Source organism: Trifolium pratense, linkage group LG1 (genome assembly GCF_020283565.1).
Source record: "Trifolium pratense cultivar HEN17-A07 linkage group LG1, ARS_RC_1.1, whole genome shotgun sequence".
Lineage (NCBI taxonomy): Eukaryota > Viridiplantae > Streptophyta > Magnoliopsida > Fabales > Fabaceae > Trifolium > Trifolium pratense.
The window spans coordinates 35127393-35230488 of record NC_060059.1 but is presented as its reverse complement, the minus strand read 5'-3'; the positions used below and the strand labels follow the sequence as shown (position 1 = coordinate 35230488).

Below are 103096 nucleotides of genomic sequence, written 5' to 3'. Positions count from 1 at the left end.
TAAATGGCACCCATAAGAAGGACTTATATTATCCTGATTTTCTCCTTTTCCCTATTTTCTTCTTCTCTTCTTCTTTGAGTTGTGACTCATCATTGTTAATATAATATCAAGGAGCAAAAAGTTTGGTTTCGTAAACTACATGGTCCGCAACATATTTGGGTAGTGACTTGTATTCTTCTTTATAATTTACTTCCTCCGATTAGGGATGGCAACGGGCGCCCATGGGTGCGGGTTTGACACTTACCAAACCCACACCCGAAATCATCACCAAAACCCAAACTCAAACCCAAAAGATGTTCGGGTGACAAAACAACACCCACGCCCATACCCATTGGGTTCGGGTTTTTTTCACCCAAACTCAAACCCGTAGCACATTTGAAAATAATTTGCAAATTTAAGAAATTAAATTCCAACATAGACTTTGAATTAAATTACAACTAAAATTAAGGTCTTCAAAGAAAATTCAAACATAGACTTTCAAGAAATTACAACATAGACTTTCAAGAAATTAAATTACAACTAAAATTTAAGGTCTTCCAAGGAAATTGACGGAGACTATGGGGGTAATTAGGTAATTATAAAATATTTCGGGTGGGTGTATGGGTTTCGGGTGTGGGTTTGACTGATACCAAACCCACACCCATATTATCGGGTGTCACCCAAACCCAAACCCAAACCCAGTCAAATCAGATTTTGCCCGTTGACTTGGATTTGGGTTCGGGTGGGTCTCTCGGGTTTGGGTTTTTTTGCCATCCCTACCTCCGATCTTTATAATCAAATTTATATTATATACCAAATTTAGGTAAAATTACACTACAAGTCCTTTATCTTATTTTTTTGTAACATTTTGGTCCTTTATCTTTTTTTTGTAACATTTTGGTCCTTTATCTTTTATTTGTAACACTTTAGTCCTTTATTTTTTTTATTTGTAACATTTTAGTCCCTTTTTTTGTAACAGTTTGGTCCTTTATCTTTTTTTATTTGTAACACTTTGGTCCTTTATTTTTTATAAATAAATAAGATAAGGACCAAAGTGTTACAAAAAAAAAGATAAAGGACCAAATTGTTACAAAAAAAAGATAAAGGAACAAACTGTTACAAAAAAATAAGATAAAGGACCTGTAATGTAATTTTGCCCCAAATTTATTATTTGATGAATTTAAAAAGTGGTTTTTTTATTCGTTTAGAGCAAATCTATTCAATTTGTCCTATAGTTTGTATATATAGGACAAAATTTAGTATCAACTCTATTAGAAAAACGTGTAATGAATCTCGTTAGATAAACAAGATCAAATCTATCGAAGTTTGATCCTGCACAAATTGAACCATAGCTCATAATATATACTCCTTCCATGTCAAAATATATGCAACAATGGACCAACAAAAATTAATGTATTTGGTATAAATTTTACACGAAATACATCAACTTTTGTTGATCAATTTTTACTTATATTTTAAGACGAATGAATATATTGTATCGTCATGACAAAGCCAGATTCAGCCTCTTTATTACAATCACAAATCAACATATATAGTTATAAAAAGTTTTGACATGCACAAGATTATCAAAATGCCAATTAATTAAGATGTCTTGAATTGGTTGGATACAAAGTTGAAGAGGGATGCAGCAGCGAATTTTCTAGATCCTTTCATGAAGATTTGGCTGCATAGGTTGAACACGAAAGGAAAATGGCATCTGAGAATTGAAATCTCTTCCACTCTCATCAAAATGATCATTATCCATTTCTCTCCCACCTTCCATACGTTGTTGCTGCTGAAAAACAAACACCATGCACAAATACATTATGCACTGAATTAACATATATTATAGAATAGATTGATGATAAATGAAACTATTTTTAATATATAAATATATATATATATATATATATATATATATATATATATATATATATATATATAAATAGAAAATAATTACACATGAATCAAAGGTAGACGGTCAATAAACTGCATCGCTAAACCTTTCTGTATAGCAAATTAAATTTAAAGTACAATTGAGTAACTATTTCAAAGTACAATTGAGTTGTCCAACATTCTCTACCAAATTAAATTCATGTCTACTTGTAGACCGACGCTAAAAGCGTGTTTGGATGAAAAAATATGAAATTTTAGATGATTTATGTTATGAACAACTTTCTAGTTGTTCATAAATGGAGGATAATATTGCTAAGCTAACATAACTAATTTCTTTCATTCATATTTTGCTTGATTATTACATTTCACAATATTTTTATTTATAGCATTGGTACCCTTTTGGAAAGCATAACTCATAACCTAAATTATATAATGCAACTTGAGCTGATTCTCTTGAATCTACATTAATTCATCACAATTTAAAATTTTAAACAATTCAAATAATTTTATTTGAATTACATTCATTTTTAAATATGTGTGTTTAGATAAAGTAATATAAAATTCGATTGTAAATATTTTTGGGACTATTTTATAAATTTGAAAAATATGGACCAATTTACAATTTTAAAACAATTAAAGGCATTTGAAAATTTTAGGGGCCAATTTGCAAATCTAAAAAGTTTATAGGGGTCAATTTAAAAATTTTGAAACATATGAAATGAAGGAATTTCAAATTCGTAACTTTTATGTGTCATTTAAAATTTCTTAACTTTATATTGGACAAAATATTTCATAAATTTTCATCATTTTAAAAATTCTCCAAATTAATTATCCAAACAAGATCAGAATTTAGCGTGTATTTGGATTTTTTAGAAACCACGATAATACCGCACTTTTGCTAGAAGCCACAACTATAGTTGCTTCTCAATTTCAAGTCAATTCCTATATTGGGATGCGAGAATACTTATTGCACCACACATCCAAACAAGCAGCCATTATTCAAACAAAATTGAAACATTCTTCTATCTAAACAATTTTAAAGAATGAGTAAAATATCTCAAAGAGGTACCTGGAGAATAAAATTAAGTTCTCTGTTCTCCTCCTCTAATATCTTGCCCTGACCAACAATGTATGCACACAAAAACCGTGTTAATTAATAGTTTGGTCTTGGATTGTGCAACAAAAGTTGTAGTATATACAATTAGAACTTTGTAATTAGAAATCCAAGCATACGTTTCTCTTGACCATCCTGTATAATTCCCTCTGCAACAAATACAAAAGTTTATCTATTAGCTAGGTATATATTGATTGACAGTAGCAATGTAGTTATGGTTGAAAAATTGCCTACCTGTTTCTGGCGGATAGTGAGGAGACCATTTTCTAAGGCATCTTCTAAGTTCATCAACTCCTTGTAGTTTAGTGAGTTAATATCATCTCCCTTCAAGTGCCTGAAATTTATGCATAATAATAATTACTAGCTAGCAAGCTCACCATAGATATGAATATTGAATACAACAGAGATATGGATAAGGACCTTTGTAGTGACATTTTTCTGCAGTAAGAGATATATATCTAGAAGTATACTATCATATATAATTAATTAATAAGGTGCAAGTAATTTCTACCTGAGCTCAACTTGCATTCCATCATTCTCTTTCTTGAGTCTCTCAATCTCATTGTTTAGGTTCTGACATTAACACAAAGAAAGACTTGGTGGTCACAATAACTTTGGACTTTTTATTTAGTTCCACATACATATTTAGTAAAAGGTAGAAAGGAAAAATAACTATATAATATATTTTTTCAAAAGGGTTGAATATGTTTTCGATCCCTCTAAATATACTAAATTTCATTTTTAATCCGTTTAAAAATTTCCTTTGAATTTTGGTCCTCTAAATTTTCAATTTTAGTCCTTTTTTTAAAAAAAAGTTCTTGTATCATGTTTGAAATGACTTTTTAAAAAAAAAATATCATTATTAGATCTTATGATACTATTAATTCAATAAATTAACTATTTAATTAATTTTTTGTTAGTTTATCTATAATTTCAAATCAAAGATTAAATTGTTAAATTAAATATTAAATAGTTTTTTCTTTACGCATTAAATATTAAATAGTCAAATAATTAAATTAATGATATTTTAAGGTCTTAATAATGATATGTTTTAAAAAAAAAATCATTTATAACATGATACGTGAACTTTTGAAAAAAAGTAGAAACTAAAATTAAAAACTGAGAATTTGAAAACCAAATTTTGAAGGAAATTTTTAGAGGAACTAAAAATATATTTAACTTTTTTCAAAATAATTCAATGACATGTGTTGTTTGGGATTTCAAAACCTTAGCATGCTTTATCTATACATATGTTTTAATATGGGACTTAAAAGGCTAGATCTCGCAGCAGGCACGCATCAGAGGTTGTTGTGCCTGCTGTAGCTGAGGATCCAAATCCGTGTTATTTGTGTGTAACTAAATAGTGTGACTAAAAAGTTGTGACCACCTTAGTATTTTCCATTAACATATTGTACCAAACCCTAATTAACACTCTCTTTTTTAAAGGAAAGAAAAGCAACTTGGTCAAAAAAGAAATGAATTGTTTCCTTTTTTAAATTTTATACTTGGACATAAACATGAACCAAGTGAATAACTTTTTTGTTGCCAGATCTGTTCATAGATGTTACATGCATTTCCTGTTGCTCCTGCTAATCATCTCTTTTGTATATGGGTAGAATAGAAGGTACTGTACATCCTAAATTTAGATCTACTCATATAATTCAAACTATATATATGTTCCTTAGCATACTTTTGGAAAAACAACAAGAAGTATCTAATTTTCCATTGGACAAAGCAACAAAAAAACAAAAACCTATAGCAAACCTATAGTTAGTGCATCTTTGAATTGATATATTAAGGAAAATTAATGACAACTAAATTTTGTTAAAATTTTAAAGGATAGTTTCTTTACCAAAATCAAACTCACCGTGAATCCAAACATGCAACATTAATTAACCTTACCTCATGTTTGGCATCCCAAAGCCTCTTCCCAGATGTTTTATGGTATCTCTCAAGTATATCAATCAACCTTTCATTACACCAACAAAAATTAAGGAGTTTAATCTATAGATCAAATCAAACAATATTTTCATGCACTAAATTTCCAATACGAACAATGGGAAAAAAAAAAAAAAGTAAAGAAAAAGTGGTGAGGTATTAATTAATTACGTGGTAGAAGGGCTGATGTAGTCATGCATTTTTCCAGAAGCAGCAAAGATGATAAGAGAAACTTGAGCATCACATAGAACAGTGATTTCTTTAGCTTTCTTTAAAATCCCATTTTTTCTCTTTGAATATGTAACTTGTCTATTGCTTGAGTTTTCAATCCTCTTGATCTCAATCTTACCTCTCCCCATCTATCTCTAGATCTCTCTCTCTCAAGTTTAATTGTGTAGATGGAGAAGGTATACTATTGGAACTTGGTAGGGTAAGATAAAAGTGAAAACAACAGAAGTGGAACATGCAAACTTGCTAAAAATAAGTTTGTGGTTAAATAACTTTCATGATGGCACAGTTAACGATAAAAACCTAACTTATTTCATGTTTGATTTAGCTTTGATAGTTGTCACACGCACACTTACTTGACCATTGGTTTCATTCACACACTGTCATGGTCAATTCATTGACGTGTATATTTCTTATAAGCTTTGCGAAAGTGCTAAGAGTATAATCAAATTTGTCCATGAGTTACGGATTCTTTAACCATTCCAAATAGCGTTAAGTACAGCGTCATACGAAATTTGTTCATGAGTATGATTCACTACTGAATTAATTAAGGAATGCATAAAAAAATAAAGTAAAAAGATAACAAATTGTAAATAACTTTTTTGCTTAAATTTAAAAAGTTTCAAGTTAGTCATTTTAGTCAAAATTCGGTTTAAATTTACTGTAGCTAACATATTTATATACATGGACAACTTATGAGGGTGTCACGTGAAAGTTTTAGACGAAATTAACTCAAAATTTAACAATAAATTAGATGAAATTAATTCAAGATTTAATAAAAAAGACAAATTTAAGTTGAAATCAGTAACGCCTCACATTTCGGCTCAAAATCTAATTCTCGAGTCCTACTATAATTTTGAACGAGTCTAAAGTTTTGATGACCATGATCCTCAATAGGCTTGAGAAAAATTTGGCTCCGTCATGTTCAATTGTGTTTATACTCACCTGATAATTATCAGTTGAGAGTAATTCAGTTCTCACATAATCACATGTCTTGCTGATGGGGGGAGGGTTGCTAATTAGTGAGACGTTTATTAGCTTTTTTTTTTAATTCAGTTGTCACATAATCACATAATCATATTTTGTTGGTTTATAAACCAACTCGTATTCATAAAAAAAAATTTAACTAGATATACATGATATCATGAGTTATAGAATTAATTTATCATACTTTATTGTCTCGTCAAACTTTAGATTAAGACAAAATATAATACAATTATCTTATGTTGTCTCTATCATATCATCACCACTAAACTAGCCTTATTTCTTTGGATACCTACAATTTATTTATATTAGAATTAGGATTAGGATAGATGTGGTTTAGGTGTGCATACGGTGCGATAATTTAATATAGTGTTGTTAGGTTAGTAATGGTGGAGGTTGAGATTGAATTAAGAAGAGTTGCGACTCAAAATTTCGTCTATTCTTTGGTTAAAGCGGGAAAAGGGGGTAGGGGGGCATAGTGTGAAACTTGGTAGGCTGTTTTGTCCAACTTTAAATAAAACGTGTTAGTTGGTATAGGCTTCCTAAAATGAACATATTCGGTGTTTGTTTCATGGATTACAAATTTATTTCAAGGTATGTAACTTTGAGAATCTTTTATTTCTATATTTATTTTAAGTTTTTATAAATTTATAGCAGTATTTGTTTCGTTGATTAAAAAAATATTCCTAGGATTCTAAGGGTGAAAATAAAGGTGCCTTTGTTTTGGTAGATAGGAATAAACAAAAAGCCTAGGAATAAAAATTACCCAGAAAACCGTATTTACCCACGTTCATGTCAATTTTATTCTCATTAATTGAGGATGGGAAAATTTTGTTCCCAGGAACCCTATACACAAGATATCTATCAAATCCCATTTTTTACCCTTTTAATTTTGTTCATAGGTGTGTGCTTTGAGAATATATTAGGATAATAATTGAATCATAGCAGACTTGTGTTGTATAGTCTTGCTATTGATACTCTAACCACCAGTGGTTATACGTAGGGGTGTACGTGGGCCGGATTGGGTTGGGTTTGACCAAAACCAAAACCCGAACCACATACGATACTCCGGATTGGGTCGAGGAAAATAACCACCCGTTATAACATTGGGCCGGGTTGGGTAAATCCACTAATTTCCGGGTTGGATTGGGTTGGGTAGTGGGTTACCCAAATTATTTTTCTATTTTTTATATTCAATATTTAAATGTCGAATCATCCTATTTTTTCATAAAAATAACTGAACCATATTATTTTCTTGAAAAATAGTCACATATTTTTCGTGTAAACCCACTAATTTACGGGTTAGATAGTTTGCTACCCAAATAATTTTTTTTGCTTTTTTTAATATCAAATGACTAAATGATGAATTATAATATATATTCATGAAAATTATTCAAGTTTTTCTTTTTATTTTTTAAATAGTGCGATAAATTATCATATTTGTTTATAAAAATTATTCAATCTTTATATTTTCTTAAAAAATAGTATAACTTATTTTCAATATAAAAAATATTTAATGATCAAATGGAAAAATCTTTAGTATTTTCATAAAAAATATTTCAAAAAACATAGCACTAGTGGGTAAGTGGATTTTTTTGGTTGGGTCCGGTTTTACCCGTAACCCAACTTTTTTTATGAGTTTTTCATTTTTGAAATCCATACCCACCCACTTGCCCGACCCAACCCACTTTTTTGGGTTGGATTGAGTGGGTTTGACCGGGTCAACCGGATTTGCCGGACCCATGTACACCCCTAGTTATACGTATCCATTCTTCTTTTATTAATGGAAATGGAAATTAATGGACATCGACATGAACAAATTTTGCTAATATCGAGAGTAATATTGGTGGTTTCATTATATATATTTTAGGGTTATTTTGATAATTACTTATAATGTTGGAATATACAGTACATTGCAAGCCAAATATAGTTTAGGGGGCGTTTGTTTCAAGGTTGTTAATTTTACTTCCAGAAATCATATTCCCAGGAAATAATAATGAGAACTTTATTCCAAGGTATTTTAAAAAAAACATGTTTGGTTCATATTAACTACATTCTTAGGAATTATTGATAAAAGTGGGTAAAAGAGAAGTTATTGGAAGTTATTTAAAATGTATTTCCATTTTCATGGGAACTTTTCTTTCCCACCCATTTCCTTGAGAATAAAATCATGGGAATAAGAGAAGTTATTGGAAGTTATTTTATTCCAAGGAAACTTCATATCCAGAAATAATTTCATGTCAACCTTGTAACAAACATGGGTATATTTATTCCAACCCATATATTCACAGGAATATTATTCCTAACCTTGAAACAAACACCCCATTAGTTGTTTCTTGAATTTTTTAATAAAAGATGTTCGGGAATAAAGTTACTAACCAAACACTTTTTTTCCTATTTTCCTGGGAATAAGGTTCCTACTTTTATGTTCCTGGGAAAGTTAATCCCGAGAATTAATTGTGTATCCGTGAAACAAACGCCCCTAGGGAACTTTTTATTCTTAGGAATATAATTTATAAATGACTTTCTCACTTTCTATTCCCATGTTAAAGGGTGAGAACTGAGAATCTTATATTCCCATGGGAATAAGAGGTAACTACCCATAACTTCTCACTCCCCCATTATTTTTAACTCTCTTTTTTATTTAATATTTAAATTTTTAATTGAAATTTATTTTAAAAATGTTCCAAGAAAATTTATTTATTTACTAAACACATTGATTGAAATAATATTCTTGGTAATCATGTTCCTAGGAATAATATTCCAAGGATTATGATTTTAATCTATGAAACAAACACACCTAGAGAAATTGGAAGAAAGAAATACAACATCTTTGGTTGTGAAGAATTAACTTTGTGATCTTACCTAATCAGAGAGACGACGCGCCGACGTTGTTCCGTTGAGACCCTCCGTGAAGTGGTGGGGGTTGTGTACCTGCAGACACTCCGACGCTCAAGTCAGCTTAAGTGTAGAGTGAAGGTTTTCAGAGAGAAGAATAATGTACCTTGTGAAGTTGGTGGAAGATTGTTTATATAGCCCTCAGCGCTGGGCCAAAGCCTTTGATGCCATCAATTGATTGTCGAAAAAACGGCTAGAAAAATCATGATGAGCAGTCAATCCCCATCATTCCGGTATCGGTCGTTACGATGCGATGAGCATCATGACCGTTGACTCGTAGAAGTGAACTCGTGGGCTGCTCTTCATTGGGCCTTGCCCGGCAGTCCAAATAGTTTTCCTTTGCTATTGGGCTCAAGGCCCAATCTAGAACCCTTTGCTTGAGTAAAAAAACAAAAAAGTGTCTATTGATGAAGATTAAGATAATGTGCAATTGCACACAAACACATTTTACCATTCAAACTTTTAGAAATATATTTTTTATGGTTATAGCTACAAATAAATATCAAACATCATATATCTAAAAGTATAAACACAAAGACAATAACTAATTCAAGTGCGACAAAGTTAGGTAAATTCATTATTTTGAACATCTCATAAGTCGCTTTGAACTTTTTCCAATTGTTCGTTACGTCATACATGAAAAAAAATTCATAGCGAGTTTCACATTAGAGCAACTCTAGCGGGCCTTAGAGTATCTATAATGGTGCAATTCAACCAAAGGTATTTTATGGGTACCATTGAAGCCACACCATCTCAAAATAACTCAATTATTTTTTACTCCATCAATGCAACTCCAAAAAATTCATATTAAGTCCCACTATTTTACATTACATATTGATATTTTACTATTCCAATGGTTCAATATTAAGTGTGTGTTCAAAACAAAAAGTAACACTGCTGCCATACTTTATTTATCCAAAATTTCGTTGCTTCACAATGTGACCGCATCGCCATGCTGGCATTCTGCATTTGTGGTCTAGCCAAAATATCCTTTGTTTTGTGCTTCCAAGCTGGCAGACGAACTAAATATAAGGTCAGCCGGAGTTGTTCTTATATTTGACCTTTAAGGTGAATAAATGAGAGTTCAAAATTCGAACCGCAATTCTCAATTCACATAACAACATCATGTTTTTTTTTTTACTAAATAAACGATATTCATTCATTCAAATAAAAAAGATAAATGTGCGAACAAACCCACGACATTTACAGTCGGATACATACCTCCAGATCTATATCGTTAACGACACAAAAATCATTGAATGGATCTGCACTAAATCAAAGTTAATCCCGTTAGCTGAAAAAATAAATACACACTAAGATTAAAAAAATAAAATACACCGTATTATTAATTAATTAAGATAAAAAAATAAGATACACCGTATCAAGAATTCAAGATAGAAAAATAAAATAAAAAACACCGTTTTCATTTACTCCGTATTTATAAGGAAAAATAAAATAAAAAGAATACATTTTTTTTTCCCGATATTTGAATCCCGCGCAATCTCTCTCTCGCAAAACACCAATTCTTCATGTCTCAATCTTAGGGCTTAAGACGTTTCATTTCATAAATGTTTCTCGTGTCCTAATTCCCCATCGCCGCGACACCAATTACCATAAAATAAAAAACCGCTCCGATGACCGACAGCAACTCCAATCCCGACCCCGGCGCCGCCGCTAGCGATTCGTCGCGACCTTCATCCGCGTCGACGTGCATCAGAATAGGTGATCGACAACTTTTCAAAGTTGAGCTCCGACCAGGTGAGACCACAATTGTATCGTGGAAGAAGCTTCTGAAAGACGCCAATAAGGATAACAATGGATCCACTTCAGCTCCTGAGCAAGTTCCGAAGGCGAACCCTGCGCTCGAAGCTAGAATCGCTCCTGTGAGATTCTTTTCCTTTCTTCATTCACATTGCAGATTTTTTATTGTTTTTGTTAGGTTTTGTTGGTTTCGTATGCATATAAACTGTGATTTTCTGTCAATTTTGCTGTTTGGTGATTTTTTTTAATGATTTTCGTAGTAATCGTTTTAGCTGTATAACATTTGCTCAATCAATTTTTATTTTATCGGAAATTGGAATTGCTCTTTGAAGTTATTAGGGTTAATTGTTGTTAGTGTTGTTAAATAGTGCATATAGTAGTGATATAGTGCAGGGTAATTTGAACAAATAGCTGATGCTCCTCAATACGCTATTTAGTACAAAGGGTATGTTTGGCCCCTCTAGATCAATTTTGGCCCCTCTAGAAATGGAACCAAGCATACTGAAAATGTTGTTAGATAACAGCTATAATATAGTATTAATGCGTAGTGGAATTTGAACAAACCGCTGTTGTCCGCAATTGATTATTGAGTATTGACATCACTGATTGTTTTGCCTATTTTAATTTGGTGGACTTGATGGAACTTCATTTCAGTTGTCTTTATTAAAACGATCTATATATAAGAGTAATACGAACTAGTTTTGTGTATTATGTTATTTACTTCTATTAGTATTCTTGTTTGTTGTGATTTTTTAGCTGAATTTTGTATTGAGATTAGTAGATAGCAAAGTTATTAATTGAATACCATCAGTGTTGTCAAATATTGGCTATGGTGGATTGCGGCTTTTATGACAACCATCATGGCAAGTTTGTGAAGAATGGCGGCGCCATGGCGCGTTTTATGGCATTTTTTTTGGCATTCTGCCATTGATAAAACAGAATACCATAGTGCCTCTATAGTGGTGTCATGGCCGGTGGCCCCACTCCCAAATTCGGTTTACGCCTGCGGCGCATCTGTATGTTGCAATTTGCAGCTAAAAGAATATATTCGCGCTGCTACTGGATCATGGAGAGTAAACCCCATTTTCTGACTTTTCCACCCATATTTCTTTTGTTGATATTTTTGGTATTTCCCTTTTTTATCTAGGTATTTACTAATATGAGTAACATACAATCTGTGGTAGTTAGCTGACACGTGCTTGGTAACATGCCATAGTTGACCAGTATTGTTATTGTTTTGAATTTACTGTCAATTCTTAAACATGCAATTACTGTTGAGAATCATGTTTTTATAACATGAAATTGGAATATGTGGAGTCAAGGTAATCTTGGATATGATTGACTCCAGCTTGTTTATAGTTCAGTATTTCATTATTTGTCATCTTGGGTAGTTGTGATGTGAACCAATATATTTTTTTTTTGAAATTGTATATGGTATTGTTCTTCACTATTTTTGCTATCCTCACTTCACTTGTCATTTTTAGGGACAAACTGAGAAGAAAGAAGAAGATGCTCCCCAGACCAACCGGTTCAGTGCTGTAATAGAGAAAATTGAACGGCTTTACATGGTATGTATTTCTTACTATGCTTGTTACTCTATGACCTGTACCTGCACGAATTAACTTCTACTGTAAATTCATATTAAAGATGTGCATTGAATCATTTTCAGGGTAATGATAGTAGTGATGAGGAGGATCTACCTGTTGTTCCTGATGATCAGTATGACACAGAAGACTCTTTCATTGACGATGCTGAGCTGGTTGGTGTATTTGTGTATTGTTACTGTTTGTTATGATTTGACCTTTGATTGCTGAGAGGAGCATTGTTGTTCTATATATTATGGACTTTCGTACACACACACACACACACACACCCACACACACACTTATATATTCAGTTGTCCTTTTTGCAGGATGAGTATTTTGAAGTTGATAATTCTGCAATCAAACATGATGGTTTCTTTGTCAATAGGGGGAAATTGGAACGCATGTAAGTATTGTTTTGATTAAAAATTTGCCTGAAGTATTTCTTAATTGTCTTTTATAAACTACTTATATTTATCAAGCCTTTGCACTTTTTTCTTTCTGGTTTGTGAGTGAATTACATATGTCAATGGAGGTATATTGACACAGCGAGTAATTGTATTTAATGGTCATTTATGTGTGCTTTTGGTGTTGCATGAACATGAAATGAGATTGTTTATAATTCATAGCCATCTTTTGAATTTGTGAGTTGTGACATCAGCTAATACTATAATTTCTGTATAAAACTCTTTATGTTTATGCTTATAACTTTGACTGCAATACAGCTGCCATATAAAGTAAGGTAGAACTCCATACCTCTTTTCATGTTTATGCTATGACAGAATGTGTAATATAATAAAAGTTGGCAAGTGCTAACCAGTTTTAAGGTATTATAAAAAAGGGTAGCATTTATCGTAGACAATGGATTAGTTGTTTTGGTTCTAATATATATTTATGCAGACATTGGGTTAGCAGGATCCTTGAATGTTTGATCATCATGTACCTTTAAACAAATCCTAGAAGGGTTTTGAATTACTAGCTTGCAAGGCAGGAGGGTGGAGTTATTGCCTAAATTCATGACTTGAAAATGAGCTTTAGTCATGGCAGCTTGAGTGAACCTTAAATTTTGAGAAATGTTTCTTTTGCAATTTGCACTGTTTAATTGTTTCTATAAAATTTCTTCAAAAAACAAAATTGTATACAATGTTTGGTACAGCCTTTGGAGAATACTAATTTATTGCAATATTAAATTTGGGGTCCAAGTTGGGGCTGTTGGTCTGTTAAATTTAGGTAATACTAAAATTTGTTTTATCGCCTGCCTAAAAGGGAAGAATATCTGCATTTTTAAGCAATTCATTAACATGTAGTGATTAAACAAAATAACATAAAACTGGCTTATCTACTGTCATTAAACAGTTATCTTACATTCATATTTGACTTCTTTACATGAATGGAATGGTGGAAGACTACCCAATCAAATGCTGAATTTATGATTGAATTTATTAAATGAATGTTATAGTAAATAAAAGATTCATATCAATTCTTGATCATTCTCATCGATTTTATCTTTATATAGAAGTGAACCTCCGGCGTTACCTAATCCGCCAGCAAAGAAAAGGTGCCGGAAAGATACATTGAAGAATCCAGGTGAGAATGTTGATGGACATGTATCAAATAAACATGCAAAAGTGGGAAAGACGGCTGCTGGAAAAACTGCATCATTACCTGCGAAGAATACATTTAATTCCTTACAGAATTTGGCTGTACCTGGTGAAGATTTGAAACCTCAGAATCAATCGGAGATCTCTGGAATAACTTTGAAAAAGAAAACGACTGATAGTAGACCAATTTCAAATCCGTCTGTCTGTTTGAAAGAATCCAATAATGATGTCCCTTCTGTGGTTATCTGTTTGAACGTGCCTTCTGTAGCAGAAGTCAAAGCTGCTGACAATCAGACTACAGGAGTACTCCAATCTAAGAACAGAGTGGATAAATATAACGATGCAAGTGGAGTGCTTGATACTTCTCATCAAAAGTACCAAGAAAAGGGTGTTTCTTCCAAATCCCAACCTGGAAGAACCCCAAGTAGTGTTGATGGTTTAGAAAATACAGGTGGATCAAAAGATAAAAATGGCATCAATGAGCTACCAGAACTTAACTTGTCTGGGGGAAAATCTGTGATGCAAGGACCAGTAAGTTAACTTCTTTTGCTTTTCTGCTGTCTTGTTTTAATTTCAATATTGAAATTTAACTAAACAAGTTATCTCAAACTTTGCAGCACTGGCATAGTTTCATTTATGCATTGAATAAAGAATATTTATATAGTATTGATGTCATTTGTGTATCAGATACCAATGTGCTACAATATGTTTAGATACCTATTAAGATATAGTATTAATGTCATTTGTGTATCAGATACCGATATGCTACAATATGTTTAGATACCGATATGCTACAATATGTTTAGATACCTATTAAAGGAGTATCCTTCATTATTTTGTTTTAATTTTATAAATTGTTGAACAATCTACAATGTGCTTGGAATGCATCTTCAGTTTGTTTAAGATGCAATTTTAAAAACATACCTTAAGACTTTTTGCCCAACCTTGTTCTTCATTATGTATGAGAGAAATGGGAGTACACACTCCTTCATTGGTTGATTAAAGAGAAACATAATGGATCCAAAATTGGCAAAGGATATCATTCAAGTGCACCCCAACCTTAGACTTTTGTCTAGGATTGTAAAGGAGAGACGAGGTTGTGGGACCATGGTCACTTGGTTTGCAATTCTCTTCAGTACGGGCTATGTTGTCAAAGCGGAAAATCGGCGCGGCGCGGACAACCCTAAAATTGACGAGGCATGGTAGCGGCGAGCATCGCGGGTGCTATTTTAGCGACACGTCGTTGACAATAAAAATTACATGATAAATACCAATAATCAAAATACATACTTCATTAAGTTTAAAACCAATAAAAGTAGCATATGTCTTACAAAATTCAAATACCAATCATCCAAATACATACTACATATAGTAGTATAGTACCAAACCGTGATGAGAATAGAGGAGAGGATCAATATTGGTGATGAGAGGAGAGGATCGGTCGGTGGTGCCAAGAGAGGAAGGCAGAGTTCGTAGTTCTAGTTCGTACTCTCCAAACACAAAAACGACGATGAGGCGTAACAAGTGAATAAGGAATTAGGGTTTAACAAAATTCCACAATTACCCTCTAAAACGTTTAAAATTTAAGGGCAAAATTGTCGTTTTGTTTTTCAAATAAAAGCGGTGCTACAAACCCGATACGCTCGTGACGTGCAACACGCTATCGCGCGCGCTTCACAGAAATATCGCCCGCAAAACCTGGGATGGCCGCTCCGCCTTGTACTGAATCGGTTGCCTCCAATTTTGACGCGCCGCTCCGCTATTGACAACAGAGGGTACGGGTTTGGGTATTCAGTACGCAACTCTCAAAGTATTAGGTATGTATGGGGTATATATAATTGGTATGCCTTTTTGTTTTGTGGTACATTCTAACATATTCCTTCATTGGTTGATTGAAGAGAAACATAATGGATCCAAAATAGGCAAAGGATATGATTTAAGTGCACCCCGACCTTAGACATTTGTCTAGAATTGTAAAAAGAGATGAGGTTGAGGGACCATAGTCACTTGGTTGGCAATTCTCTTTGGTACAGGGTCGGGTATTTGGTACGCAACTCTCAAAGTATTAGGTATGTGGGGGGTATATATAATTAGTATGCCATTTTGTTTTGTGGCACGTACTAATATACTCCTTCATTGGTTGATTGAAGAGAAACATAATGGATCCAAAATAGACAAATGATATGATTTAAGTGCACCCCAACCTTAGACTTTTGTCTAGGATTGTAAAAGAGAGAAGAGGTTGAGGGACCGTTGTCACTTGGTTCACAATTCTCTTCAGTACGGGTTTGGGTATTCGGTACGCAACTCTCAAAGTATTAGGTACATGGGGGTATATATAATCGGTATGACATTTCATTTTGTGGTACGTTCCAACATACTCCTTCATTGGTTCATTGAAGGGAAACATAATGTATCCAAGATAGGCAAAGGATATGATATAAGTGCACCCCAACCTGAAAATCTTGTCTAGAATCGTAAAGGAGAGATGAGGTTGTGGGACCATAGTCACTTGGTTCGCAATTCTCTTCGGTACGGGTTAGGGTACACGGTACGTGGGGGTATATATAATCGGTATCCCATTTCGTTTTGTGGTACGTTTCAATATAATAATTGGTACTCTATGAATAAAAATAATTTAGTTATGAAACAACTAAGTAAATGAAAATACTCCATCCGGTCTCATATATAAGCAACAAAGAATATTTCACACCCTTTAAGAACAATAGTTGAACTCATTTAATTTTTCATAAGATTTCCAAATTTCCCTTTACGGAAACTTGTTCCATGAAAATAAAAGTGTTATTGGAAATTACTGTCTATTTTAATTGTAGGGTAATTTAGGAATAATAGCATTAAATATGATATAAATAGTCAATATTTGCTTGTATTTTAGACCAATAAAAGTAACTTTTTTGTTGTTTATATTTTGAGACCGGAGGGAATATTACTATCATCAATAAAAATCAATTTAGGATCTATGTTGTTAATCCCAAATAGCTGCAGATAGCGGGATGATCGCTATTGGGAAGACTAAAAAACAATTTACGAAGTAAACAAAAATTCCAATAAGATACATAAATACTAAATATAGAAAAACACACAAAATTAAAGTGACAATCATACTTTATAATTGTAATTAACTTTGTCATTTCCCATCAAAATAAGGTCTAAATGTAATCAAATGACATAGTATTCAAAATGGCGATCTCTTCAAAATGACAAAATCAAGTTCTAAACGTAAACAAAACGACAAGCAATTAACATCAAGTTCTAAAACTAATCAAAATAATGCTTATGCATGTGTCTGCCTCATCTTCACTTCTAAGTTCCACCACATCAATATTATCTTGTTCATCAATTGATGCATACTCTTGTTGTTCTTCCACCTCCAACTCCTCATCTCCATTAGGCACAACTATAGCGAGTCTAGATTGCTATAGTGGACAGCGGGGTTGCCACAATTTGCGGCTTCTACAACCATCGCTGCTGAAGGCGGCTGGCAGGGAGATGGCGTCCACCGAACCCTACCACTGCTACACTGTTCTGCTATAGTGCGTGCTATTGACAACATAGATTAGGATGGATTTGGCCAGGGTCGGTTAACTCTCAAGCTAGTTATTTTTATTTTTTGTTGTTGATTTGCATCATCTTTTGGGCCTAGGCCCCGTTTAATCACCGAGAAAACTTCGACAAACATGATTTGCTAACAAAAATAAAAATTCAATTCTTATTTCCTTTTAAAAACACACATTCCAACAAATGTCAAAAAAAAAAAATAGTCATTTAGTCACAATTGCTAGGATTATATTAATCATGATTATTAATTTCATTCTCTTTACGTCGCCAAAAAAACTTCATTCTCTATACTTTCTGTTATAAAACAAATTGCTATGCAGATGTGGTCTGTCAAACATAAATAGAGAGATAGTACTAGTCCCACATCGAAAGTTTGGCAAACAGAGATGTAAACTAAGCTATAAATTAGCAGTGTACAAAAAGGTCGTGTACAAGTATATTGCACTGGTAGGCCTAGTGATCTTTTGACTTTTATAAAGTGATAATCACTCCCCAGTGCCCAATCGAGTAGTTTAATGTTAAGTTTTTATTACTGGTTTTTACTGGTACACTTGGTACATGTTTTCCTGCGAATTCTTCGTGAATTTGTGCATACCAATTCTCTAAAGTACCACAAATTGGTACCCGCAAAACAATTTGCAGTTCCTTAGGGTTATCAGCGAGTTATGTGTCTGTGTGGGACATTGGTGGAGATGTACATCATCTACTCGGTGATGATGGTGGATTTTTGAACTGGCGGAGTTCTCTATTAATGAACTAGACATAGAACGTGTGCTTTTTGGATGATGCATGATGGGAATGAAGGAGAAGAAAGTAAGCAATTAATATTAGATGGTAAATAGTTGGCAATCGTATTGGGCTGCCAGCACTTCTTTTAAGTAGGACTAATGATGCTTCTTGTGACATTCTAACATTGTTTGGAGGAAAATTTACCTTTATGTGACACGTTTATTGGGGAAAATATATTTTGATATGGACAAGGGAAAATATGTGTCTATGGTTTTTCAGTTATGATCGCGAGAGTCAAAATGGTGCGCCAATGCGCGAAATCCTGTGATCTTTGCTAGGTCTGGTCGAGTTCGCGCATGTGATCTTGCTAGATCCGTGTTATGACTTATGATCTTGCAACTCCTTCCCAATCCTATGTCAGATCTCGATTTTGACAACCTTGGTTATGATGGTTCTCTGTTAATGAGAAAATATTAACAAATTAATTCAAATATCATGCATTGATTTAAAGCATGCATTTTTAATAAATTTGTCTTAATATATCTAGTTCCCAATCTTATATTAAGATCTTAAGAATTTTTATATACTTTTATGTGTGTCCTATTGTACCTCTTGGATTTGGACATAATAGGTTCAACCATTCACACCATAGTTACCCCATGAAGCACGATGGAATTGGCCATCAAATAAGTCCTTCCTTTGCAGTCATTTTCCATTCCAATCAACAGATCAATCTTAAATTAAACACGGCATGCTCTGTGCTAGACAAAGTGTGTGCTACATTTAATAAAAAAAAAGTCCCAAATAGTAAAAAGTAACAATTTGCCGCCTCCCTGTCTATTTTTTATGAAGAACACTGCTGCTTATGAATTCTAAATTGTGTATCTTCATTGCTAGTATGTACTCCCTTAACTTATTCTCTAGGCTGTCATGGGGCATGCTTTTTTATTATTCAAAATATAGCTATTTAGTTTAAGGATTGTGGGCTGTATGGTTAATTTCTCTTCAACAAGGATATAACAGGAAGTTTTGTTTAGTTATGCTGTGTAATGTACACTTGGCAGTGTAACATTTCTATTTACTGTGACTTTTGATGTTGAAACTGTGACAATAGAATGTTACATGCTTAACAAAAACTGTATTAGTAATACGATTGGTTGAATCTTTGTGCAGAAATCTAAAAACATATTCAAAAAAGATAGCTCCAGTGTGAGGTCAAAATCTACAATTCTTGAGAAAGCTATTCAAGATTTGGAGAAAGCGGTCACAGAATGTAAGTTTAGAAACTATTTTGAAGTTTATGTATATCACATAAATAGGCTTTCATCAAAAAAAAAAAAAAAAAAAAACATAAATAGGCAACGTGAGAAGCTTGTTGCTAATGCATGTTTTCCTTTTTCAAATATTATTACAGCAAGGCCACCAACTATGGAAAACCAGGAGGTTGATAGCACATCCCAAGCTATCAAACGGAGATTACCCAGAGAAATAAAGCTAAAACTTGCTAAAGTTGCGAGATTAGCGGTACTGGACAACTCTGCATTCCTGATGTTGTGCTTCTAGAAATAAACACATTTTCAGATATTTTATACTCAGAGTATATAAACATTGTAATATTGTTTTATTTTTCAGCAGGCAAGCCAAGGGAAAGTATCACAGGAGTTAATTAATCGTCTTATGAGTATTCTTGGGCACCTGATTCAGCTCAGAACACTAAAGGTGTTTCAGCATATATATGACCCTTTATCTATTGTTTCTGTTTCCAACCATGATATCCCCTCCCCTTTTTGCTGACATATATAACCTCTTCGATTGGTATTGGTATGATGATAGTTTTGGAACATATCATTTTTGCTTTTTTATTTCTCCTTTTCTGTACTTCAATGTGATGTCACTTTGGTAGCATTTGACATTGAGAAAGAATTGAATGAAACACATGTTTGGTTCCTATTCTTTAGTGGAATCAAAATTTACCATTTGTTCTTGTGTCCCATTTTTTCCTTCTATTTTTAAATGCATCAAACATAAAATAGGAGCCATATGTTCTATCTCATTCTAGCAAATACTACCTATAATTCTATGAGTTTCTTACATCTACATGATAGCTTGCCATTTGTTCAGAACTATTCTTATATATACTTTCCCTTAATCAATGAAATTATTTATCTTGTCATCATGACATCATCTTATGTAATGTCTTCCTGCTGCAGAGAAACTTAAAAATTATGATCAATGTGGGTTTGTCTGCAAAGAAAGAGAAACATGATAGGCTTGAACAAAAAAAGAAGGAAGTTGTTGAGATGATAAAGATGCAGGCGCCATCTATTGAATCTGAGGTTTATTTTAGTTGACTTTCTATTTCATTCAATATCGTTTGAATTTGTTATATTTTTGCCAACTCCATGCTCAATGCTGCTTTTCTTATTTGGTTCATTGTTACATTCATTTAGTTCCTGCCATTATATTAATCTGTGCTATACTTAATTCTTTTATGTGGATGTTTCTCTTGATGAATTCAATGCAATTTTGAGTTTGTTTTGCAATTCTTTTTTTTTTTTGTATGTTGATTATTGGATCATTTCAGCAATTTGGGTTGTTTAATTTGCGGTGTTTTTGTTTGTTTTCCTTCCATTTCAGCAACAGCAGCAAGCTGGAGTATCTGGTGATGAAGAATTGGGTCCTGATGGAAAAGCAATACCTAAAAGTAATTTTAGTATGGACACTGCATTGGAAGACAAGATTTGTGATCTCTATGACCTTTTTGTTGATGTACAGAAGACTTTCACCTTAATTACTTTTTCTTAAGATTCGGTTTGGTTTGAAAATTCTTGTTCTTAATGAATCTTGTTTGCAATTGCTCCAGGGATTGGATGAAACTGCAGGTCCCCTAGTCAGAAAGTTGTATTGTGATGTGAGTTGAATCTCCATGCTTTCCTCTCAATATTGGTCTAGGATAGTTATTGGATTGCTGGTGTTAATTATTATGAGGGATTGTATTGTGAATTTATGCTCAACTTGGCTTTTCATCTCAACTTGTTACTTATTTGAATATAAAATGACATCACTGTGCTACAAGACCCTAAAAAGTGTCCTCAATTAATATTTTTTTAGCCATACCGTTGTGACATTTTCTTTCATTTCGAGTCTGTTACATCACGTCTGTTTGTTATTTGTGTGTGTGTGTGTTCAATGTTCAGTGTTTTGGTGTTCAAATATAAACAACATAATTTTTTCTAACTTTAAGTCCCGTGTCTTCAGCTAGCAGAACTATGGCCAAATGGTTGCATGGACAACCACGGGATCAAACGTGCAATTTGCAGGGCAAAAGAGAGGCGCAGAGCACTACACAATAGAAATAAGGTATGCCTTTAGCCAAGTGTTTATTGAATGTCTATTGTTTGATTTAAGTTCTATAAATTCATCTTGGCCATTGATAATATCAGAAGAACGGGAGAACTTATTTTCTGTTCGTTGTCTGGGTAAATGATGACAAACATATTTGATATTTTACTGTCAGGACTCAATACTATGTTTCAATTTTGTTTCTATCTGATTGCTTTACTCATATTGTTAGGATCAGGAAAACATTAAGAGGGAAAAGTTACTGGTACCTAAGCAGGAGGAGAATGTTCAATCTGATGATGGTTTTCCAGTTCCACCGGTTGCTAGTTCACAACAGAACGTGCGAAAGCGATTAGCTCCAGAATCTAACAGTCATTCTTCATTGAATAAGGGTGTTTCTAATACAGTTACAGATGCCCAGGTTCTCCACCCCCCTGTGAATGGTCCGAAAAAAGAAAAAGCAAAGGGGAGTTCAAGCCGTTCCCCAGATGATGTCAGGGTTGCAGGCAGTGCATTGATTAAAAAGAGAAAGACAGAAAATGAGTTGGAAGGAACTCATTTTCGCCCTGAGAAGCTGGCTTCTTCGAAGGGAGAAGAAAGACATAGGCCTCTGAAGCAGTCTGCAGTTGTTCCCTCCAAATCAAACCTTCACCGAGCATCACAACCCAGTGTTGAACAATCAAGCTAACCTGGTATCAGCTAGGATGTTTAAACAATAGAATGTGTGTATCACAGTTTTTTGTTTTACCTGATTCTCCAGCATCAAACCTTCCCTCACCAGATCAAATTGTATCCTTACCATTTTTGTAATTAGACGTCCTTGCAAAGTTCTGTTAAATATAGATAGCTTTGCTCATTTTTGGTGCGATCCAAGGTGGTGGTGATTAGTATGCTGTTTTGATTTATTTTTTACAATAGAAGTTATCGTGGATGGATTGAGTATGAAAAGTACTTAGCAACTGAAAGAAAATTTAGAATCATGTGTACAACATTCTTCACATACATGGAAAGTTTCAGCAACATTGGATATTTGTCTGTTTTGTGGATGATGAAATTGTGTATCTTTTGTGCGTCGAAACTAATTTCACAAGATGGAATTGCTATTTTTCATCATTTTTCGTATGCATTGGTCAGGGTTCCCAACTGAAATATTTAAGAAATCCGACTGTTTATCACTTGTATCAAATTATCAAACCGTGTCTCTAACATTAAACATCTTTAACCAAAACTTTTCAATACCACACATTTTATTGCATCTTCACAAGTCAATTTTATATCACCAGGTCCAAAATGCTGGCATCTCTCTCCATATATTTAAATTTGAGCATATTTACTTCCTATTTGGTTTGTGTCGACTTGTAGTGTTTACAATATGCCATTTCTATATATATAAAAGAGTTTTGATACTAATTACTTTAAGCCTGGATGCCAACAGGGAGAAAACTCTTGACAATGCATCAAGACCAACAACAAATTTAACACCATATCTTTACACATAATTATATGTCATTAGATATTTTGAGCTGTTCTCTTTACCATTGACACTTAAACACTTAAAAGAAAAAACAAAAAAGAAAAAAAATTGTGTCGTTCTTTAGAAGATCACGAACACCTTCTGGAGGAGAAGTATAAATTAAGAAGTCGGCATGTGAGGAAACTCCAAGTTTATTGAAGAATTCTGCACATTGATTCTGCTCTCTAAGTATGTGATAAGAAGAAACATTGTTTTGGTTTTTTTTTTTTTTTAAAAAAATAATTTTATTAGTGTATTATATTTTTGTTAAAAAAATTAACAATTTTTTTTTTTTTTATTTTTTTTTTTATATATAGAAACTTCAAATGAAAAACTGGTTTAAATAACTTCTCATAAATTGTTATTTTAAATATTTCATCAGTTTGTTATAAAATTTTTTGGATCATAAAATTTCAAAAAAATCTTTAAAAAAAGACTATTTAAAATAGCTTTTCGTATAATTCATTTGTGAGAGATACATATTTTTAAGAATTTGTGATTTTTATTAAGGTAAAATCTCTGATATGAATATTTAAATTATGAAATGTCAAAATTACTCTTTTTATTCGTAAAAAGACAGATTAAAAATAACTTTTACTATTTTTAATCAAGTTATCAAAAAATCATTTTTTAAAATACAAAACAATCACTTTTTTTTTTTAATTTTTTAAATTAAAACAAATGCACCGTGCATCATTGAGAGGCAAGGTGGTGGATTCTTTTGTTCCTAGATCTTTTTTTTTTTTGTCAAGTAGCTTAGTGGCTAAAAAAAAGTAGCTTAGTGGCTAAAAAATTAACCTTAAAAGTGAATAAGTGGAGTGTCACAGGTTCGAACCCGAGCTCCGCACATATAGTGCAATATCCCTACCAACTGAGTTAAGCTCACGGAGATCTCTTTTTATTAACTATTTTTATTTCTGCTTGCAGGTTTAACCTTGGCACCTCTTCTTGACTGCTTGTTTCACCGTGTTTGTTGGATGCTAACATTCCGTCAAACCAACTCCGCCTTTTGTAAGTACTAAGTGGTACTTCCTCTATCCTATATATAAGAAAAAATTCTTTTTTTTTAAAAAAATTTATCATAAAGTTAATGTATTCTAGATACATCAATTCTACATATAGGACTTTTATCTCCAATATTTTCCGCGTTGTAGCTCTTTACAAGTTTCAAGAATCATGATCTGACTTATATGAGTTACGTTGTTGCAACAATCCAGGTGACCATGTCCAATGAACATGCCATGCTTTCTCCCTTTGTTTGGAGTGCAATATTATTATCACTTTTCTTGCTCTTCAAGTTTCTATCCAAGGACTTGGTCAACACTGTCTTCACACTCTTCTTCTCTGTAATGGGGATTGCTGAATTATCGTATGTTATTTAGTTCAGCCCATTGCTTATTATTATTATTATTATTATTATTATTATTTGATCGTACCTGGTGATCAGAATAGGTTCGAAGGCCGGTCCGTTGAGCAAGCTTCCACACCGAAGGGGGGGTTTGTACCTGCAGGTGCTCCGATGCCTAAGTCAGCAAGGTGAACAAGAGAGATACAAAGAAGAGAGAGAAAGTATGGTATAGAATGAATTAGAATACCTGGCTCTCCTGTCTAGGAGAGCTTATATAGTGCCCCCAGCGCTGGGCCAAAGGTTGGTCTATTGGGCCTGGATAACCGGCCCAATAGACTCAACTGCCAAGATAGTCCCTGTATCGTAGGGGAAGGCCGTTATTTGCCTCTATCTTGGTTGGAGCCGTTCCGCTATTCGCGGGTAAGGGATAGGCTCGATGACAGATGCAGTTGGATAATGGAGCACGTGTTAAACGTGCAGCTTAGCTGTTAAGCTAAGGCTGAATGAGTTATTATGCTCGGATAGTCGAGCACGTGATTAGCGTGAAGCTAATCTGTTATGTCGAGCAGAACACGTCAAGGCTGACGTGTCGGGGAAACCTCCCCTTATTGGGCTGTGCCCCAAATGTCGGGCATAAGTGATTGGGCCAGCTCTTGGCCCAGTCCAGAACAGGAGCCCCCCAAGTCGTTGCTCCTAGCTATAGGAGTAATGACTTAAGGTACATGCCCGTATGTCGAGGAGAGTTCATATGTTGTTAATAAATTTCTCAATAGTATGACGAGGAGGATTTTACAAAGGGGAAGTTTCTCTTTGCCCGTAACACGCGTGCCACGATGTACGAGGAGAGGATTTTACCCTTTTCTTTGTCGAGGGCATATTGTGGTAATTGTATGTTTGTTAATGCTGCGCGTTTTAGCGGGCACATTTTGTGGCGTTTGTTTCACTTGTCCGTAACTCGCGTTTGCTCCTTGTGTCGAGGAGACAATTACGTTGGTGATAACGATGAGCCCCTCGAGAGACGCGTGGTCTGTTCGATGGGATGTGAAAGGACAGACGTTTCGTCTGATGTTGCCACGTGTGTGGGCTATCAACAGACGCAATGATGACATTGGGAGTATGCGTTTTTTGCTTCGTTTTCCGAGGAGGTTTATTAGCCATTGGATTCATCGTGTCGTTTGGTTTATAGTGAGATTCAATCAGAGCCATTTGATGCTTTTAATCGGGACCGTTGAATTTTAATCAACGGTTGTGACACGATGGGGTGTATCCCTTTGCAATGCAGGTGAAGAGACCTGGACAGATTATAAATAGAGGAGGAAGGGCTCACTTTCAAAGTTTCCAATTTCCCTTCCCTCTATTGCGTTGTTGCTGCTGCTTCCAAAGGTTTTAGGCCCTAAGTTCAAACTTCAAGGTTCCAGATCTCCATTCAAAGGCTCTTCATTTTTACTTAAGACAGGTAAACACCTTTTCTCTTTGTCTTGATTTCGTTTGAGTTATGCTTTCAATTTGTACCCATTTTGTTTGTGTTATTTGGGTTTTTGCATTCCTGTACTGTGTTGGTTTGAGGATGTTTTAGTTTAGGCTTTGTGTTTAATCACTGTATTTAGTGTGATTTGGTGTTTATTTGCGGTAAAATCACCCCCAAAGACCCATTTTGTGCTCTGATTTTGAGCCTTTTCGCTGTGTTTTGGTCATTTTTTCTGGAAAAATGATGAATGTTGCTATGGAGATGATGATTTTCTGGAAAAAATTATGAATATGATGATGAACGCGATGAAGGTGATGAATTTCTGGAATTCTATGCGTTTTGTGTCGGGGAGGAGAATGCTGTTTCCTCTCCCCGTTTATTGTAGCAAAAAGCTAGGCTATTTGAACCTTATGTCGGGGAGCTTCTCCCCGTTTTCGCCTTCGCGAATAGCTTAAGTGTCTTTTGCGAATTTTATGAATGTCGGGGAGCTTCTCCCCGTTTTTAACTTAAGAATTTAGCTGGAAAATGAGTTTGTAAAGACTCTGTGTCGGGGACCTTCTCCCCGTTTTTAACTTGGGATTTTATCCAAACTAGAGTTTGGTTTCAAGTGTCGAGCCATGTCTTGTGTCGGGGACCTTCTCCCCGTTTTTAGGCTTTGTTTAGTGGTTTTCCCCGGTTTCTCTGTTTTGTTTGCCATTTTGATAAGGGCTTTTGGTCGGGGACAGCGTCCTCGTCCTAATTTACGCCCTTTCACTTGATTTGCGGTGAAAGGGTGGATTTGATTACTGTCGAATTCACTTTGTTTTCGCTGCTTTTCAGGTACTCAAAATGTCCGACGTGGAGGAAGTAACGGGGAGCCAAGCCACGTCGAAACACAAGCTGGTCGACACTATTACTGACCCAGAGCTGGCTTGGGTTGCGCCCGAGCCCCGGGGGATTGCTTCGACGATTACCGCGCAGGATCCGCGGCTTTTTACTGTCGTCGAGGAGGCTGGTTCGGAGAACTGGGAGGTTCGCACGCCTGCTGAGGGGGAGCGGGTTTGCTCGTCGTACACGGGGTGCAGCTTCACCATGTACGAGATGGCGTTCAAGGAGTTGGGGTTTCGGCTGCCCTTCAACGATCTCGAAGCCGGAATTTTTGGTCGGCTAAGAGTGGCTCCTTCCCAGCTTCACCCGAATTCATTGGCATTCATCCGGGCATACCAGATCCTATGTCGGTATCTGGAGGTAGAGGCTACCGTTGCCTTATTTTTCTATATCTTTCAAATCCAACGTCAGAAAGTCGGGGATCGGCAGGGTTGGATTTCCTTGAAGCATCAGTCGAGCAAGATATTTAGGATGTTCGTTGAGTCTGCTCGGGGCTTCAAGGAGAGATATTATGTGGTGAGGCCGTTGACGGAGTTTGCCGAAGATTCCCTCCACATGGAGAAGCCTGTATTCAACGAGGACGGGACTCCTCAGTTAGACGAGGAAGGGGGACAGGTAACGGAGTGGGTTCTCCGGTTTCCATTATCATGGTCGTCGGAGCATTTTGATTTGCGGACCGACGAGTATCTAACTGCTGCCGAGGATCTTACCCCGGCCGAAATGGCGGGCTTTCAAAAGCTCCAAACATATGTGGATGGTTTTAAGCCTTGCAAGGTCATGACCAGCTTAGGGGAGGTCGCTTTGGACAAGCATGGTAAACCGAGGATCGAGCCTCGTTTTGTTAATACCAAGCTATTGTTGTCGTGCAAGACTGTTTTGGCCGAGGACACTCTGCTGGGTATCTGTTTTTCTGCATGCCCGTCTTTTACTTGTAATAAATTTCAGTATTTTATGTTTGATTTCTCCCTGTGATTCTGACCACGTTTTTAACTTTGCAGGTAGGATGGCAGATCTTGCTAGTGAGCTTGTCAGGATAGCTGCTGAACAGAAAGGGGAGAAGGCTAGGAAAAAGGCGAGGAGGGCCAAGCCAACCATTTTGATGGGCGATCAGGGTGCTTCGGGGAGCGTCTCCCAATCTTCCCCGGTAGGAAGTTCAGCTGGGACTCCGGGTGGTCGTTCGAAGAGGCATCGGGAGGAGCAGATGACGCCCATCGTCGACTTGTCAGAGGGGGACGGTGGCTTTGTCCTCCCCGCGTGTTTGAGCAACCGGTGCTTTTTTGACAAAAATCCCCTCCAGGTGCCTGCATCGGAGAAAAAGTATATATTGGGCGCTTCTGCATCTGCCCGACAGAAGCAGCTCAACGAGGATGTTGCTGCTGTCATCCGTCTGGCGGAGACAGCCTTGGTGCTGAATGAAGGGGGACCAACTCACGAGGTGGAGAAGTTGGCCGCTCGGAATGCCAAGCTGGAGGGGAAAATTGTGCTGATGGAGGGTGAGCTGATCGACCTGAGGGGAAAGCAAGAGAATTACGGTCAGCTGTTGGAAGATGTTAGGGTAAGCCGGGACGAGTTGGAGCTTGCCAAGAAAAACCTCGAGGAGGTGGAGGCCCGGAGTGCCGAGGAGAAAAGGCAGTTGGAAGGGGTGATAGCTGACCTACAGTCCAAGCTGGCTCCTGCTGCCGATGAGGGTGCTGAGATTTCCAAGATGGTTAGTCGGGCTGACCTAGTCAAGGAGATCAAGAGGCAGCGTGGTCTGATGTTGGCGAGCATGGTCCACGGATGGAAGAATGCGATCGCCCAACTTAGGGTTGTGAATGCCGAGCGTGACTTGATTACTGAAGGTATTCACAAACTCAAACGGGTTGAGAACGGGCAGCTCGTCATTCCGGAAGAGTACAGGGAAATGGAGCTGGAGGAGGAGAAGTTGGATGAGGAGGCTGTTGATGATGAGGACGAGGAGGATGAGGAAGTCGAAGAGGAAGTTGTCGGGGAGGAGAGGGCACCGGAGGGCAACCCAGAGGGTCATGATGAAAGCTCCTGATCTCCCCGGTTTTTTATTTGGGCCTGCGCGCCAATGACTTGTAATTTATTTGCTTTTCTGATAATTTATTTTTGGGGGCCTGCGTGCCCGGTTTTTGTAATATTTGACAAATGGGTTTTTGTGCCCGGTAATTTATAACAATGATGCCCGTTTTATTCATCCTGCTCGTCCATTTTGTGCTCCTCGTTTGTATGTTTTAAATTATTGCTCTTTGTTTTTGCTAAGTTATGCCTGTTCGTAATGTGCATGTCTTTATGCTTGCTCGTTTTTAACTTAACAAATTTTTGGTTTTGATATTTGTATATTTGCTCGACATTGTTGTATGCCTGCTCGACAAAACCTTTATTATATTTGCAAGTTTTTTGTTGCGAGCGCGTTTCATCGAGGAGCTCGTCCTCGGATTTAACTTAGAAAGTTTAGGGAACTGACTAAGCGCCTAGAGTTGTTTTCTGAGGCTAATACGGAGGCCGACACGTTGTTGTGCCCGTCCCCGCGGCTTGAACTTCCCATCGCGAGCTGGGCGTTAAGCCTTGGCACGAAAGACGAGGAGCTTGTCTTAAAGGTTATCCTTGTCGGGGAGATGCTATGCCCTTCCTGAGCCAAAGTATCTCCTTTTCAATAACTGGATCGAGCACGTGTGCCCGCGTGCTCTCCGTTGTCTTGCTGTCGGGCTCGTTGCTTGAGGATCCGAGCAGCCTCCTTTGAGGGTATGTTTTTTAGTTCGGCAATAACTTAGCTGTAATATTGTTTTAGTTTTTGGGCGTTCCAAGGTCGGGGAAGTTTCTTTCCTCGAAGATCCTCGAGATAATACGCGCCATTTTCTGTTTTGTCAATGACGCGATACGGTCCTTCCCAGTTGGCCGCCAATTTACCATCCTGGGAGTCCTTAGCATTTCGTCTTAAGACGAGGCTGCCCACTTCAAATTCTCTTTTGATGACTTTGACGTCATGTCGGGCAGCTATTTTTTGTTTAAGGGTGGCTTCTCGAAGAGATGCCCCCGTGCGAATTTCCTCGACGAGATCTAGCTCTTCGCGAAGAGCTTCGTCGTTCATTTCTTCTTCGAGCGGTTGCTCGGTTCGGCGAGATGGCTCGCCCACCTCCACGGGGATGACTGCTTCTGTTCCATACACCATTCTAAATGGAGTCTCCCCGGTTGTGGAGTGTGGTGTTGTGCGATAGGCCCAAAGGACGCTTTCGAGCTCCTCGACCCATTTCTTTTTATTTTGGTCCAATCTTCGTCTTAGGCCGCGCAGGATCACTCTGTTGGCGGCCTCGGCTTGCCCGTTAGTTTGGGGATGCTCCACGGAAGTGAAATGTTGCTTGGTCCCCAGGGCAGCGAGGAAGTCTTGGAATCCTTTGTCCGTGAATTGTGTCCCGTTGTCCGTGACGACGGCTTGTGGTATTCCAAACCGGCAGAGTACGTCGCGTTTGAAGAAACGGAGTATCCTGAACGACGTTATGTCGGAGAGAGGTTCAGCCTCTACCCATTTGGTGAAGTAGTCCACGGCGACTATCAGAAATTTATTTTGGTGGAGTCCCTTTGTGAAGGGGCCAAGTATGTCCATGCCCCACCAAGCGAAGGGCCATGGTGACGACAAAGATTTGAGTTCGTGGGGAGGAGCTAGGTGCATGTCCCCATGTCGTTGACATTTGTCGCATTTCTTCACATGGTCCTTTGCGTCTTGCTGCATGGTGGGCCAGTAGTATCCTGCTCGAAGAGCTTTCCTGGCCAGCGATCTTCCTCCCAGATGCTGGGCGTTGATTCCCTCGTGTACCTCGCGCAAAATATAGTCGACCGTTTCCTCGTCGACACATTTAAGGAGTGGGATTGAGAATCCTCTTCTATATAACTTTCCGTCGAGGATGACATATGCGCATGCTCGACGTCTAATTATTGCTGCCTCTTTCTGATCGTCAGGGAGGGTTCCATTCGCGAGGAAGTTGTACACGGGGGTCATCCAGCAATTTTGGTCGCCAACGACATTTATGTCGAGGACGTTGCTCGCCTTCTCGATGCTGGGTCGGGGGAGTACTTCCTGAATGACGGATTTGTTTCCGCCTTTCTTTTTCGTGCTCGCCAGTTTGGACAGGATATCTGCCCGTTTGTTGTGCTCGCGTGGGACGTGTTGCACCTCCACGGATTCGAACTTAGTGATTTTTTCCTTCACTAATGCTAGATATTCAGAGAGATTATCATTTTTGGCTTGATATTCCCCCAATACTTGTGAGGCAACAAGTTGTGAATCTGTGAAAATTTTTACCTCTTTTGCCTCCATGTCCTCTGCCAACCGTAGCCCTGCTAGGAAGGCTTCGTATTCTGCTTGGTTATTTGATGTCGGGAAGGATAGTGCTAGGGATACTTCAATGATGATCCCATTTTCGTTTTCTAGGATAATTCCTGCTCCTGCTCCCGTGGAGCTTGACGCTCCGTCGACGAATATTGTCCATTTGTCTGCCTCGCTTGTCGAGGAGGCTGGACTCGTCATTTCGGCCACAAAGTCTGCTAGGACTTGTGATTTTAGCGCTTTCCTGCTTTCGTAACGAATGTCGAATTCGGAAAGCTCGAGGGACCATTTGAGCATCCTGCCCGCCATGTCTGGTCGACCAAGCAATGATTTGATTGGTTGGTCGGTTCGGACTACGATTGTGTGTGCTAGGAAGTAGTGACGTAGTCTTCTCGCTGCGTTGATCAAGGCAAGGGCCACCTTTTCGATTTGTGTATATCTGAGTTCGGGCCCCTGTAGAGCCTTGCTCGTGAAGTACACTGGTTTTTGTCCTTCCGTTGTTTCGCGGACAAGGGCTGCGCTGACGGCCTCGGATGCGACGGAGAGGTAGATGTATAACACTTCCTCGACATCCGGGCGCGAGAGGACTGGAGGTTCGGACAGGGCCTTCTTTAGATGTTGGAGGGCCTGCTCGCACTCGTCCGTCCATTCGAACACAGCTTCTTTCCTTAGTAATTTGAAGAGGGGCAATGCGTGTTGAGCAGATTTTGCTACGAAGCGAGACAATGAGGTCAGCATTCCGTTCAGGGTTTGTATGGATTTTTTGTTGCTCGGAGTTGGGAGCTCCGTAAAGGCACGACATTTGTCGGGGTTGGCTTCGATTCCTCGTTCTGTTAGGTAAAAACCGAGGAATTTTCCTGCCCGTACCCCGAAGGTGCATTTTTCTGGGTTAAACCGCATATTATGTTTTCTGGCCTGCTCGAAGACCTTACGTAAGTGGGCGGTATGGTCGATTTCCTCATGGGATTTTACGATCATGTCGTCCATGTAGACTTCGAGCATGTCGCCTATTTCTGCCCGGAATACCTTGTTCATCATCCGCTGGTATGTAGCACCAGCGTTTTTTAGACCGAAGGGCATTACGTTGTAGTAATAGTTGCCCGACTCAGTCATGAAAGCTGTTTTTCCCCTGTCGGCCACAGCCATTGGGATTTGGTTGTATCCTGAATATGCATCCATAAAAGACAATAATTTAAAGCCAGAAGAATTATCGACTAATTTATCAATGCAAGGTAAAGGATAGGAATCTTTAGGGCAAGCCCTATTGAGATCGGTATAGTCAACACACATGCGCCATTTTCCATTAGATTTTTTAACTAGCACAACGTTTGACAACCAGGTAGTGTATCTGGCTTCAGAAATAAAATTTGCCTCTAGGAGGTCTTTTACAGCTTTTTCAGCAGCCTCCGCTTTTTCGGGAGACTGCCTACGCCTACGTTGCACTACGGCACTAGCAAGTGGGTCGACAGTAAGTTGATGACAAGCGATGTTTGGATCCAGCCCGGGCATGTCGGCAGCGTGCCATGCGAACAAGTCAGCATTTTCTCTAAGGCAGGCTTTCAGCTGCTTCCTCGCCAACTCGGGGAGCCCTGTCCCAATCTTGACTCCTTTTTCTGGATCCTCGCCAAACTGGACTATCTCGAAGTCTCCATCTGGAATGGGGCGATAATGTTCTTTGCTCGCCTCGTCGTCCTCTTTCTCCTCCTTCTTCAGCTTTTTCTCCTCCTTATGCTCTTTCTTGGAGGTGCGGCTGTCAAGATCAACAGAGCTCACACTTGGACCGGGCAGACTTGGTGGTGCTTCCGGGGATGGCTTTGGTGGTGTTTCCGAGGAAGGCTTTGGCTTCTTTGCTTCAGGAGCTTTGCCAATGAAGTTGTTGCCTTTGGATGCTGCGTCAAAGCACCTCCTCGCGGCTTCGATGTCCCCGTGCAGAGTAGCAACCTGCCCCTTATGAGTGTAATACTTCATCTTCAGGTGGGCGGTGGAAGGGACAGCAACCAGGTCTGCTATGGCCGTCCTGCCGATGATGCACTGGTAGAGGCAAGGGCAGTCCACGACCAAGAATTTCACCCTGATCGACTTGGCAGTCTCTTCGGAGCCAAAGGTGACGATCAGGTCGACATAACCCCAAGGCTTAGTAGTTGCTCCATTGAATCCTGTGAGATCTGAGCCCAAGTATGGGGTGAGATGTGTCTCGTCCAGCTGTAAGGTCCTGAACAAACTGGCGTACATGATGTCGCAGGAGCTTCCCGGGTCGATGAGGACCCGACGAACGTCCATGTTGGCCATGTCTGCCCGGACGAGGAGGGGAATTTGGAAATTGGCTGTCCCACCGGGCAGCTCTTCTCGATAGAAGGCTAAAGGCATTGATCGCCCCTTCGCCTTGTCCAGCGTTGCGTTCATATTCGAGGACGTGTTGATGAGATCCTCGAATTTTCTTTTTATTGATCCGACGGTGTGCTTGTCCATGTGACCGCCGGATATGACGAGTGAGTCTGTGAAGTAGTCCCCCGTGCTAAGCGTAGGACCAGTATAGGTGTCCTCAAAATCGCTGGGGATAGCCAAATCTTCTGGCCGGGATATGCTCATAGCTATCTGCTTGGCGTTTTTCTGCCCGGCTGGCTGTGGAGGGACCTCCTCGTCCGCGCGAGTCTCCGCGGTTTCTGGTCGGGGATCATTGTTTCTTCTTACGAACTGTCTTAGTTGTCCGTTTCTGATCATGATTTCAATAGCATCCTTCAGTTGGATGCAGTCGTCGGTCCTGTGACCATAACTCTTGTGGTATCTGCAATACCTATTTTTGTCTTGGCCGGGCTTTAGGGGGGTTGGCTTTGGTTGCTTCACATTTGCTCTGTCGAACTCAGAGATGTGAACCTCAGCGAATATCTCTCCCCGTGATTTGACGAGTTGGGTGTAGGTGGCGAATGTGCTTGGCGGGCCGCGAGGCTCTCGTCTTTCACCCCTCCTTCTGTCTCTGCCCCTCTCGCCACCCCGATCGCCGCCTCTATCGTGTCCCCTGTCGCCACCCCTGTCGTCGTTCCTGTGGGTGGATTCGCGGGCAGGGTGGCTGCTCCCAGGTCGGGCGAGGCGAGCGACATCAGCTGCCTGGACCTCCTCGTAGTCGATGTATTTTTGAGCTTTTAGGAGGAGGTCGTCCCAGGTGGGTGGTTTTTCTATGCCCACAGCTTTAGCAAAATCGCTGCCCGGGCGAAGGCCCCTCTGCAGCAAGTATTTCTTCATGTCGTCGGTCGTTTCGACCTGCACAGCCTCTTTGTTGAATCTCTCGACGAAGTTGCGGAGAGTTTCGTCTTCGGCTTGGTATATGGCCTCCAAGGCGTGCACAGTCTTTGGGTGCTTGCGGGAAGCAGTGAAGTGTCTAGAAAACTGTTCAGTAAGATCCCTCCATGAATGGATGGATTGAGGGGGCAGGCTTTGGTACCATGCCATTGCTCCCTTCCTCAGCGTGGTTGGGAACAGTCTGCACCTAATGGCACCGCTAATGTTCCTGAAATCCAGGTTCGCGTTGACATTGGCTATGTGATCGTCGGGGTCGGTCAAACCATCATATGCGGGGAGCGTAGGAGGTCTCTCGAAACCCTTTGGGACGCGCTTCCTTAGAATGTCTGCGGACAGGGGGCATCGGGGATCGCCCTCGTCACTCCCGTTGGGAGAATGGTCCTCGGAAGACCGGGGAGAGTAGTCGCCGGGCATGGGCGTTGGACTGCGAGATTTGCGAGGACGGTAGCTGCCCGACGCGCCATGCTTGGCCATGTTCGCCAATCCTTGAGGTGAATGGCGGCGCGGAGCTTCGTGTTTTCCTTTCTTGCCCGGGGAGAGCCTACCCTCGCGATGTGGAGGAGTGCGGTCCTTCTTCCGAGGAGTAACTTCGACCCTCTCTAAGTCGGGGCGTCGATGTTTGACGACCGCCGGTCGAGGAGGGGAAGGAGTAGCCTGGTGTCTCCGCGGGGGAGAGTTGGTCTTTCTGCGACGCCGGCCTTTCTCCAGCGCGGCGATTCTTTCGCTCTGCTCGTCAAGTCGACGATTTTGAGCCTGCATGGCCTCCGTTGTTTGTTTGAGGGCAGCGATCAAGGCTGCGACCTCAGAGTTGGCCAAGACGGTGGGCTGTTCGGCGTTGTTTGCCGGAGCTTCTTGTTTCAATTGCGGGCGTTTGCCCATCCGACGATCGGTTAGGATCTCGACGTCCTCTTCATCGGAAGAGAGTGAGGCCTCCCGTCCGTCGCGGGAGTCGGTTTCTGGACCGCGTGTCACGGTGGTATCGTCACGCACCGGTGATAGGACGGTGTTATGTTGCGGCGGCGGAGAGGATGGAACGTTGAGGACGTTGTCGTCGCCGGCGTCGGTGTTGACTTGCTGTGATGAACTAGCCATGATGAAAGTTGTTGAGAGAATCGGTTTTGATCTTTGTTTCTTTAGGAAAGATTAAAGAAGGGGAGGAACTCAGTCCCCACAGACGGCGCCACTGATCGTACCTGGTGATCAGAATAGGTTCGAAGGCCGGTCCGTTGAGCAAGCTTCCACACCGAAGGGGGGGTTTGTACCTGCAGGTGCTCCGATGCCTAAGTCAGCAAGGTGAACAAGAGAGATACAAAGAAGAGAGAGAAAGTATGGTATAGAATGAATTAGAATACCTGGCTCTCCTGTCTAGGAGAGCTTATATAGTGCCCCCAGCGCTGGGCCAAAGGTTGGTCTATTGGGCCTGGATAACCGGCCCAATAGACTCAACTGCCAAGATAGTCCCTGTATCGTAGGGGAAGGCCGTTATTTGCCTCTATCTTGGTTGGAGCCGTTCCGCTATTCGCGGGTAAGGGATAGGCTCGATGACAGATGCAGTTGGATAATGGAGCACGTGTTAAACGTGCAGCTTAGCTGTTAAGCTAAGGCTGAATGAGTTATTATGCTCGGATAGTCGAGCACGTGATTAGCGTGAAGCTAATCTGTTATGTCGAGCAGAACACGTCAAGGCTGACGTGTCGGGGAAACCTCCCCTTATTGGGTTGTGCCCCAAATGTCGGGCAGAAGGGATTGGGCCAGCCCTTGGCCCAGTCCAGAACATTATTATTATTATTATTATTATTATTATTATTATTATTATTATTATTATTATTATTATTATTATTATTATTATTATTATTATTATTATTATTATTATTATTATTATTATTATTATTATTATTATTATTATTATTATTGTTATTATTATTATTATTATTATTATTATTATTATTATTATTATTATTATTATTATTATTATTATTATTATTATTATTATTATTATTATTATTATTATTATTATTATTATTATTATTATTATTATTATTATTATTATTATTATTATTATTATTATTATTATTATTATTATTATTATTATTATTATTATTATTATTATTATTATTATTATTATTATTATTATTATTATTATTATTATTATTATTATTATTATTATTATTATTATTATTATTATTATTATTATTATTATTATTATTATTATTATTATTATTATTATTATGTAGACACGGGTCCATTTGATCTATAAAATGTAAATACTGGATATAACAATATATGAAACAACACAAGACAAAATTTAAGGTATTGAACAAGTTTTGTCTTATACGATGTTTGAACAAGTTTTGTCTTATACGATGTTTGGTAGACAAACATTTATTTTGGTATTTTATACAACTTGTAAAACATAAAAATTGTCCAGTGGTTCAGTGGAGGGACAAGAATTTCAGTTTTTGTCCAGTCCCTTGACGCCTAGTTTGTCCAGTCCAAACAAACAAATTTAAAATCAAACACAAAATAGTTAAAGTTGTCATATCCAGTCTCTTATTTTTTAGCAGACGCAAATAAATTTTGTTTTCTATTTTATGACACCTTTGTTCTCTCTCTTCCTACAGGGCAACATTACTACCATCTATCAAACATTTTTTGCCAAAGCAATGGAATGAGGATCTCATAGTCTGGCGTTTTCCATATTTTACTTGTATGTCATCATGTGCTTGCCATCTTATTTGTCTGTTCTCTTGCTGTGAATGAATAATGCAGAATGATATTTTTCATTACATCTTTCTTACACAGCTTTGGAGATTAAGTTTACGAAGTCACAGGTCATTGTTGGAATCCCTGTAACCTTATTTTGTGGATGGTATGCTTTACAAAAGCATTGGCTAGCAAATAATATATTGGGTCTTGTTTCCTGTATTAAGGTTCGGTTCTTATAAGCTGTTACCTAATTGTTTGAATTCCAATTTTTTTTTTATAACCATTTGGTTCATAGGGGAAAGGAACCCTAGTAGTAGTCGAGAGTTCGGCCACCAAATAAGTAAAGTCTAGCTAAGAAATTGTTCGAAAAGAATTTCTTGTTGTAACTGCATGACACAATTACAGCTCTGAACGTACCGTCCGATTTGAATGGACAGCTGAGATTATTTTACTTCCTGCTACTGCGTGAAACAACGTGGATATTGGACCGCAGGAAAGTGGTTCAAATTGTTCCACCCAGTAATCGAGCCTGGGTTGATCTCCCATGTTTGAATTCCACTTTACTGGTTTTAAAACATGCCTTTTTAGTTGAATGTTGTTACATAAGAATAAAATATTCAAATTTTGCGAGTGTGACAAAAAATTATATTTGGTCAGATCACCATATAAGAATAATTCGCTATGACTGTTTCTAATGATATTCACATTCAAATTGTATAATGACCACAATGATTCAATGTTTAATATTTACAGGGAATTGAAAGATTCTCGCTTGGGTCTTTCAAGACTGGTGCTATTCTGTTGGTAAATATTTTAAAAGCCTTTTTGCTTAATTTTAGTTACATATTTATGAGTTTTGAATCTTTTCATTTTTTTTTGTTTTGTAGGTTGGACTCTTCTTTTATGACATATTCTGGGTTTTCTTCACACCAGTGATGGGTAGCGTTGCAAAATCATTGGATGCTCCAATAAAGGTTAAGATCTTGGCTTATTGAAATGAAATTTGAAATGATATGTGGTATTAATAATAATTATTTGAATCATTTTTCAGCTTTTGTTCCCCACATCAAATTCTGCAAGTTCATTTTCAATGCTTGGTCTTGGTGATATTGTTACCCCTGGTAGGCTGAATCTTTATGTACATCCATTTCCATGTATGGCATTCAAACATAATTAATATGCTACTAGGTTTGGTCTACTGGTGAGGGTTTGGGTATTACACCTCTAGGTCCTGGGAGTTTGATCCCCAGCTCATCGTAAACCAACAAACAAAATTAATAAGTTAAATGTCATTTTGTATTGATTTTGACGACAAATGTTTTCCCTTCACAGGTAGATTGGTAGTATTGGCCTTGCGTTTTGATGTTTCTAGAGGAAAGCAACCCCAATATTTCAAGAGTGCATTTTTAGGATACACTGTTGGCATGGCCCTCACAATAGTTGTGGGGAACTGGTTTCAGGCTGGTCAGGTAACTGGATCCTTATAGTTTCTTTCTTTTTCATTTTGTTGATATGCTTTTCAAGTTTTTATGGAAGGGAATTGTCAAACTCGATACTAAAATCAGTCTGGGTTGTTAGTATCGAGTTTGACAATACTGTTTTCATTTAACATTTTTAATTTTCTTTTGATCCTTGTCTTCAGCCCGCTCTTTTATATATTGTACCTGCTGTTATTGGATTTTTGGCTGCTCATTGCATATGGAATGGTGATGTCAAACAGGTTTGTTTCACTTCCTAATTTTTCATTGATATTGATAGTAAGAGGGTCATATAAAAGGACAAGAAAGTTTCTTCACATTACAAATGTTCTGCCATTGATAACTGACTTCTATGCTTCTTTCATTGATTTGAAAACTTTGAAATATAGGATGAAGTTTTTAAAGTTCATCCTATTGGTTTGAAGACATGGTGCAATTTTATGTGATTCTTTAAGCTAAAATTGCTTTTGATGTGATGTGGTAACCTAAAATGTAATAACTTTTTTCTTTGTTTCAATTCAGTTATTGGCGTTCGATGTTGTAATGAAAGTGCCACATCAGCATAAGGGACAAGTGGCAAAAGTTCTAGAAAATGAACATATAACAAATTCTGTTAGGGATCCGCAAATACAGGGACAAGTGGCAAAAATATTTTTATGATTTTAATAAAATAAAAGATCTATGGTATAATTTTGTCAATCAAATATATTATTGTCGTTAGTTTGCTTGCTTGCTTTGGTATGGCTTGTTTCCGAAGAGAGGTGAGCCGCTTACACTGTGCAGAGACAGAAGCTCCCGAGTTGACAGAAGTTCACTAGGCCAGACAGAGATATAGGGGCTATTGACATTAAAACTACCAATGAAATCTTTATGCTAACGATAATAGTTGAATTCACACTACTCATACAAATGGGTTTATCTATGTTGACTATGATCCTCTATTTTTGTTTCACAAGTGGAAGGACTACATGAATGGAGTGAGTAATAGTTACTTGCTTAGCAATACTATGTTTTCTATTCCTCCCCCTGTTGCTTGAACTTGCATATTCTAATGCAAATTACAACCCATCGTAATTAAGAGGGCTTTCTGCTTGTCGATATCACAGCTTAGATGACTTTTTTTTTTTTTTTTTTTTTAAAATTTTTTAAAAAGTATCCAGAGGACTGATTAATTCGAAAGGATCAATTTTACCGCCCACTTGCGGGGCTCATTTAAAGCCAGAGTTTTTAACGCTCTGTATGGATTAGTTCACCGAAATTGACATTAATAGAATCAAATTTAAAACTTTGAGAGGAGCACATTCCAAGATCTCAAACCAACTTGACTTAGGGTAAACCTAAAATTGAGAGGGAATTAAATAGTTAACGCGTAATAAAATGACATTACACATACCCCACAAACAAGTGAGTGAACCTAAAATTGAGGTAAAGCAAGTGGTGGCTACAAATATTTCCCAAACAGCATCCAACATAACATCATGGTTACGCATCCCTGTTGAAAATGAAATATGAAATTAATACTTCTTCTAGTACGATTATTAGATTAGATTTGTCTTCCTACCCATGTTACGTTACGGCACATGTGCTTTTGTTGAGACCATAAAATCCGAATCCATTTTGGATTTGGTCTCACACATTTAATCTTTTATCTCAATTATTTAAATTTGTCAAATCAAACGATATTAATTAGTGAATTTTTCTATAAACATTAATTTAAATATGTACTAGTACATAAAATCCAAATTTTTAAACACTAGATTAGAGTTATTTATCTCAACATTATACCAGTTCGAATAAGATATGTATTAAAATGTTCACCAAATTAATTTTCTTTCAATGTTAATCTCCGATCCTACGAAAATAAAACCAAAATTGTGCAGTTCATATGATTGTGAAAAGATAAAATATCTACTATTTAGTGGAGATATGTGTCAAACAAACAAAATGGGAGTGTGCCTCATAATTGTAGTGGTTGAGAACCTTGTTTTGTCCATTTCTTCTTTTCTTTTTGTATCAAAAGCATCTTGCATTAGAGAAAGGAGAACCAATGGATCACAAGTCACAACGATATCAATGATCACCACGTTGCAATAGAGAGAGGACCACAACAAACAAGGCCGGTTTTTCATATCTTAATCCTGATATTGTCGGTTCACTAAGATCTATTTATCTGAATTCAGTCAAAAATATTTATCAAAACATGTTTCACATTAAACAACATACCGAGTATTTACATCAGTACTATGTACTAGTATAGTACAAGATAAAAACTGAGAAACAACCTCCATCTGTTGTGCTGATTTTGATTCGGATTTCACAGTGTTGGGATTGAACAATCTTACAAGTGATTCTAATATCATATTTTCATCCAAAACTTTAATATATTAGGTTTACGAGTTCTCTTGCTTATAAAAAGTTCAATCTCAACTCTTTCAACCAATGTGGGCATTCACTCACACTTGATGGATCTCAACATCTCCCCTCAAGTATGAATCTCTTTGTGTCTGCGATCCTGCGCCACTTACTTATTGTTGCGCCACTCACTTATTGCTCCTCCAACCGGGCTCGGATACCACTATTGGGCCACGATGGGAGAGTCTCATTAGATTAGATCGACACATTGGACATTGAACAATCCTACAAGTGACTCTAACATCACATCTTCACCCAAAATCTTAAGGCATTAGGTTTACAGATTCTCTCACTTATAAAGTACTCAATCTCATATCTTTCAATCAACGTGAAACTTTACTCACACTTGATAAATCTCAACACACAGTTCACACTTCATAGACATTTTTTTTTTGGTTTTTCAAACCATCACTCACTCAAATACAATGTTTTTTTTCCTTCTTAAAAGAGAAGCAGGTTTAATGTCCCAAAATAGAAACAATATTCTGGTTCCTGTTTAACCCACTATTTTAGGTGGGCTAAGCTGAGATTTGAAATTAGGCCCCTACAGTTGGCCTCATGGGCGGATCTACAGTCCGGCTATAGCCTGAAAACCTGTCTATGTTTTGGTAAAAAAAATTGGTATTTTAGGGGTTAGTTTGGGGGGAAATTGAGATTTTTAAGGGTTAGTTTAAGGTAAAATTGTGATTTTTTTTGTTAAAAACTAAGAATTTCCAGTGCAAAACAGAGATTTTTGTTAAAACTGAGATATTTGCCCAGACTTTATAATTTTTTTGACTCCGTCATTGGTTGGCCTGCCCTATTAAGACGTTGGAAAAATTGGACTGTCAAGGGACGAGGTGGGTTGGCACACAGACTATTTTAAATAAAAATTATCATTTTAAATATTTTTAGATGGGGGACATAAGAATTTTAAATAAAAATTATCATTTTAATTTTTTTTGACTTAATTACATTTTTTGTCCATAATCTTTATTTTATGTTTTAAGTTGGTCTCTTATCTTTTAAAAGTTTCAAGTTGGCCCATTATCTTTTCTGCCGTTCAATTAATTAGTCCCTCCCGTCAATTTTTTTTTATATTACCGTTAAATTTGGACATGTGTCATTTGTCCAAGTGTACCACATGTCCAAATTTAATTGTATAAAGACCGGAGGACATAAGACCACTTATAATGGGAGAAAAAATTGGTGTTGAATGAGGTGTTGAATAAAATTTATGGTGCAATGGGGGTGTTGAAGATGATGTGGAAGGGAGAGATGTTGAATAAATTCAACATGTTGAAGTCTGAAAGAAACTGACGCGGGAGGGACACGTGTGTGCTTGCTTTTGGTCCAGCGTAGCGCGTGTGATGCACGCGCCGACAGGTGAGACTGGGTGTTGGTTCACACGGAGAGAGAAGAATGAGTGGGACAAGTGGCAGATCGTGATTGGTTGCTTCGATTTTTATCTTATCAAATCTTTGAACTCAATTATTTCATTGAAAATTAATTTTTTATTTTTTAATTTTTATACCAAAATTCATGATTTTTTTTTCTCTACAAATAGATACTTGGTTCATTTCATTTGGACACAGAAAAAAACCAAATTTTTCACTATCTTAATCTATTATTATCTTTCTAATTAGTCTTTCTTTTGAAGTTTTAATCTTTTTTTAGTGAAATGGATCCCAACAATTCTTCTAATTATCCCAACAATTCTCAAAATCCCAACAATTATCAAAACTCCAACAATTATCAAAACCCCAACAATTATCAAAATTCAAATCAATTTTTCAACCAACATCCTCAAAACACACCTAATTTTGGTTTAACACCAAATTTCAACCAATCAATGTAGTGTTTGCTTTAAATATTTGTCTGTAGTGTTTACTTTAAATATTTGTCTGTAGTGTTTGCTTCAATTATTGTGATTGAATAAGTCAGTGTAGTCTTTGCTTTAATTATTGTGATATGTCAGTGTAATGTTTGTTTTAAGTATTTGTACTACGTGTTTGCTTTAATTATTGTGTCCACCATCCAACTTGCTTTAATTATTGTGTCCACCACTCAATCCTTATCTGATAATTAACTCTATACAATAATTATTTGAAATCCGTCAGTGGACCAAATTGAATCTATATATAGGGACTCATCCATTTATGTATCAATATATCCTAAATCTCACCCAATCTACTTCCAATATCACAAACAATGGATCCATCAAGCGATGATTTTGATGTCGCAGCCTACTTGCAAAATCGTGAAGTTGAAGAAACTTATGTACTCAACCGATTTAGAGAGCGTCGGAAAAAAATATTGGAAGATGGTGCACCTCGTAGTAGAAAATATGTCAATTGAGATCATCCAGCTGCAAACCAAAGACTAATTGACGACTACTTTGCCAATGAGCCTACATATGACGATGCAATGTTTCGTCGTCGGTATTGTATGAGCAAGAGTATCTCAGAGCACCAACCCAAGATGACCTGCAAAAAATACTACATGTAAGTGAACTACGGGGGTTCCCAGGGATGATTGGGAGTATTGACTGCATGCACTAGGAGTGGAAAAATTGTCCTAAAGCATGGGAAGGTCAATTTACTAGGGGGGATAAGGGAACCACCACAGTTATTCTTGAAGCAGTTGCATCTCATGATCTATGGATCTGGCATGCCTTTTTTGGATGTCCGGGAACGTTGAACGACATAAACGTTCTAGACCGTTCACCTGTTTTTGATGATGTGGAACAGGGAAAGACTCCAAGTGTGAATTTCTATGTGAATCAACGTCCCTATGATATGACATACTATCTAGCCGATGATATCTACCCTTCTTATCCAACTTTCGTCAAATCTATTAGACTTCCTCAAAGTGAACCTGATAAGTTATTTGCAAAATATCAGGAGGGATGTCGGAAGGACATCGAACGTGCATTTGGAGTGCTTCAAGCTCGATTTAAAATCATCCTTGAACCATCTCGCTTGTGGGACATAGCCGATCTGAGTATCATCATGAGGTCTTGCATCATATTACATAATATGATTGTTGAGGATGAACGAGATTCATATGCTCAACGTTGGACCGATTTTGAGCAGTCTGAGGAAAGTGGATCTAGTGCACCGCGAGCATATTCAACTGAGGTATTACCCGCTTTTGCAAATTATGTGCGTGCTAGATCTGAGTTCCGTGATCAAAAAGCTCATCACGAATTGCAAGCAGATCTAGTGAAGCACATATGGACAAAATTTGGAATGTTTCAGGATTAAAGATGATTTGTTTCGTACTATACGTTATTTGTGTGTTGTTTCGTATTTTAAGTTAATTTGCATCGTATTAATTACGTAACTTGTGTGTTGTATTGCATTTTAAGTTAATTTGTATCGTACTAATTACGTTATTTGTGTGATGTATTGCATTTTAAATTAAGAAAATAAAAAAATATTTAAATAAATTTTGTTAAGTGTATTTTTTTTATTTAATTTTAATCGATAATTATAATTTTATTTAATCATAAAAACAAAAATTTAAATTTAAATAAGAATATGAAATAGAAAGTGGTGGGGTAGAGAAAGTGGTGGGGTAGGGTGTTGAATAGAAAAACCATTGGAGAGGGTAAAAATTGAATGTGTGTTGAATGATTAGGTGGAAGAAAGAGAAAATGATGTGGAGTGAAAAAGTAGGTGTTGAATGTGAAATGGAGTTGAGACCATTGTACATAGTCTAAGAGCTGATTCAATAAGTTCACACAAAAGTTTAGTCCAACCAAATAGGAATTGCAGGGTGACAAAGCAACACAAGTGAACCAACCCTAATCAATTAACGACAAGACACTTATCACGAAGCACAACTCAGCGAACCCACGTACGACCGCGAAATCAAGTTGCAAAAAAATTATGATGTGTGAATGTCTACGAGCATCAACCAACCAGAGTTAAAAAATGGCAAATGGATTGACCATCAACGTGAAATAAAATCCATGTGCCAACAACTTCCTGCGCACGATAGAAAGTAATAAAATGTCCTTTTGAGCGTAACAGTCCAATTGTTCAGCCTGAGGTATGAACTTGGAAAAATTGACAATTATGTTGCATTTGCTAGCCCTCGTTGACTTTTTGAAAATTGATCATGTTGTATTTTTAAATTAAAAAATATATTTAAAATGAATAAAAAATGTTTTTTTTAAAAATATATGAAAACATTATAACCAAATTTTATATATAGTGATTCTCACATGTAACGTAATCAAGACTTGAACTTTAAACCTCTAACTCCTTTTAGTTTAATCAGTTAATTAATTAAGCTGCTCTTCCCACTCCTTTAAGAACGATTTCTTAATAACCTTACTTGTCAAGAAATGTTAATGAAGTTACATACATGGCCGTCATGTTTATTTAAAGTTAAATTGTCACTAAGATTTCAAATACATTATTTAAGAATCTGATTCAAATTAGAACAATTATATATACAGCTACTAACAGAAAAATTAAAGCAACCTGTGTCTTGGTTGTCCGGATTCAATCCAACAGAAATAAGATATACAAGACTTTCAAACATGGAAATTCATTTCTTAAAAGAAAAACTAGCTATGAACTCATGTCATACATGTAAGTTAAGATTTTGATAATTGTTTAACTATGTTCACTGAACTTAGAAATTGAGTATATTAGGCTCAAAATATGACGGCTCTAATGTATGCATTTTCCTACAATTACAAGTATGTAGGAGTATTGTTTTAATTTGTTTTCGCTTGTGAAAAGAACAATGTATAAAACATAAACATATATGTATTAGATTAGATTTTTGTGCAAACTAATACAACAATTTACTTAATGAATTAGTTAACTACTTCCAAAACATACCTTTTAAAAAAATAGAGAGATAGAACCACACAAAAAATATGGTTATGAGACCTGTTTTTCTGAAACTATGTCTGTATATTTTTATATTTGTGTCGTCGAATGTGCAGTTCTGTGTCATATGCTGGGTTGGGATACCAAAAATATTTAAGAGGTACAATTAGGTCATTTTTTTAATATTTCTATTTGTGTTAACTCTTCAGAAAATTTGATAGAAAGATAACTAAAGTCTAACTAATAATATTTTCACGCAATATTTGAACTCGAATAATTTAAGTGTCTTTTGATTATTTTTGAACCTAAATGTTATTAATTGTAAAATATTATGAAAATCATTAAATTGCATTGAAGGTAAATGTTGAGTTTCATATATCAATTGAGAATTACAGCCACATAAGAAATGTATCTTTGTGTAGTTTGTGCGTTTGGCTGCAAATACTTTTATATTATAGTCACAAAAGACGTGTATCTTTATATAGTGACGAAAGACTCTATAATAGTCTTTGAATCATGCATGTATGGTGCATGTCTTGTCAGCTCGTCTTCAAAAACCGCTTATGACCTATGGTAATTAAGTAAGTCATTACCACTCTAATGCAATATTTTACAATTATATATCTATTAGGACGGTGGACCGAATACTGATGGTGAAAAAAAACTCTTAAATACCTTCTTAAGGTGCTTTTAAACTTGATTTCTTTCTTCACCATCTATATCCAACCTACTGAACCATCTAATCTAATTCAGAGGTTAATTCTAACAACAAGTAGTTTTAGTCCTCTCTTTACGAAATATCCAACGGTATTCTTCTCCTTCCAATAACATAAATATCCGTTCATTCATTGATTCACCTGTCAATTATATCTCGTTGACCTTTTACCCTACACAATAAATTTCATTTTATTTTTGTCTAATTTTTTAGTTTCTTAAAAAAGGACCTAACAGTCAAAATATCCGTCATTATTAATCCCACGTACATATATATATATCTATCTCCGAAAGCAACGTTACACAGAAATTAAGAAGGAACGAAGGAAGAAGAAGCTGAACACAATCATCATCATATTTGTCATTGGTTCAACAGTTACACTCACTCTCTCTTCTCTAAAAACCACTTCTTAACTCCTGCATGCACTTCATCACCGACACTTTCATACATATTGTCCTATCACCGACACTATCAACAACCAACCAATTAACCAACTAACTTTCATATCTACTGCCACGTGGCATCACTAAAATGATCTCCGGCGGAGGAGCCTCCAGTACTGGCCGTACTGTGGTGGTTGGTGTGAAGATGGAATCTAACAGTACTCATCATAGTACAGAGTTACTTACTTGGTCTTTGGTTAATGTTGCTCAACCTGGTGATCTTATTCTTGCTCTTCATGTTCTCAGAAATAATGGTAATTAATTAATTTAAAGTTACTTAAAATGCAATTTTCTATCTTTGGATTGGATTTTGATTATTTTGTTTTTTTTATTTGTTGGAGTAGAAATTGTGAATCAAGATGGGAAATCTTCTCTGTTTTCTCTTGTCAAAGCATTTGATACTGTTCTTTCTGGTTATGAAGGATTCTGCAATTTGAAACAGGTAATTTATAATTACAAGACTCATTTACTAACTACTAGTTTTTAGCCTTAATTTTGAGGAAATTTAATGTTTGAAAATTAAAGTCATAAGAGTTTGAGGAACAAATTCTTGATCTGACTTCACTTACTCTCGTCCAAACTCCGAATTACCAGAGTTCCTTGCTTTGGAAGGTTAAGACAAATACAATTAAAGAAAATAGTCATCGGAGTTTGAGATTTGAGTCGTGACAAGAACAGGTCAGACTTTACTTACCTCCGACCAAACTCTGAATTACTAGAGTACCTACCTCCGAAGAGTTAAGAAAAAAATTATTAAAGAAATACATCAAGTATATTGTTTTTATTTTTTGTAAATTTTTTTTACAAAAATTGGAAAATGGTGTAGGTGGATCTGAAGCTAAAAATTTGCCGGGGATCATCGGTGAGGAGAATTTTGGTTAGAGAAGCAAATGAGTATTGTGCAAGTCATGTTATAGTTGGAAAACCTCAAGGTCTTAGTAAAATTAGGCCATCTATTTCTATACATAAGTATTGTGCTAAGAAGTTATCTAAGGATTGTTGGGTTTTTGCTGTTGATAATGGGAAAGTTGTGTTCAAGAGAGATGGATCACCGGCTAATCATTCTGACTTAAAAGGTTTATTATTTATCTTTAATTTGCCCCTTTTTTATGTGAATGTTATTGAGATAGCAGGGTTCTTAGATTATTTGTTGTTGCAGGTCGCCAAATTGGGTTGTTCGGTTCGATTCAATGGAAATTCAGTATGAGTTTAAAAGTACTAAATGACGATACACACATAGCGATGTTCCCGGATTCATCTTACGGTCATAGTGACAAGAACTCGTTGGCTATGGTGCCTGTAAAGGTAACTGGTGCTGGTTCTAGCATGAAAACTTTTCATGACAGAGAATCAAATAATTTGAAACCTGGTTGGCCACTACTTGGCAGAACTTCATCGTCGAACAGGAAAATTTCTGAAAGATCGTTGTCTCGTCGGGTTTCTGTGGTCCAATGGGCAATGCAGTTGCCCTCTAGAAACCTTTCCTATAATAAAGATAAATTTTTGGGTCTAGATAGCAAAAGTGGTGCTCTTGTTCCGGTGGATGCCGAAATAGGGACGGTTGCTTCACCTGATCGCAAATCGATAAACGTTCCTAAAGAATTGGAAGGCTTTCATGAGAAATACTCATCTACTTGCAGATTGTTTAACTACCAAGAACTTGTATCAGCAACATCAAATTTCTTGCCTGGTGTGTATTTTGATTTTTGATTATGAGTTCCATTTGTCCAAAAGTGATTTTATTTTTGACATTTGTGATTTGATTTCAGAAAATTTGATCGGTAAAGGAGGAAGTAGCGAGGTTTATAGAGGCTGCCTTCCTGATGGAAAGGAACTTGCTGTCAAGATCTTGAAGCCTTCTGATGATGTTTTGAAGGAGTTTGTTTTAGAGATAGAAATTATCACTACTTTGAATCACAAAAACATCATTTCCCTCATTGGATTCTGTTTTGAGGATGATAATCTTCTTTTAGTCTATGATTTCTTATCAAGAGGGAGTCTTGAACAAAACCTTCACGGTACGCAATATAATCTACATTGTTGCTATTTTCATCTTAGTTTTTATTTATTCCATGTGACCTTGCTCGCTTACTATCTATGAAGCACTAAAACAGACACGAGCACCAGACACAAGACCAACATTGATTCATAGACACAACACAACACAAGTATAATTTTAAAAAATGGAAGTGCTTGGATGTAATCACATGCGTTAGTGTCGTACGAGTGTTAGACACTAACATGTGTCATACACACAAACATGCTTTTAACTTGAAGCGTCGGTGCTACGTAGCTTACTGTTTACTTTTTTTTGTTGAATGCCAAAATAGGTAATAAGAAAAATCCAATTGAGTTTGGTTGGACTGAGAGATATAAGGTGGCAATGGGTGTTGCCGAGGCTTTGGAATATCTGCATAATAATGGCAACCAACCGGTGATTCATCGTGATGTAAAATCATCAAATGTGTTATTATCTGAGGATTTTGAACCACAGGTAATTCATCTCTCTATTGACTAACATCAATATTTTGAACTATTTGTACTCCTTAGGCCTAATGCTGTTCTGTCGATTTTCTATAGCTCTCTGACTTTGGACTCGCTAAATGGGCATCAACCTCATCATCATATATAACCTGCACTGATGTTTCTGGAACTTTTGGGTTTGTATTTCAACTTCCACATAACTGTACCATCACTTCTTCTGCATACATGTTGTAGGAAAACATCGTACTTGTAATGATTCTGAACTATATACTATCTATGGATTATATGCAGTTACTTGGCTCCTGAATACTTCATGTATGGTAAAGTAAATGATAAGATTGATGTCTATGCATTTGGTGTGGTGCTTCTTGAGCTTCTTTCTGGGAGAAAGCCTATAAGTGGTGATTATCCTAAGGGTCAAGAGAGCCTTGTCATGTGGGTAAGTCCTCTATATATGTTCTTTACACACATTGCGCACCAACCACTTGCGCTAGACCGCGGTGGTACTCTATATATATATATGTTCTAGCATTTCATTACTGTCTTCTGTATTGGAAGAAAAAATAACGGAAATATATCATTTGTAGGCTAGTCCAATTCTAAATAATGGGAAGCTCTCACAATTATTGGATCCTAGTTTGGGTGATAACTATGATCATGAAGAGATGGAAAGGATGGTCTTAGCCGCCACCCTTTGTATCAGACGCGCTCCAGGAGCTAGGCCTCAAATGAGCCTTGTAAGTGATTTATAATTGCAACTTATTCAGGCTTATCTTATGACATGAAAATGGCTTATGCTATATGATAAGTGTTTCAAGATAGCTTATGAATTTATCTTTTTAAAAACAGTTTAGTCACTTTCCTTCTTTGATTGCAGAAATAGTCTATACATAAAAACTTATATGATAAGCAATAATCACTTAAGAAGCCTCTAATTTAGTTGTTTGCCTAAACACACTTGAACACTATAGCAGTTTTATTTCATTATCTTATTGTTAAACTTTAAATCTCATGTTTGTCCCATTGGATTACAGATCTCAAAGGTCCTTAAAGGTGATGCTGATGTAATAAAGCGGGCAAGGGTAGAGATTAATGCTTTGAGAAAATCAGAGTTGCTTGATGAAGAAGCTTGTCTACCTTCTAACTTACAGTCACACCTTAATCTTGCATTGCTCGATGTGGAGGATGACACACTCTCGTTGTACAGTGTTGACCAAAATGTCTCTTTGGAGGACTACTTGAGAGGCAGGTGGAGCCGTTCATCTAGCTTTGATTGAGATAATTCCTAGCATAGGGCTAGAAGAAGCTTTGTTTATTTCTTTTATCTAAAATCTTCTGTGAATGTGTGTTGCGTATATATGTAAACCGTCCCACGGGGATTTGCGTCACAACATGACGAACCAAAGTTCGAATCCATGCTGAAAGAGGTGTGCATATTTAATGTTCGACATTGCTCGAACAAGATCACCTCCGGTGGAAGGAACTTATGGAAAACCAATAATTAGAGGTGTACACATGTAGTATCCGACAATCCGTCGAATAAGATTGCCTCTGCTAAAAAGTAAATGTGGAAAACCAATATATAGTGTCAACTTGTCCATTATCATAATTAGGTATTTTCTATGGAAATTCATTGATGGGTTAGGATGAGAGGTCGTTTGTGTGTGCCCTCCTCCTTCCCTTCATCCGGGAAACTATGCCTTGTAATTTATAAATATATATATATAATCTATTGATCCCGATTTGATCGTGTTATGATGTTTTGCAGTTGCAAAAATATTGTTTGTGCACATGCATTTCAATAAGCTAATGTCAACTTTTTCTACAATATTTGGACGGCTTCGGTATAAGAACTTATTGTTACTTACAATTTACGTCAATTAATTAAAATCGAAACGGCATCTCCAATCTGTTTCTGATTCAGGGAGATAAGAAAAAGTGGAATGCCAGCTTGATCAATCATATATTTGACACAAAAACGACTGCTAGAATTCTGCAGGTTCTGTCATTTAACTATGTTTATGACAACCGTATTTGGAGAGCAGATATGACTAGCATATATACGGCGCATAATGCCTATCTTCTATGTATTAATGAAGTTATTAATTTTTATGTCTTGCGTAGATCCGGTTGTGACAGAGGTGCATTATTGGCACTTCGCGGTTATGGTTTGGAGTATTTGGAAGAGTAGAAACATTCACGTGCGGGTGAATAAAAAGGAAGCATATCAACAAGTTTGCAGACATGCTGTCCAGTTGCCAACAAACAGGTTATGCAGAAAACACAGCCAGTCAGATCTGATGCAGAGAGGTCAGCTGCTCTGATGTGGAAAAATCAGCTCGGTCAAGGATGGAGTGCAATATCGATAAGTCTTTTAACTCGAGATGAGCATGGGAGTTTTGTTCTTGAAAAAACGGAATGGTTTACTCCTGCTTGTTTAGTCGACGAAGGTGAAACTTGTTTGTAATTACACATAAATGAAAGACAATCTTTTCATTGATACCCTCTCGTCTTGTATCATGTACACACAACTCTGCCAAGTCCCATGTTAGAATCTAGATGTGGTTATAAAAAAGAATAGTCTAGTGACTAGACTCACACGTCCATTCGAGGGTGAGGATAAAAAATGGGATATGGATAATTGAACCATATCTTATTACGTGACTAGACTCACACGTCCATTCGAGGGTGAGGATAAAAAATGGGATATGGATAATTAAACCATATCTTATTACAATGTAGTGTTTGACGAGATAAAATGATATGATAAGTTAATCCTCAAACTCGTCATATCCTATTTTTATAGTTAAAATTCTTATCTTGACTATGAGCCGAATTAGAAATTAGCAGGATATGATAAAAAATTAATTCACTAAATATAATATTACAAAATAATTAATTTATAAAAGGGTAAATGATCATTTACCCCCTGCAAAATAAGCAAATTTTCGTTTACCCCCCTGCACAGATTTTTTTTCTGTTTACCCCCTTGCAAAAAATAGATTCCCTCATTTCGCCCCCTGGGTGTACAGCAGGACAAGTGACTATGCAAACCTGTTGACGTGGCTTGTACATGTGGAAAAAATCATTTATATTTATTTTTTAAATTCCACGTCAGATAATATTTTTTAAAAAAATAAAAAATATTTTTTTCCTACAAAATAAAAAAAAATTCTGTTTTGTTTCCCCAAAATTTTTTTAAAAAATTCCTACAAAAAAAATTAATTTTTTTTTCATACAAATGATTTTAAAAAAATTTCCTCCCAAAAAAAAAAAAAAAAGAATTTTCTTATTTTGCTCCTAAAATAAAGATTTACTCCGAAATAAAGTTTATTTCCGAAATAAAAATTTTAAAGATTTATTTTCAAACTTTTTGAATTAAAAAAACATAATCTTTATTTTTTAAAAACAAAACTTTATTTTTTGTTATTCTCTTTGAATTAAAAAAAATAGAAAAAGATTTTCAAAAAAAATATAAAATAGAAAAACAAGTTTTATTGGTGTTTTCTTCTTCTATCAAAACTATTTGCCCTAAAACTAGAAAAATATAAAGAAGCAGAAGACAATAATGAAGTAGAAGATGATTTCGGCGACTGAAGAAGACGACGACGAATACAATCATGACGGTGGAAGCAAACGATTACGGCGAAGATTCTGTTTTTTTTAATTCAAAAAGATTTGAAAATAAATCTTTATTTTTGGAGTAAAATAAGAAAATTCGTTTTTTATTTTATTTTAGGAAAAAAATACTCAATAATTTTGTATGAAAAAAAAAGTTTTTTCTAGGAAATGTTTTTTAAAATTTTGAAAAAAAAAAAATTCGTTTTCTAAATTTTGTAGGAAAAATAATTTTAATTTTTTTTAAAAAATATTATTTGACGTGGAATTTAAAAATAAATATAAATGATTTTTTTCCATGTGTACAAGCCACGTCAGCAAATTTGCACAGTCACTTGTCCTGCTGTACACCCAGGGGGCGAAATGAGAGAATCTATTTTTTGCAGGGGGGTAAACAGAAAAAAAATCTGTGCAGGGGGGTAAACAAAAAGTTTCTTATTTTACAGGGGGTAAATGATCATTTACCCTTTATAAAATAACACTATCAAATTCTAACACTTATTAAATTGAAAAGAAAATGATTTGAAAAATATTACGTACTTATTTAGTTTTATATTAATCTATAAAATAATACAAAATAATTTTTTTTTACACACAAAATAATTTTTTTTTAAAAATATAATTGTTTCAAGGATAATTTTGTTATTTAAATATAATATATATTCTATCATTTCATTAGAAAATTTGTACAAAAAATATAATATAATAGAATAATATTATCAATCATGGATTCTGATCTAACCTGTTGATCAGAATAGAGATGGCTGGTCCGTTGAGCAATTCGTCCATCGGAGGGGGGTTGTACCTGCCGGTGCTCCGATGCTTAAGTCAGCAAAGAGTACAAGAGATACAGAAAGAAGAAAGAGAGAGTGAAGAGTAGAATGAAATTGAATACCTGGCTCTCCTGTATAGGAGAGCTTATATAATCGCCTCGGCTCTGGGCCAAAGGTTGGTCTAATGGGCCGGAATAACCGGCCCAATAGACTCAACTGCCAAGATAGTCCCTGTATCGTAGGGGGGGGGGCGGTTATTCGCCCTATCTTGGTTGAAGCTGTTCCACGATACGTGGGTAATGGATAAGCTCCTCGACTGGATCGCGGCTGGATGGATAAGCACGTGTTTATCGTGTCGAGTAACCGTTACGTCGTGGAGGACACGTCATTGGCTGACGTGTCGGGGAGGTCTCCCCTTGTTGGGCTGTGCCCCAAATTCCGGGTAGAAGAGTAATTTGGTCAGCTTTTGGCCCAGTCCAAAACAAATATATAGTATATACATAATATATTTATGCTTTCGAAAAAAAAAATATAAAGTACATACTTTACTTTATTTATCAATCTTGGGTCATTTTCATTTCAATATATTATTGAGCTGATATTATACCAAAAAAAGAAAGGGTTTTTTTTTTTTAGATAGAAAAAGGCTTATAATTCTATATATTGAAAGAGTGTTTGAAATGCTTGGTACCTGTGTTTGTTTTTATTTTATTCCAAACCGTACAACTTCTGTTTTTATTATGTATGTTTTGATATTATTTTTTTCAATGAATTTATATGCTTTAATTTTAATCTAATTTTTTTGGTTAAGTAATTTAATTATTAAAAATTTATCTCTTGAAATAAATATGTGAAAGATCTCGGGTTTGAACCCCGGCTATGCATATAAAATATAATATCGTTAGCAATTGAGTTATGCTCACGAAGACATATTTTAATCTAACTTAGTGCTTCCAAATATTCTTTAAGGACTTAGATAGTAAGTTTTTTTAATTAGATTCCTTAAAAAGTGTGTCTCGATGAACTAAGCCACAAAATAAAATAAACCTAGAGCCAAAACTAATCCTTAAAAAGTGTCTGTCCTGAACCTCGTTTCCTTTTCCATCAATAAAATTTGGTATCTTATTAGCTATCTCATGGATACTATTAGGTTATGATGATATTGATGAATGGTTGTGATCATTTGAACTTCATCATGTTTGATAGTATTAACTAGTACTGATTTGTAGTTACAAAAGGAAATTATGTACCAGGTGTCCCCTGTCCAAGCCTAAAATGTCATAAGACTTCTTTAAGTAAAGTTTCAGTATTAATTAGCCACTTGTGACATTTATTTTTGGGTAAATAGAATTTTATCCCTGCAAAATAGGCGAATTTTGCATTACCCCTACATTTTTTTTTTGTGATTACTTCCCTATAATAGAATTTTTGCGAAGTTTGATAATATTATATATTCTTGACAAAAGAATAAAATTATATATGTATCTTCTCATATCTTATTTATTCTGTTTTATATCTTACGTATCATATTTTGTTGGGTTATGTTAACTTGTGCCTTAAGGGCACATGTTAAGCTACCTAAAAATAGAAATATAGCTTTTAATGATAGAAAACATTTAATGTTTAGAGAATTGAATACACCACAAGTTCAATAATTTTTTTCCATATTTATCTCCTTAACATGTGCCCTTAAGGGCACAAGTTAACATTCTCCTATTTTGTTTTACTTTGACCGTCCAAGCATCCCTATAAATAAAGAGAAGTAAAAAATCTAGGAGTTTAACTTAGGACGACAAACACAGTTAGTTAGTTGTGTTTGCCTTACGTGTGAAACTAACCAGACATACAATATCTCGTTACCTCAAAGCCCACCCACTCATAACTCATCCAAATTATTATTCAATCTCAAATCCAACAACAATAATTCAAATCAATAAATACACAAATTAGGTTTACGCAACTTTCAATTCAATTTCAATTCAAACCAACAATCTCATCTCATCTCATAATCGCCGCCATCAACCGTCATGGATCATCATCAACACTTCCTCCACCATCAAGACCACCGTACACGATTCGCTCCTCCACATCTCCTCCCTCAACCACTTCCTCATCCTCCTCCTCCACCTATCTCTTACCGCACCACCACCCTTCCTCAACCACCTTACAACCCTCCTTTACCTCACCAATCTTCTCAATTCCCTATTTACCATCCAGATCATCATCCCCCTCGCCGTTTCATCATTGAACCCCCTTGGAACCCTAATCCCGAAGATCGATCCTCCAGAATCGATTACCACCGCGAATCGCATCACCACCAACACCAAAACCACCGTCCTCAGCCTTCTTATCCACCACCTATCCGTTACGAACATGAAAGATTGAACACCGAAGGAAACCCTAGGGAATCCTTCCTCTATCGCCAACACGTAACTGCCGCCGCATCCGCCTCCACATCGAATCTGGCTTATCATGAATCCGATGACAGAATCGATAACAGAAGGTGGTTGAATGATAGAAAACTACACAATTCTTCACCTCCTCATTCACCTTCTTTTGAATTGGTGAATGATGGAATAACTGCACGAGATTATCATAGTTCTGAAACCGTTAGGTTTAATGGTGGTAGCAATAGTAGTAGATCCAATAGTAGAGAGTGTAATCACAATCACGGTCGAGAATTCAGTCGAACACCACCCAAGAAACAGATTCAAAAGAAGAGTGCTCTTCTTAGAATCCAAACGGTAAAACCTAATCGGAGGAACCGTGATGTTGAACAACGATATGTTCCTGATTCTAAAGTTAATTTCTTCAAGGGTAATAGTAAAGATCAACGTGGAGGTTATACAAAGGGTGGTGGTGAAGATAGAAAAAAAGAAAACCCTGTTGAAGAATTTGACGTTTCTTGTGAATCAAGTGTTCTTGTGGCTAAGCCGCGTATTGTCACTTCCGGTGCAGTTTCTGGTAAACTGTCTTCTGTTGTTAGAACTGCGAAGGAAGGCGATGCTTCAGAGAAGAATGTAGGTGATGCTTGTGATCCTCATGAGAAAAATGGGGGGGAAGTTTCTGTTGAAGCTAGTGGTACTAGTATTCTTAAATTGGCCTCTAAGATTGTGAAGAAGAAGAAAACTATTAAAAGAATGGTGAAGAAAGGTTCTGTAAAATGTACTAATCCGGGTGTGTCGGCTTCACCTTCGTTGGCCAATGAAGTTGGTGGAATTGTGGAAGAAAATAGTGTGGCACGGAGCTCGTCCAATGCTGCATCTGGAACTGTTGAAACTGAAACTTGTTTGGAGGAGAAAATCAATGGTGTTGATAAGGTGGCTGCGCCAGAAGATGAAGGTGATGCATTGGATGAAGATATAAAGGTGGGTTTGTCCTTGCTGAGTTCGAAGCCAGAAAGCAGGTCACAAGAAGGTAAGAACAGTGAAGATTCTGATATTGGGAAAGAACCCAGGTTTGAAAAAGGTGGAAGTATTTCAGATACTCCATCTTGTGTTTCTAGTATTTTAGGTAAAAGTAGTTGTTCTGATTGTTTAGATGTGTGCAATTCTGTTCATGACTTGCTTAGCATGACAAATATTGACAAGGCTACTAAGTCATTAAATGGAAGTACTTCTGAAATCAATCACTTGGATTGTGGGAACAAGACATTATGTCAGAGTGAAGTATCTCTATCACCTGCGGAAAATATAGATGTAGGATGCTCAGGGAATAGGAATCTTGTAGACGTAGGGAATCAAATGAATTACAATGCCATTTCCGCAGATATCGTAAGTACACAGAATTCTGCTGATGATAGTGTTTACGGCTTCAATTCCAATGATCTTACAAGTTCAGAAGAGAAAACTACTGTTAATGACAGTGGGAATAATGACATTGATGGAGAGGCCTATTGTGAAAAGATTGCTCCTCTGATCAATCAATATTCTACATCTGAAGAAAATTCAGATACAGCCATCCCTTTGTCAAGTAGTAGAATGGTTGCTTTTTCAAGTTTAGGAGATACTAGGATTCAGGATGGTCAAGATAGCCTACAACATATCAGTGTACTGAAGCAGGGGTCTGATGATGGATTGTCTAGTTTGGAAGAGGGTATCATTGTTCACCAATTTGATATCATTAAAGATGCTGAAAAGCAAGTGTCCCCTGGTGAAGTTCCCTTATCTGCTGAGAATTGTGACATAGATAAAACATTTCCGAATTCTAATATTTCACTTGGATTTGATGTAAGGGATACAAGTAAGATAGAAAAGAGAGATGTTAAGACTCGTTTAAATTTTTTGAGTTTGAATTTGGATGATATATCTCTTCCTCCAGTTAACCATTCAAATGATACTGATAGAGGCTCAACAATTTTATTGAAGGATCCATGTGCTTCAGAAGTCTTGGATGATTCTATTCAAAGCCTAGATTTTTACTCGCTATCCAACCAGGTTGGGGACACTGCTTTACATGGGAAAAGGGCATTTTCAGAGGCTGAGTTTTGTGTTGCAAATAATGACAATGATGATGAAAATGTTTCTAAGAGGAAAAAAGTCACTTCTAGTGACCCAAATTTAACTCAATTTCAAACTGAATTTAGTGCTTCCATTGTGGCTACCGCATCTACTGCAGAAGTTCCTATCAGTTTCAGTGATAGACAAGAACATAAGAAAGATGACATTGCATTGTCAAGCATGGGTATGGATATTCAGTCTAAGGCCCAGTCTATGCCTTATTCGGGTGATATTGCTAAATCGTCTGACTGTAGTTTCACTGGAGGATCATTTGAGTCTACAGATGTAAATAGGGAAACCAAGAGTTCTGAGCATTTGGAATTGCAAGTCTCTACACAATGTGAGGACTTGGCAATTCCAAATGTTCAGTTTTCAGAGCAGAAAGATAATGTTACTCCAATCGTGGTTATAAGTAATACTCAAACTGACATTTTGGTTATTGGAAATATCATGGGAGAAAAGACAGATTCACAGGTTGCTGAAAACAATTGCCATTATGGAGATGTTGTGCAAAGGTCTCCAACGGCTGATATGCTCTCTAATGATCTCAATATGAAGGGTGATCTACTTTCTCAGGAGAACCGTATGTCCTGCCCTGCTGTTGGTATCAGTAACTCAAATAATGAATTACCCGACGGTTTGCCTGATGCTTTATCCGATATGTATTCTCAAGGGATGACATCTGAATTACCAGATAGAATGATTACTGAAGCTACAGCAATGGATATTGATGAAAACATTCCTGGGAATGAAGAAAATATAGATTTTGTATCTATGGTCAAACATGGTTCTGACTCGGATACTTCATCAAAACAGCATACTGAAAAAACTACGAAGTCAGATCATGCAATTGAATGTAGTAACCAAATCTCACGGAATATAATCCCAGAACCAACCCAAGTTTTTTCCAAAGTTACACCATTTGGTCTAAATTCATCATGTTTTGGATTAAATGGAAGCAAAAATCAGCCAGGTGGTGTCATCCTTAAAGCTTCCAAGGGTCCTTCTTTTCCCTTTCCAAAGTCAAAGTCAAAGACTCCCGCCTCTTCAGTCCGTGCATCAAAATCTCGAACGTGGCGTCGGACAGATAATAATCCTCCCGCCTCTCTTCCTAGAGTCAATCTTTCAGCAGAAATAGTTCCTTCCAAAAGGCCAATTCTCCAAAGGAAAAATAACTTTCAAAATACTTCTTACATTCGTAAAGGTAACAGTCTTGTTAGGAATCCTAGTCCAGTTTCTGCTATACCTCAAATATTGTCTACCAGTTCTGTGAGACCTACTCCAGTTTCTGCTATACCTCAAATCTCCTTTATCAATCCGCTACCTTTGGGCTTAGGGGAAATACATAAGGGTACTAAACCTGAAAGCAGGGCTGATTTAACAGATCAGCCAATCTACTCAAAAACAAAAGTATCAAATACTTCTCTACCCATTGATATTAAATCAGGGGAAAACATATCTTCCCCATTGTTAGAACCTCCTTCCAGTGGCTTCTGTGAAAATGTATCTGGTCCTAGGAAGTTCATTGAAACTAATGATGCATCAGCCTCCTCTGAAGGTGTACTAAAACAATATGAAACTCCTGAAAATCAAACTGGTCCATCTAGCAATGGGGAATGTCAAGGTGAAGCAAATGATGGAAATATTTCTTCTTTGAACTCAAAAAGAATAGTTTATATAAAGCCGAAAACAAATCAATTGGTTGCAACTTCGAGTTCTTGTGATACTATTGTCTCTACTGATGACAAAGGCCAAACAGCCATCTCTGATAGCTATTACAAGAGGAAAAAAAATCAATTGGTCAGGTCTACATTTGAAAACCATGTCAACCAGACATTTGCAATGCCCAATAACATTGTAAATTCTGATGGTCAAGGGGACAGTAAAGTACTTTGCAAGAGAAGGTCTACCAAGAGGCGGTCACATAAGGGTATGATTAAAGAACTTATTTTGTTGCTTAATTTATCTCTTGAAGAGATACTTATTTGAATAAAATGCTGAGTTTCATTAGGATTGGAAAAGCATGTTAAACTAACATGCTTCTCTGTGACTGAGGCTCCAGTATATATTAATTTTGTTGAATAGTGTGGTTTATTTTTCAAGAACTTAAGTAAATTGCTGCTGTTATTGCCCGTCAATGCTACATTCTTTCTGCTATTTGCTAGTCATGCTTCTACTGTTTATGTATGATGTTTTTTCTTTTGCATATTACATGCAATTTTAGATATTTAATATTCTTCCAAATATAAGCTATGCAAATTACTGTTACTAAGCTTTTCATAATTGCTTCCTTTTTTGTTATATTTTCTTTATTTGTTTATATCTGTGAGTACTTTAGCTATCCATTCTGGATTGCGGCGTAGAGTGGCTGCCCCAAAAAGTCTAGACCCTGTGGAGTAGGATTAGGATGGCTTTGATAGCAAAAATTATAATTGAATGTTAGTAATTAAATGTTAATGTTAGTATTTTCCACCTTCACCAGGACTTGAACCCGGGACCTAACTCCTTAATTCCTTTTCACCCTTAGCTCTCCCCCCCCAGGTTAAATATATTTTTTAGTCCTTATAAATACTCTCCTATCTTGTTTAGTTCTTACAAATATTTTCATCTATGTTTAGTCCCCCATTTAGTGATTTTAGGGATAAACATAGAAGAGTATTGTATAGGAACAAAAGTATATTTAACACTATAATTTATGATGTCTGTGAATGCTCTAAATAGAAAATTATCCCAATTTTAAACATCCATAATTATTATGTCTAAATAAATAAAGAACAGCAAGGACTTGAGTAAAAAAACAGAGTGAAAAAAACACAGAATAAGACTAGTTTGAGAAAGGGATGTGAACAGAAGGTGAGCAGTAGCCTATGAAGAGACTGCTCGGTTGAATAGCAGGGATTGTTGTCAAATTCCCACCATAGCGTTGCCATGACTCATGTAAAATTTTGTGTAAGCCTCCATAGGCAGAAATACCTATAATATCTGCCATAGGCCGCTACGCCATCTTTGTATGGCAGTTTTTTGGCTGGCCACCATAGTCTGGAGTTGATAATACTGGTAGCAGGTGATGCTGGTAATCAGTGATATGCTGTAAGTACCGGGAATGACCAGAATTATTGTTGGAGTTGATGAGCTTGTGAAGGCGGTTGAAATGAAGGTTTACTACATATGCTAATAATGGTTGGAAATGAAGAGTTTTCATATTTCTTTGATGCCATATATATGTAAGGGAAATTATAAAAAGCTTTAGTCAATAGGAGGTGGGTAATGGGGCTTTACCTTCCAATAGAGTAGCAGTGGGAATGGGTGTGAATCACGGTGGGTGCAGCATCAAATTGCTCGGCTTAATGAGATCTGTAGCATTTTCCATCGGAAGTGCATGCACTATGGCAGTTTGGTTTTGCCACTATAATGGATAATTGATCACCCTAGAGACTTTTGTATGTTTCGAGCTGGTGAAGTTATTTTGCTAATGTTGTGTGTCATTCTTAACCATTGTGTTTTAGCTCACATTAGCTGATAATTCTGGAGCGCTGGTGCTGTTCCATTTAATTCCTTTATATGTTATCTGTGATTAAAGAAAGACTTAACTGTAGATTGCATTTGCAGGTGCTGGGATTTCGAGAAAATCTTCCAGAGCATCATTAGTGTGGACACTTGGTAGCAAAAATTCTTCTGGAAATGACAGGAACTTCTGGCACTATCAAAAGGTTTTACCGCACTTGGTTCCATGGAAAAGAACGACATATTTAAGAAGCTTCATTAACAATTCTGCCTCAAGCTTCAATAGTGGTTCCTTATCTCCAGTCGGGTACCTTAGCATTTGTTACTACTTCCTCTATGTTTTCTGCTCTTAATTTGACTGTGTTCTTCAATGATATTCAATTGCAATTGTTAATTGATGTTTGTCTTTCAGTAAGAAATTGCTTCAGTTGAGAAAGAGGGATACTGTTTACACCAGGTCAACCCGTGGGTTTTCTCTTTGGAAATCCAAAGTTTTAGGTGTTGGTGGGTCTAGTTTAAAATGGTCAAAATCCATTGAAAAGCACTCGAAGAAAGCCAATGAGGTTAGTCTGGCCTTTGATATATGACGCTTTTCCATGAAGTTTTCTTTTCTAAGTTAGGTATATTTATATGAAATATAATATGCCTTTATTAATATTTATTCTTTTAATTTCTCATTATCATTTTAGGAAGCCACACTTGCTGTTGCTGCTGTTGAGAGGAAGAAGAGAGAGAAGAAAGATCCAGCTTGTATTGGTCCTCAGACAAAGAGTAGGAAGAATTCTTTCCATGAGTTTTTGTCATATCAAAATGCGGAAGACTATCTTTTGTTTTTGTTATTAGTAAAACATCTTTTGTGTTAGTTACTATTGTCTGTTACTCTGACATTGGAAGTAGCGGTTGATTGTGTAGGAGAACGTATATTTCGTGTTGGTTCAGTTCGCTACAGAATGGATCCTTCCAGGCGGACACTTCAGAGGATTTCAGGTGAATGACATTTTGAAATTTCTTATCATTTTATGAGCCAGTGGCCGGTCAAATTCTAAATGCAGATCTGGTTTTGTATACAATACTCCACAATAATTTGTTTGCATTATATTGTAGATTGTATGTTTGGACAAGGAGAGGTTGTAATACTGTAACATGAAATAAAATAAAATAAAATCATTAAGTTCCTTTCTTTTTCTGCCATGCTGGGGATATTAGTAGTAGTATGGCCGTTATGGTCATTCGTTTATTTTCTGCTGGTCCTATCTTTATATTGTTTTGAATACTTTTATCTCTTCCAAGCAAGTTAATAGGTTTTATCACTATATTGATATTACAAAGTTTACCTTAATTTTCTTTGTAGATGATGAATCCCTGTCCTCTGCCTCAATCAATTCAGGTTTGGCGTCCAAAAAAGGTTACATTCCAAGGAGATTAGTGATTGGAAATGATGAGTAAGTGCATTGTTCTTTTTCATCGAGTTTACAATCTTTGATGATGAGTGTCAAATTTTGTCGATGTTATTGTTGGTTGTCTTTTTTAACAAATAACTATGCAGAAAATAGGTGAACAAGAGGTGACCATATAATACGAAGTCCTGTGTTCTATTGAATTATTTGAATCATTGTCAATATATTTGCAGATATGTCCGAATTGGCAATGGGAACCAACTTATCAGAGACCCAAAGAAACGAACTAGAAAATTGGCAAATGAAAAAGTTAGATGGAGCTTGCACACTGCCAGGCAGCGGTTGGCTCGTAAGCAGAAGTACTGTCAGTTTTTCACAAGATTTGGGAAATGTAACAAGGATGATGGAGGGAAGTGTCCTTACATTCATGATCCCTCAAAAATTGCTGTCTGTACTAAGTTCCTGAAGGGTTTATGTTCTACTCCAAACTGCAAATTGACTCATAAGGTTTTGTAATATATGGGGTCCAACGAATTGAATGTGGTCACTGCATTTGCCGATCTGCAAACTAAATATTGAGTTTAATTGATTTTTTGTGCAGGTTATTCCGGAGAGAATGCCTGATTGTTCATACTTTTTGCAAGGTGCATCATAGAATGTTGTTTTTCATCAAGTAAATATTATTAAAATATGATTCTGACAATTTTTTTTTGGCAGGCCTATGCTCAAACGAAAGTTGTCCATATAGACATGTCAATGTGAATCCTAAGGCATCTATTTGTGAAGGTTTTCTTAAGGGTTATTGTGCTGATGGGAATGAGGTATTAGTCAACTATAATTAATTTCCCGTTGAAATACTGGATAATTTGAATTTTGGACTTTTCTTTTTTAGCACAATGAATCAATTTTTGTGGGTGGAAGTTTATTACGGTCCGTATTTCAAGAACAGGATCGATGTGCTTGGTTCTATAGAGGTCAATCTGGACTTTCAACAAATTGTGTTTGTATACTTAAGATGAATCATCAGTCTGGGCCTGTAACTCTTCCCTGATTGTTTGATTTCTAATGTTGACAGTGTTCTCTAATATTGCTTAGTTTGTACTTTTCCGGCTAAAAGCTCAATCTTCGGAGAAGTTTTGCTTTGTTCAGCTACTATCTTCGGAGAAGTTTTGCTTTGTTCAACTACTATCTTCCTGCTGCTTATCTACGTGCTTCCACCTCCTTCTGCTGTTGTGATTCTATGCTAACCCCCAAATTTTGTTTGTTCTCAGTGTCGAAAGAAGCACAGCTACGTCTGTCCAAGTTTTGAAGCAACAGGAACCTGTACTCAAGGAATCAAATGCAAGCTTCACCACCCTAAAAAACAAAGCAAGGGAAAGAAAAGAAAGAGATCCGATGATCAGAACAGCGGTAGAGGACGCTACTTTGGTTCTATTCCTGCTGATGTTTCTGAACCTTGGATTATGGTGGCTCCCAAATTTCCTCAACAGGATGAGGAACATGAGAGTGAACTAACTGACTACATCAGTCTTGATGCATATGAAGAAGAGGAAGATGCGGCTGACCAATCATTTGAGCTATCAACATTTTGTGACAATGATACCACGGATCTTCAGTTGGATACTTCTGATGAACTCATCAATCCTGTTTCTATAATAATGAAATTTGGTTTGCAATCTCAGTCTAGAAGCCTTCAAGCTTAGGCAAGTGGCAGAGATTACAGACGGTTTTAAAGGAGGTAATTAAGGTAAAACATAGTTCTCACACTTTTCACACATTTTTCTGAAAATTTTGAGCTTATTTATTTTTAGTTTCTCTACATTGTACACAACATATAGTCATTTTCCCCCACCCCCTTTGATTCTTGTGTATAACATTGTACAAAATTGTATTACAATTGGCAAATAAGAGAGAAAATTTACTTGCTCTAACTTTGAGTTTCTTTTGTCATGATTGATATTCGTTCGTAGAGCCAATAATATTTTTTATGCCATCGTTATATGAAATGATTGTTCCATCTGTATATCGATTTTCAAAGTGAGAGTCGATCTAATTGGAAAGCTCTCATCTTTACCTTGTGTTTTTACTTTTTAAATTTAAATACTAAGGTATGTTTGGTTAGAAGCGAAAAAAGTGATAAAAAAGAAAAATACGGAAACCAACGAATGAACCTAAACTAAAATTTAGTCTAGATTCATTCATTGGTTCCGTGTTTTCCTACCTTTGCACTTTTTTTTCTTCCAACCAAATGGAGTAATTTGATAATTTTGGGAGTGCGTGAGCATATATAATTGAGCCTAAAGACCAAACCAAAATGACCTAATTATTTTAAAGTTTGTAAATAAAATAAAAAGTAAAATACATAATCACATGTACGTTTAGATGAATTTTTTTTTCCGTGTTTGTTCAGTAAAAAATAATTTGGACGGTTTAAACAATTTTTTATACGTTTTCTTTTGAAATGGATTTAAAGATGAAAAATGTTTCCGATATATTATTTTGGGCTAAGCCTATTTTTAAACTAAAAAAAAAATTGTTTATCTAACGAAAATTTATTGCCCTAAAATTTGTATTTGAAAAAATATGAAAACTTTATAAAAAAATAATCTTATATTTATTGCCCCTGTGCCAAGATTCATGATCTAATTACTGTATCCAATATTCGTAGTACCTCCTCTTTAAACAAAAGTATCTCGGCTTCCCTATCCTCAAAGGAAGCCTCAAGAAAAGCGACTTTAATTTTATCATTGAGAAAATGCAAAGAAAAATGGCATCTTTGAAGCAAAAATTTCTCAACAAACTTGGTAAGTTAGCTTTTGCCCCATTCATTCTATCCTCTATCCCCACCTACTAAATGCAAGTTGTTTGGTTCTCCTAAAAATTCTAATAATGTTGGTGTTAACTTGGTGAGTTGGAACAAAATCGCTATATCCAAAGTATAGGGTGGCATAAGAATTTATACCGCTAGAGATGCTAATGCTTCTCTTCTAGACAAGTTTGTTTTATTCTGTTGCACAAATACATATCTGGTTTTCGCATCCTCTCGCATACTAACACCATCGGTGCTTCTGGAGCTCCATCATCAAAGTCAAAAATATCCTCAAGGGAGGTTTTACTTGGTGAGCAGAATCAAGTAACTCATCATTTTGGTGTAGCCATTGTACATCCTTAGGTCCTCTACGCATCGTTGTCCCTTAATGTTCACATCAACAACGTTGCTCTTAAAATTAATGAAGTTTGTGACTTGTCTCCTGCGAGTCTTATTAGTCTCTATACTTGATTGCCTGATCAAGCCATCATAGATGAAATCAACAATCTCAATCTTCACTTCAACCCCAACACCGAGGACACTTTCATTTGGTATGAAAATATCAATGGATCCTACACTACTTGGCTCTTCAAACAAATAAATTTGGTCTTAGATTTGCCGTCTCCATCTTCCATAATAGGTCAAGTTTCTTGTTTGGTTGGCTTGTAACAATTTTGTCCCAACTTTGTCAATGTTGCATCATTGCATTAGAGATTGCTCAACCTCTCAAAATCTCTGGTTGTCCCTTGGTTTCTCCACTATAGTCTTCTTTGCCACTTCAAATCTGACCAACTAGTTTAAGATGTGGTTATCGTTGACTATCTCTTAACACTTTTGCTGCATGTATTAGGTGGTCTTGGAGTAATCACAACTCTTTCTACTTCTCCAATACTATTATCCCCAACTACAGTCTTGCCATATAGAATCCCACAATATGACTTCCACCTCCATTTCATGCTTCTCAAGTTCTCAACTAGCAAGACATGAAAATATATGGGTCAAATGACACTCTTCCAATCAAGCTTGCACTATTCTTAATGTTGATGTCAATTTTCTTGGTAATCCCATTAAAGATGGGTTCAAAGGCCTTACTTGACATTCTTCCAAGACTTGTATCTTTGACTTTTTTTTGGGAGTTATTTCTAGGATCTTTTGATATTCTTCATGTCGAGCTTCACACCATTCATCAGAGGTTAATATTGGCTAATTCAATTAATTACTAGGACATTACTCTTTACGCAAACTTTTTTCACCATGTTGATATACTTCATGAACAAACTTTTAAATTTCACAAGTAACTAATTCAAGACATCATAGATTTTTTTATTAAAACATCAATTATAGATAAATTGTAACGGTAATAATTAAAACGGTCACTTGTTCAAAAATAATAAAAACGGTCATATACCACATATAGTCATGTACTGAAAATATCAAATTTTACTCCTCTTTCTCTCCACAAACTCTTCTAGAACCTTATTTTAAAGAGTATTTGTATAAAAAAAATCTTTTAGTATAATTTGTTTTTGTTTTTTTGATAAAAAAAAAGTATAATTTGTTTTTCTTTCTTAAAAACAATGTCCAGTAAAAAAAAAAAAATCATTTTTTTAATGTTTTTTTTTTTTTTTTCAAAAAAAAGGAAAATCGTTTTTTTTTTTAATAGGTAACATTCTTATGTGTCTTCTTTAATAGGTATCATTTGAGAGAAGAAGAGAAGAGAGTAAGAGAGATTGCGGTGGTTGAAGAAGAGAGAAGAGGCGGTGGAAATATGAAAGTGACATGGAAGAACACCAAGAAGAAGAAACCTTCTTTGCCTCCGTTATCACACTTTGAGCTCGACAACGACCCTAACAATGATGACACTCCTGATGGAAGAACAGTGCGTTCTCCCAATTCTGATCAATCAACACAATTAGCTATGCAATTTCAAGCTCAAGGAGACAATCTTGCTATGGTATTATCATTTAACACAATCGTCACACATGTTTCTGTTCTGTTCTTTATGTTTTGTTTTTCTTTCTTGTTTGGAATAGAAATTTATATACAATTCTTAATTGAAGTAGTTAAGGGTACCCCAATTTATAATTAACAGTAAAGTTTTGTTCTTTGAAATGAAACATGAACTGGGAAGGTTTATATATACAAATACTTTGGGGGAAAATCATCATTTTGTCCCTAAAAAAAGCATAACTTGTTATAATCGTCCCTGAATGTATCGAAATTGCAAACACATCTTCAAGTGTCTCTTTTATTAGTTACTTCGGTCCTCGAATATGTTTTTAAGGAGTCAATTTTGTCCTCAAGTGTGTTTTTGTTTGTCAATTTAGTCCATAAAATTACTAACAAGAGATATATTAGGGATGTGTTTGCAATTTTGATTAAGGGATCAATGCGATGTGACAGCGAGTTACACTTTCAAGGATCAAAATTGCGTTTTTCCCAAATAGGCTCCGTTTTATCTTGCAATTATTATGAGTTAGAATTACCACTAGGCTCCGTTTTGTCTTGCTTTGTATTTTATGCTACAATCACCACTAGGCTCTTCGAGTCCTATGCAGTCAAACAGGGGCCAAGTCGTAGTAATGGTTGCGGTATCGTCGAGTCGTCATGATCCTTGATATTGCAGAGAATCACAATCAAATGCGGCCCTTTCTGTCTCAACCACTGTTGCGTTGTGGTTTCGGCAACATAAAAACTGTTATATACCACAGCCCAAATTGCAGTTTCAGACCTTTTTTTTATAACTCTGGTGGCACAATGCTTGCCAAAGTTCAGGGACACCATACAAGAAATTTATACCGTAGTACCATAAATATATGAAAGGTCAAAAGTAGAAGAATATTTAAAATTGAAGAAACATTCATAAATCATAACTAATAGTCAAAGTTCATTGTTACTTGTATTCAAATCAACATATTCATTACACATGTTTTCTGTAATTTGGATAACATATTAGTTTAATTTCTAAAAAGAAGGAATAGCTTAATCAGATTCATGACAGGAATGGTCTTAAGTTGAGTTAATTTCTGACTTCATCTTGACAAGTGAAATTTTGGCGTTAAAGGCTTGCCAGTGCTGCTGTTACTTTGGTTTTATTTGCATAGATCTAATTTGGGAGTTCTTTCTAATGTTTAAATATTTCAAACCCCCAACATCTTGTTTCAGATTAACTTCTGTTGGTTTGAATCGGCAAATTCTGTGAGATTTAGAATAGTGTCTCATGTCATGTCATATGCTGTTTTAGTGTCTATGCTTCATAGTTAATACCTCCATTTTTCGTGCAGGAGGGGAAGTATAGGGAAGCACTTGGTAAATGGGAAACTGCTATTACATTGGCTCCTGATGTTCCAGTTTTGCATGAACAAAAGGCCCAAGTTTTACTAGAAATTGGAGAAGCTTGGAATGCTTTAAAGGCTGCAATTCGTGCGTCTTCTGTTATATTCTTCTTAGCTTGTTTGTTTAAATGAAATCTTAAATATTTGAATTACTAAACTGAGGATAACAAATTAACTATTTCATGATGTGTGTGTAATTTCAATTTATTGTAGTAACTAGAAAGTTGTGTTTTTAGTAACAACTTGCCTTTCCTATATGACCTTTATATTCAGTTGCGATGAACTTAATTCTAGCAATGAAGTTGATCTATTATGTGCCAACATCTGCATTTATTTGTTTGGTATTTTGCATCTGATTCTGATGTTTCCTATAGAATTCAAAGTGTTTGTGGTTTTACACTTGACATATGATAATTGATGGTCTCTGTATGGCAGGAGCTACGGGATTGAAACCATCGTGGGCTGAGGTACGTCACTACTATTTTCATACCCCTTTTAAAATTTATAGCATGATTTTTGTCATTACTTTCCTATTGATGGTAGTTATGTATATAATTTATGTAATTATGTACTCCATTTTTTCAAGTAGATTCAGTTAGTAATTATTACATCTGAGAAAATATAAAATTATACTTTAATTATGGACGAATGTCATTTGATAATTCAGAAGTTCTAAAACTTCACAGAGAAATATTAACCATATGTGTTTGTGATCTATTTCACGCATATAACCGGGTTTCCATATCTTTATCTCCATAGTTTTCTTCCGGTTGAAATTTGACGCAATCAGTGCTAATTAAACCGAGTTTTCATATTGAGAACCTTTTGTTAGATAGACGCTGGCATGGAAGTTAGATTGAAACCTCAATCAATATTTGTAAAAAATTATGAACAGTCTAAAGGGTTTTTTAGTTTACGCATAAAATAGCTCCGAGTTCATGGATAATTATCCACAAAATGTTGCATGTATTTTATAATTTAAATTTGAAAGTTTTTTCAATATTACTTTAATTAAATGGCATGTACCAATGTTCATGCCTTGTAATATTAGAGCAATTGTAGTTCATTACGAAGTCTCAGTTCAAGCATTTATTTCAATATTAATCCTTGCAGGCTTGGGTCACACTTGGCAGAGCACAGCTGAATTACGGCGAGCCAGATAATGCCATTGAAAGCTTTGACAGAGCTTTAGCTCTCAAGGTCAGTCTTCATGAAGCTTTGTAGTTGGTTTTAATGTTGCTCAAAGTTCCTGCCGTTAACGTTATATGAATACTAGCATGCAGACGAGCACTAAATGTGTCCTTGTGTCAGCTTTCTCTGATAAAATTTATTTAAGTTACAAAAATTTATACAAATAAGTAAGGATAAAATTATAAATAAAATAGTTTAAATGAAGTGGCATAGCATACCAGTATGATTTTTAATACAAATCAAACATGTTAAACAAGCACAAATCAATGGAGTAGTTGTGTTTAATACTTAAGCTGAACCATCAACCATTCATATCCATGATGCATCTTTACATATATTATGTTTGATATTTAACACTGATTACTATTTTGTGATTGTGCAGCCTGATTATGAAGAAGCACAAGATGATAGAAAAACTGCGTTACGTCTTGTAAAGAAAAGAAAGCAACTTCACTCATCAGGTTTGAGTGACATTCAAAATCGTTATACTGTAGGTGATAAGAATGAAAGCACATGAAGGGAGAAAGTTATCAATGTATTTCTGTGCAGTAGCAAAATTTGTATACTGTCAGCAACTTCATGGTCAAAAAGCTCATAATTTGTTGGGAGTATGTATATGTGACATGATAGTTATGTTAATGTGATAGTAAAAATATTGTACTCTTATGTTCTTTTGACAATGATAGATAGATAGATTAAGAATTAATTACTACCTATGGTCTATGGTCCAATTATAAGAGAAGAAACATCACATTTTCTTTTCCATTTTAGTTAAATAAATGTGGTTTTCAGATATATTTAGTGTTTCTTTTGTATTTTTTTTTTTGTGATTTCGTCATTTTATATTGAGACGTTATTTGTTTTGATTTCCGCTTTGTTGGGAAGTTCAGGGAAACTTGGGAGAAACAAAGTCAAATGCTTTAGGGTCACAAGAGAGTGAGACGCCACATCTCCACTAAAACCTTATTAGTTAGGTAGATGTGTATTGTGTTCTTGAAGTCATGTAGATAACTAATAATTTGTCTATTTGAAAAGAAAGAAGCATAAAGGATGTTTGATCATAAGATATCCTTTCATCATAGGTTAATTTATAACATCAAGATTCAAGTTTAATGGTGGTTGAATGCTAAAAAAAGATTTTAATTTTTGATTTACAACATTGAATGTCTAATTAATCCCTCTGCATATTTTTTTTTAAATTTTTTTTAAAACCCCTCTGCATATTTAATCTTTTGCATTTTTGATGTTTTTTTCCTATTAAGTTTGCTTGTAATAACTTTTTCTTATATTCTTAGGAACACCTTGTTCTTAATTTTTTTTTTTGTACAACCTTGTTCTTAAAATTTACTATTATATATTATTTCTTTTGACTTCTTAAAAATATCATTCCTTATTTAAAAATATATTTTGCATTAATATAATTTAACTCTGTACATAAAATTATAGAACCGGTTGTTAGAATTTGAATCTCAAACATCATGTTTATTCTCTTTTTTTTTCTCCACTATAGCCTACTGGACTACTTAATTTGATTCGAGGATCAATTCTAATCAAGTAGTTTTAGTCCATTTTCCATCATAATTGCGATAAATTAAATTGTAATTTTTTTTTACCAAATTCAGCGTCAATCACCTATTGATTTAGGCAACTTTACAGCAGGACCGACATAGTAGTTGTACATGTCATGTTACCAAATTTAAGAACAACAAATGCTTCTTGTTCCTGTCTCGTGCGTATTTACATCACCGCAAAATCACAATTCACACCACACACGCATCACACTCTCTCTCTAAAAACAATAAACAAGATCCATTTTCATCGCTCGCTATCGTCGATGATGAAATCTCTGGATATTCTCAAAACCCCTTCTTCAGTTAAAATCATCACTCTCACACTTTTCTCTTTAACCCTTCTCATCTTCCTTTTCACCAATTATTCATCCACCACCATCACTTCTCTCACCTTTTTCTCTCCCTCTCCCTCTCCCGATCAATCACCACAATCACCACAACCACCACAACAACAACCGCTTCCTCCCTCTTCCGATGACCACCAACAACAACCACCACCACCACCTCCTCCGTCACCTAAACAAAAACCTCCAAAACCTTTCATTGTCCCTCCCTTACCGGTACAACAACAACGATTAGGACTACTAGACGAAAATGGCTTCATGACAGACAATTTCACCGTCGGCAACGACACCATCACCGACGACGACTTACTGTTGAATTGGAACAACAATGAGACAAGTCTGGAGAAGAAGGATGTGGAGAAGTTTGTGGTGAAGAAGTTTAAGATTTGTGGTGATATGAAAATGGTGGATTATATACCTTGTTTGGATAATGTGGAAGAGATTTTGAAGTTTAGTGGAAGTGAAAGAGGGGAGAAATATGAAAGGCATTGTCCTCAACAAGGGAAGGGTTTGAATTGCATGGTTCCTAGACCTAAGGGTTATAAGAAACGTATTCGTTGGCCTCAGAGTAGAGATCAGGTATACTACTATTTTTCAAGTTTTTCACTCTGTAAGTTTCATTTCATTGCATTGTATAAGAATCAAAATGTTTGTTTTTTGTTTGAGTCAATTGTCAATTTAGTCTCTATATTGTACAACATTGTCAATTTAGTTTTGTTCTTAAAAGATATTAGCTTTTCGAAGATTCTTAATTCGAGAATCTTCGATCATGTTAGTTCTTTACGATCAGTCAATTAGTAGTTGTGGCTAATGTGGTTAAGAATTTTCAAATTCAGAGATCATTTTGAAATTTGTTAGTTTAGGGACCAAATTGGCCGCGCTTCTTTTGAATGTGGTGTCTTTGTTGTGTTTAGTTGGGGAGCAATGATCGAGACCAGAGTAGCTAGCTATTTTAGTGAGTTGCATTATTAATGTGTGAAGAATGCATAATAATATTAGTTCATTTGTGTCCCATTAGTACAACTCAGTTGTTAGCTGTAGGAACGCTGACTTGTAAGGGTCTGAGTTCGAACTCGGGATTTCCCACTTCTCCACACCTTAAGTGTGTGAGTCTAGCCAATAGGCTACTTGACAAAAAAAATGGTAGTTCATTTGCACATCTACTCAGTCTCACCTGAGGTGTAAGGAAGAAATTGAATAGGAAAGGTAAGAAATGTGATAAGTGCAGAATTTGATTGCATCATCAACTATCAACTTGCTGCATTTTGAACTAGTGTAAGCATTTTCACATTAAAATTGCTGAATGTGACACTTTTCAATTGGTTCAGAATTCAGACTGGGAAGAAACGGTTCGCTAACTTATATACAATGACAGATTTGGTTCCGTAATGTACCCCATACGCGTCTGGTTGAGGATAAAGGTGGACAAAATTGGATATCAATAAAGAAGGATAAGTTTGTTTTCCCAGGAGGTGGAACACAGTTTATACACGGCGCAGACAAATATCTTGATCAGATTTCCGAGGTTAGTCTCTTGTTCGTTTTTGTTAAGATCAAGCATCCGATCTGTTTAGGCATTGAATGTCCTGTCCTTACTGTTACCTTTTGAGGTTGAGTTAGAGCTTATCTAAATTCTAAGAAATTTCATATTAAATTTGTGGCTTAGACACTGATAGTTTTTCTGAATTTGAATGTGTAGATGGTTCCCGACATTGCATTTGGTAAGAACACAAGAGTTGCTTTAGATATTGGCTGTGGAGTGGCAAGTTTTGGTGCATTTTTGATGCAGCGTAATGTGATCACTCTCTCAATAGCACCGAAAGACGTTCATGAAAACCAGATTCAATTTGCCCTTGAGCGCGGTGTGCCTGCCCATGTAGCAGTATTGGCTACACATCGTTTGTTGTTACCAAGTCAGGCATTTGACCTCATCCATTGTTCAAGATGCCGAATTAATTGGACTCGTGATGGTACTTCCTACTCTGCTTAAACTTTTTATCACTCATTTCAATTGACTTTGTCCACAGGTTTTGTATAGATTTTTATTTCCTGGATCCATTCTTGATGGTCTAGCATAATGAGTGGTTGTGTGTATGTTAGATGAAAACATTGTTTTAGATTTTTCCGTATCTTAACTTGGTAAATTTAAGAAACTATGGATAAAACTGCAATCATATTTATGTTTAAAGACTTCAGTTCTTTGTACTGATATCCTGTTTTCATATGCTTTGATGAAGATGGAATTTTGCTTCTTGAGGCAAACAGGCTTCTAAGGGCCGGTCGTTACTTTGTGTGGGCAGCGCAGCCTGTATACAAACATGAAGACAGTCTTCAAGAACAATGGAAAGGTAGCTCATAATTTGTTACCTATAACAGTAGTAATAGATGTAAATGTTTGCTTCTTTTTTTTAAAAAAGCTTCACTTATCACCCATCCATCCTTTGATTAGATGTTTTCAGTATATATATATATATATATATATATATATATATATCTTTCAACGGGCTGATTGATACTGCAATGTTAGGGTTTACTGGTTTCTCCCTTCTCCTTCTGGAATTAAGCACCGTATATTTTTTTGTATAAAATCTCTTAGATCTTGATATGGCGAGATGTCAACTCTGACAACATTATATTTGTACTTTTAACAGAAATGGAGAACCTGACAGCTCGTATGTGTTGGGAACTTGTACGGAAAGAGGGTTATATTGCTATATGGCGGAAACCTGTGAATAATAGCTGCTACCTTGATCGTGACGCTGCTGTGCATCCTCCATTATGCGAGTCCAATGATGATCCAGATGATGTTTGGTATGACCTCTTATAAATGTTAAATTCACCTATACTACCTATATTTCGTTTGTGGTGTTCATGATTGCTTGAACTGGAACACAATGACTAATGAGAGTCAATGATGTTAGAGGTTGATTGTTTGGTGACACTGACAAATAAATATGAAAATTTCTGATAACTATGAAACATTTTGCAGGTATGTTGGTCTTAAGGCATGCATAACTCAATTGCCTAATAATGGATATGGAGCAAATGTTACTAACTGGCCTTCACGCCTCCATCAAATACCAGACAGGCTTCAAAGCATCAAAATGGATGCCATTATATCCAGACAGGAGCTCTTAAAGGCCGAATACAATTATTGGCATGAAATAGTACACAGTTATGTGCAGGCCTTCCATTGGAAGGAGTATCCCTTTAGAAATGTAATGGACATGAGGGCAGGATTTGGAGGGTACAGCCATGCGCATTTTCTTGCTTTTGTTTGTTTCTATTTTTTATCCAGTTGACTGTTACTAGATGCAAAATTATTCTGGAATAATCATTCGCTAGACTTTATTTACCTCTTGGCCGAACTCCAAATGATCAGGGCCCCCTTCCCCTAGGAACAGGAGCGTTAAGTAAAAAAAAATGATTGTCTAACCTTGCAGTCTTCTGTGTGTATTATGAGGTAACTTTCACTTTGACAATGGCAGGTTTGCTGCAGCAATGCATGATCTCCAGCTTGACTGTTGGGTTATGAATGTTGTTCCTGTTAATGGATTCAATACCTTACCTGTTATATATGACCGAGGGCTAATAGGAGTTATGCATGATTGGTAAGAGAAATTCGCTTATGTTTTATGCATTTTGTTTTCATTCTGGTTTGATGTGATCGGTAATTTTAATTTGTCAGTAAAAAACAGCTCAATTATCTAAGCTAACTCTATTGGCATGCAAAATTTGAAGGGTTTTTTATTGGCTTATGATGTAAGAACAATGGTTAAATTCTGCAATAATCTGGATAATTATATTTTGAAAGCACAAGAAAGATGAGTCTTGACTTATATTTACTGTTCAGTCAAATCTTTTTTTTTTCAAACTTTAGTAATAAATTAATTATGAACAGGTTCAAGGATTGATACTATACTGTAACTATTATCAGCAAATATATATGCTATATATATGATTATTCATGATTGATTTTCAGTTTATCAAGTTTATATGATTAATATTGGTATATGAACATAAACTTTAGTAATTGAAAGAGATTAATTGCTTTAAGGTGGCAGTTACTTTATTTATTTTCCTTCAGAAAATAGATGCTAAATATTTCTATTTTTTGTTTCTCCTTAATAACTAGAAATAGTGAATTTATTGCAATGTTGAACTTTTTTCCACCTTGACAGGTGTGAGCCATTCGATACATACCCAAGAACATATGATCTGCTACATGCAGAAGGTCTCTTCTCTATTGAAAAAAAGAGGTTAATCATAATTCTAACTTCTAAGCTTTATATTTCTCTATAGGCACATGCAATTCCGTGTTTGTTAAATTATTATAATTAAATTTTCAGGAAAAAGTGTAGTATTTCAACAATCATGCTCGAGATGGATCGAATGCTAAGACCAGATGGTTATGTATATATACGTGACTCGTTAGGCGTTATTATCGAACTTGAAGAAATTTCAAAAGCATTGGGATGGGTGATTACCCGGGATGATGTAGGAGAGGGTCCATATGCAAGCCGGAAGATATTAAGGGCTGAGAAGCGCTTTTGATGCTAGCGCAAGTTGGTCCAGTTGGTAAGGATTCAACTCATCTCACAAGAATCTGAGTTTGAATCTCATTGCTGACGTGAGAACTTTGTTGGTGGATAATATGTAATTAAAGAAAAAAGATCCGCTTTTGAATTGCTCAATTGTATCGATAACCTGGAAATTCATACCGGAAATTCATATATTCGTTCACGCAACTAGAAATTGTTAATCATGGTAATCTACCTATAGTGCCACCAGAAATGTGACAACCCTTGCATTCTTATTCAAGAGTTCTCTATATTTTGCATCGATGTTGAATCCCTACTAAAGGGATTTTTTTTTTTTCTTTCTCTTAAGAGATTGATTTGTATTTATTGACCTGTGTAATTTTTTTTTACATACACGTTCTATTATTGAAATGTCATTATTTAGATAATGTAATAATATTATTTTCTGAAGTGTCTGTACAAATATGAATGGTGAAATGTGATTGGATTTACACATTTAGAGGTGTGGATAGAAATTAAATTCTTATAAATGCACAACTCTTTTAACTTATTTCCCTATGATCTTATCTCAACGTGAGATGCTAAGATGACACTTTTGTTTATTTGATACTTGTGTGATGTAAGCTTAGGTTAGCAATTGTGATAGATGACAATTTTGCAAAAATGTTCATGGATTATATGAATGATGATATGGATGAAGAATTTGTGAGACTTTTCTTCAAAAGTCCACGCGTTCCTTTCTATCGTTGAAGCTTTTGATCAATATGATGATTATTTATTAAGGGTTGACGTAAATGGTAGATCAAGTCTTTCACCGCTACAAAAATGCACTAATGTTATTCGTGGTGGAGAGAGATTGTGAGAATTAGGGATGGTGTTGGGGGGTAGGGTGGTTCGAAGAAGGTGGGAGATGGGGTAGATACCTTATTTTCGACTGACCCGTGGCTAGGAGGGAGTCCTCTGTATGTGAGGTTTAGGCGTTTATACGACTTGGTGGAGAACAAATCATGTACGGTAGCTGAGATATCTCTTCTAGGGTGGGAGACTGGTGGAGAGGCGTGGGCTTGTTGGAGGCAGTTGTGCGTGTGGGGGGGAGGAGTTGTTGGGGTAATGTCAGGTCTTACTTCTTAATAGGGGTGCTCGCGGTTCGGTTTGGATCGGTTTTGAGACAAAAACTCATCCGATCCAAAAATATATTTATTTACGGTTTGGTTCGGTTTTGGATGACAAATAAAAAAAATCCGATCCAATATTATGCGGTTTAATTTGGATCGGTTTTTAGATATCCAAATTATAAATTAAAATCTTTTTATTAAATATAAATATTATAAAAAAATACTATAAAATAATAGTTTGACATTTTTGACAAAATAAATATTAAGTATGATGTAAAATATAACATATAATATATTGAAAATTAATATTTTGGAATGACAATTATCAATTATATTTGAAACATATAAAAAGTAAAAAAATAGATTAAATTAAACTAACCTATAGTATTAACAAAATTTAAAATGAACAAAAAATGTTAATGCAATATATATTCATGCTAATAAAAAGATAAAACAATATATGTATGCGGTTTGGTTTCGTTTGGTTTGAATCGGTTTTAAGAAATCAATCCGAAATCCGATCCGATCCAGCGGTTTTCACAAAAGAACATCCAAACACATCCAAAAAAGTTCGGTTTTTTTCGGTTTTCGATTTTTTTGGATCGGTTTTCGGTTTTTATTTGGATTTGTTTGGATTTGAGCACCCCTACTTCTTAATATCTCCTTGCAGGCTCAGTCTACAGATAGGTGGCAGTGGCAGCCAGATCCTGATCACGGTTACTCTATTTGAGGCACATACCATATTTTGACTTCTCAGGACTCAGTTACTTTGAACACTAACCAAGATCTCATGACACAGATAGGTTCATTTGAAGGTTTCGTTACTTGCTTGGTGTCTCTTGCGCGACAGGTTGTCAACGAAGACGAACCTGGTCAACTGAGTTATACCCGCAGAGATATCTTGTTTGAAAATTTAATTACACTTTTAAATATTAATGCAAAATATAAATATAAGGTATAATGTAGATGTAGGGTTGATTTGTTGGGACCGGTAAAAAATGCAGTTACTTTCCCCCTAACTCAAATTTATTATTAGGGTTTTTTTTTTTTTTTTTTTTTTGATAAGCAAAGAAGAATATTATTAGGGTTTGATTTAGTTCTCAAATATCCTTTTCACTTTTCAGTTACAATATCTTCTACAAAAAATAAAAGATCAATCCTAACGGCAACATATATTCAATTGGTTGTTCAAAATTAATATAAATAAATTACCAATTTGCAAAAATGGGTGAAAGAAAAGTCCAACCATAAAATCATTCCATAATTTTTCTTTTGTCTTTGATGTAAATCATCACATGATTTATAGTGGAATCTTGTGCCTGAAATTTAGAATCCTTCTTTCCCTTACTTTTTGGAATCTTTCTTTGATCCCCCATTACAAGTTAAATATTTGTTTTATCATTACAAAATATATAAAAAATAAAATAAAATAAAATTAGATTGAAGTATAAAGCTTGCTTCCACTTGTTTATTTATAGTCAAAATTGAAAGATATATAGTGGTCTAAGAAACTGGCTACCACTATTTTGCACTAACCCACAAACATTCATCATATTTTGACCCTAATTAAGTAGTATGTGTGGTGAAGGCCCTCCACTTCCAAGCTACCACAATTCTCATAGGCAAACTACAACTTTAAGTTTAGATTAATTTGGACATCTAACGACTTTTGAGAGTTTTTTTTTTTTGTTTAATTTCGTTTAATTGTCTTTTGAGGTTCAGTTGCATTTTATTTTTATCTAAGTTGTTTAGTAGTAGAATTCCATCTTAATTAAATAACTTTCAAATTTCGTTCTCTACATATAAAATGTGATGTCCCCATCAGTCGATATAAAGCTCACAGGGACTAAGGTTCACTTACATGCTAATTAAATAAAATAAAATAAAAAATTCTTGTATTAGTTTTTTTGCCTATTAAGTTTTTGATAGTTCATGCAATCTTGAACTTTGAAATTGATAGATTATTGATATGTATTGAAAACAAATAGTTCATTCAATCTTCAACTTTGAAGTACCAAATACAATGAAGAGGTACGAATAATCTTCAAATTAGTCGTGTTTCATGTCGGACACGTGTCAGTGTCAGACACCAACACAATACTTATGATTACATTTAATTATATTATTTTCTCAAATTACTATCAATATCGATGTGTCAATGTCCATGTCGTGTTCGATATTCATCTATGTGTCTGTGCTTCATAAACCAAATATATTCTAAAAAAAGATAAACTAGTTAGGTTGTGCATGTATACAACCGATGATTATCTTTTCCATTTTGTCACGTGCATGAAATTTTAGGTCGATACAAGATTGATCTAATATATTTCTATAAGAGATCATACTACTTTTTCTAAGTCGTCTCTAAACAATTTTGGAATTCATTATACGAATTTGAATTGATGGAGCACATGGCTCAATGAGTGATGTAATACATATAATATTTGAAAATTGAAATGGTTTAGTGGTGTGCTATATATAGATGGTCTAACATAAACGTGATTCTCAATTTGTTAATGTATGTTAGTTACGTTTTGCACTTTCAATGGTTTATATTTTGTCTATCCCTACTCATTGCTCCAAGCACTTATTTTATAATCAATCAATAAGAACTAAGTTCTTTTCCCTTCTCTTATCATATATCTCATTCCTTAGTCTTCTCTTTGCTTCTCTTATCAATCCATAACTTGTCACCTTTATAAAACATTATTATTTCTATTCACTTCTCATTTCTAAATCATAAGGGAGATGAATTTTTAAATGATCGTCTAATCACAAACATATAGATTGATATTTTTTATAATGTTAAAAATGAAAAATATAAACAAAATCCTACCAACACTTTTCTATTATTAAAATATATAGAGAACAATTATAATTTGTCTTTTTCATAAGTTCATTTCCCGTTAGGTAGGATAGGGCGAAAGTTGCTTTGTATTAAACGAGTGATTCAGAGTTGTCTTGCCTTTCTAAATTCAAGCATGTCTTTTATGCTAGTTCATCTATAGAACGTCAAGACATATTGTCTTCCGTAAGCTAGATACTCGATAAAGTAGATTAAGGTCATACTTTTGATGTTAAGATATCTTATTCTAGATATACAATAGTTTGTTGTTATTCCTTACGCATTTAGATTATATTCTTTATGTCTTGTTACAATTATTTAACTCATTGAGAGATTTACACCTGAGATGTTAACTCAATAGTAAGAATTTAGCCATATAACCACAAGATATAAAATTTAAATTTTCTTAAAAACAACTGTAGAATTGTGTCATTTTAATTAATAAAAATAAATCAAACACTAATTTTACATAGTTCCATATCTACATAAAGGTTTGCAAATTGAAAGATTTTGTGTCATTTCTTCAATTTTTCTCATTGGAAATTGATAATACAGAGCAAATTACTAAGATATATTACATAAAAGTACATAAAAAATACACAAGATCAACAAGAACACCATCATCCTAGAGGTTTCAAATGAGCAAGAACTAACTCTCTTTTTTATTGCTACTTAAATCCTTAATGATGATGAACACTAAGTACTAATTAATTTTACATAATTAGTACATAGCATGAAATGGCTTATAAACTCCAAGATCAGCAATAACACCAGCAACAGAACCAGCTGCAGCAGCTAAAGAAATCACAAGACATGCAGCACTAAGCATGTGTAAACAAATCCATTTTGTGCTCCATTTTGGTATTTTCATTTGAACAATGTACATTTCCACTGGAAAATACACAGTTAGAGGCCAAAATCCAACGGCTCCGATTAATCCAACAATGTCATTGAAAAATGGTAGAAGCATTGATATTACTGTTGTAATGATCACAAAAATTGTCCTCCAAACCAATCTAAAGAGGTTGATTTTTAACGGAGAGGCGACGCATGGGATCGGAATTTCAATGTCTTTGTTGACGAAATCGCTATCTGGGAATTTTTCAGCTGCGGTTTTCTCGACTACTGAGTAGAGAGGTTGGCAGTAAACTTGGTAAGCGCCGACTAAGTGGATGACTATTGCAGCATTGGCTATATCGAGGAGCCAGAAAGGGTTATAGAAACCGAAACCGGTTAGAAGGTTTCCGGGACTTATGTCTCCGAAAGCAGCGTATCCGAAACAACCACATAGCATGTAGAAAATTGTGGTGACTATAACACTGATTAAAGTAGCTTTCTTCATTGTTTTCGACTCCGATGGAGGGGACTTGATTGTGTCCTGTTTCAAAATAACATAACCAATATTTGAGTTTGAAAATTCTAGACAATTTAATTATGGTGAATTTTTTGGCACACATCTTATTAGATATGTACCGGTACATCTGCTGAGGTGGACAATTCTGATTGATTCACAAAAAAAAATGTTTATCAGCAGTGTACTGGTACATATTCAAATAAGATGTCATCATGAATTTAATAAATTGTATGAAAATTAATTTATTTTACCTGAATTTCAATGAGGATCATTGAGTAGGAGTAAGCAAAAGCTATGTTACCAAGAGCTTGGAAGCTTCTCCAAACTTTTTGAGTTTCTGTCACAGTACCAACAGTTATGCCGGTTAGGCTTCCTTTAATGCCCTTGTTTTCTGCAACATGTCCAATTCAAATCAAAATCAGCACAAGTAGTTCAATAAAGGACTTTTAATACAAAAATCAAGTGTAGTTGAACCGTTAAATTAACCGAAGTCAGTTCAAGGTTCAGCGTCTAGTTCAGTTCGGTTTTTAAAACACGTTTTTTATAAATCCTTGCAAAAAAAAAAAAAGTAATATGAATGGAATGATTCATACCTATAACTTTACCAATACCAAGGCCAAGTCCAATAGTTGAGTATGTGAAGGACATAACAGCAGCTAGAGCAGACAGCCACCATAACTGATCAAAGTCAGGAATTTGGGAGAATAATATTTCCACAATACCAAATGAAATCATGTAAACATTTCCATTCATGTGACATGGATTTTTTCCTCCACTGCTATGGAAACAATTAGACCTTTTGATTGCCCTATTCAATAAATTCAACAAAAAAACACCAATTAGCACAATTTCATAATAACAAATTTTAAAGTCAGTGAAGACTCATTTTAGTCTCTCACAATTTTCTGACGGCTCTGGCAAAAAAAAAAAAAATAGTCCTTGTCATCGTCGTACCAGAGACAAATTAATCTTTCTATTATAATGAATAATGAACTAGTGACTAATTTGTCTTTGGTATGAAAATATAGAAATTAATTTGAGTTTTATTTTTTCAAGACTGAATTGGGCCATCATAAAATTATAAAAAATTGTGAAGTACCAAAATGGGTTTTTACTATTTTAAAATATAAATTAAGCTTTGTGACATGTTATTTATTCCATAATTATAATTTGAAACTCACATCATGCTTATGGAAGCAGCAATAGTGTAACCAATGGCAACCCCAAAAAGATTAGCATATTGAACAACTCCACAAATCTTGACCTTAAAGCCACCAAGATATGCTCTAACAGCATCAGTGTAAGTGTAGTTTCTTTTTCCATTGAGTTGGTCACCAGTACGGTAACAAACAGAGAGAAGAGTGGAGGTGTAGTAAGTAACAAAGGAGAAAAGAATCATCATGGCTGGGCCTGCTACCCATCCAAGTTGGGCTATAGCCCATGCAAGTGATAGTACTCCAGAACCTATCACTGCTGTTATTATGTGTGCACTAGCTGTCCATTTATTTCCTGTTAAGATAGAGTAAGTGAGTGAGTAGTTTTCATTTTTTACCGCAGTAATTTTATCGAAGTTTTAAAGTGTAATTTTTTTAAAATTATGCGTGATTTTAAACGAAAAATTATCATTAGTTAAAGACATTTTAACATTGTCTTTGATGTAATTTGATTTTGAATTGGTTCTTTAAAATTATAAGGTCAAATTCTTACTACTGATGTCTCTTGACGTTGAGATTGAAAATTAGTAAAATATCATGAACTATATCTTTCTAATTTTGTGGAAAAAATATTATGGATGAAAAATTAGTGACAAGCAATATATGAAATTTGTTTTTTGTAGTAGTTATTTATGTAAAGAGTTAAATATGAGCTTAATAAACTTGTTTAAATAAGATGGATGCTCTTTGTTTCCTGAATTCTTACACTAAAAGACACTTTCAGAAGATATTTTCTGGTAAGATTTACACTATCAGAAAATATCTCCTGATAGATGGAGGACATGGAGGGATTCTGATCAATTTAGGGGAGGACGAAAAACAACATCAAATAATAAAAGTGAGAGAGAAAGTTAAATGAATTACCAGTTCTTTTTAAACGGCCATCATCATCAAAGCACTTAGAACCAGCAGTATCAATGGAAACTTCAAATGGTTGGTGTTGATGATTATTGTTGCCACCTTTTTCCATAGTCATCTTATATAATTATATGACAAACCAAAACCAACCCAAGTTAGAATTAAGCTTCAAAATGAAGACTCAATCAACACCCTAATTAGTGTGTATGCTGTAATCCAAGAAATTAAACTCCAAGTTTTGGCACAAATATGTAACACAAGAAAAGCACCTACAACACTTATAGCTTATAAGAGCTATAAAAAGTAATGAGAAAACAAACAAGTGATGTTTGAAGTCAAAGAGGTTCTAAGTTTCAAACTAAGTCTTGAGTTGAGAATAGATTATTGGGGAGAGGTTGTGTTGTGGTTTGAAATGAAGCGGTGTGTGTGGGGTATAAATAAGCATATGAGGAAGAAAAATTGTGTTAGAATTTTTCAGAAGGAAAATATTTTTGGACAGACCCACATGCCACTTTAACATCAAAGACTTGAAAATGATTTGTTGACACTTGGTGTGATGAGTCAAACAATGTCATTTTCAACATTAGGAGTAATTTTTTACATGGATTTAACAAAGCAAAGATAAAAGTAAAATACTTCATTTCTTACTTAATTTTTTTTTTTTTCATTTTCCAAAAGAAAAGAATAATTTCTATAACTTATGAGAGATATGAAGAGTGTCACTATATGAGTGAAAATATCTTATTGCTTATAAAATATTGCTTTTAATTGGACCACATATAACACCAGAATTAAAAGTAATAACTTTTAAATTTACAAGGAATGAATAAAATATCTTATAACTTATCAAGAAAATTAGTTAACTTTTATAAAATTCAGATATAATTTATAAAAATTTTTTATAACTTATACATTTTTTTCGCATAAATCAGATATCATCCTTGTGCAATTACAGAGTTGTTTGATTCAAATGAACGATAAATTCTCATAAGAGTATTAACGATACTAAATATCTAAACCAGATATCAAATTCAAAATCTTGGTTAAACTATAAAAGATCTACGCCCCACCTTATCTATTCGTTCTTGGGTTATAAGAAAATAATTTAACTATAATATACATTTTTTTTTTTATATATAACTATAATATACTTAGTACATATATTCTATCTGATGAAAAAAATGGCATATACAATTAAAGTTTATCCTTTAAGCAGTTGATTAAGCTGTTTATACAAAATTGGTAGAACATATAATGTTAATTAATGTAGCCAACCCAACCTAATAATAAGATAATGTTTGGCTGTTGATAATAAATGATTAATTCCCAAAATATGATAGAAGAGAAGAGAGGAAGGGCCGGTTAGTAATACGCGTAACTATATTTTGTGTTGGCATGGCGGCTGCTACCATATTAGACTCAAACCGTGTTCTAAGTGTTAACCACCGTCCACTGCTAAATTTTGGTGTCTCCCCCACCATAACTACTATTCTCAACTTGGTTTCCTTAAAAAAGAAAATCCCAATTTTATGTATCAATCTTTTCAATTTTTTACTCAATGATAACTTAAAAACATCCTAGTTACACACCTCAAAGAGTAAGCTCTCTTTGGTAATAAGATGTGGATAAGCACCAATATGCATAATGTAGATATTTAGACTCTAACTATTTGGTAAGAAACAATTATCATTCGGTTTTGTAAGGATGAATTAGACACAGTCTCAATTCTAACATGTTATCAGAGTTTGTGTAAAAACAAAAAAAGTTATCAGAGTCTCTGTAAGATCCGTTGGGCTACCCGCAATTGGACCACCTACCATTTATATCTGCGCATCAAGCCCAATAGTGCTGGGTGTGAGGGGATGTGTTAAGAAGTCTCACATCGGATATGAGTTGGCCTGGACATGCGTATATAAGTAAGAGACAATTTTCACTTTACAAACCGGTTTTGTAAGATAACTTGGGCCAAATAGCCAATTCTAAGATATAGGTTTAATCCTGAGCCGGAGTGTATGAAAAAATATTTGTTAAGGAAGATCGATATCAATTAGCTTTGAGAATATTAGTCTCTACAATTGCGCGCAAGATATCATTAGTAAAAAAAACGGTGGATAAGCTCATAACAGAATTTCACCACCAAGTTATTTTTAAAGTAAAAAAAATAAGAGATAAAAAAAACTTTAATTTGGATTCTTCATTCTTGATAGTTCATGACGCCAACGGCTAACTGGTGTTTGTGTCGCAGTACTTATTTTTAGTTTGACTAAAGTATCGTAGTACTTATAATGAATAGTCCTTTAACTACCTAAAATAACCCAGACAGGTTGTGTTGTCATCAAGTTCGTAGAAAACTCAAAATTTGCATAACTGCAACAATATACGTACAGCATCTTTTTCTTCGTAAATAATTGTGTAAGATTAACCGAGTCATTTGGCTCAAGTAGTTAATGAGCTTCACAAAAAAAGACGGATTTCGAGAAAATTCGGGTTCGATTCCTGAGTGAAAAAATTTCTTGGTCAGACTTTTCTTATTTCGCGGCCAAACTCTGGACTACTATGACTCTTTTTTCTATAAAAAAAAATTGTGTCAGATTTTTGTTACTACTGTTGTAATAATCATGTACTAGTATATTTCAAAACCTTATCAACATTAACTTAATTATTTAACATAGAATTATTTAAGTTGGGCCATCATCTCATTATCACAGTTTTTTATAGAACTAAAAACTAAATTTAAAATATTTATAGGGATTAAAAATTTATTTAACTTTATTTTTTAAAAAAATTATGTAAAAGTTTATTTATAATATTTGGTTGTGTCGTAATATTATTATTTTAAAATATCTAAACAAAAAATAGGTGTTGAGTTTCTAATTGAATTCATAATCTAGTTTTTTTCTTTTTAAATAGTTTAGTGGCTAGAAATTTCACCATTAAGATAAATAAGTAAAATGACCGGAGTTCGAACCACGACCCCTGCATATTCATAATCTAATTGTAAATATTAATAATATGTCAAAATATTGATATACATATATTTAAAGTTCATTTATACTATTTGTTTTGTCTTATAAAAAGTGTTTCATTTGCAATATTTTTTGGCTTAAAATAATTGTCAACATTAATGAAAATCATTTACTACTATATATTTATTTGGGAGCGGAGAACTTATCTTTGTATGTCCCATAAAATTTTCAATAAAAATTAATCATCGTTAACGACAATAAAAACTTCATACAAATATCATAATTAAAAAACAATAATTGTATCATGGTTGGTCAAACATGGATGATCATAAAGTTTGAGAAAAGTCTTTCTACATTAAGTGAGAAAGTCTTTCATGTAAGGCTTAAACTCCTAATTAAGTCTCACGCTCACCTATTAAGCCTATTTAATTAACTATGATTATTTGTTGAGATATTTTTTTTCTCTTTAATCCATTATGTCATTTTTTGTGGACCTCGGTTAGGACTTAGGAGTTTGGTGGCCTCAGATTCTGTCGGTCCATAATATTTTCAGATGACTTTATATAAATTTTTATAGAGTTTCTGGACTTAAACACAGTAAAAATAATATAGTAAAATATAAAACACAGTAAAAATAAAATAATATTATGATAGAAGAATAAATAAAAAGCAGAGCATTTTGTGAACCAATAGCATTTTCCCTAATTAATTAAAAGTTTAGAACTCTTTTACCTTCAAATGCAGAGCTTTTTCTCTCTGTCCTGTGCTTGACTTGGTTGTAACAAATTATTTATACAAAAAATATACAATTTCGACAACAGCTATAGGAGCTATATATAATATATATACACAAATAATTTTGGCATATTACTCTACTATAGCTTTTGTGACTTTCTTGAACTAATTTGTCTCCTTTATATAGTGGAACACAGTATGTTATAGTATAACCTACAACATGTAATTGTCTATATCTTTAAATCACCACCCTAGAAAAAAATAATCAAATTTTAATGTCCATCTTTTATCATCCACTCTTGTTGAATGAGAATAAGGTTCTTTTTCTATTATATAATAATTTTTATGCTTAATTAGTAAAATGGTCTTTTAAAAATATTTTTTGTTTCAGATTTGTCCCTTAAAGAAAAAAATGTCTGAATGAGTCTCTTAAAGAAAAAAAAAGGTCTAAATAGGTCCCTTAAAGACATCTCCGTTAATCAGTTTGGTCCCTAAAAAAAGGTCCGAATAGGACCAAACTGATTAACAGATATGTCTTTAAGGGACCTATTCGGACATTTGTTTTTTTCTTTAAGGACCTATTCAGACATTTTTCTTTAAGGGACCAATCTAAAACCAAAAATGTATTTAAGGGGTCATTTTACTAATTATTCAGTGAAATTCCTAATAAAGTGCTATCTTGCGAGCATATTTATCAACTATTTAATTTAAAAATGTTTCTTTTCTATAATTGTGATATTGAAATGATCTATAAGTATAAATGCCAAGAATTATCCAAAGTCAGAATACACATACTGATGAAACTCTTATAATAGGTGGACAAATGGCATCTAATTCTTATCTTGTATAAGCCATACAACTGAAGAAAGAAAGGTTATTAGTGAAAGTTCTTAGTATCTTCAAAGTCCTCATTTGCAACTTCATTTGATTGATTTTAGTGGAAAATCGGGTCCGTTTAATTCACATGTTTCTTATCATTAATTTATTTTTTGGGTGACAACTACTCTACAGAATGATAATTTAGAGGTATTTGCTCAATAATCAATGAGATCAAGTTACATACGTAAATTTGCATGTGGTATTCACAACTAACTTGTAATAAATTATAGGGTAAATAGTGTTATACCCCCTGCAAAATAGACGAGTTTTGCATTACCCCCTGCAAAATATTTTTTTGAGATTACCCCCTGCAATGTCAAGATTCTTTGCGTTACCCCCCTGGCTTAACAAGTGAGCATATGACATGGAAGAATCTTGACGTGGCATGACACGTGGAAATTAATTTATTTTTTATTTATTTTTAATTGCCAACTCATTAATTAATGTGGGTTTTCAAATAAAAAAATGAAAAAAAAACCTTAAAAGTTGTTATATTTTTATGAATTTACTTAAAAGAAAGTTTTGTTTTTTTTTTTTGACTAAAAGTTGTTATTATATATAAAAAAAATTCTTATATATATATATATATATATATATATATATATATATATATATATATATATAATAACTAATAATAGAGTAACCGAAAAAAAACGAAGTTGAAAAAAAACTAATAATATTAATAGTAACAAAAAAACTAATAATAATAATAGTAACAAAAAAACTAATAATAATAATAATAATAATAACTAATAATAATAGAGTAACAAAAAAAAAACTGCAATCACATATTTTAACTAATATAACCATTTAAGTTTTTTTTTCATTTTTTTAATTAAAAACTCACATTAATTAATGAGTTGGCAATTAAAAATAAATAAAAAAATAAATTAATTTCCACGTGTCATGCCACGTCAAGATTCTTCCATGTCATATGCCCACTTGTTAAGCCAGGGGGGTAACGCAAAGAATCTTGACATTGCAGGGGGTAATCTCAAAAAAATATTTTGCAGGGGGTAACGCAAAACTCGCCTATTTTGCAGGGGTATAACACTATTTACCCTAAATTATATTAAAGTAGAAATAAAAGAAAACAAGAATGCATTAAAAATTTAAAATTTTAATATTTAAGTTGTTGATTACACAACTTTTAAAAATTAATTATAAAATTTGAATTCTTAACCGATATTCCTGCAACACTTGATATCATTTGCCTTTATATTTTTTTGTGTTAACCTCCAATTTCTAGAAGAAAAGGACCAAAATAATTTGGGATATAAATAATGTCTGAAAAAAAAATTATTCTTAATTAATACTTCCTCTATCCCAAATTAAAAGGAAAAATTGGTCAAATAAAATTGATGTATTTTGTCCAAATTTTTAACTAAATACATCAATTTTTTTTTTGACCAATTTTTTCTAATAATTTGAGACGGATGGAGTATAAGAGAAATGCTAAACATTGCCACAGAACAATAGTTAAGGACACAAAAAAATAATATAATTTTGAATGTAGTGCATTAATGTCTTAAAATTTTAAAAAATAATTTTTTATACTTAAAATTTTTATTATTGTTTCTTTAACTTACCTAAGGAAACACTATTTAACCTGACTCTTATTATATTTTTCACAAGTAATAAACATAAGATTGTATACATTTAATATTTTCCACATAATTCTTTTTCCTCACAATTCTTACAAACAAATTAAGCATTTTCAAAGTTTTGAAAATGTCAAAATACACATAGTTTTCACTGTTACTGGAAATGTATGCTTTTCTAAATTGTCTTTATTTTTTTATTTTCTCGTTAGCAATGTAAAATAAATACACAGTTTTAAATGTATAATCTCTTATGTACCAAAAAAAAGTATAATATCTTCCGCTCTTAAAAATTGTCTCATGCATTTTATTTTACTCAAAATAGTTGTTTTTTGCTGTCTAGTAGTATCTAGTGACTAGAAATTTTACCTTAAAGATGAATAAATAAAATGTCCGGAGTTCGAACTTCTGGTTGTTACTTTGAATATTAATGTCACTTTTATTATTTTTATTCTACTAATATATTCTTATTTATTGAATTTCATTCAATTTAACTATTCAACTAATCAAAGTTAATACGGTAAGTGTTTTAATAAATATAAGTGTTTTATGTAATAGTTTATGGTTTAATGATTGTATTTTTGTTTTAAGAAAATAAGCACTTTAATAAATAATATAATTTTAATTAAGACATTAGAATTAAGTGGTTAATGAATCCTTTGGGATGAATCGTTTAAGAGATATATACCGTCCGGAGTTAATTTTTAATGGAAACAATTTTTTGACTTTACTTACCTTGCGTGAACTCATTAATCGAGGTCTCATTTTCCTGAGAACCTGAGAATTATTAAAAAAAATAAATTATCATTAAAATTACATGATCACTAATTTTCTTTTTTATTATAATTTAGAAAGTACATGATCACTAATTTCCTTTTTATTTATGGTGTTCTGTCACTTGAACTTGATTGATTGGTTCCCAATCCACTAGCTATCTTGAGAAATCTTCCACAATGTGAGATAGATCAATAATTAATAAGCATAGCAAATGTGTTTCACGAATATATGAGATTACTGCTATCTAGTAATGGACTTTCTTACTACACTAAAGAGAGTTTGGATCATATCCTACCTTTTTTTGTTTAGTCCTTTTTTCTTTAATTTGAGGGTTGATTGATTAAAAAGGGAAAAAAAAAAGTACCAAAAGAAAAGAGTGAAAAAAAAATGTGATTATTAACTCTTAATTCAATGATATGACATAAAAAGAGGACATTTATTTTTAGCTCAATGTTTTTTTTTTTATATATAAGCAAAATTATAAGGGTATTCAATCCCTTACAAAATAAAGAATTATTATATGTTTTGAAGATATTATGACCCGAACAACCACTAAACAGAAACTAAGAAAAGGCTTTAATATCATCCACTAATATAGACTCGTTCGGTAAAACCCCGTTGAAAACATTATTTATGAGCTTCCAAGTATATATCAAGTGTCTATCACGTTTAACTTTTTTTTTATTTGACTATACAACCAAAAGATGAAAAGTGATTCCAACCATCTATAAATAGCTTCTCATACACCTTCAACAAAAGCGCGATAGAAGAAAAGATGAAAGCAATTTTCACTGTTCATAAAGCAAAAAATGCAAGGGAGATCATGCAGATTAAGTAAAATACTTCTATGGTTAAGAAAAACGTTGAGCTAGTTAAGAGATTCTCAGCACAATTGATGGATCACATCTGATCTTGATCGATAAGGGATTACGTCGAGAGACGTGATTTGTGTCCTCTCATAATGGACTTTTGGGTACAAAGTTCCTTATGGATGGGCTTGGACCTAGGTTCAGTCCATAACAACATCAATTAATATTTGTTTTTTGTATGTGATGAAGTATCAAAAGTAAGTATTTTTAATATATCGTATCCGCAGGGATTAGTGTGATATTAATCGTTGTTCCACAATAACCATGATTTTAAGTACGGGTTTTGAAATGATTCGGTTAATTTCGAACATAAAAAGTGCGATGTAAAAGTGTTTAAAACTCAGAGAGAAGAAATTGTCGGGGTTTAGACTTCACCTATTCATTCACATGTATTACCTCAACTAATGACATATATATTTCATTTACCAATCATTATTATCACGTATCACTCGTCGAATGCATCCGTGTCCAGATTACGCCGTGATATCTATCATATCTATTAACTTTCGATGTCTCGAATCGTCAATCTATATAATAGCATGAAGCTTTGATACTTAAAGTGAATATTAAACCAAAATCTATGTCTAAACTTTGAAGTTTAATAAGTGATTATCCTAGATCTTTGATTCAAATAACATATGTCTATATCATTCAAATCTTTGGAATAAACATTAAAATAAGGATAACACCAATAATGATTGATAAACTAAAACATATATAACATAGTTGAGATGATTACATGATCATAAATAAGCTACATCTAACCCCCAACAAAAAGGAATTTAGCTACTCATAGCCATGATTAACTTACAAAGATGAAGAAAGAAAAGATGAATGAACATAGCACTTGATTTCTCAAGTTTTAATGACTCCACCTTGAAAATCTCCTTAGAACCCTAGATCTATATTTTTCTCTCTGTTGTGCTCTGTAAAAAGTGGTTGGATCTTAAATTTCTTCATCTGATGGCTATTTATAGACCTTCAGGAATTACACGTTCGCTGAGCGACCAAGCTACTTAACAGGAAGGTTTGCTGACACGTGGCTCCTAAACTGCCAAACTCAGCACTGGTCGCCACTGGTCGCTGAAGCTCACTGACAGACCAAAACACACTGGCTACTGCTCGCTATTGCTCGCCACGAGGCCTTAATGCACTGCCTTTGCTCGCCATTGCTCGCTGAGCGAAGGCTTTAAAACTTCAAAATTCTTTCTCTTGTTCAGCAAAACCTATCAAAATGGTTGGGATTTGAATGCAACTGATATATTCTGATCAAGAACAATATTTACACAAAAGGGGAAAATTTACTATAGATTTCTTTCAAAACAAGTTAATAAGTGCCTATATTTAATATATACTTTTACTAATGTTTGGCACTTATCGGTATGCATTTTACTCTTAATAGTTAATATTACATCCGTTTTTAAATATAGGATCCGTTGAAAAAATTACAAAGATTAAGAAAGTTAATTGTGGTATTAAATTTGTTGAAAATTGATATTGTTTTTACAATTTTATCTTTTAAGAAAGAGAATGAGTCAATTTTTTCTTTTTTAAAGTATTTATTATAGATTGTATGGCGATATATATGTAGATAGAAAAGATAGTAATAGTTAATAGTGACCATCACACTCTTTTAATTACATAATCTCATTATTTATTTATTTATGGGTAATACTTATTTTATTTTTTTTTGTAAAATAAAGGTATCCTCCGCGCGCAACTGTAGAGACCGATAATACTTATTCTTATGAATGAATAAACAAGAAAGAGACGAAATAATATGACCCGTCGGTTTAACCAATTGGTAGGCGCATGATTTTCGTAAAATACAGAAATAGTAAGTTTCAATTTATTTAAAACAAGACACTTCTTGCTATTCTTGTTATAAGACATCTCTCGTAAGATTTAACAGTGCTTTTTATTTATATCTATTTATCACTCAACGAAAACAAAACAACAATGTGAATTAAAAAAAAAAATTAAATAATAAAATACCACAATTGAAAGGTTAATTAGTTAGTTAATGAATATTGGTATAATGAAACCTAAAAATTGTGATATGTACATGCACTAAAACATTTCTAAGAACTTTCTCTACCTACCAACGCACCTTCCAAACCTAAGATTTCAAACATTTCAGCTGCGTGCACGTACCTGTACTTTTGACCCATTGATTATTCTCTGTTAACTGAAAACCGAAACTTCCTTCCATATATTTTCACCTTTACAATCATTGCTTTTAATTTTCAAAACTAAGTGTTTTAAACTTTTTACTTGAACTTGAATTCTTATGTAGGAAAACTTTGAAGATTCCGATCCTTTTCATACATAATAAGTAGAAGGTAAACCTAAGTAGGGCTTAAATGATTAATCAGTTAAGAACAAATTGTTTGAAAATCACAAGTCTGAATTTTGAATAAAATATTCATGAGACTTTATTTAATTAGAATGAACCCTAAATTACTATAGGAATATTCATTTCTCGTGATAATGAGATGGTTAAAAAATTAACCCCAATTTTTTTATTTTAAAAAAGAGACCCGACCAAAAAAACATATAAACAAAATAACATCTGTTCATTATATTGTGAGAGTCTGACATTGGTCAAAATTTTGAATACTTTAAACCTATAAAAAAAATATCAAGCTATGGTCAAAAAATATATCTTGGCAAGTTAAAAACGTCCTAAAATTGTCTCTATGAATTTAACTCATCAACTGATATAGAAATCATAATTTATATGGAGAAACCGAGATTTGAATCCTAGACACTTCATTTATTTATATTAAAGGTGAAATTCTAGCTACTATAAAAAATACTAAAATTAATTAATACAGGTAAAAAGAATAAAACCAATATGGGCAGTTTAAAAGTTGAAAATGTTCCAAAATGTATGTGATAAGCGTATATTACCTGAAATTCGGCTCCATCTAATAAAAAGTGATGCCCCTTTCCTTTTCTAATTGGAATTTTGGAATTCAAAACCTGTTTATGATAGAAAATGTCTTTTTTAGGTACTGTATATAACCTTTTTTAAGAATATTTTCCACTTAAAAAATATTAAAAATTAAAATAGTGAACAAATAAATAAAAATATCTACAAGCATAATTAGTCTTTTGTGGCAATATTTGGCAAGCAACGTGTAAAAGGCAAAACTTACTTTAAATAAGTGATTTTGCTCCGTTCATTGTCTATGCAATGTCACAATAATTTGGCTACGATCTTGATTAAGATGTGTCATTGTGATGTGCAAGTCCAACGATTGTAAGGAATTTGCAATGAGGTGTTTGTGTTTGTGTCCATGTTTATCAACAAAAGAGTTTTGTTTGCATTCAAGTTCATGGAAAGAATTTTTGATAATAACATTAACAGTATCAAGGTATATTTCTCCACGTCAAATATATAGACAAAATTTACTGTTGAAGATTTAGACAACTTTTGAGAAAAGAGAAGGATATAATCTAACGAACTATGATGAAAAAAAAAATGGATTATCTACTTAAACGTAAAGAGAAATAAACCTAAATCGAGAGTAACATAAAATTGTAAGAAAATAAAATACTAGTAATATTCAAGATCTTTTATTGTAAGATCTTATGATGTATTGATTTTCCATGATAAAATTACAACTATATTTTCAACAAAAATTTATACATTATTTGTTTTTCTTAAGCACAATAAAAATTCTTTTCGCGATTAACTCAGATGATATGAGCTTATTCATAGATTCATCCTTGTTAATTTTTATCGAATTTGAATATGTAATGAATTCGATTAATGTACTCTATCAATCTAAATGAATCAATATCATTGATTTTTAGTAAAAAGAACAAAATAAAACTCTGTTAGGATGATTGACAACTTCAATAATCAAATTATACATAGTAATAGTTTTCTTCAGTGACAAGGATGCACAACAAGAACAAAATCAGAAGAATCATTCAATAATGTTTCCTTTCGCTCCAGTCGTGGATTTGAGCTCGACCGAAAGTTGCAACCTTGTAGAAAATCTAAACCCAAAACAAGATCATAGATGAAGAACAAAGAATGAAATAAAACTACATTACATTGACATCAGTACCGTCAAAGTTTTTTTATCACCTCGAGTAAAACCATCTATCGGACTGTCTAAATTGAAGCACCAACTGCTACAAATGCAAGAATATAGTATGGATTAGGGTTTCACTGATAGATATGGTGTTGGTCGGAAGCTAATGTGAAAAGAATAGCATTTTTATTTTGAACAAATGAAAAGAATAGCATGTTGCTGATAGAAATGGAAAATGACATTGGCAGTTTATTTATCCATCTCATGTGTGTCTTACAAACATAAAACAAGGCCACTTTACATCAAAAGCTAATGAAAAAGAAAACAACAACTACTTATGAAAAGAAGAAAAAAACTTTTGACTTAAAATTAATTAAAATGTCAATCTTCCTATGATTCAAATTTCTGATTCCTATGAACCGACCTGTACAATTTTAACAAATTTGTTTCCCTTTACCATGGGAAGCTCCTTTGTTGCACACCCTTTTCCCAAAATGCTTATAAGTTAATTTACACTTAAAAATGAAGCAACTTTATCTGCCAGACTACAAAATTGGATCTTCCAAACATGTTGATAATTACAACAAAAAAAACCATATTGAATTATATCATGCATGCTGTAGATTACTTTCTACACTTCTAACTCGAATAGTAGAGCTTACTACCCCATTCAAATGTCATCATTAGAAATTCTGTTGGACCATAGAATCTCGATTTCAAGTGTTCGGGAAGAAACATCTTTGTTGCTATCATGATTAAGACTGAATAATCCACTATAAACCCCTTCCGTCACAACTTTATCAATTTGGATGGTGACTCTTCCAAGACTTGACTGGAAAAAAAATACAACACTTCAAGTCAGTAATTACAATAGATTTGGAGTATGGGTGGTTTAGGTAATACGGAGGTAAAAAAGGAGCCTAGTAAAATTTCACCGAGATGAAGCACATTTCATTTTCCAACAGCTCAATTTTCACACTAACTAAACACACCATCAAAGGAAATTTTTGAAATAAATAAGCAAATATCCTCTCGGTAATCAACAAAGCATCCACAAAACAAAGAAATGAAGTAGAAATTCATCCTTTTAGAAAAGGAAGCAGTAAGCACACACTTACCGGTTGTCATACAGAAAAATAGTCAAATAGAGAATGAGTTACGGAATGAACATGTAGTTACCTTTCCAAAAGTATTCTTGCTTTTGCATACGATATGGAGTTTTTGGCCCTTGGGAGGTACATCAAATGCCCATGTGAAACCTTCTTTCCATTCCGGAGAAGTACTATGGTTCACTACCTACGAGAAGCAAAATTAAAAACAAATGGTATCAGTAATCTAGTATGATAAAATCTAATCCTCACTAGAGATAGCAGGTAAAACAATTAATCACATAAACCAAAGTTTGGACAATGAAAAATAAATTTTTCAAATTGTTGGGTCACAAATTAGAGTCTATGATAGAATCAACAAGACCAAGAGGAAATGGACATAGATATAAAAAGAACCAGAGATGAAAGAATCAATCTGAATTATTATTGCGGCATGCGTCAGATCTATCATATCCCAGCTAGAGAAAGTTAGACAGGTTTATTAAGCTCTCCTAGAAAAGCCATGTTGATCAGAGGGCACAAGATATCAAAAGAAGCTTCAGTTAAATTTACAGTTATTGATTGTGAAACTGAAAAATGCACTGTTATTGATTGTGAAACTGATTTTAAATTTACAGTTGAGAAGCTTCGGTAAGTATTTATAGACAGAACTGATTCTAACTAACTAAACCTAATAACCGATCAGCTTGTGACAGCTCTAACAGAAAACATATTATAGCAGAGAAAGAATTGTGCCCAGACAGATGTAGAGTGCGTAAATGTATCCTGTCACACGTCATAAGCCAAGAAAAAAACCAAATATCAAGCCTAAGATATATCGCTGGTGCTTCTGCAGAATTTTCAGTTATTCATGGGAGTGAGTACCTTGGTTTGTTTTGGAGGGCCATTGCCTATTGTCAACTGGCAAAATGCATTGGTGCTTCCCATACTTTGCTTGAGATTGTTTCCACGTTTAATGGTGACAGTCAAACAACCTGGTAAGCAGTGCAGAAGTGTATCTGCCCTTTCATGGAAACTTGGTGGGCAGGTTTTCATGAGCATTTGCAAGATGGGGATGGCTTCAGCGGCAATAATGGCTTGAGATTTTGCTATATCTATTGGCATGGTCGACCATGATTGTTTTAGCAAGAAAAAGGTGTCAAGTACAGAGTCTTGAGCCGCTTCACTCCCAGATTTAAGGGCCCCTACCAAATGAGGAATGCAAAGGGTTGCTGCTTCAGATATGTGGAGCTTAGGGAAGTTGATGAATATCACATGCAGTGTTTTCAAAACCTCCTCGTTGATTGTGGCAGTCGACCATAACTCTCTTTCGAGTGCAGCTGCAACAATACAATGAAATAAGTTTTTTAATAAATATAAATGAAAAAACCACCAACACACCAAAATCTATATGTGAAGGTTTATTTTTATTGAAAAATAATGTGAATTTAAAATTGATATGATAGAAAAAGGAAGAAAGTTATTTAACTAGCTGTCATGCTGCAGAAATTTATACTAGGATCTTACATTTGACATCCTCCATTTTTTTCTAAAATGAAACCATAAATAGAAACACATATAATGGAACTAGAGATTTATACTTGGAAAGACAATATAACAGGAAGAAAATCAACTAATTTATACATGAGAATATCTAATTGCTCTGAAATTCAAGACCCAACCAAAAGACCAAAAGTTTGTTGTTTTTGTGGTTCCAAAAAGTCCAAAAACCAAATAAAAGCTGAACCACAACTCTAAGAAAACAGTTCAAATTCTGACAATCTAACCATATTGGATCAAAGAGAAAAATAGAGGAGCCTTTCAAATACAAATGTCACTGCTTTTCCATTGTATTCCTTTCTTTGAACATTAACTAGTATTTTAAAATGGGAGAATAATAGGACTCAGCTGCAAGTATACACACTAGTGATAATTCAAGGCCCTTCAAGAAATCTATGGTAAAACAGTAAATCAGTTTCAATATGCAAGAAACAATGTAAAAGGTAATCTTCCAGAGACTATATACATGAAATGGTGTGCAATTAAATGAATTTATACATTAACTAAATACTAGAACATGAATGAACTTTAAAGAACAATAGGCAATGTTTTATAAGATGGGCACGTGCCAAAAGCAGTTGCCAAAAGAGCGCACAAGTATAATGCAGTGGTCACAGTCAATAGAGACGATGATAATAATAATAATAATAATAATAATAATAATAATAATAATAATAATAATAATAATAATAATAATAATAATAATAATAATAATAATAATATACCTGTCAGAGATCTGATCAGCTCATTTGACACATACTCTTGTAATGTCTGGGTAGAAAACAAAAATTTGATCAAAAGAGCTGCTTGCCCAGCAACTTCTGTATTTGGAAACAGTAGCAATTCCTGAATCACCAGTATGCCCCCAGCTTCTGCAACAGCACGTTTATTGGTCTTGCTCTTCATGACAAAGTTTTGTAATGCGCATATAGCCACCATCGTCATTTCTTCAGTTGGCTGATCTTCTAGTAAACTTATCAATGCACGACATGCAGATACAGAGTCACTAGCTCTAGCATGTCGTTCATGCTGGGAAAGATTTCCCAGAGCTAAAGCAGCAAGAAGCTTGCCAGACTGTGATCTGGTATGTGGATCTAACAGATATTGGGATAAAGGCGCTATAGCATACTTAGATATCTTCATCTCCCGTATTCTCACATTGTTAAACAAAGTTTCAAGTAAGCCACCGGACGCTTCTTCGCATTGATGAGATCTTACAAGGTGCAACAGAGCATCCAAAGCTCCAGCTTCCATCATCTCTTCAGCACTTGAACCATAGCTTCTTTCATAAACTATTAGAGCATTTAGCGCTATGCTAATTGTACTCTCAAGTGTTGAGTGCAAGAGTTTTACAAGAACCACCACAGGAACTTTAAAATAGTAATCAGTATTGGAACGTAAGACATTAGAGAGAACTAAAGCAGCAGATTCCCAGAGTGCATGTGGTGGCTGAGGATCATCTTGAATAATAACTTTTGCAAGTTCAAAAAGACCTCCCGCATCAGCAACGGCCTTTGGCCAGCTCGTGGAAATTTTTTCCAATGCTTTTATTGCTGTTTGCTGTAAATTTAAAATTCCAATTCCTGCAAGCCGTACAAGGGGCACAACTGCATTCTTTGTTGTAATATCTTGCTGAAAGTGATCCTGTGCAAGAAGATGAGATAACAGTTCTGTGCCAAGCTGCTGAATAGCTAGGGATGGGGATTCAAGAAAAGAAATCAAGGGTTCAATGACTTGGCTAGGAGTAAGCTTTAAGGATGCAAGACTTTGCGGTTTCTCCAATATATTTACTAGTGCTTGTAAGGCACTGTGCTGTCCCCATAAGTTGAAATCCTGACGGAGCAAAACATTAAAAAGGGGTTCTACAATTTCTGCAGCATCTGAACTTCTAGCAATTGCAACACTATTAGTTAAAATGCGAAAAAGCTCAGCAATTGTGGAACATAATGAGCTAGGTGCTGATTGAAATAGCTCGAGACAATTATCAATAATGCCAGCTTTGACCATGTCATGTTTGCTAGGAGTCCTGTCTTTTGCCAATTTAATTAGAGCAGATATAGTGGCCTCAATAAGCTGATAGTTCCCACCAGAAACCAAGCCAACAAGGAGATCCACAACATTATAGGCTGCTGCAAGCTCTACCTGCTGTTCATCTTCCAACAATCTATCAAACGCACAAACCCCATATTCTATTGCTGTCTCAGAACCAGACTGCATTAGTGATATAAGGGGTTTCAGACATTCTGAGGCAACTGGGTTTGCTCTGATCTTGCTATTACCAAAAAGAGCATAGCAGAGATGTGCGGCATGGGTCTTCAGTTCCAAAGAAGAAGCAGAAGACAATACTTTGTATAAACTTTCAAGTGGATTTCCTTCCACATCAGTAAAAACAGATGCTTTTGACGAATCTCCTGATGTTAACTTGATCAAGGCCATGAGAGCAGCGTCCTGCTCATTCCCTGATGTTGTGTTGAGCATGTCAACCAATGGCTGAATGGCCTGTTTAGCTAGTTCTGAATCTCTAATATAGTTGGCGTCAAAGAGTTCATGAATTGCCCTTGCTGCACTATATCTAGAATTTCTTGATCCAAGACGCAAAACAGCTATGAGTTGGTTCAATGAACTTGTTGATGCTTCGTGATTAATGAGGTCAGAATTAGAAAATAATATTCTCAGTAACTCTGTAATAGCAGTCTCAGTTGAGTCTTGAGGGCTCAATGACAGGTATTTGTTCAAAGCTTCCAGAGCTCCAGCTTCTGCCAGAATTGATTTGTTTGCATCACTTCCATCTGCAATGGATATCAAGAGTCTAACAGCAACTGGTGGGGCATTAGGCCTTTCTGGTATTGGTCTTAAGAGGTCCACTAAGAGGGGTATAGATTTCCGGACAGTAGACCCTAATCTTACATCTTCAATTTCAAAAAGGGTATCCAAAACTACTTGATCAGGGTTTCGCACCAAAGAAAATTCTTCTGATAAAGCCACAAGATTTGGCATATCTGATTCGATATGCCCAATAATAGTTATCAATCCAGCAACAGCACCAGAATTTGCAATGGCAAGATTTATCCCCCTGTTACCATTAGAAACAAGACTAGCCATAGCCTGGGCAGCAAAATATTTATCAATTACTTCGTCGGATCTTAGCAGAAGAGCTATAGTAGGTATAATGTTCATTGTTGCAGGTGATAGAATGATGTTTGCATCTTTAAACAAAATGGCCAAGAACAAGGCACTGATCCATATTCCTTCAGTATCCTCATATTCTGCCTGTCAATAGGAAAGGGAGGAAATCTATTTGAATCAGCAAATAAATTTTTAGCATACTAGAACAAGGCTGAAACAAATGTGCAATCCAGACATGTACATCACCAATACAAATCAACAACCAAATGAACAGAATCTAGTATTTTGGGGGAAAAAACAAGGTACATTATTAGTCTTGAGTCTTTTCACTCTTCACTAATCATTCAGATTCATTCTTCAGAATTCGGGCACAAAGTTAAGTTTTAATAGATTTATTTAACAGACTTTAGGAAAGCATGCATGTAATAATTGAGATATGGGATTTTTATTTAAAAAATATTGATTCATACTAATAAAAAATTAAATTAGTACATATTTTAGAGATTCAGGTCTGGCAAGGCTTGGCCAAGATTTTATTCACAGGTCCCAACTTGTATTCTGTAGCTGGCTTCAGCTTAAAACTGATTTGTCAATGTCCAATTCTCACTTTCCTAGCGGAAAAAATTATTTCCAAACATTTATTTTCATTAAAATGTTATGGTAGGAATGGTTTTTTTTTCTTCTTGCATATTCCTCTTTCTTCACAAATATTCTTTAAACATTCAATCCAGAGTTTGATCAAATCATTAATGAATTTTAAATTGTAAATTTATACAGATTCCAAGTTATTGTTGTTTGTCAAATTGCAAAGAGATACAGTCTAGCAAGTTAAAAGCAATGCCATCATCACACAGCCCAAGATGGCAAAATTCATTTTTCCTATGTACAAGAATACCAGTACCTGAGCTGTAGAACTAACTAGCCAAAAGACAAAGGGATAAAGATCAGTTAAATAAACT

General features: G+C 35.0%; 8 protein-coding genes and 2 pseudogenes across 14 annotated transcripts in view; 7 read left to right on the top strand and 3 right to left on the bottom strand.

The window, feature by feature from the left end:
• Window positions 1-1127: 1127 nt before the first annotated feature.
• Window positions 1128-5496, bottom strand: LOC123881386 (agamous-like MADS-box protein MADS9). Of its 2 annotated transcripts, none has more exons than XM_045930064.1 (7): window positions 5099-5495; window positions 4892-4958; window positions 3501-3562; window positions 3224-3323; window positions 3109-3138; window positions 2945-2992; window positions 1128-1774 (listed from the first exon to the last, which is right to left on the bottom strand). In XM_045930064.1, the coding sequence occupies exons 1-7, from the start codon at window positions 5284-5286 to the stop codon at window positions 1640-1642; spliced, it is 630 nt and encodes a 209-aa protein (XP_045786020.1). In that variant the 5' UTR covers window positions 5287-5495; the 3' UTR covers window positions 1128-1639. The 2 variants fall into 2 exon arrangements, with proteins under 2 accessions (XP_045786020.1, XP_045786028.1); XM_045930072.1 differs by having other exon boundaries at window positions 1267-1771; window positions 5099-5496.
• Window positions 5497-10466: 4970 nt separating this feature from the next.
• On the top strand, window positions 10467-22652 carry LOC123922288 (ubinuclein-1-like). Of its 5 annotated transcripts, none has more exons than XM_045975025.1 (13): window positions 10467-10920; window positions 12283-12366; window positions 12468-12557; window positions 12711-12787; window positions 13898-14513; window positions 19464-19563; window positions 19705-19814; window positions 19926-20009; window positions 20501-20626; window positions 20928-21059; window positions 21154-21201; window positions 21549-21650; window positions 21865-22652. In XM_045975025.1, exons 1-13 carry the CDS (start codon window positions 10672-10674, stop codon window positions 22318-22320), a joined length of 2274 nt encoding a protein of 757 aa, XP_045830981.1. In that variant the 5' UTR covers window positions 10467-10671; the 3' UTR covers window positions 22321-22652. The 5 variants fall into 5 exon arrangements, with proteins under 5 accessions (XP_045830981.1, XP_045830993.1, XP_045830987.1 ...); XM_045975037.1 differs by having other exon boundaries at window positions 10507-10920; window positions 13901-14513; XM_045975031.1 differs by having other exon boundaries at window positions 10507-10920; window positions 13901-14513; window positions 19923-20009.
• Window positions 22653-23826: 1174 nt separating this feature from the next.
• On the top strand, window positions 23827-39605 carry LOC123893104 (annotated as a pseudogene).
• A 4006-nt stretch (window positions 39606-43611) lies between these two features.
• Window positions 43612-44339, top strand: LOC123893096 (annotated as a pseudogene).
• Window positions 44340-46835: 2496 nt separating this feature from the next.
• On the top strand, window positions 46836-51261 carry LOC123902325 (probable LRR receptor-like serine/threonine-protein kinase At1g53430). Its single transcript, XM_045952016.1, has 10 exons — window positions 46836-47289; window positions 47380-47477; window positions 47862-48111; window positions 48195-48725; window positions 48805-49053; window positions 49366-49529; window positions 49616-49695; window positions 49811-49958; window positions 50107-50256; window positions 50554-51261. The coding sequence occupies exons 1-10, from the start codon at window positions 47124-47126 to the stop codon at window positions 50794-50796; spliced, it is 2079 nt and encodes a 692-aa protein (XP_045807972.1). The 5' UTR covers window positions 46836-47123; the 3' UTR covers window positions 50797-51261.
• Window positions 51262-55687: 4426 nt separating this feature from the next.
• Window positions 55688-65241, top strand: LOC123902324 (uncharacterized protein At1g21580). Its single transcript, XM_045952015.1, has 10 exons — window positions 55688-60339; window positions 62019-62220; window positions 62326-62476; window positions 62603-62684; window positions 62826-62900; window positions 63265-63355; window positions 63544-63817; window positions 63912-63954; window positions 64028-64131; window positions 64582-65241. The coding sequence occupies exons 1-10, from the start codon at window positions 55938-55940 to the stop codon at window positions 65011-65013; spliced, it is 5856 nt and encodes a 1951-aa protein (XP_045807971.1). The 5' UTR covers window positions 55688-55937; the 3' UTR covers window positions 65014-65241.
• A 2567-nt stretch (window positions 65242-67808) lies between these two features.
• LOC123902960 (tetratricopeptide repeat protein 33) lies at window positions 67809-71440 on the top strand. Its single transcript, XM_045952804.1, has 5 exons — window positions 67809-68073; window positions 69404-69542; window positions 69890-69921; window positions 70568-70654; window positions 71028-71440. Exons 1-5 carry the CDS (start codon window positions 67888-67890, stop codon window positions 71160-71162), a joined length of 579 nt encoding a protein of 192 aa, XP_045808760.1. The 5' UTR covers window positions 67809-67887; the 3' UTR covers window positions 71163-71440.
• An 895-nt stretch (window positions 71441-72335) lies between these two features.
• On the top strand, window positions 72336-77596 carry LOC123921355 (probable methyltransferase PMT10). Its single transcript, XM_045973863.1, has 9 exons — window positions 72336-73139; window positions 73936-74085; window positions 74260-74530; window positions 74798-74908; window positions 75212-75371; window positions 75550-75807; window positions 76049-76171; window positions 76742-76819; window positions 76910-77596. The coding sequence occupies exons 1-9, from the start codon at window positions 72480-72482 to the stop codon at window positions 77112-77114; spliced, it is 2016 nt and encodes a 671-aa protein (XP_045829819.1). The 5' UTR covers window positions 72336-72479; the 3' UTR covers window positions 77115-77596.
• A 3957-nt stretch (window positions 77597-81553) lies between these two features.
• LOC123909725 (amino acid permease 3-like) lies at window positions 81554-88330 on the bottom strand. Of its 2 annotated transcripts, XM_045960609.1 has the most exons (6): window positions 88186-88330; window positions 84494-84605; window positions 83597-83924; window positions 83009-83223; window positions 82667-82806; window positions 81554-82439 (listed from the first exon to the last, which is right to left on the bottom strand). In XM_045960609.1, the coding sequence occupies exons 2-6, from the start codon at window positions 84603-84605 to the stop codon at window positions 81783-81785; spliced, it is 1452 nt and encodes a 483-aa protein (XP_045816565.1). In that variant the 5' UTR covers window positions 88186-88330; the 3' UTR covers window positions 81554-81782. The 2 variants fall into 2 exon arrangements, with proteins under 2 accessions (XP_045816565.1, XP_045816570.1); XM_045960614.1 differs by lacking the exon at window positions 88186-88330 and having other exon boundaries at window positions 84494-84992.
• Window positions 88331-96592: 8262 nt separating this feature from the next.
• The window catches only part of LOC123907494 (protein CELLULOSE SYNTHASE INTERACTIVE 3), an 11822-nt gene continuing 5318 nt past the window's right edge, over window positions 96593-103096 (bottom strand). The window contains exons 4-7 of the mRNA XM_045957799.1: window positions 99737-102281; window positions 98337-98791; window positions 97543-97659; window positions 96593-97195 (exon numbers count right to left, since the gene is read on the bottom strand). Of these exons, the coding sequence (XP_045813755.1) occupies window positions 97034-97195; window positions 97543-97659; window positions 98337-98791; window positions 99737-102281 (3279 nt within the window). The 3' untranslated portion in view covers window positions 96593-97033. The remainder of the gene's footprint in view (window positions 97196-97542; window positions 97660-98336; window positions 98792-99736; window positions 102282-103096) is intronic.

Bases quoted from the DNA above. Each gene is read 5' to 3' on its own strand.
- LOC123881386 (XM_045930064.1), bottom strand. From the start codon at position 5,286: ATGGGGAGAGGTAAGATTGAGATCAAGAGGATTGAAAACTCAAGCAAT. The intron at 4,959-5,098 runs GTAATTAATTAA...GTGTAATGAAAG, and splicing joins TACATCAGCCCTTCTACCAC to GTTGATTGATATACTTGAGA. The intron at 3,324-3,500 runs GTAGAAATTACT...CATAAATTTCAG, and splicing joins GGAATGCAAGTTGAGCTCAG to GCACTTGAAGGGAGATGATA.
- LOC123902324 (XM_045952015.1), top strand. From the start codon at position 55,938: ATGGATCATCATCAACACTTCCTCCACCATCAAGACCACCGTACACGA. The intron at 60,340-62,018 runs GTATGATTAAAG...TTGCATTTGCAG, and splicing joins CAAGAGGCGGTCACATAAGG to GTGCTGGGATTTCGAGAAAA. The intron at 62,901-63,264 runs GTGAATGACATT...TTTTCTTTGTAG, and splicing joins GACACTTCAGAGGATTTCAG to ATGATGAATCCCTGTCCTCT.
- LOC123921355 (XM_045973863.1), top strand. From the start codon at position 72,480: ATGATGAAATCTCTGGATATTCTCAAAACCCCTTCTTCAGTTAAAATC. The intron at 73,140-73,935 runs GTATACTACTAT...ATACAATGACAG, and splicing joins GGCCTCAGAGTAGAGATCAG to ATTTGGTTCCGTAATGTACC. The intron at 76,820-76,909 runs GTTAATCATAAT...TTAAATTTTCAG, and splicing joins TTCTCTATTGAAAAAAAGAG to GAAAAAGTGTAGTATTTCAA.
- LOC123922288 (XM_045975021.1), top strand. From the start codon at position 10,672: ATGACCGACAGCAACTCCAATCCCGACCCCGGCGCCGCCGCTAGCGAT. The intron at 14,514-19,463 runs GTAAGTTAACTT...ATCTTTGTGCAG, and splicing joins AATCTGTGATGCAAGGACCA to AAATCTAAAAACATATTCAA. The intron at 21,202-21,548 runs GTGAGTTGAATC...CCGTGTCTTCAG, and splicing joins TCAGAAAGTTGTATTGTGAT to CTAGCAGAACTATGGCCAAA.
- LOC123909725 (XM_045960609.1), bottom strand. From the start codon at position 84,605: ATGACTATGGAAAAAGGTGGCAACAATAATCATCAACACCAACCATTT. The intron at 83,925-84,493 runs GTAATTCATTTA...CTATCTTAACAG, and splicing joins TGGCCGTTTAAAAAGAACTG to GAAATAAATGGACAGCTAGT. The intron at 82,807-83,008 runs GTATGAATCATT...GACATGTTGCAG, and splicing joins TGGTATTGGTAAAGTTATAG to AAAACAAGGGCATTAAAGGA.
- LOC123902325 (XM_045952016.1), top strand. From the start codon at position 47,124: ATGATCTCCGGCGGAGGAGCCTCCAGTACTGGCCGTACTGTGGTGGTT. The intron at 47,478-47,861 runs GTAATTTATAAT...AAAATGGTGTAG, and splicing joins GATTCTGCAATTTGAAACAG to GTGGATCTGAAGCTAAAAAT. The intron at 49,696-49,810 runs GTTTGTATTTCA...GATTATATGCAG, and splicing joins GATGTTTCTGGAACTTTTGG to TTACTTGGCTCCTGAATACT.
- LOC123902960 (XM_045952804.1), top strand. From the start codon at position 67,888: ATGAAAGTGACATGGAAGAACACCAAGAAGAAGAAACCTTCTTTGCCT. The intron at 68,074-69,403 runs GTATTATCATTT...TTTTTCGTGCAG, and splicing joins AAGGAGACAATCTTGCTATG to GAGGGGAAGTATAGGGAAGC. The intron at 69,543-69,889 runs GTGCGTCTTCTG...TCTGTATGGCAG, and splicing joins TGCTTTAAAGGCTGCAATTC to GAGCTACGGGATTGAAACCA.